Source organism: Eucalyptus grandis, chromosome 2 (assembly GCF_016545825.1).
Source record: "Eucalyptus grandis isolate ANBG69807.140 chromosome 2, ASM1654582v1, whole genome shotgun sequence".
Classification (NCBI taxonomy): domain Eukaryota; kingdom Viridiplantae; phylum Streptophyta; class Magnoliopsida; order Myrtales; family Myrtaceae; genus Eucalyptus; species Eucalyptus grandis.
Genome location: NC_052613.1, coordinates 53,900,684 through 54,040,266, shown reverse-complemented (window position 1 = coordinate 54,040,266; position 139,583 = coordinate 53,900,684). Strand labels below are relative to the sequence as shown.

Genomic DNA, 139,583 nt, shown 5'->3' with positions numbered 1-139,583 from the left:
AGGAAGAGGAGGCGATCAGGGGGGAAAACGACAGGTGAGAAAAAAAGGGGCGAAATTATTGGGTTACCCCAGGCCATGTGGTGGACGTCCAGGCGGGACAAATCAGAATTAATTGTGGGTGTAGGAAGTGGGACTCTTGCTTTTTATATAATTGGTACGACAAATCGTGTCCTTTGGAAAGGGATTTTCCATTTCTGAGGAACGTGGTTCGTGCGCATAATAGTGGAACATGTGAACATGCACTGAGCTTCGACAATAGCTATGTAGATGTGCCTGTCTGTCACGGGACCCCATTTCTGTTAATTTCATCAGTAAGGTCCCCGGCTTACGTAGGGGAGGACAGGGATGATGATGATGCGAAGAACCGGATGTTTCTGACGGCGTTGTAGGCACAGCCTAATCAGGACGACAAAAAGAAGGAAGCTTCCTTCATTCTAAGAGGAAAATGCTCTCATGGAGTTCTGCACTGCTTGCGATTCTGCAGAGTGAATGAGAGACGCACGGTGCGGGTCTCCTCTGTTTTGGGGGTGGCCTCATTGCATCCGAACAGACCCAGAAGGTCCCTTGCCGGGGCGCAGTATGTCGAACCTGTGAACTTAACGATCTCGGTCACGGGACCATTTGGTGTGTCAATGAGTGAACCAATGACGGGATGCTCTCCAGCAACTTGTGAATTGACCGATCCCTCTCTGATCCAACCCAAGCCCTACCCTAGAAAGTGAAGTGAAAAAAGGTGGAATAGGCAGCCCAATGTCCACTATCAAAACATAAAACTACTCCCACTAGTCCTAGTCCACCTTTGTCCCCTTTCCAATCTCCACCTAAATTTTTTAACAGATCCAGGCATGCTCACTCACGGTCTATTCGATTCATGAATCATGCCATACAACCACAGGACCCCAGAGGGAAAAAAAGAAAAGGAAAAGGTAAGGGACCTACACTAGTCTCCTAGTCCATCCTTACCACTTCATGAATAGACTCCAATGATACCAAAAAAAAGGCACCCTTAATTAATCAGATACATTTTCGAAAGATAAATGGTCAGAAAGGGTCACCTGCGCGCGCTCGTAGACATGTCGGCAAGCTGAGAAAGCCCCGGTTGAGTGACAGCGTCAGCTGTCCTTCAATCAGAACACATATACAACAGGGACATTGGAGAACCAACGCTAAGGCCGGCCCAGATTTTCAGTTTGTATTTCGACCTGAGTCAATCTGGAGTGGCCTCATCAGCCAGCAGAAAACGGAATTCTATCTTGTCTTCATCAGACACATTCATTTCTACCCACAATCAGAACCATTAAACTTCCTGAGGCTTAACTGTACTATGAAAGACTTCAGAAAGAGAAAATAGGCAGGAAGATGATATGACTCTTCCCTGTAAACATAACCTAGTCACTCTTCAAAAATTCCCAACCTAAGCTAATACTTCACAGAGAAACATAATCAAATACTCAAGAATACATAAGTGGAATGTTCTATAGTGTAAATGTCAAGGTTGTCCTTTTGAGACAGTTTGACATACTTGAGGGATACAGCATTTCGCAGCATCATTACTAACAAATACAGGCACCACCTGGAAGCTCCAACTTTTATGGCAATAATAAAGGAAGAAAGAAACTCAACACTTATGTTTAGAAGAAAAGGAGAAAATCATATTTTCTTATGATGAGGAAACCCCCCTTCAGAAGGTAAGACATGAGCCAAACCTGGGTGGATGACCTGCAAAGGGATTGTTTGCACTTGGTGGTGCAAGAGGTTGAATCTGTGCCATGTGCTTGATGCACACAACATGTCTGCTTCTTAAAAGCTAAACAACCCAACAAGGTTGAGAAAACAGAAAAAGATATCATTATTCATTTGTTCATTGTGTTATCTGCTCCCCCTCATCCTGTCGTGCTCTCATGTCGTGCCAATCAAAGTTAATTCAGAAACTCCCTTGTGTTCCTGTGCAAGGTTTCCAGTTACATGTTCCCTCTAGCCACAGAAAATGGCCACATCATCCAACTTGCACCAACATTCCTCAATTCATCCAACTTGCACCATCATTCCTCAATTATTCTACAAACCCTAAAGAGATGAAAGAATTTACTTCGGCATCAACAAAAATCTAATTCACCCTTGGTCCTCAGAAACACCAGATAAAGCTTAGGCAGCTCACTATAGCCTTTACCTCAAACTCAAAATATGGAGTCCTTGTTTGCAACACAGACTGGCGTACTGCAAAAACAACCAGAAGTTTCTGAAAAATAATGTCATCCTTGCATCTTCTTTCCTTAAATTTTGTCTTCCTGGTGGAACATTTAAGCTCACAAGCTGGAAATTTAGGCATGCGGCAGCCAGTCCTCTTCCATAGACAACAAACCTAGAAAACCTTAATTTGTACTGAGATCTCTGCTTTTGTGATGTTTTAAACAGAACCAGTTCATCCCCTTGACATGGATCTTGTCCACATACCACAGGGAACTCCAAATGCATCTAAATGAATAGGGAAAAGAAGCAAGTTGAATTGGTTTGCGCATACATTCCCGGTCCTTTGGCATCCTAGGCCATAATCAAACAAGAGACTCACTACATAAATGGAATCTAAAAAATTTCAAGGCTTTCCCAATTTCCTGGAAAGTTTCTTCAACTTTACTTTCAACAACTGAAAAAAATAAAAAGACTGAAGATTAAGAAGGTGGTCACATAACTACATGACAAGATTGGCAATAGAAGCCTCAAGCCAGGCATAAGCATACTTCTATCCAATAAGAAAATCTCACTCAAAAGCCTATGCAACTAAGAGAAGCAATCTCCTCAGTTCTCTGCTCCTGAACAAGCAAATGGGTAATGCAGCAATAAGCAACTGAAAGCATGACGCATTAATTGATAACATAACAGGAGAAGGATGGTTTCTGCATCGCAGAGTGCACGAAAAAGAACACTGCAGTTGCAAAACTTCATGCCTTACTGAGGAATGCGACATTTGAGTTTTTCAATACCTCCAAATACCCTAATATAACTGATGAGGAATCTTATCACACACGTCCAATTTGGGTCTACCTTGAATTCTCTTATATCATGGTCTTTGATCTAGATGGACATGGTGACATGCACATGAACACATTGCCCAATTTCAAGTTCCAATCTTGAGCTTCCAATTTAATTCAGGACACACACCAACAAAAGACTCTAGTTATCATGTTTGCATATGGCAATGGCAATCCCATCCCATATATATCACAGTTCATAGAGCCACAGAACAATGTGACCAGCCTAACCACTTCAATACAGGCAATTATCAGCAAGACCAATACTGAAAAACCAAACTCGATATATTCACCTCCTATCCCAAATTAACCGAACCCCATTCAATCTAGTCGCTGACCAAGATAAACGAAATCACAGAGAAACAAGAATGAAAACACGGATGCCATATATATTAATAAAACACAATAAACACTATAAATCTCCACCGGAGCCTCCCCAAGAAAAAAGAAAAAAACTTTATAAAAAGAACGAAATAGAGAAAACGCAGAAACTATCTGTATAACAGAAAAACACAAAACAAAGAGCAACCCAAAAACACGGGTTGGTGGTGAGGAAGTTACTGTACAGGAAACCCACCCGGATCAATCAATCGGAATGCGAGTCGTAGCTGTAGTCGTTGTAAAAGACGGCGGTTTCGCTGCTGCTGCCGTCGTCATCGGAGTCGGAGTCGCCGGAGACGTAGGAGTAATAGTTGGAGTCGGGCGGGGGCACGCAGATAAAGGTCCAGATGAAGAGGGCGACGCGACCCAGCTGGTGGAGAGGGAAGCAGCAGACGAGATCCAGCAGCTGGTCGCTGCTCACCCGCTCCGCGATCGGAATGCAGACCGCGCTCTGCCACGCGCGGGCGGATTCGTGCGCGACCCTCAGTATCATCACGCCGTTGAACACCATCCTTTTCTCGTCTTTTTTCCCTTCCTCCCTGCTGCTGCAGCCCGCGATTGATTCTGGTGTTGTCAGTGTCGTCGAATCTGTCTGGGAAAATGGTCGGACCGTGTCGGAAATTCCCGATGAATCTTCTGGGGTCGGATTTGGATCGAACTGGTTTGGATCGTGCCTCCCTGATGGGTTGCTCTCCAGAAAGTCAATGTTGGGCTGGTTTTGTCTGTATTGGGTTCTTGGAAAGTCTCGATTTTTTTGTTGTCGTTGGGAAGGTGTCTTTCTTCCCCCACATTTTCTTTTTGTTATTCCGTATGGTAGAATTATATAATCGAGCAAGAAAAATAATTTAGAATATCCATTATAATAAGTTTTATAGCCTACGTACAACAGAGTATCATAAGACAATTTACAAAACATGGTTCCGGAATTATAATTAACTAATTATGAGTCACAACAAATTACAAACTATGGATTATACATACTGTTACAAAATGAACAACAACAATTGTTTTAAAATATAGGGTTGATACCCTAAAAAACCCCAAACTGGTACACATGTGACAAATTTACCCCAAACTATTTTTTTGACCATGAAAAACCTCAAACCGGTACACTTGCGACAAATTTACCTCGACTGACCATAAAAAAAATCCTAAACTAGTATATTTACGACAAATTTACCCTAAACTAATTTATTCAACCGCAAAAAACCTCAAATTAATAAATTTATGACAAATATACCCTCCGCTAAATTAGATTAATACTACAAAAAAATCAAAAAAATTGTAAACTGTGACAAACGATGCGTAAAATCCTAAATCAATATACTAGTCAATTGTCACATGTAATTTAACTTAATAATTTGACAATAAAATTTAACGAAAACTAACATAAAGTAAATTTGTCATAACTATACTAGTTTAGGGTAAATTTGTCAAATGTATACTAGTTTGGAATTTTTGGTGGTTAAAAAAATAGTTTGGGATAAATTTGTCACAAGTGTACCAATTTGGGGTTTTTCAGGGTATTAACCCAATATAGGGTTATGTATTAAAAAATCATTTTTAGAATTCATCACCATAATTAGTCATGTGTCATGGGTCGGTTGATTACGAACAATCAAACACTTGTGCGGCCTTAGGATTTTACTCCCAAGTCAGCCGCACACACATACGCACGAACGCGAAAGTCATATGAACAAAGGGAGGAGTGTATTTATTTGTGAACGAGCTGAACACAATGAGGGGGAGGGACCCCTATTTATACAAGTTCGGGGCTCATCTATGATCTTCCCACCAATCCAACGGTTGTGTTTGAATGTGTATCATCATTACAAGTCTGTACATTAGGCCACTCAATGGCTCTAAGCCTTGGGAAAGCCGAGGGCATGTGTCAAAAGCAAGGGCAGGGCCAGCAGGGCTGCCTGACATGGAGTAAACGAATGTCGTGGGCTTTTGTTTGTTTTGCACATGGGCCAATCAAGCATTGATCAAGGGTTGTTCATGGATCAATCGTGGGCTGCTTGTGGGCTGCCTTCGTGCGTGACACGGCCCCATTCGGCCGGTCTTGGATCATGCTTCGTCTGTGGGCCATGTCAATCTCCCTCACTTAATCGGGCAATGCACTTCTCACGTCTGTGGCATGGAAGACATCGATGTGCTTCTTGAACTGCCATAGAGTCTTAGATGGTTCCCAACTCGCTTCACTCTCGCGAAGACCCTTCTATCAGACGAGGTACTCCTTCTTTGGCACACAATATCTTTTTTGTATGATGTGGCTTGCCATGATGCATTCAACGTCCTGATCATAGGAGGTTTTTGCTCCAAGGGGCGCCCGTTGTGATTCGCCTCGATCCAGATCTTCCTCGTCTACATGGAAATGTTTTAGCATACTCACATGGAACACGCAGTGTACCTTGAGTTTTGCCGGCAAGTCCAGCTTGTATGTCACATTCCTGATCCTCTGCAACACTCGAAAGGGACCTTCATAGCAACTAATTAGCCAGTGTTGCTCACATAGTGCCAAAGTTAGATTTCTAGCATTCACCCTCTCCGTCTACCTGTCAGTTTGGGGATGCAAGCTTGTGGAGAAATTGAGGTTCGTCTTCAGCAACTTGAAGAGCTCCGTCCAGAATTGCCTGGTGAATCGAGGATCGCGATCACTCATGATTGTGTGTGGTAAGTTATCGCCCTCGATCACAAACTAGAAATTTCATAAGAGAAAGTATAGAACGGCAAAGGCTACCTACCCTTAGTCAAGGGCCGTCGGTGCTGATGCCTGCAGGTAGTGCCTCCAAAGTCGCCCCAAATAGCATCATCATATTCCCAATATATGGCGCCGCTTCGGTAGTGAGTAAGGTCCTCACAACAAAAGCAATTCCTAAGGCAAGCCCCCCGAAGCAGCCCATATATATGAAAAAGAAAGATAAAGACTCTTCTCTCCACTTCCTTAGAATCGGAAATGGGGGAGAGCAAAAAAGGATGAAAGAGGAGTTGCCTCCGTCCTTCCTTCGATGGAGGTTGAATCTTCTAGACCCCTATGCGCAAGAAGAAAAGAACTATAGGCTGATCCCTCCAGAGTTGGTTATTCGGAAAGACCTGAGGTCAAGACCTCAATGAAGAAAAACCAGTTACGATTTTTTACTGCCCCAGTACTTGATGACATGCTGAGGAATAGCTTGGTTGCTTCTTTGACTGGGCAACCCTTCGTGGCTGGCACGAACGTTGCGTACTTGGAAATGTGGATGTTATGAACAACTCTTTTTACTTTCATATTATTTTATAATTGTATATGTTCCAATATATCTTTTTAAATTATCACTACATGTTTTCAAATGACTTTTTGTTTTCATTTCGTCATTTTCCGACCTTGTCGAAGCGTCTACATCAAAGAGCCTCGAAAGATGTCATGCTCAACATGAAGCTTCTATGGAAATAGCAATCCCTAAATGTTTGATTAATTAACTCAAAAAATTAATTACATCTTCCTCGTTAACTCATCTATATGTTGTTTGTATTAACCAAAATTTAAAGGAAACAAAATTTGATTTTGCTTTAGATTTTTAATTGCACTTGAGCATGGAAATCCTGAGGGTGGAAAAATGAATTTTTTAGAGTCTCCGTTCGTTTCGCGAAAAACAATTTCTAGGGAAACGTTTTTCGAATTTTCTGACCAAAGATGAAAGGAAAAATGTATTCTAAAATAGAGAAATGTTTTCTACTTTTGAAAAATGAAAAACATTTTCCTCGCTCGCTTTCTCCTATTTCATGCCTTTACAAGCTCCTACTTCTTTATTTTTTCTTTTTTTCAAAAATTTGAATTATTATTTTTTCTCTTTTCTTTATTTTCCTCTTTTTCTTTCTTGGCCAATTGCCAGTTACAATGACGGCCGATGAACAACCACAAGTGAGCTTGAGGCTCACCCAACTTTGGCAAGCTGAGGCTTGCTGATTTGGCCAAGCTAGAGGCCGATGAGCTCGAGCTTGTGGTGAGGCTCATGCTTGCTAGCCTTGGGCCTCGCCAAATTGACCAGCCAGAGGTGGGCAAGCCTTGTGCTCATTGGTGAGCTCAAAGCTGACCTATGGCTAATTACCAGTCATTTAAGTAGCACCGACACTAACACGCGACACGCAACACGATATAACATGACACTACGACACATGGTTTCTAAAAAAGAAAAGAATTTTGACATGTTGTATATTAAATAAATATATTTTTATATATACATAATAAGTTATCATTTTTATGATTATTTCAATCAAATTAATTTGAATCAAATTCATAAATAAATAATTAAAAAAGAATAGAATGAATACACACAAAAAACATTAATCCTCAATTTATTAATATCATTCATTATTTCAATTTGACAATATAACTTTATTTTAAATAATTCATAGAACTTGGAGAAAAAAACAAGCGATCCATCTTATAGACTCGCATGTTAGATATGTTGGAAGAGGAGAAAAAAATTTAATGGATGAATTGCGTATCATGGGGAGTGGGAATAAGAAAATAAGAGAAGACTAGGTTTTTTTTTCTTTCTCCATTTATTATTTTTATTATTGTGTTTTATTTTTTCACACACACATATATATATTTTGACATCTCATTTATTGAATTTTTTAAAATTGACATCGATATCAGAATCACATGTTGAAAATTGACATCGTATGTCATAATTCCGACTTCGAGTGTCAAGAAAGTTGACCAGGCGTCGGATTTTTTGAGATGTGTTGACCGAGTATTAGAGAGTGTCTGAAAGTGTCAGAGAGTATCGGACACGTGTTGAAGTGTCTGACATGACATTAAGACTCTTGGAGAGTGTCAGTGCTTCATAGCCAGTCATTGCCTTGGCCGACGACTAACTGAAGAAGAAAAGGAAAACAATGAAAAGAAAAAGAAAAAGGAAAAAGAAAAAGATAAGCAAACAAATAATTTAATAAGCAATTTTTAAAATAAAAAATAATGAAAATCGATTAAAAAATACTAAAATTATTGATAAAAAAGAGTGTACAAAGAAAAACATTTTATTTACCAAACAGTAGAAATATTTTTACTTTATTTTCATATTTCATCCGAACACCATAAAGTAATTATATTTTTATGGAAAATATTTTTCAAAAATGTTACATATTTCGCGAAGTGAATGGAGGTATATTTCGGATTTTTCCTTCTAACTTTTATTTTTCCAGAAGAGACGCTACTTGTCCCCGATGTGAATAATCCTTCAAGTAGTTTATTGATTGCATGCGAGTGCCTGTTAATAACTTCATGGAGACTGCAGTACTTGAGTTGCAAGAAATTCACTGTGCGTTTGTTTAAGTAAAAAATGAATGATTTGAAAAATATTTTTCTAAAAATAATCATTTGTATAACTTAGTAAAATGAAACAAAAAATATTTAAACATAAATTATTTTTAATAATGAAATATTTATTATTAGTTAATTATTTTCACCTTTTCCATTGAACAAGCTTGCTTAAGAACATCGTTAACAATAAATTTTTCCATATACTTGTTACTTCATTATATTTTACCTTTTTTCCATATCAATAATCAGATTTCATGTTTTCCTAGACTATGTACCCAAGACACTTTCCTATGTTAGTTTGGTGCTCGTACAAATCATCCGTATGGAACATATGGTTGGTTGTTATTTTAGACATGTAGCTTTTTAACTTTTGCGCTATTAGAAAATTAATCATCATGCAAATTTGAAAACTATATATTTCTATGATAACTTTATTGCAATTATGAACATTAAGATGGCCATTACTTTAGCTTCGCCTGCTTTTTTACGGATGTTACGTACATTAATCTCACTGGGGAATTCTTATCCATCTTTCTTTCTTTCTTTTTAAATAATATGTATTACCTTATAAAAACCTATCTGTATGATATCTATACCATAAGAGCAAAGCCCTTTTTGTCTCACTTCTACTCTTTCCACTAGCACCTCTTTATCTCACTTTTAAATTTTCTAAAGTTATATTTGTTTCTTGAAGAATGAATAATTTAAAAATAATTATTTGTATCACTCAAAACAATGAATGAACAAAAATATTTCCATCACTCACAAAATTTTTTAGGCATAAATAATTGTTAAAAATGAAAAAGATTTTAATTAACTAATTATTTCAAAGTGATGTAAACGATTATTTTTAAAAATAATTTCTAAATCATTTATTTCATGCAAAATAAATAAAGCTTAAATTACTATGACCGTCAACCCTGTTGGGCTTCTATTGCTTTTTTTTTTTCAATCTCCTCCTCTTTTCCCTTCTTCTTCCACCTTCGGCGGCGGTCAGCTTGAAGTTTGAACAGAATTGCTAACATCACCTGGCGCCACCACTGGCCATGATTGACCGGCCTCCATCCATCATGGCCACCACCGCCTTCGTCGGCACCATCATCCAGTCTCCTTAAAGTCACCAAACGTACTATTTTAAAAGCAAACGTCATCTTAAATCTTATAAAACCGCGTCATTTCCACTTTGACGCCACTTCACGTGTACAATGAATATCTTCCACCCAAATGCAAAAGTTAGGGCACACGTTTAAACCCTAGGCCACCCCATATATTCCCATTTCGACACAACAATCTTCTGGTTGATTACAAAAATGGCGAATAACTTTTATTCCTTTGCAGATGTGTATCCCTACTAATATACGAGAGAGGAATTGTATAAAGACATTCTCTTCATGACGCATTTGGAGGAATAAAGAGAGGAGAGAACAAGTCGTCATCATCAATCTTATGAAAAAAAGCTTTAGAATAATTGTAAGAACAATTTTCAGTAAAAGGATTTATTAAAAACTACGAATCTTTTGTAATTGTATTAAATCTATTAATACTATGCCTTGGTAACCCCCACTCATTACCTCCTAAATTTATGTCTCTTTGATCATGTTCTTATTTGTCGGAGCACCACCAACAATTTTAGTCTCGAAAAATCGAAGGGCGTCCCTTTATCCTTCAAAGTAGCCGTTTTTCTTTCCTAGTGATCATCGAAAGAAGAAAAGAAAAGAAAAGAAAAAACGTGGCTAATGGCCAGACCATAATATTTGCCTTGATTGTGATTCTTGCCGTAGATGCGGCGGCGGACGTTATTAGCGGATGGAGACCGGAGATTTGCATTCAAGACTACATGGGTTTTCGCATGGAAGTCCAAGGCGCGACGGAGTCGGCCTGCAAGTATGGTTGCGCACTTGGGTGTGAACAGTTGCTAGGCAGAGGCAATAATCTCCGCTTGGATGTCGATTGACGCCGGTGTGGATGTCTGGAGAGAGATCGATGGTGGGTGAGGATCTGCACAAAACTTATTTCTTTCGTTTCACGTCGAAGCATTTGCAATCGTCTCTTTCGTCTCTCCCTCTCCAGTTTCTTGTAAGTATACAGCATTTTCTCCTTAATTTCCTACTATTTTATTTTTGAGATATGCCGGTGCTTTCGGCAGATTCAATTTGCATGTTTGTTTTGGTATAGTGCTTAGGACATATTAGGGGGCGCTATTGGGATTTTCGATGAAGATGGCATGTGATTTTTCTGTGACAAATATTGTTAGTAGTATGCCCTAAATTAACTTATTAATAAATAATTTAAAAAAAAAAAAAAAGTAAAGATTCATGCATGTGCACGAATTCGTGCACATGCACGAAGCGTAATGGTCAGCGGTTGCTGACCATTATGCACGTAGCATTGATGGTCAGCAACCGCTGACCACCATGCCACAATCGTGCATGAGCGGTTGCTCATGCACGATGGTCGTGCATGAGCAACCGCTCATGCACGATCGTCCACTATGGACGATCAGCAACGGTTGCTGATCGTCCATTGATCAGCAACCGTTGCTGGTCATTTTTGATATAAAATGAGTGAGGGACGAGTGTAAAAGTGCTGCTGAAAAATTGAAAAAGACTTCGTGTGTATTGTCTTCTTGTTCCGGATCCGCTCTTCACCATGAACAAATATTTAGAGTTCTCTAGTTGCTGAATATTGAGAAAAAGTGTGCGTGTGTTCTTGTGTCTTTGAGACACGAGGAAGAGAAACAATTCTCTCGTTCGGGGCCGTGACTATTATACATCAAGAATACGACGGATTCTTTCCACGTGATTGCTAGCACGATCGAAGTTGTGGATATCCGAAAGTTCTCTCCTCCGTTCGACGTTCGTTGTTGGTGTGTCTGAACTAGAGGTCCGACGCTTGTGGGACTCAAATTGTAGAACAACCGAACCGACTCGTTTCAAAGTGCACTTCGAGAGGTATTTCGTTTAACTCCCTTTTATGTTTAGATTTTTGATTAAAACGCACGAACAACGCCTAAGGAGAATCATGTGTAATATTTATCTTTTGTTTCCGCTGTGTTTATTTCGTTAATTTTCTTATACATGATTCATGAAATCCCAACAGTGGTATCAGAGCCAACCTTAGGCGTTTTCGTGCGTTTAATTGATTTATAGTTCAAATATGTTTTTGCGTTCTAATGGGCAATTTATTTTGTTAAGAGAATTGGTTCTCTTACTCTTATGTGGCCTATAGAAGTTGATTAATTTATATGATAAATTTAATCAACTAAGCAAAAATTAGAACTAAATCAATTTTGAATCAAAAATCCGTAATTTGTTATACTTTGTGTTTATATTCTACAAGTGATATGCAGAATTTTATGCATGCCTTCCAGAGCTTTAAATTTTGAATTTATGGCTCATAAGGAAGGGTGGTGATCATGGAAAAATCCCTAAATGTTGTGATTATTGTATGGATGAATGTATGATGATTACAGGTATTCTTTTGGGGATGTAATTATTAAATGGAGGCTGCGTCCTTCCTTTTATATTTATTTTTATGAAATGTAATTTTAGTATAGTATTTCAATTATTGATGTAAATACTACAAGAGAGGAGGAGCCATTGGAGGAGCCATTAAACCGGTGAGCTCTTTGGGCCCGGTCTTTGAAGAGTTCAAAGATTGAAGAAAAAGTGAAGAGCAGGTCCATATAATTAAAACATTAAAATGGCTAAATGGGTCTCTTTGGCTCGAGACCCATTGAACCATAATTCCATGATCACCACATAGGATAGATATTATGTGATATCTATTTATTTATTGTGTTTATGGTATCGTGCATGTTAAACCGGTTAATGTGCAAAGTGAGACCGTTAATAATGACCCAAATCTCCTTACAAAGAATATTAAGTCGAAATGGGTTTCGGACTCGTGGCCTTCCATCGTCGTGGTTTGATCCAATATTATAGTGGTTATTTAACCGGTTATGGATACATAGGGGTTAATTACCATTTATAATATTGGACCACTCCATTATGCATATGATGCTGTGGGGTTGGAGCCAAATGATTTCCAATAACTGTTAGGTGAGGGAATTATTTGTGTTTTCAATACTTGCATGAGACGATGGGCTAGACTTAACTATGATCATGATGCCAATAACTGTTAGGTGAGGCTTTCATGGTCTAGAGGCCGAAGTTATGATTGGGACTCGCATATGGTGTGTTGAACAAGCTGGTTCACTCACTAAGTTCATAGGACACCAATAACTGTTAGGTGAGGTGGACTTTGGACTAGTGGGACTCCAATCCCCACTAGTAATCTTTACCCAACAAAGATTACCGCTTCCCATCTTAAGGAGTATGGGATTCGAATATAAATTTAGTGGGAGGATCTATTTCATTTAAAGGCCAAAATGAAATAGTTACTTTGAAAGATACAACGGCTAACAATTTATTTTCTGCAACAGATATATTATTACTCTGAAAATGGTGACCACAAACCCACTCGCTTCTATACTTGACAAGAATTGTTTGACTGGACCCAATTTCACCGGGCGGGTGAGGAATTTGAGAATTGTTCTCAATTCAGAAAAAATTGGGTATGTGCTTGATGAAAAGATGCCAACCTCCTTTCCGAGGTGGGACCCAAGAGGAGCGTGTCACTTATGATAAGTGGCGTGATGATGACTTAAAAGTTAGGTCACATATGCTTGCTTCTATGAATAATGAATTACAGAAGAAGTATGAATCCATGGAAGATGCTGGGTCGATCATTTTGCACTTAAAGGAATACTTTGATGAGAATGGTCGAACCTCTAGATATGAGATATCTAAGGCATTGTACCGTATGAGGATGGCTGAAGGATCATCTGTTAATGATCATGCTTTGAAAATGATCTGGCACATTGAATAATTGGCTAGGCTGAATCTTGTTATGGACAATGAGTTAGTTGTGGATTTGATCCTCCAATCTTTACCCGATTCCTTCTCTGGTTTTGTCCAAAACTTCCACATGCATAAGATGGAGAAAACTCTTGCTGAGTTACATAGCATGTTGGTAGTTTATGAGAAGGAAATGCATAACACGAGGCCAAATGTAGTGGCTATGGCTAAGGCTTCTTCTTCAAAGGGTAAGATCGTTTTAAAGAAGAATAAATGGAAGAGGCCTGCCAAACCTTTTTGTGCAACCAAAACCCATGATTGATAAAGGGAAATGTCATTCTTTGTGGTGTCAAAGGGCACTGGAGGAGGAACTGTAAGAGGTACCTCGCGAGCTTGAAGGTCAAGCCCAAGAACCGACCTTATGAAGGTATGGTGTCTATGCTTATTGAAACCAATCTTATGGTTAGTGCTGAATCCAGCTCATGGGTTCTAGATCTCGCTGCAACTTCACATATTTGTATGTCTTTGCAGAATCTGGAAATAAGCGGGATGCTAGGGCGAAATGAGATTGTCCGACGTTTGCCAATGGAGCAAGAGTTGCTGCATTAGCTATAGGGACTTTTCGTTTATGTTTGCCTTGGACATGTAATGGTATTAAAGAACTGTTTGCATTATAAGAATGCTGTTAGGAACATCATCTCGTACCTCGTTTGGGTAAAGAGAATTATGAATTTTCTTTTGTTGATGATGTATGTTCTATTTATCATAATAGAATATGTGTTGGTTCTAGCATATTAACCAACAATCTTTATACCATTACAATGTCCGGTAATGTGATTACCAATGTCAATAAGCAAAATAGAATTGATATAAATGCCATAACTAATAAACGCCCTAGAAACGGTCCAAATAAAAAGTATGTTTGGCATCTCCGATTAGGTCATATTGGAGAAGACGAGAATTAACAAGTTGAGTACCGATGGATACATTGATCCTTCAAATTTTGAGTCATACTCGACTTGTGAGGCATGTCTTCTAGGAAAAATGACCAAAGCGCCTTTGTGGGACAAAGTGCGAGCCTTGACATATTAGGATTAATACATACGGATGTATGTGGACCAATTAATGAATCGCTAGAGGCGGTTATAATTACTTCATTACCTTCACGATGATCGTCACGGTATGGTTATTTATACCTCATGAAGTATAAATCTGAATCCTTTGAAAAGTTCAAGGAATTCAAAGCTGAAGTTGAGAAACAAACAGGAAAATGTATTAAGGCTCTTCGATCGGATCGAGGAGGTGAATACCTTAGTACTGAATTCTGGACTTTCTTAAAGAGAATGGCATTTTATCACAATGGACACCTCTGGAACTCCGAACATAATGGTGTATCTCGAACGAAGAAATCGTACTTTATTAGATATCGTACGATCTATGATGAGTTACACCGATTTGCCAATATCCCTTTGGGGATATGCCATTGAGACAGCTGTATATACACTGAATAGAGTGCCGTCCAAATCTGTTCCAACTACGCCCTATGAGATATGGCATAGTAGGAAACCTAGTCTTAATCATATTAAGATTTGGGGTTGTCCAGCTTTTGTGAAAAAGCTGAAAATGGAAAAATTGGAGGCAAGATCTGAACAAGGTCGCTTCATTGGATATCCAAAGGAAACTCTTGGATATTATTTCTATTTTCATTCAGACCAAAGAATTTTGGTATGCAAGCACGCTTCCTTTTGGAGAATCAGTTCGTCCAAGAAAGTGGTCTTTGAGGCGGAAAATAGTCTTACAAGAAGAAAATAATGAAGTATCAAACAACCGAGTTCGAGATACCAATCTCTCGATTCAGTGGGAGCTTCGATACACAACCTCTTAGGAGAAGTGCGAGAACGTCTCGCCCACCTCGCTCGTTATAGACACTCGGTTGATCATATTGAACCATTATTCATTGTGAATGATAGTGATCAACCCGGTGATCCTAAAACCTATGAGGAGGTGATGTTGGACATCGATTACGGTAAATGGCTAGAAGCCATGAAATCCGAAATGGATTCAATGTATTCCAATGAGGTTTGGACCTTGACTGACCTCGCCCGATGGTATTGTACCAATTGGCTGTAAATGGATCTTCAAGAGGAAGATGAATGTTGAAGGTCAAATTGGAATTTATAAAGCACGGCTGGTGGCGAAAGGATATCGTCAAAAGAAGGAATTGATTATGACGAAACTTTCTCCTGTGGCCATGCTAAAATCCATTCGGATTATGTTGGCTATAGCTGCACACCTTGATTATGAGATATTCCAGATGGATGTCAAAACGGCTTTTCTAAATGGTTTTCTCGATGAGGACATCTATATGGAACAGCCACAGGGTTTTGAATCCAATAGTGAAAAACAGAAGGTGTGTAAGCTTAAGAGATCCATTTATGGACTCAAACAAGCCTCGTAAGTTGGAACATTCGTTTTGATGAGGTAGTCAAATCGTTTGGCTTCATCAAAAATCCGGATGAACCTTGTGTATACAAGAAGATCAGTGGGAGTGCAATTGCATTTCTAGTTTTGTATGTTGATGATATACTTTTGATTGGAAATGATGTACCAATGATATCATCAATAAAACTATTCTTGTCTGAGAAATTCTCCATGAAAGATTTAGGAGAGGCAACCTACATTTTAGGTATCAAGATCTATAGAGATAGATCAAGACGATTGATTGGCCTCTCACAATCTACGTACATAGACAAAGTGTTAACACGGTTTAACATGCAATGTTCCAAGAGAGGATTATTGCCTTTTAGGCAAGGGATCCGTCTTTCTAAGGAGATGTGTCCCAACACTCCTGAAGAAAGAGAGCGGATGGCAAAGATACCATATGCATCCGCTATTGGAAGCATAATGTATGCTATGCTATGTACTAGACCTGATATTGCGCATGCTATAAGTATTACCCGGTAGATATCGAGTCGATCCGGGAGAAGAGCACTGGATAGCAATCAAGAATATTCTTAAGTACTTGCGAAGGACTAAAGATTTATTCTTGATATATGGAGAAGGAGAATTTAAAGTTGTAGCTTATACTGATTCCGATTTTCAATCGGATCCTAATGATTATAAGTCTACATCTGGGTTTGTCTTTACATTCAATGGTGGTGCAGTTAGTTGGAAAAGTTCCAAACAAAGTATAGCGCTGATTCCACCACCGAGGCGAGTATGTAGGCGCTTCGAAGCAGCAAAGGAAGCCGCTTGGATGAAGAAGTTTATTTCTGAACTTGGAGTTGTTCCTTCAATTGAGCAACCGATCACATTATTTTGTGACAACAATGGGGCAATAGCTCAAGCTAAGGAACCAAGGTCTCACCAGAAGTCCAAGCATATTGAGAGACGCTTCCATCTCATCAAAGAAATTGTTGGGAGAGGTGATATCGCCTTGCAGAAAATTGCCTCAGCAGAAAACGTGGCAGATCCCTTCACTAAGGCCTTACCTCGGTACCGCTTTTTGAAAGACATATTGACAAAATGGGTTTGAGGTACCAGACAAGCTGGCTTTAGTGCAACGGGAAATTGTTGGATGTATGCCCTAAAGCTACTATGTAATAGTTACATATTAGGGATTTCAGTTGTACTTTCATTATTATTATTTAATTAATGGCAACGACGTATTCATTCATTTGTCCAATTATTTTATATTGATGAATGATTCCATAAGATCAGTTGCAACTAGACCTATTCTTGAGACGTCAAGAATATATATGTGACGGGTTCATAGTTAGACTGAATCTTTAAATTGTTCCCGGTCGATGGATTATTAAGTGGATATTAATAATCCTGTTGAGACCGGTGTGTTCTTAACTTCGCCATTAAGTATTGGATACTTAAGGGAATGATGAGTCACATGTCATTGGGTATTATGATGCCCGAGTTAGAACACAGGTGTTTGTATTAGACAAATTCACTGAACGTGACGCATATGGAACGATTAGCGACATGGAAACTTTTAGCGTGGTCAATGTCTAATTGTTCATGCTTTGGTCTTGTGCAAATAATCCTTAGACACGAGGCACAGTGTTAACTTGTGTATCGAACAACTATGGTTCACGGGTGCACATAATGCCGGGTCGTCGATCCGTCTTTATACTTGATGGTCATAGTTTGTTCATATACGAAGTTACACGTGTGCGCAATATGGAATCTGTCTCCTTGTTATATGCAAGGTATGATAATGATGTCATATGCGATCTAATTGTGACACTGCATTGAAATCCTCGGCCGGGGGGTTGTAATCGAGAATAAATTGTTTATGTCTCGAATAAAATGCATGTCAATTAGATTTGTGCATATGATCGAATTAATGACTTGACAAATATTCCATGGTCTTTGTTTGATCGGGACATAGTAAGACAGAGGATTCAATTACATTGTAGCCAAAGCGACAGGTTCATTATGTTCTTAAAGTATTCACACTATCTGGGTAGCCATGATATATTGCTAGATGTCAATCGTGGCTTGTAGGACCTAAAAGATTAATCGGGACAATTAATTCTTTTGGAAGTACTAATGTGTTAGTACAAGTCTTACTACCAGCTTAGTGATGAACCTAGGGATGTCACACACCATAAACAACTAGAGTGACGTGGAACAAAGAGAAATATTATTGCAAATATGTTTGCAATTATTGCAATCGAATTGAGTCGATTTGAAATTAAATTAAATGAAATTTAATTTAATTTGTATTATAGTCACGAGCCTATTTGCATATGATGCACACGCATGCCCAAAGTGGATATATGTTAACATACCAAATAAGTTGGCTTTAGTGCAAGTGGGAGATTGTTAGTAGTATGCCATAAATTAACTTATTAATAAATAATTTAAAAAAAAAAGAAAAAGAAAAAGTAAAGCTTCATGCATGTGCACGAATTCGTGCACATGCACGAAGCGTAATGGTCAACGGTTGCTGACCATTATGCACGTAGCATTGATGGTCAGCAACCGCTGACCACCATGCCACAATCGTGCATGAGCGGTTGCTCATGCACGATGGTCGTGCATGAGCAACCGCTCATGCACGATCGTCCACTATGGACGATCAGCAACGGTTGCTGATCGTCCATTGATCAGCAACCGTTGCTGGTCATTTTTGATATAAAATGAGTGAGGGACGAGTGTAAAAGTGCTGCTGAAAAATTGAAAAAGACTTCGTGTGTATTGTCTTCTTGTTCCGGATCCGCTCTTCACCATGAACAAATATTTAGAGTTCTCTAGTTGCTGAATATTGAGAAAAAGTGTGCGTGTGTTCTTGTGTCTTTGAGACACGAGGAAGAGAAACAATTCTCTCGTTCGGGCCGTGACTATTATACATCAAGAATACGACGGATTCTTTCCACGTGATTGCTAGCACGATCGAAGTTGTGGATATCCGAAAGTTCTCTCCTCCGTTCGACGTTCGTTGTTGGTGTGTCCGAACTAGAGGTCCGACGCTTGTGGACTCAAATTGTAGAACAACCGAACCGACTCGTTTCAAAGTGCACTTCGAGAGGTATTTCGTTTAACTCCCTTTATGTTTAGATTTTTGATTAAAACGCACGAACAACGCCTAAGGAGAATCATGTGTAATATTTATCTTTTGTTTCCGCTGCGTTTATTTCGTTAATTTTCTTATACATGATTCATGAAATCCCAACAAATATGACCTTCACGACTCAAAAATCAAGGAAAACCATACTTTTGGGTTTGACTGTATTTTCCGCTGGTAACAAGAACTTAAAATAAAGTGCGGAATCCGAAACAAAAAGAATCATAGAAATACTTGGAATTGAAGAATGAAGTCTTTGTTTTCTTCGAAATGGGGGACCAAAGAGGACTTCCTAAGTCCGATCCTCCTAGAAATCGATGAGATTCAACAAATACAATTGACTTTAGACTCCTCGATTGTCATCATGAGCGAAAACTTCTCTTCCTAGTTCTCGTAAACGTTGACCGATAGCATGTGTAAGTAATATGTTTATCAGAATGTCTCGTGGCAAGCGATTTATCTCCTCGTCAAATGTTGTCCAAGAATGTCGCTCGGAGAAAATTATTAACAAAGTTATAAACTCATTGTATGATGGTTAATTTAATCATAAACCTCTCAAATTGACCAATTTAATGATAAACCCTTTGACAATTTGCCAATGTAATTGTTCGGGCCAATTTTAGTTGGAAATCACTTGCTCAGTAGTTCAAAGTTGGGAAAAAAAAGAATGAAAAGAAAAGGAAAAAAAAGAGAAGAAAAGATAAAGACAAAAATTTTATAATTTTTTTTTTAAAAGAGGTAACATAAATTGTCTACTCAATGGTTGTCGTGTCATGTAGGATGACCAACGTTTACATTAATAATTTCCAGTTAAAATTAATTGGAATGAATAATTGACAAGTTATCAAAATACTTATAATTGAATTGGTCAAATTGAAAGATTATTGATTAAATTAGTCATCGTACAATAAGTTTATAACTTTTCTAGTAAATATCCCATGTTGCTCATGCCTTGTTGAGCTTATTTTGACTTGAGGGCCAACACTTGTCCAAAGAAATGTAGGGCAATACGCGTTACCAAATGTTTGATTTGAGTCATAACCGTTTAATCACCTAATTTAGATGGGTTGTTTACAACCTTATAAAACTCAAGTACTATTGTAATCACATGATTCTACTCAATATGTGATTCCACTGTAATCGCATGCTTGTGTATATCCTACCGAGAATAGAAATTACCACCATAACTGAAAATAATCACGTGTATTTCACTGTAATTCTTCTACAAATTGTTGAAATATATAAAAATCAGTGATTAATGAGTGAAGTCCACTCTTATTATTGTGTCTTTTGAAAATTGAATACTCGGGACACATATATAAATCTGACAGAAAAAGAGAGCCTTGCTGTTCCTACAGTTGAGTACAACGTAGCATGCGGATGTCCCCTCCCAGATCCATCGAAAAAGGGCAATTTAACAAAGCCTCCACTTTACTTTTTTGCCAATTTTCATTGCACAAGGTTGGTCCCTTTACTGGTTTCGACAATGATGTGGTCTCCAGCGTCTCGTACCTTGCTTCGTTTGATGTCCTACCTAACCCAGATGTTAAATTTCAAGGAAAGGGTTTACATTAATATGATATCTTTGGGAACTGGGAATAATTAAAGATCACATATTCTTTTTGGTATTCGATAGAGCGAAAAAGAAACAAGTTAAGTTATGCAATGCCAACTTTGCCTTTTTAGCTACTGCTGAATTCCACCCCAAACGCAAAGATCATGAACAAATTAAGTAGTGGGTGCAATCACCTTTCTCTAAGATTCCCCTCTAGGAGTATATGTAGAAGAAAAATAAAGTTATCAAATTATACCCTTCCACCTTTTTTTTCTTTGGGGGGGGAGGGAGGCTCCCCCGAGGAAGAATAAATTAAACTAGAAGAAAACGAAAACTTGCATTGGCAAGAAGGTCTTAGAAAATCACATCTCCTTTGTCTTCAAGTGAAGTCTTAGATCGCTTTCGCCCAAATCTTCGCAAGTAAAACTTAAATTCTCCCTTTGAGACTTGATATTCCGAGACCATTTACGTATTATGTATAAGGCACACCTGCGAGAGACAAGTTGGAAGCTTTGATGGCTAATCATTCGCATGAAGATGACTTCGGCCATATGCTTCTTTCTCTCTCTCTCTCTCTTGCATCATGCAGAGGCTTCACGTGGCCCACAAATGGGGCACCGAAAACCGATTTTCATCGAGATGAGCAGATCCCCCGAGCAGGCACTAAAGGGAAAGAACACAGCTTTTTTTGTCTTTAACTGATAATGAAAATGGCCACAGCAATATGTCACAAAATGTTCACCTGGCCGCTGATGCAATTTTAGTTCTTGAGGGCAGACAAAAAATGAAACGTCTTTAGAGAATTGCTATGGTTCGTGAAGCAGTTGCAGTATCCTTTGGCATTGGCAAAATGCTGCTACTGTGTTCAGGGACAGGAACGAAAGACTTGCCTAGTACAACGTCCGAAGGTTGCCCTTGTCTCTCCTCTCTCTTCTTGGTACGTGGATGTCATGAGGGAAAAAGGTTCTAGAAACCCACACCCGAAGAAATGATGCCCACTGCATGTTGGTTGGTAAAATTTTTCTTTTCAGAAAAGCGACTTTTTTAATCCAAAAGTTCTCGTCGGCAAAGTGACGAGAGGCAATTTACTGTTGGTATTTCTTCCGGGGAGGGACGGACAGCCCTGCGGAATCCAACTGCGGACAGTTGTCTTGTGCTTTGCCTCCCCGATCTTCCATCGTCCTCTCTCTCTCTCTTTCACCCTCTCTAGACTTCGCAACTACAGTTTCCTTCTTTTTGTTCTTTCTTGATCTCGCCATTTCCGGGTTGGGGATGTGTTTCTTCCACTCCCAGCTTTGATAATGGAGTGGACTACCCAAACAAAGAGGGTGGCACTGTAATCTTCCACGAGGTCAAACCAGTTGTCTCCAAAAAGTTTCCACCATTGTAGATCGGAGAAGGGCACTAAGAGTCCTACGAAATTAAGGTTTTTCAGCAGTAGAACAACCAAATGATGTTACTTTCTTGGAAAATGAAAGCTCTTTTCTCTTGCTTTGAATTTCGTTTTGCTTCTGGTGATGATTTCCCGATTTGGGTCTTTTGGGCAATTTGCATTCCATGTTCTGCTTCTTAGCTTTTCTTTCCCTCCCCTACTTGCTCAATTCTTGAAATTCTACAGGTATTCGGTTCCTCCTCCAATGTCTTTTTCCTCTTCTTTACTTATTCGGAAGTAGTATGGGTTGACACAAGTTTTTGATCAGCAGAGCAGTGATTTTTAGCTTTTTGATGAGGTTTTTGTTTTGCAAATTACATTGTCCTTTCATCTGCTTCTGCAAACCTGCTCCTCATATTTACACACCCGGACCCCTGAAATTAGAAAATGCCCCTCATGTCCCTCCTTCCACAGTTGTCTCTTCTCCTGATGCTTCTCATCAGTTGTGTGCTCAGACCAACGAGGTCAAAGACGATGGCATAGTTGAGCAGCAGCAGCACCAACAACACGATGTCGGTAATTGTGTCAAGAGTAGTCTCAAGAAGTCGACTTCAGAGACCAGAGAGTCGAGGAAAAAGCAAGTCCAGTGGATGGATTTCGTGGGGAAAGAACTTGCTGAGGTCAGAGAATTCGAGTCAAGGTTTGCACTCTTTCCTTTCTGATCTTTTATTGAACACGTTATGGATTTGAATGGTTAATTTTCACTCTGTTCTCAAGGATTAATTGATGAAATGTAAGATATATTGTGCCTAAACTGAGAAGGATCTCACTTTCTCTAGCGCACGCGTTTTCCAGTACTGATGGAAGGAGCATCAGTTCTCACGTTTGTTTACATGAATGTGAGGACATTACGGGAAACATTATAGTGGCCATTAACAACGAGCGATTAGAGGATCTGTGATGAGGTACAGTTCTTGTCTAAGGGAGGAAGAGTTGCGAGAGATGAACAGCAGTTCCGATTTGATTTCCTAATCTGGGACTTCTTGAGAGGATAGACGAGCAAAGATGATATTAATCATAGAGATAGGCCTTGAACTGTTTAAATTTGTCTCTCAAAATGGACCTTTTCCAACATTGGTGTGATGTGCCTGAGAAATGTGGAGCAGAGATAAATGGGCATCTTCATTGTGATGAAACACATTAGCTGAATCCTAGTTCTAGTACCTCTAGCTCAGAAAGTGTTACCCGGATCATGCAGACTTGAGGACAATTTTCTGTTGTGCTCCTGCGGAAGAAATTGAATGTAACTTGCTTGAATGCCAAGAGAAGGTTCTCTTATCTAGGCAAAGAGGGAAGCGAGAGCTGCAACACAAGAATCGGTCTTTTTTTCTTTTTTGGGTCGAACAAGAATCAGTCTTAATGCATATAGATAGGCAGAGGGTAGAATGTATAATACACGTCGGAATGAAGATATATGCTTAAAAGCTCCCTGATCATGCAATTGCTAAAATCATCGACATGCACGGCATTTCCAGGTCTGTATGTATTGGTTCTAAATTCTATAGGTGGAGGTCGTGATGGCTTTGCCAGTTTTTCTTTTCATTGTCGCACACTCTGCAATTCGCATATCTCTCTCTCTCCGTGTCATATCCTGGAATTGCATCAAGCCTTATTGTTCCTGCATTTTCCGTTTCCTCGTGCAGTGAAATATACGAGAATTATAAAGACGGCGAGACGAGTAGAGGCTGCGTCTGTATCATTCTTTGATCAGACTGGAGGGATGAAAGAACAGTTCGAGCTTCTTGTCTCCACATCGCGCCCCCTCCATCAGCGAAATAGTCAGTTCTCTGCGTCGGTACAGAATTCCTGACCAAGTACCTTGCAGAATCTCTAGCTCCGGATTCAACACTTCATGATGAGAAATCGGTCTCGCAGATCTAGGCACTTGGTCCACGAAAGTTCATCTGAAGTATGTTCGAAGCCGACTAGACAACATATACAAGAAAAAGGAATTCATACCGTAGAAGTTCAGTTTTACTTGATCTGAGAATCTGACTATGTTCCCCTCGTTTCGCCCCTGTCGGGAACATGTCACGTTTAGAAGATTATGATGCAGTGGTTCATCTCGATGCTCTATCTGTCTTTGCAACGAGCAAATGAGACCGTAAAAGTTACTTCCATTACATAATTTGCTACTTCTAAACTTAGTACATCAGTGTCTCAACTTGAGGCAGCGGACTCCATTACTTCATCTCAAGTGCACGGTTGCACGACCCTATAAAACTTGAATTGCAAATTGGGTAAGTTTAATCAAGTAATTTCCTTTTAGAGCCGGACAAGTCAAATCAATTTATTTTTACAAAATTTAGGCAGCATTTGGTAGCTATGATAAAATTCAAAATAGGATAAAATTTATTTTATTTTGCGTTTTATACCTGCTCAGGATAAAATTGGATATAAAGAGGATATAAACCGGCTAAAATTATCCCATGAAGGAGATGGGATAAAGACGGATATAATTTCTAACATTCAAAATAGGAAAGTTATTTTTTTTTAATAACAAACTTTTTAAATTAAAAAAGTTATAATTATATTTAAATATAAATAACATTTAAATTCTAATATAAGGAATTCAAAATAATACAAAATAATGATTTAGTTAATTTAATTTAATTTAATTTTTATTTATATATTTGAGATCAAGGGTGGGTGCTAAGGTAAAGATTCCTTTAGGGCCCGTCTTCAATCCGGCCCTGCCCATTGCTCATGTCTAGCTTGGGAGATGTCAGAGCAATTATGTCGATGGAGCGCAAAAACCTTCTCGATGCGTGGACATCATTCAAGGTTCATCTATGTCCGGGGAAATTCTCACTGTTCGCATCCTTAATTGTGGTTCTCTTGACCATTCCCTGAGAGCTTTCTGACCACACCATGCAGGTCCCAACCCTAGCCCCAGCCTTAGCTCTCCTCCTCCTCCTCCTCTTCCTTGCCCTCATCTTCATCGGAACCAAACTCAAGACCAAAACCTCCCGCCCTGACCTCCCCCCGGGCAGCCTCGGATGGCCGGTCCTCGGCGAGAGCCTCGAGTTCTTGCAGGCCAGCCGGGACGGAAACCTGGGCAAGTTCATCCGGGACCGGATGGGCGAGCATGGCGCCCCCATCTTCAAGACCTCACTGCTAGGGGAGCCGATGGTGGTCTTGTGCGGGCCGGCGGGTAATAAGTTCCTGTTCTCGAACGAGGGCAAGAAGGTGGCGCTGTGGTGGCCGAGCTCGGTGCGGAGGCTCATCGGGACGAGCCTCATAACCAAGGCCGGTGACGAGGGGAGGTCCGACAGGAAGATGCTGATGAGCTTCTTCAATCCGGAGGCCCTGATGAGGTTTGTGGGCACCATGGATGAGGTGACTCGGCACCATCTCAGGACTCAGTGGCAAGGTACGTTTGATGATGTCGGTAGGGTACGACAGTAGCATTGTACATTCCCGTCGGGTGTGCTGCGCATGTTGAGTCAATTATTGGTAGTTGATTTGGTAGTTTATCCTAATTAACGTGCTAATTATAATTACGAAGTTAATCTGTGAGTGCGTGAGCTCCAATTCTTTTACTTAGCTTTTGTGCCATATGGTTTCTAGGCCGTCGATTGGAGCTATTTCCTTTTCTTTTTCTGATCGAAGGAGCTATTTTCTTTGCGGCGACGATTGATTTGCTTTCAGATGAACCCTAATGACTATCACAGAATTGGAAGAATAATTAAGGATCAATTTGTTTTGAAAAAAAAAAAGAAGAAGACCATTTTTGGAAATTTTTTTGAATTTTCTAATGTTGGGACAATGGAAAATGCTCGATTCATGGAAAGCATTTTCTATGGGTTGAAAAGAACAAATTTAAATGGGAGAAAACGACTTTCATTTAAAGCATGAATGAAACCATTTCCCCTATTTTTTCCATTTGCTAGCTTCTTAGCTTTCTATCTCTCATCAATTATTATTTTGGTTGCCCTCATTTATATTTTTTTCTCCATAAATCTTGTTTGTCATCTCCAAAGTATATTTAGGGATGTATCTTTCATTGAAAATTTCATAATAAAAGAAAATATTTTTATGAAAATCATCTTCAAAGAAAGTAACTAGTTTTTATACGTTTTGTGGTTCAAGAAATGTCATTTCCTTCTTATCAAAAGGAGAACTCATTTTCCTCAAATCCAAACATATTGTGCTACTTTTATGATTTTTTTTTTTCATAAATCGATTAGATTTCCATAATGTAAACACCGCAAAAATGGAAAATAATTTTTTGAAAATAATTTGCGTCCAAAAAAACACACCCTTCATTAATGCTCTTTTTATTATTATTTAAATTCCCATATTATATATTACAAAACAAACAAAAAAAGATGTCGATTCCTTTTCGTTCGTCATTACATGTCATTTCTAATGACGCAAGCAACCTTTAGTAGATTCACACCACGAGACCAATTTTTTCAATTCGTTTTCAGTACAAACAAACTTCAGAAAGACGTTCTACTTTATCTGAAATTGAATTTCCTGAAAACGAGAAATACCTTTGCGTCTAATCTTGAACTTGGAAATTTCTGTGAAGTTGTCGAGTATCTGGCGGACATTTATGGAATTCAGACTCTTACCATCTTTCAATCTGTCGTGATTGGATGTATCTTCGATTGGATGTATCTTCCCATAGCATCGTGGATTGTGTCGGACGACAAGAATGTGGCCGCCATTCACTGTAAAGAAAAAGAAGATCTTCTGGTTGATATTTGAGAGCGCCCTCGTCCGTATACTTCTCAAATCACTTGATTGACATCGTCACTACCTCCAAAACTATAATTATTTTCTTAATCAGTAATTTGATAGGCGATTTATGAAACGTATTAGTTCATACCCTTTTTTTCCCATTGAATTATCAGTTTGGAGGATTTTTATAAAGTGGAGCCGTTTTAATAAGTCAAGACAATTCCCCACGAAGAAAAATATCGTAAGGACATCACGTGGAATATATAGAAATTGGCATATTGCTTTTAATTTGACGACTTATTTGAATGGTTATGGTACATCAAACCCCATATTGCTTGCAAAATCCGCTCATGTAGATCAAGTTCATCTCGGGTATTAATTACGTGAATCTTTTATGATAGAAACTACATGATTAATTGTTCATATGATACTCTTTCCATGATGTAAAAATCATGCATTGATTTCTCAATGTTGTTCAATTTGTAAGGACATCTTGTGGAATATACAGGAATTGAACTATTGCTTTTCATTTGACGACTTATTTGAATGGTTAGGGTACATCAAACTCCAAAATTACTTACAAAATCCGCTCATACAGATCAAATCCATCTCAATAATTGATTATGTGAATCTGTTATGATAGAAACCGCATGATTAATTGTTCATATGATATCGTTCCCATGATTTGTAAATCGTGTGTTGATTTCCCAATGTTGTTCAATTTCCAAACCTCAAGACCCCACAGTAATGGCGTATAGCCACAATTTCATTACGTATAATGAGGATTATTAGATGAAAAAGAATAGAATGTTCTGACCATTTGAAGCTCTCATCATAGAAGTTCTCTTTCCGCTACAATTTCTGAGGTAGAGTTCGAAATTCTCTCTTTCGCGTTACGAGCGAACTGCTCACATAGCTTGAACTTGGCTCGTTGGTGAAGGCAAAGATCAGGTGGAGGCGTACCCCACCCTGAAGCTGTACACTTTCGAGCTCGCGTGCCGATTGTTCATGAGCATCACGGACCCGCAGCTCGTCACGAGGCTCGCCCATCACTTCGAGGTGTTCCTCAAGGGACTGATCTCGCTCCCACTCGACTTCCCGGGCACGAGGTTTCACCGTGCGAGGAGGGCCACAGACTCCATCCGGAAGGAGCTCCGGGCGCTGGTGAGGCAGAGAAGGGTGGAGCTAGAGCAAAAGTTGGCTCGGCCGTCCCAAGACGTGATGTCCCACTTGCTGGCGAACGGGGACGAGAACGGGAAGCTCATGCCGGAGGCGGAGATCATAAATAACATGTTGAACCTCCTGTTCGCGGGGCACGACACTTCTAGTTCTACCCTTATGCTGCTCCTCAAGTACCTAAGCGAACTCCCTCACGTCCTTGACAAAATTCTTGCAGGTAATCACGCATTTTCCTCCATTTTTACTCATTCTTTCGTCGTGGACTGATGATTGACATGCTCATATGGTTCATTAACGTCGTGATTTGCAATGTTGCCGTCACTAGAGCAAAGGGAAATCGCAGCGTCGAAAGCTCCGGGAGAGTTGCTGCAATGGGACGATTTGCAGAGAATGAAATATTCGTGGAATGTCATATGCGAAGTCATGAGAATGACCCCGCCGGTAGGCGGCTCTTTTCGCGAGGCCGTGGTCGATTTCACGTTTGAAGGATACACCGTCCCTAAGGGCTGGAAGGTAGATTGCCGTTTCTAACTTCCAGTGACGGTCGAGGTTGTCGCGTTTTCTCTTGGTTTATGTCAGAGATAGGAAAAAACGGGTGATCGAATTGATTCAAGTTCGTGCCCGATGGGACCATGCGCGGTAGTTTCTGACGGCCTGTGTGATCTTTTTACTTATGTAGCTGTACTGGAGCGCTGCTGTGACGCACGAGGACCTAAACTTCCACCCAAGGGCGGCGAGCTTCGACGAGTCCAGATTTGAGGGATCGGGGCCTCTGCCGTATTCGTTCGTCCCGTTCGGAGGCGGGCCGAGAATGTGCTTGGGGAAGGAGTTCGCGAGGGTGGAGATGCTCGTGTTCTTGCACAATCTAGTGAACTTATTCGATTGGGACACGGCGATTCCCAACGAGAAAATCATCTACGATCCCATGCCCACGCCTGTCAAAGGACTGCCCGTCCGTCTTCGACCTCGCCAGGGACTCTCGTGTTCGTGATCGAGATTTAGTATATTTCAGTAGTGCTCTCATTGTAATAGATTACCATGGACGCTCCATGCAATCTTCACCCCCCAACCGCCATGAAAATAGAATAAAATGGAAAGAGGAGATTGCTGCTGCACTTTGCCCAATTTTCGCAATAAGATTGCATCTTAGATCTTGGGAATTCTCTCTCATCGTTGGCATAATTAAGCTGGTTCAATTTCGAAACACGGACCGGTCAAAACTCGTTTTGACTGGTAGTAGTTCCCTTCTTTTTTAAAGTGCGCCCTGGACGTAGTAGGGGAGATCAATTCTAGCTGTCAAAGCTAATTCTTAATTTTTGGAACGAGGAAGTGAATCGATCAACTTCAAAATTGGCCTACTTATTTTTTTTTTCCTATTTAATTGCTCTACCTTATGCATCATTTTTACAGAAGTTCTCAATTATGACACTTCAATGACCAGCTTATGTTGGGATGTTTGGCCTCATTATTTTTTGTGAAAGTTTTAATTAAGAGACTTGTAGGTTTTGATTTTGAACCGATTTAAAACCTAAGTCTAGGCTGAGAACCAAGAACTGAACCAACCAAGGTTGGTTTCCAAAGTTTTTACTTGGGCACTGAATCAGTTCCCGTGTGAATTGGCTTGGGATCGGTCAAGTAAGGGCGCATTTAGTAATGATTCTGTTTCTGGAAACAGATTCTGATCAGAAATTATTTTTTTTTATTCTGTTCCCGGGAATAAATTCTGAACATTTTAAGCCATTTAGTAACTGTCCAAAATTTCTAATTCCGGTATAGAATTGTGTTTGGTACCATGTTCATTGATTTTGTTCCAAATCAATTTCTTTTAATTTTTAAATAACTTTTTACATTTTTCCTTTTTTTTTTTCCCTTTTTCTCCTATTCTTCTTCTTCTTCTTCTTCTTCTTCTTCTTCTTCTTCTTGTGGCCGGCGACCTCACCAGAGCATCATTGGCCCTCGGTGAGGCCGGCCCTTGTCGGCCGAGCCTCGCTGGTGGCTGGGCTTGCCTCCGGCGAGCTCGTCGGATGGCGACCAGCGGCGACCGGTAGCGGGCCAGTGGTGGCGGGCAGTGGTGGACGGCGGTCGCGAGATGACGAAAGGGAAGAAGAAGAGGAGTTGGTTTTGATTCTCAAATTTGTTCCCGGAACAAGAATCAACTTTTTTTATTTTTTATTCTTGATTCTACTTCAAATCTGTTCCCGGGAACAAAAATTTTACCAAACGCGATTCGTTCCAAAACTACTCCGGGAACAAAAAATCAGAATCTGGTACTATTTAGCACGTTGCTAAATAGCCCCTAAGACTGGTTTGATTTGGACCTTGAGTTGAATTGACCCGATTGCTCATCCTAAATCGTAGTGCTGTTTGGCGAGGCATTCTTCATCCTTTAAGTTATTTGAACTCCCTCGATATGACAGATAGAACTAATTAAACTTGAATGGATAAAGTGACATGGTTATGTATTTTCTCTGCACATCTTTTCTCCTCCATTTCCATATGATGACCAATCCGACATGTCTGATCAATATCGTGACGATATTTAATAGGCCCGACCTTATCCTAGGAGTAAGAGGGACGAATGGGACGGTTGGCATCCGGGCATATTTTCAGGGATGTTAAATTATTGCTTTATACCTAAAAACATCATGATACGAGATGTCAATCCCGCCACAATTATCTGACCACTTAATAGACAACTAAGATCGATGAGGAGTCCGACGTTGCAGCCTCATCATCACGCCGACAAACCGTCGTTCTCTCTCTACGCATTAAACCGGTTCAATTTCAGAAAGGATCGAGCTAGAACTTGATTTGAACTGATAGTTCCTGCCTTGAGGCCGGTTCATTCTTTTTAAAGAGCGCGCCCTGGTTGTAGTGCCCTTAGGAGTATTACGTGTCCCCAAGGTGATTTGAACTCTATCGATATAAGGACAAAACAAATTGAACTTGGACAGATCTTATAACGTGGTTAATCATTTTCCATGCAGATCTGTTCTCCTTATTTTTGTCACGACCAGCATTTTGACATATTTATAATTTTGATGTCGTGACAAATGTTTGATAGGTTCGACATATTATTCTGGGAGGAAAAGGGACGAATGGGACGGTTGGCCAGACAATCGTGTCATAAAAATACCTAGGAACACTTATTCCCAGCCCAGCCAATGCTTATTTGTCCGCTTCTGTCTCGGAACATAAGGTATCCCCAGTGGGGCATATTTCTTGTCGTTCTACTACATTATTTTATCAAAATGACATGAGGATATGAAATGTCAATTTGATCCATGGTTATTCAATCACAAACTAAACTTTGGTAAACTGAAAATAGTTTGTAATTGATCGGTGAAAAGTTAGTAAGTCACTTAAATAAATATTAGATGAAAGTTGACAGGTTTAAATACAAATTTTTGGGAAAGATAAGATGAGTTATGTTTTATTTTATCAAAGATAAAGAGAAGTTCTTAATTCAAGAAAACTCAGCATTGTATATAACTAACTCAAATAAGAGTTGGTGATGCAAAACTAATTGTTAACATAATCGAAAAAAAGATGGTAACCACTATTATTAAAGTTGGTAATTTACAAAAATAATTGATAGATTGGTAAATAAGGTAGATAAAGTTAGTTACTAAACAGAAAATCAATAAATTAAAAAAAATCAAATAAATATCGGCGAATAACGTAAATGAGATTTGATAAATTAAAATTAATTGATAACCTAATCAGAGAAAAGTTCAAATTTCCAAAATAGTCTGAAATCTTATGGAGACGAGTCCAATTCAAAACGTGAAAATCCACTGGAGCAAAGGGCGATTACGGCATCCAAGGTTCCGGGAGAGTGCCTTCAAGTACTATCAAGGCTAAGACCATTTCACAAAGACCGGAAGGTGAAATGAAATATCTTCTGCACGACTGCTCCTTCAAGTACTTACCATTTGCTTTCGTATTGACCGTGGAGTCGCTAGATCAATTGAGGCCGGACCATTACATCGGAGTGCTTGCGTGACACATCGAGACCCGGACCTCTACTTGAGAATGACGAGCTTTGAGGAGTCGAGGAGGTTCGAGGGATCCCGGCCTCCTCCATATTTGTGCGTCCTGTTCGGAGGGGGACCAAGGGATGTGTCCTCGCGCAATCTGGTCGGGAGGTTTCACCTGGATATCGACACCGAACAGGAGAAACGTGCTTGGGGGCAAAAATCGAACACAAACACCAAACTCCCCTCGACTCATTGCTTGAGTAATTATCAGTCCGATACTTACAGCATGACTCGACATGGACCTACATTTCCTTCTTCTAGCAATGCCCTGGTAATAAAGTCACATGAAGGGAAAGAAAGAAAGACGAGGGGAAAAGGGAACCAGAAAAGTTAACACAATCGCGGCCCATCGAAAATAATTTAGGGGTTGATCTGGCCTCTGTCAAAGGCATGAGCTGGATATGTCAATTCAAATCTTAAAATAAATTTTACAAAATCAAATAACGAAATGATTAATTCGCCAATTATTTATCTCCACAGGATTCGCATGGTGCATTATATAAACTTCAAATATAAATTTCATATTTTTAAAATACTAGAAATAGATATATTTTGATGATCATGATATCAAAAAGTTTGAAACAAATTTTATACACATAAAAAGGGTTCCAAATAAAGTTAACTTCGATAATTGCGGCATTATGTGTCATTTGGAATAATGAACATAATTTTCTTTCCACGAAAACAAAAAATGAGTGCCGTCACTTGATTATCATTTCCCCTTTTAAATATTGCTCACTCCCCTTATAGAACGATCATTCACAAAGCAGACAAGCAAAACCGTGAAAAGCCATGGATGTCTTGACCCTAGCCCCGGCTTCATCTCTCCTCCTTGTCCTCGCCCTCGTCAAGCTACTCAAGCCCAAAACCGCGGGCCCAAACCTCCCGCCTTCGGATGGCCGATCATTGGCGAGAACTTTAGGTTCTTCCGCTCCCAGTGCGACAGGAGCCCGGAGAAGTTCGTCCAGGACCGGATGAACGAGTACAACACCCCCGTGTTCAACACCTCGCTGTTGGGCGAGCGGATGGCAGTCCTGTGCGGGCCAGCGGGGAACAAGTTCCCGTTCTCGAAGGAGGGCAAGAAGGTGGTGCTGTGGTCACCACAGCAGAATCTAGTGAAACATCACCGTTCATTATTCTGGAAGAGTTGGGCATTTGTAATGGGGCTTACTCGTTTGCTTATTCATTTGTCGTGCCTAGTTAGATTGGAGTACATGCGCAACACACAAGTGTAAGACGCCATGATCTCCATAACTAGAATAAGAGCACAGATCAAGTAGAAAGATTAACACACCTATTTTGGAATCAAAAGCGGAAAAATAATAATTTATGCACAAGTTATTTTCTTCTATTGCTCTCTGTATCACTATAAGACGGCCCCTCACCCTTTTGCGCTAGGTAAATGCTAGGATACTTGTGAGAATTATGGTTAGAGGAGAAACTTGAGCACTATTTATAAAGTTTCCGACCAGGCCCTCTCATTACGGGCCAAGCTCAACTCGGCCCACACTAGCCAGTCCCATATTAGACTAATTAAGAAACTTTTTATCTCACTTTAGATCAACTAACCCCATAAAATGGTAAATTATAATATTAATTAATGTAGTCCACATTAAGAAAACTCTTACAATAATGACCCAAACTAATAGCCGAGAATGCTGACCTTCGATGAGTCGAGGTTTGAGGGATCCGGACCTGCTCCATATTCATACGTCCCGTTCGGAGGTGGGCCGAGGATGTGTTTGGGCTCGAGTTCAGAAGGGTGGATCTGCTCGTGTTCCTGCACAATCTGGTGAATGGATTTCGCTGGAGGCCGGTCGTTCCCGACTAGAAAATAATGTACAACCCCATGCCTATACCGGTGGAAGGACTTTCCATCCGTCTTCGACCTCGCGTCTAGCTCCCCTTCTTTCTTCTATGGAGATTAGCCACTAGATGCCATGATTATCTTTCGATAAGCGACGAGCTTGTTTCTGCCTCCGTTACTGTGGAGCCTAAACGCTTTGCATCCGAATAATTGGAAGACTCCATATGTTCCGTATCTTACAGTTCGTATAGCTTTCGTCCAATTAATGTCGTCAAATAAGCTCGCAAAGCTTAGGATAAACTTTAAATAATTCTGGAAAAAAGAAAGAGAAAAAGAAGAACCTCGGTGGCATAACAATTTATATCGAAATGTTGTACAATCGGACGCTAATTATAAAATGAACACTATACTCGTTGCACTCTCTCTGACCCCCATCTCTTCACCAAGACCGACACACTACCAAACGCTTTATACACAAGGCGGGGCACTCTTGCCTTTATATAGACTCTCTTTAACTGACATAGGACAAAGAAGAGTGCTCCACAAGAGCTCAACACGTCCTATTCTTCTTCAGTCACAATCTCTAGCTACTTTCCTAACATTAAGTGGACTTCAACACTACAATTTCTAACTACGTATTGTAGATAAATCTAGACACATGGGGACGGGGGCACAAGTGTCGTAATATTTATACGAATGCTCACTTAATTGGTGTAACTTTTATTTTTTATAGATTATTTGAGTACCATATAAATTTTCAACCGATGGCTTGAAGGTCATAATTTTTTCTACAACATTCACAACAAGTGTGATGCCACATCAGATTTTTTTTTTGGTAACCGAGGATCGGCTTGAGCCTCCTTTCGCTTATGCTAGTCAAGTTACACGGCCCTCTGGTGCCCGGTGGCACCGACGGATCTCGCCAAAGCTATTTGGACGATTATACCTCGAGGGAAGCTAGCCCAATAACCCACCGCTAGCGCCCTCTACTTAAATCGCAATAGCAATGCGGGAATTTGAACTCTCGACTGCATCGAAGCAGGAGAGAACAAATACTAACGCAGCTTCTCACGAGTGGGTCCACATCGGATTTTTGGCACTTGGGTAAACATTTTTAAAAAATTATGACACTCAAGTGGTCAAAAAAAATTATGGCACTCTAATGACTACCATATGAAAAGTGTTGACATCTGTGGTGTCATTTTCCCTCTTTGTTCAATATGAGCAAATTATGAGACCGGTAATTTTCTTCCACTTACATATGTCACAAGCTGAAACTTTTCTAACCAAGATGCTGAGTGAAGTAGCATTAAGAAAGGTGAGGGCGATTGTCACGCCCCGATCCTTAGGCACGCACACATCCTTCTCACTTGGCCGATTTTATAATGCGATATAACATGACTAAGTATCGCCGACCCTTTTGTTTATTTAGCACATGCGGAAGCAGTTATAAATCCCCAGACAACAACACAATGGGATAAAAAAGTAAGGCCATATTTTTCATATTGAAATCCACAACCAAACCTTTATACATGGCATAACTCGAAGTCTATTCACAAGACTATTAATAACATTCTAGTCTCACACTATTCATATTTAGACAGGATTCACAAATAAGATGGGATCATAGTCCTCATCCGGGTCGTACTCGGATCATCATTAGGGTTCTCCTCCAGGTACTCCTCTTCGGTTTCTTTCTCCTCAGGCTCCTTATCAGGATCCTGAAATGTTGTCCCACAATCGAGATGAGACTATGTCTTAGCAAGTTCTATCCCACTAAGACTCGATTAGGAAACCAATACGCTAACTGGGCTGCCTATACACGCACGGGTCAGAGGACTTACCTTGGCCTCAGTCTCAACCTGCAATTCAAGTTTATATACGAACGCTTCACAAATTATAACAAGCAATCAATCAAATCACGAGAATCGAATCAAATCATTGATCAATCAAACTAGTCGATTACATGTCAAATGGACTATTCTAGGTCATTGATTCCACACCATATAACCTTCCATCGAGCACTCGGTCACAGAGCCACCTCAATGCTCTCGGGTGTCAAGTTCACCAAGGTGACGTATCAACTAGACAATTGCGTGCGTTCTTTAAGGCGCCGTTTTCGCCAGTCATATCCCAAATCACCGAACCACACGTGCCTACAACGATTTGTTCAATAGACAATTGCGTGCGTTCTTTAAGGCGTCGTTTTCGCCAGTGATGTCCTTAATCACCGAACCACGCATGCCTATAACGATGTACTCAATAGACAATTGTGTGCGTTCTTTAAGACGCCGTTTTTGCCAGTGATATCCTTAATCACCGAACCACACATGCCTATGACAGTGTGTTTAATAGACAAGTGCATGCGTTCTTTAAGGCGTCATTTTCACCAGTGATATCACAATCACCGAACCATACATGCCTATAACAATATGAGTACTAGACCGATACGTGCATTCTTCAAGATGCTGTTTTCGCCAGTGATATCCCAATCACCGAACCACATAGGCCATACACCGTGTCTGATCGGTTCAAGCCCAGAGTATTTTCAATCCACCCTCATGATTTCATCCACTTTACAACCCATCAAAGCATTATAAATGCTAAATAAACATACTCGGCCATCTACCAATCAATCATTTAATTTCACTCAATTTCAAACAATTTAGGATAAATCCCTAAAATACCACCATTTATTTAATTCCATGCAACATAGAGCTCAATTAAATAAACGGATTGCACCACGACAATCAGTACGAGATTTCGGTCATCTGCTATCTCAATCTTAATTTTCAAAAAATAAATAATTAGTTAATTTCGAAAATTAATAAATAAATACTAAAAAATCTAATTTAGGCCCATAATGCCTAATTGAAGCCCGATAAGGGTCGGGAAAAATCCCGAGATGCATTCAATAAATAATAGTACGTCTTTACTTGCTATGACTAAGTCTAACCACCTAGCAAACATCATTAAGTCACTAATTTAATTGTTCTAAACTAATCTAACCACCTAATTGTACTTAATTAAATCTATTCAACCCTTAAGCATCATTAGTCTACTAAGCAAGGATTAGTGAGATTACTCACTTGATTGAAAGCGGAGACCAGATCACCGCGATGGCGACACGACGATGGCCGAAACCCGAACTTTCGGCGGCGTCGGCGGACACTCGGGCCGGGCCCAAAAGCCTTGCAAGCCCATAGCAAGTTACTGGGCTTGGGCCCACTTCTTGGGCTTGGGAGTTACTGAATTGGGCTTGGCTTCGCGGGCTTGGGCTGAACTCCAATCAACGGGCTGGATTGCTGAACTTGCGGACTGAATTGGAAGATTTCGTGGGCTGCTGAACCGGGCCTAAATTGCTAGATGGGCTAATGGATGTGCTGAAGACGGCTGCTCGAAGACACGGACAGGGACTGCCTCGGACGATGGAGAAAGAAGACGCGGCTGATTCGGTCTCTTGACGCTGGACAAGCGGAGATCCACAATTAACAAACTAGCGGAAAGGATTGCAGGGCTGATCCACGAGTGAAGATGGGAGCTGCTCCGTGGAAGTCTCACGCGAATGGTTGGCCGAGGAGACTCGGGGTCAACAAATCGGCAATGGTGACTTCAAAAGTAGAAGCTGTGGACGCGTGGGCATGAGGTGGGCAAGCGCAAACAACGGCAGCAGATGAGAGGTGTTCGGTGGAGGCAGAGATGAGGGACCGAAGGTGCTGGGCTCCTCAGAGAACGGAGACAAACGAAGGTGGGCTTCGCTGGCAGAGGAGGGTGGCTCGCTGGCGTGAGCTGAGCGAGGAGAACACTGAGTGTTGGAATTTTGTTTGTTAAAACAAAATGAGTACTTTTTACTTTGTCCCACATAGAAAAGGTGGGAGCAGAAGAGTCAGTTTAAAAATATAGGATTTCCCTTTTGTAGTTAGAGGAGTGATTAGGTGGGGCTAGACCCCACTATACCCGCGTGCGGGTGCGCGATTATTTGGCGCACTTAGCATTAGCATTAATCCATTGCTTTTTATTTATTTATTTTTATTTTATATTATATTTTAGTTCAAATGTTGCCTTTTAATTTGAGAATTTCGGAAATGAAATATAAATGAAAATTCGAAATTCTATTTTTTTTTAAATTATTCCGAATTTTATTTGTGTCTTTTCAAGACAACCTTTGGAAAATTACTTATTCGGTTTTAATTTTTCGAAGGATTGCAATTGTTCGTTTTTCGACTTCTTCCGAAGAGTCGCATTTGTTTATCCGAACAATTTTCTAAAAACGTGTTTGTTCGCAATTTTCACGAAGAGTTGCAAGACTGTTTCATATATACTTGTCAATTTTCGGAAAGATAATGGTGGTCATTTTTCGAGTCTTCTTTCTGAAAAACTGCAACCAATTTTTCGATTGCTTTTTTAGAGAGACCCTGGAGAAATACTAGAATTGCTATTTAGTATTCTCATCCGAGACTTTGTTGTATCCTGGAGGATTTTTGCCGGTGACCATTAGCAACGTTGTGGGGTAAATAAATCCTTAAAGAAAGTGATATCACGCCTCAAAGTCCGAGTTGTTTTACTCGATCCGATTTCATTGTACTACCCAATTTCGAAGCATATTTTCCCAACACTGAGTGGAGCAACTTCTGCCATGAGCTGCTTCAACCGGTGGTGCTGGTCTACCGTGTGGATAGAGAGAGACAAGCTGCTGGACGAAGCACGGCGAAGAAGAGAGAGAGAGGAGCAGTTTCGTGAATTGTTGAAGGTCGGGCGGTCTAGCGGATGCGCTGGCGTCGAGGAATGGGGCAGAAAATGGAGAGCTGTCAGTCCAAAGAACAATGAAAGGAAGGAAAGAGTGACTGTTTCGTGGAGATGACGTCCGATCGAAGAGAATGGGAAGCAGCTGGCATGTGAGATGAATGGGATGTCGACCGTGGAAGGATAAGGGAAGAATTTTGACAAAGAAAGTCAAAGGAAAATGGGACACAGCAAGAGAAGGAAAAGACGTCGGTGGGGGGTTTCGCACGAGGAGAGAGAGATAAATGTGAGCGTGCGAGTGAGTGAGGGCATTCGGCCAAGGAAATAGAAAAGGAGAATTTAAAAGAAATTATCCTTAAACCAATAATTCTTGTCCCAATTGATTTTGTTTAGTCCAATTTGATCTCTGAAAATTCCCAGGCTAAGGTATTTGATCCTCACTTACTTTCTTGCATCAAATTTCCCTCAAACAATAAATTTTGGGCAACAAAAATGTCTATTTTCTTTAATTCCGAATTCTAATTCATTTTCTTTTCGGAATTCGATTTTCTGAACAAACAAATCCGGTTGAAGTCCAATTTGAATTCAAAAAAAGTCCAAACAACTTCCATTCACTAATTCACTAACAGCAGATGTCAAAAATCCCTTCAAATCGGCCAATCTGAATCTCCGTTCATTTTCCGCATCGTCCGATTCGGTTTTCCGTAAAAATCCCGAACTTACCGGAATTTCCTCAAAAGGTGAGTTGACGTTCCTAGAATGACTCATGACACGACAAGACTTCCAATTTCTGAAATCAAATTCAAATTCTCGGTTATTTTCAATCAAACGTACTTTTAGGGTGATCTTACCTATCGGGTAGCTTTTAGAAATTTTTAGTGCAATTGACCTGTGGTCGATTTTTTCGAACCACAATGAACCCATCCAACCCATTGTCAACTCTCGGTGGTCGTGAAAATCTCAAGGTATCAAATACGGAGGAATTGTGGTACCCAAAACGATAGAAAATCGGTTTAGTGCCGTTCGACCAGAATTTTGCAATCAGGTGGAATCACCCACACTTTGATCACCATCTCAGTCGAATTAACCTATCTCCGATCTCTGATCGATTTTTAATTGTGCTGCAACGACCCTTGTAGACTAGCACGGTCAAACAGTTGATTCGGTCGAATTTTCAAGTTTATTGCATTAGAATTTCTTAACGGCTTCACCTAATAGGTCGGTTATCTCATGAGTGGCCATCTCAGAAAAAAAAAAAAAAAAAAAACTATAGTCACATTGATGAAAGGCCCGTCTTATTTGATTGAAATCAGAACCTAAAAATCAGGATGTCACAGCCACTTGAGTAGGGTTGACCCTCATCGAGGTGAGGGTAAGCACTAACAAGACCACCCACGATAGATCTGGTGAGGTTGCCCCAGTCTAGGCAAGGGTTGGTCTCACTAGATTTAGCGAGGCAGATAGGCAATGTTGCGTCAACCACCAGAAAGAAGGTAAAAAATAAAAAGAGAGAATAAAAAGAAAAAATATAAAATTATTAAAATATTATTAAAAATTTCCACGTCAGTGTCACATGTGCTATGTAAGCTGGTCACTATCTATGTCGGTAATATCCAACAAAAATGAATTGAAAATGACTGAGTTGGCTTTAGATCAAAAGACTTAAAGATTAAATTGGAACTAATATAATAGGTTTGATACTTTTTCCTGTAAAAGAGTTCAATATTTGTAGCATCCAAAGGCATGAAACATGTGAAGTCCCCTTTCATACATTATAATATGTTTAGTACTTTTTCCGACACCTTTTCCGGTAAAAGGAGATCGATAATTGCTGCATCCAAAGGCATGAGACATGTGAAATCCCTTTCATACATTATAAATATGCATTTGCAAGGGCTTCATCAGTGCCATCCCTCGACTGGCATTTCTTCTCTAAAAATATTGCTCTCACCTGTTCCTCATTGAACGATCGGTTCACAACCTCAAGCAAAATATTGAGGAGGAATGATTAAATTGGCTCTAGGTCAAATAATTTAAGATTAAATTGGCACTAATACTTTTTCCGACACTTTTTCCGGTGAAAAGAGTTGCAATAACTACAGCGTCCAAAGGCATGAAACATGTGAAGTCCCCTTTCATACATTATAAATATGCATATGCAAGGGCCCAACTTCATCAGCGCCGTCCCTCGATTGACATTTCTTCTCTAAAAACATTGCTCTCACTCGTTCCTCCTTGAACGAGTGGTTCACAACCTCAAGCAAAATATTGAAAAGCCATGCAAGTCCCGACCCTAGTCGTCCCAGCCTTAGCTCTCCTCCTCGTCCTCGCCTTCATCAAACTACTCAAACTCAAAACCGCCCGCCGGAACCTCCCGCCGGGGAGCTTTGGATGGCCGATCATCGGTGAGAGCCTCGAGTTCCTCCGTTGCCAACGTGGCGGGCACCCAGAGAAGTTCATCCAGGACCGGATGAGCAAGTACGACTCCCCCGTGTTCAAGACATCTGTGCTCGGGGAGCCGATAGCCATCCTATGCGGGCCGGCAGGGAATAAGTTCCTGTTCTCGAACGAGGGCAAGAAGGTGGCGCTGTGGTGGCCGAGCTCCGTCGAGAAGGTGTTGGGGAGGTGCCTCGTCTCCAAGGCCGGCCACGAGGCGAGGTCAGACAAGAAGATGCTCATGAGCTTCTTCAATCCAGAGGCGCTCATGAGGAGCGTTGGGGTCATCGATGAGATGACCAAGGCCCATCTCAGGACTCACTGGGAAGGTATCAAGCGTCATTAATCATTAATTAGATTTGAGATCTGCACCTTTTCTGATTCCATGATGGATCTCACTGTCCTCTCCAAACTTGGCTTGAGTGGATCTATCCAAATGAGCTTTTTCATATGAAAAAATTAGGAATAAGTGTCGGGAAAGTCCTACAATTTGTCATAAATATACAATTGAGTCATAAAACTTAAAAAAAAAAAATGTAATTGAGTCCTACAACTTATCAAATAGACATTATTTTGGTAATTTTGGCCCGCGACCCTTGTCCAAATTTAGCCGGCCACTGGGCGGGACCTGACAACCCTCGCCAATAGCTAAGCCAACCTTCTTCCACCATCAATCGCCCTTTCTGGTGATAGTAGGGCGATGAAGACGAGGCCTCACCACTAGGCCTTCAACTTTTTTGTGTGTTTTTAAAAATTTAATTAAAAAATCACGATTAAACTAAAATGGTGTCGTTTTAACATAATCATGTTTTAGTCATGTTAGCGCAACATAGAAAAGAGAAGATAATATTAAAAAAACAAGCCATATTGGGCCTTATCAAAAGGCCTATAGTACCAGAGCAAACAAAAAAAAAGGCCTATAGTACCCTAATTTGACAAGTTTTACTTTGGTGACATTTTTCGTGAGTTTTAATACTTCATGTACTTATCCTAAAATAGTAATAGCTGAAGTAAACCTGTATATATATATATATTAATTATATTGCTTACAGATTTTTGAGTTGGAACGTGGCATTTCTACATGGGATATTCTTGACTTTAACCGCATTATTATTCGTTTCTCAAAATATATATAATCCTCGAAAAATGGGTTGTCACTGGTTTTAAATCATTACTTGCTTGTCACTAGAGAAGCCGCTTTAGTCGATAATTGATGGGGATCCGATGATAGGATTGGCATCTCTGAGCAAATGCTTAAGAAATTTCTAAGTGTTAATTTTTCAACAATCTAAAATTGATTGCTTATATATGTGAAGGCAAAGATCAGCTGGAGGCCTACTCCATCCTGAAGCAGCACACCTTCGACCTCGCGTGCCGGCAGTTCATGGCCATCACAGACCCGCAGCTCGTCTCGAGGCTTGCCGACCACTTCCACGTGTTCCTCAGGGGAGTTGTCGACCTCCCCCTCAACGTCCCAGGCACGAACTTTTACCGGTCGAAGAAAGCAGCCGATTCCATCAGGAAGGAGCTCCGGGTGCTGGTGAAGCAGCGCCGGGCGGAGCTGGAGAAGAAGACGGCGTCCCCTTCGCAAGACATCATCACGCACCTACTCGCGAACGGGGATGAGAACGGGAAGCTCATGCCAGAGGCGGAGATCATAAACAATGTGCTGAGCCTCCTATTCGCGGGCCACGATACGTCCACTTCGACCCTAGTGTTCATCATCAAGTACCTGAGTGAGCTGCCTCATGTACTTGAGAAGGTCGTTGCCGGTTAGTCCCTCTCTGCCCCTGATTTTCCTAAGTCACCAGTGCAATTTCATTGGCCTACATGAACGCACCTGAACATTCGCATTCGCCAGAGCAAAGGGAAATCGCGGCATCGAAGGCAAGAGGAGAGCTTCTTCACTGGGGCGATTTGCAGAAGATGAGATACTCGTGGAATGTCATCTCAGAAGTCATGAGGATGACGGCGCCGGTGTACGGTGCTTTCCGCGAGGCCCTGGTTGATTTCACGTATGAAGGATACACTATTCCCAAAGGCTGGAAGGTAAATACATGTTTTCGTTCTCCGAAAATGCATCACCGTTCTTTCATTGTCCTCGAAGAGTTGGGCAGTAATGGCGGGCTTACTCGTTTATTTATTCAATGTGTCGTGCACAGTTGCACTGGAGCGCATGCTCAACGCACAGAGACCCGGACTACTACCCGAGATCGCTCACCTTCGACGAGTCGAGATTCGAGGGATCCGGGCCTGCTCCATATACATACGTCCCATTCGGAGGCGGGCCGAGGATGTGTCTTGGGCTCGAGTTCGCGCGGGCAGAGCTACTCGTGTTCCTGCACAATCTCGTCGATGGATTTCAGTGGAGTCTGGTCCATCCCGACGAAAAAATAATCTACCACCTCATGCCTATACCGGCGAAAGGGCTTCCCATCCGTCTTCGGCCTCGTGACTAGCTTCTTCGTTCCTTCTTCTATGGGAGATTAGCCACCTGATGCCGATGTAGTACTTAATAATCAATAAGCTACTTGCTTGTTTCTGCCATACTATGAAGCCCGAACGCTTGGCGTCCGAGAATAATCGGGAAGTCCCTTAATGTTTGTGTATCTTACATTTCTGAGAGCTTTCATTCCGATTGATTCCCATCGATTAAGCTCTCTATGCTTGGAATAAAGGGTTTTGCTAGTATAACAGTTTTTAAGCTACCATGAGAATAACTGTTTAGAGACACAAATTCATAAAGAAATGAACTTCACAATAATTTATAATTATTTGTTATTTAGTTTTTTATTCTCACAGTAAATTAAAGATTGTCATCTAATTATTTCTCTAAAATAAAAAAAAAAAAAAACTCAAAGACCTGTTAAAATTTTCAGATCGAATTTTTATTTAGTTAGACACTAGAAATTAATAAAAGAGAAGCAATTAAACTACAATATTGGTTAACAATTTGGAAACATTATTATCGATGTCAAGCTCTCTCATTTGAGAAATGCTTAGCCTATAGAATGGGTCCGTCAACGAGGAAGTGATAGTCAGTTAAGGACCGCAGATTTAAAATGGAAACCAATTGACATTTTCAACCGATTTCCATCTTTTACCCAATTTTCTTTCTTTTTTAAATTTTAATTTTTTTTGTTATCTTTTCTTATGCCTCCAGAACGCGGGCATAAGTTGCCTCAAGAGCAACGCGAGGCTATTCTCCTGAGTCGACATGAGACACCTATTAAGTTCGAACACAGTCAAAGCGGAAATGGAATTGAGGGAGAAGATCGTGTACGACGTGAAGCAAAACATCTCGCCAAAGTCATTGTGCCAATGCAGGGAGCCGGGATGGTTCCGAGCGTGCTTCGCGAACATGCTTAAAGAAACCCTCGAGATGGTCATCCGGTGCATTAAGGCATTCTTCGAATCTGGCTCCACAGGCTGTGATGAGGCCATTAGTGGTCAATGGCCAAAGGTGCGACAAGGCCACTGACGCAAGGAAGAAACATTGTTATTATTGGTTGTATTAAATTATATACTTTAAATCTTTATAACTTTTTTATTCATAATTTTAGTTAATTCAACGTAATTTTTTCATATATTTGTTATCAGCTTGATTGTTACCTAATTTGAACACGTAATTTGGATCGGAATCGGACCGGATCACAGCTTGCAAATGGGGCTCAGCAAATGACTGGCGATTGGCTAGCAAGGACTGGTCGCGGTGGTGATCGTCGACCAAGGCCGGCAACACGGAGAGAGTGCTTGGTCATGTCTCGGTAATATGATACTCGACCGATGGAACTTTGACCAATAACAAACTTTGCCAACACCACCGGTTGTGGTGGCTCTGCTAGGTAGGCTCCTGCCTTTGAAGTGAAATGTTAGGTGTTCGAAGCCTCTACGTAAGTTGCAGGGAGGCTAGCAGACCATTAGGTGTATTACGCGTGGCGCCCTGGTGGTGGGTCCTGGGCTAGCGTCACCTAGGGGTTTACATGACGGCTGTCGGCCAAAGCGGTTCCTCTGGCACAGAAAGAAAGAAAAAAAAAAAAAAAAAACACTTTGCTAACGCCTCAGCTTTCGACTGAATATGGGTGATCCCATGACGATCTTCTTCAATTATCAGACTTTGACTTTTCAAAGTCCACAGTCAAATTTTCCACTTGTCTATCCTCGATGCCCCCGGGTCTATCGAGGAGAAAACTGGTCGGACAGGAACATCGGGCTGATTGCTGGATGCTATCGGACCGGGCTGATCAGTGGGGATCGGATTGGACCGAAGCAGAAACCACAGAGGTCACCGGAGTTGCAAGAAAAACACCGACGTCATTAGGGGTGCAAGAAGCTCTTCGGCGGATGATTGTCGCTAGAAGGAATGCTCCGTGGTGATTGAACTGCGGATCCGTCTACAAGCGTGGCCGAAGCTTCGTTGTCAACGCGGCTAGACTAGAGAGTAGCAGCGTCATCAAGGTTGAGGACGGCGAGCTCGGCGCAACAGGGCTTGCAGTAACAGCGACGGCATGGGTCTCTCGTATATCTCTACATGTGGCCGTGTGAATCAATGCGCGGCCCCCTTCCCTGTGTCCATCGAGGGTTCTCCTTTTTTATGCAAAGGAATAGCGCCAACCAAGAAAAGAAGCAAATTTTGTTTCCTCTTTCTCGCATATTGCACACAATCTCCTTTCCAATTCCATGCAAGTATTTTAATTGATTGTGTGCGATGATCTCTGTCTTTGCCCACTTTTCTTTTCATCAGCAAAAGAAATCTTTCTCAAGCGGCGGATGAATTGTTCCAGGAAAGAAATCTCATCTGTGAGTAATGTCAAAATCTTCTTTCGCCCTTTTCCATTTGCCTTGTCCGCACGATTGTATTTACCGGCTCAGCTGAATCCTTTTTTCCTTATTTTATTTGCCCATACTTGCTCATAAATAGAATATAATGTCATGGTTACGTATGAAGAGAATATATGCTCAATTTTTCAAGATTTTAATTCTTCTCTCCCATCAGCAAAGATATTGGTCCAACGCTTGGTTATTGCTTAAGCCCATCATATATTCAGCTCATATTTGCTTCACCTTTCCTTTCCTGGCTTAGAATTATAAAGAATATGCTCTCTTGATTTCAGAATTCTTTCCAATTCAGATCACCGATTTTCAGCAATGCGGACTTGTTGGGCTTGAGTGAATTTCATGCTTTTGTGGGCTCCATTAAGTTTGAGACCATTCACTTGAGTCTATCCATCGTCAGTCCTATGTAATAAATACTCTTAAAACTATATGTTATGTAATTTAATTCTAATAATTTTTATTTAGGGATTAAAAATTAATCCCTAAATTTTCTATACAATTAATAACTAATTGGGTAGTCAAAATTTAGGTATCAACACAAATGCATTTGCATTTGTCCAAGAGACTAGAGTCTCAAAGCCTATTACAAATGCTGAACTAAATGGGGTCATGATGACATTAACAATTCTTTTTAGTATATGATAATATTTTTTACTTGCAATTATTTATATTTCAATATCTAATTTATATTTTCTTTCATCATATTTATGAAAATTGATTGTTGGTCCTCCTTATGGTTTTATCTATCAATTTAAGTCTGTAACAAGAAAAAAAAGAAAAATTGGGCAGAAGATGGGAACCGGTTGAAAAGTTTCCATCCAAGATGTGCAGTCAAACGGTCAGCTAAGCCGCCCTCAGTAGAGGGAATATGCATTGAAAATAAGAACGATCATCCACTGAAAAGCTTGTATTCTTATTGCACAAACAGAATGGGGGAGGAAGGTCGGGCATTAGCTTTGTTGCTTAAGAGCACGCTTTAAGATCTGCAATTTTCTTTCGATGATCCGCCGCACCGGGCCAGCCTACTCTCTACAGATCATTCTCAATGGAAGTATTGCGGATTGCACCATCATCATCATGGACCGTACCATGCCGATACCGCAGGCATCATGTCACTCGATTGAGACATGCAAATCACTCTAGCATAATAGACTTTTAATTTGCCTTGACATCATCGAAAAGCGACGTCAACTCCCAAACAGTTTGCGCGAAATGATAAACATCCCAATCCCATATTCAAATTCTTGGCACGACCCCGACACCGAATACTTCTCCGCCATGAAGCATGGCTCGCTTGCTAATCCAGATCACTCGCTGCATATTGAGCGATTCCATGTAAAGGGACTGGATATGACCTTTCGATGATAGCCCCTTTTTTTTCAATGATATTTAGGTAGATCTCATAATAGGGTTTCCACATTGTAAGAAGAGACGCTCGTGCGCAATCCCTCTGCACATGCTTACTCGTCATGAACTCGCTATTGCCTACTTCGAACTTGCTCGCCGTCCTCATCGCCCTCCCTGCATTAGCCCTTCTCTCCGTCGCTAATAAGAGAATTCCCAGGAAACCCTCTCCCTGCGGCGCTCCTCCTCCAGGCCGATTTAGATGGCCCGTCCTCAGAGAAACCCTGGAGCTACTCCACAGGGGCCGAGAAGGGAGGCCAGGGAGCTTCCTGGACGAGCGGGTCGACAGGCACGGATCTTGCATCTTTGCTACGTCCCTCTTTGGCGAGAAGACCGCCGTGTTCTGTGACGCTGTGAGGAACAAGTTCCCCTTCAGCACGAGGATAGGATGGTGGTAGTGTGGTGGCCGAGCTCGGCGGTCAAGCTGCTCGGCCCATGTCCACTCACTGTGGCCGGCGACGAAGGAAAGGTGATGAGGAGGATGATAGTGAGTGTTTTCAACCACAAAGCGCTTGCGAGGTTCGCCGAGATCATAAAATGAAGTCACTTGCAATCGCATCAAAGCAAATTGGGAAGGTGTAGCTATATACTTTATGACCTACATGTCAATCGATTCCATTGGAACTTCTGGTCTTTTTAGTTCGTTTATTCACCTAACAAATTAAAATCCTAACAAATTAAAATAATTTGAAGGTGAAACGCTTGTAACTCACACAAAGAGGAGAACAAGATAAATATGTGTGTAAATTTTTTTTTGTAAGGAATAGGCTTGTAAATTTATTTCACCTTAAAAAAAAAAAATTCCAAGACTCCCCCTATTTATAAACTTGTTACATAATCTTTGCTCTTTCCAATAGATAAAAGGATTGGATATGACTTTTCGACGATAGCCCCCTTTTTTTTTCAACAATATTTAGGTACATCTCATTAATAGGGTTTCAATGTTGTAACAAGAGACGCTCGTGCACAATCCCTTTGCGCATGCTTACTTGTCATGGACTTGCTACTGCCTAGTTTGTACTTGCTCGCTGTCCTCGGAGAAACCCTGGAGCTACTCCATAGGGGTCAAGAAGGGAGGCCAGGTGATGTGGACATCGAGCCATATCGAGGAGGAGGTGCTAGGGACCTATTGTCTATTCCGACTAGTTCGATCACTCGAGCGCGGGCCAAGCAATTTAGGCAAGCTATTGGCATCATGATTCGTGATCTTTGGCATGGAGATGGCCTTGGATCAAATCTTGAAGAATCTTGGAAATCTTGGCGTAATTTGATTATATGGTCACCAAATATTTGACCAAATTAAAAAAAAAAATTATCTACTTGTTGAGGTATATTCTAGAATATGATGTATTAGATTTCTAGAGCTGGTTTTAAGATTTGTGTGGCAGTTAGAAAGCCTATATTAATGATTGGTTGAATTTCTTTGGGAGACATATTTTATTTTTGAGGAACAAAATTGAGAGGTTCTTTTTTACTGTTTTTTTGAGGACTTGACCTTATCAAGATTTACTTGGGGCAGTCGATTCGACTTATCAAGCGAAATAGCGAATTCTTTCGCTCGTGGCGTTTATAACATTGGTTGGTTGACATGCGATCGTCAACAGGTCACGTTCATACCGAGATTGCCAATCACGGGTTCAATTGGAGATCAAGGTTCACGGTTCGCACCATCCAGGCCTTTGTAGTACGATCTTTCCACAACGATTCACATCACCAGAGAGCTTCTTGGACAAGTAAGTCGACCAACACGGATCATGCATCTTCACCACGTCCCTCTTTGGTGAGAAGACCGACGTGTTTTGCGACGCCGGGAACAAGTTCCCCTTCAACACGAGGGTAGGAAGGTTGCATTGTGGTGGCCGAGCTCGGCAGTCAAGCTGCTTGGCCCATGTCTACTCACTATGGCCGGCGACGAAGGAAAGGTGATGAGGAGGATGATAGCGGGCGTTTTCAACCACGAAGCGCTCGCGAGGTTCGCCAAGATCATGGATGAAGTCACTTGCAATCACATCAAAGCAAATTGGGATGGTGTAGCTATATACTTTATGACCTACATGTCAATCAATTCCATTGGAACTTCTTGTCTTTTTACTTTGTTTATTAACCTAACAAATTAAAGTAATTTGAAGGTGAAACACTCATAATTCACACAAAAAAAAGAACAAGATAAATAGACTTGTAAATCTTTACTCTTCCCAATAGATAAAGGGACTGGATGTGACCTTTTGATGATAGCCCATTTTTTTCTACGATAGTTAGGTAGATCTCATTAATAGGGTTTCCCCGTTATAAGAAGAGATGCTTGTGTGCAATCCCTCTACGGATGCTTACCCGTCATGGACTCGCTACTGTCTGCTACGTACTTGCTCGCCGTCCTCATCGCCCTCCCCGCGATAGCCCTTCTCCTCTCCATTGCTAACAAGAGAGCTCCTACAAAACCATCTCGCCGCGGCGCTCCTCCCCCTCCGGGCCAATTTGGATGGCCCCTCCTTGGGGAAACCCTGGAGTTGCTCCGCGGGGGCCGAGAAGGGAGACCTGGGAGCTTCCTGGACGAGCGAGTCAACAAGCACGGGCCGCACGTCTTCGCCACATCCCTTTTCGGCGAGCCGACCGCCGTTCTCTGCGGCACCGCGGGGAACAAGTTCCTCTTCGGCAGTGAAGGCAGGAAGGTAAAAGTGTCATGGCCGAGCTCGGTGGCCAAGCTGCTCGGCTCATGTCTAATCACTCTGGCCGGCGAGGAAGGAAAGGTGATGAGGAGGATGCTGACGAGCGCTTTCAACCAAGAAGCACTCGCAAGGTTCGCCAAGATCATGGATGAAGTCACTCGCAATCACATCAAAGCTAACTGGGAAGGTATAGCTATATACTGTATGATCTACTGTCGATCAATTCCATTGAAACGTCTAGTCTTTTTAGTTCGTTAAGGGCGCGTTTGGTAATACTTTTGTTCCCGAGAACAATTTCTAATAAAAAAATGGTTTTTTTTTATTCTGTTCCTAGGAACAATTTCTAATAATTTTAAGCTGTTTGGTAACTGTCCAAAATTTCAATTCCTGGAATAGAATTGCGTTTGGCATCATCTTAAAAATTTCTATTTCAAATCATTTTTTTTAAAAATAATTTTATTACTTTTTTTTTTACTTTTTTTCTCTTCTTCTTTTTCTTCTTCTTTAAGGTTGCCAGTTGCCGGCCTTGGGATGACCGGTGACTAGTGACCAGCCAAACGAGGATCAACGACCTCACCAGAGCGTCACCAGCCCTCGGATAAGCCGTGCCTCGTCAGCCAAGCCTCATCGACGGCTAGGCGAGGCTCAACCAAGCCATGGCTAGGCAAGTGGCCTTGCCCGGATCGACAAGGCCGAGCTCACCCGGCCGCCGGTGGGGCTCAACCTTGGTGGGCCACTGTGAGGTCGGCCTTGCCTTGGCCGGGCAACACCAACCTCACGGTGGCCCAACAAGGTCGAGCCCCACCGATAGTTGGGTGAGCTCAGCCTCACCCAATTGGCCCGGCGAGCCTCCAACAAGCTCACCGGACCTCACCCAACTAGTCATTGGCAACCGCCAATGGCGAGCAGCAAACGGCGACAACGGCGGACGGCAACAGCGGCGGCGGCGGCAATTGAAAAAGAAGAACAAGAAAAGAGAGAAAATAGATTGGTTGATTCTAGAATTGTTCCCAATAACAAAATATCAACTTTTTTTAATTTCTCAATTATGTTTCAAATCTATTTTCAGGAACAAAAAAATAGAAATTATTAGTATTTGGCAAGTTGCCAAACAGATCCTAATTCACCTAACTAGCCAAGCTAACTAAAACTCACCTGCTGGGACAATTACGGGACCACAGTATTGCCTAGTAGCTTTCGATCTCTGGGCCATTCATTTTTCTCGTATTCTTTACGTCGTCAATGAAAACTTTGAGGAATCCATGGAAAAGTTTGATGGTTCAGAACTACAGAAACATGCAAATTTTGTGCGACTATCTCTCTGCTGTCTTGATGCTTTCCGGTATCGTTAAGGCAAAGAAGAGGTGCTTGTGTACCCGACCATCAAGCGCTACACCTTCGAGCTCACGTGCCAGCTCTTCCTGAGCATCGGCGACCCACAAGAGATCGCAGACCTCGCCCGCCCATTCACTGCCTTCCTCGAAGGCAGCATAAGCGTCCCCCTCGACCTGCCAGGGACAAGATTCCACGGCGCAAAGAGGGCGGCGAGATCCATCAGGAGGATGCTCCGGGAGATCATCCAGGAGAGGCGAGCAGCCATGGAGAAGGAGGCGGCATCCCCGGCGCAGGACCTGCTGTCGCACCTGATGGTCGCCACGGACGAGAGTGGCCGGTTCTTGACCGAGACAGAGATCATCAACAACCTGCTGCTATTTCTGGTCGCAGGCCATGAGACTTCGACCTGCGCTGTGACGATGGCGATCAAGTTTCTAGGAGAGTTGCCTCACATCTACGAGAAAGTCTTGGCTGGTGAGTTTCCTTGAAAACCCGTTTCTTAACGGCTTAAACTGGGACGGAAACTTCATATGATGTCCATTACTTCTGTGGTTATCTGTGTGTTCGTGCATGCATGCAATGCTTTTCTGGGAATATTGCTACGAGCAGAGCAGAGAGAGATCGCCATGCAGAAGAAATCAGCGGGAGAGGGATTGACGAGAGAAGATGTACAGAAGATGAGAGATACATGGAGTGTGGTTTTAGAAGTCATGAGGCTGGCGCCACCTGCTCTTGGAGGTTTCAGAGTTGCCATGGAGGATCTCACCTTCTGTGGTTATACCATTCCCAAGGGATGGAAGGTAACATATACATAAATAAATAAATAAATAAAATCATTTCTTTTATAATGTTTTCCATTATTCTTCAAAAAATAATTATATTGGAGGGAATAAAAGGAAAGTAATTCTTAATTTAAAATGGGTTTATCTTCTATAGACACGACGGTATATGAATTGATGAACACGCATACCTTAAATCGAGTATAGAATGTCAAAATTGAAATACTTTATTACAATTTCTTCATATGTGTTTTGTGCTGTAATGGTGATGATATAATCATAATCCTTTAATCGAATTCTTCTATCACAAAAAATCGGTATCTTTAAATTTTGATTTGGAAAAAAAAAATTCGACCATTTCGGCATCTTCTTGTACATTAGATCGATTCTAAATCACAAAATACTTCTGAAATTTAGAATTTTCTAAGATCCTCACAAAAATCCATAGAAAAATAACGGGATTTAATGATAAAAATTAGATTAGATGTCCAATAACAAAACATTAGTTATTTGGTAATCAAACACGAATGAATTGTTCACGTAAAGCACTACCTTTGTCTGGCACTTTGCCAATAACAGAACAAAAATTAGCATAATCCCCGATGTAAAAAGTGTAGGCAGAAAAAATTGAAAAATCTGGTCGATTTCTTGAGAAATAAATTATTTGTTTCAAGGAAATTTTTTTTTTTTTAAATAATATGCTTTCATATTGATATCAAGACTAGTCTAATTATCATTATCACTACATGTTACTGAAAAAGAAGAGATCCAAATGATTTTCGTGCAGCGAAATTTTCGAAATCCCTGCTGGTCAGCCTTTTCTAACAAAAAAATTAGTTTTCCAAGCAAATTTATAACTAATGCTGGAAATAACCGTGATTAATAAAACGAACTTAAAAAATTGTAGCTAAAATAGTTGAAAATAACAGGGTAATTCATCGATGTGTGGAAGATTTCCCGGTTCATGATTTGATTTCCTCATTCGAATATTAAATTAGGATTCAGAGAATGTTGTAATTATTTCTAACGGCCCATAGAATATGATTGATGTCGGATGTGGTCCTTCTCGACAAAAGGTTCATGAATCTGAGATGACAAGATTAGTTTGCCCCCCTTGTTTGAAGAATAATCAATCAACAAGACAATATGACTTTGAAAGGGCTTTCCCTCTTCTTCATGAACGTAAATTGGTTATTATAAATGAGTGATGTCAAGAAAATTGTCTAATTTATTGTAAGGATATTAATTCAGTCATATACTTTCAATGCCCCCATGTTAGCGATTTATGACGAGAATTGATCCAAAAGGATTATATTTGCGTAAGGGTTTAGGACTAAATTGACAAATTTGAAAATTTTAAGATTGAATTGGCATCTATATAATTGATTTATGAGTAATTTTCTCGAGCGACCTTAAAGGTTCTAAAAGAGTTTACAAATGGTTTCAATTTTTGTTCACCTGAGGACCCATGAAATTGGCATTAATTATATCTCAACTTGCGCCATGACAGGGCGGTGCTTAAGCTAATTAAGCTAAGTTACCATGATTCATTGACAGAACAGTAGTCTAATCATCAAATTACATTACACAGTTGATGTGGAGTGTCCTCACGACGAACAACGATCCCGCCATATTCCCGAGCCCGAAGCTATTCGACATGGCCAGATTCACGGGGAGAACATCGCCTGCCCCGTGCGCGTTTGTCCCGTTTGGCGGCGGCCCTCGGATGTGTCTCGGCAAGGACTACGCTCAGATCCAGATCCTCATCTTCCTTCACCACCTAGTGAACAACTTCAGATGGACCAACGCGATTCCCGAGGAGAAGGTCAAGTTTGACCCGTTGCCGATCCCATCACGGGGACTTCCAATTCACATCCGACCTCATTAGATCGACTGTGATGTCGATTCGCACCAGTGTGTTACATAAAGCTAGGGTACTCTTGTAGCCGGCATGTTAACATAAATAAGCTTAACCAGCCGTAAGTAGTAGGTGGACGTTTCAGTCACTGCCTTGATGAGTTCATCTTGTGATTGCATCTTTGTCTACGTGGTTTCATTGAAACTGCAAGGTTATGGAGTAATGGTTAACTGGTTTGTGCAGATTGAAATGGCCATTTTGAAATGTAGACAGATAACGAATGGAGAATGACTCGTCATTGTATACTATCGTCAGTATTTACGAGAGAGTTGTAATCACGCAGTGTCGCTTTCATCCGGTCGCTCTTTTCCAGAGTTTTTCCTCGGCACGAAAGCAGCTCCAAACAAAGTCTAGCCCATGCTTCTTGTAACTTGCCTCGAGCCATCTGCTTCAGAAAGAATCTAAGAGCTGAAGAACCTCGACGTTCCTGATTAGTAAAGATCATAGGATTACTGATATAACTTTCGCCACATGTTACACATGAAAGACCCCCCTGACATCAATGCCGACAGCTATAAGTGAAGGATCGACTTCCGGGTATTACTCAGATGCAGACCAAACATCGTTGCTGAACGGTTCGATTATGTCAGATCCACAATACTCGAGGGTTTATGTCACATCCACAAATGCAATTGCCATTGAATGAACAACGATCTATAACAGAAATATACGAACAAAGCATGTACAGAGATCAACATAGGTCTAGGGCGCAAAAGCCGCTAGATCAAAAGAACAGAGCTCCGCCCTGCATAAGCTTGAAGGTACTCTACACCTTTACAATTCCTTATTTTTCTGTGCAAAACTGCTGATCTATGCTGGAACCGTGCTAGAAGCTCAGCTTCACAATAGTCCGACAAAACTTAAAAGTTAAAAAAGGATGTGTATGGACTAAGGAACAACAAAAACTTCCAGCTGCTGCTTTACAATTCTTGGAACATATCTTTCTCAAAGTCCTACTCGAAGGTTACAAAATCTTGAAATGAGACGTGCCAACTTCATTGCAAGCTCTCCTTCTGTGCTCTTTCCAGAGCTTGAGAATTTCTGTCAATCATACCTGAATGTCTTGAAAGCTTAGCCGTTTCACTTGAAAAAATAAAACCGAGAGAATATTGCAAATACATGCCCAAAAAAGGTTAGGCAATTGGAACCTTACCATCGATAATTCTTCAAGGAGGGACATGAGAGAACTTTCTTGCCATATGGGTTTGTCCGAAGCACAGGAACGTGGGGCCTTACAGCATCCACAAATGCAGCTTTAAGAGCTCCCTGCTCAAGAGAATGAAGACACAATCAAGAGATTATAACAGCGCTTCTTCCTATTAAGTAAACCCAACATATATTGAGCTAAAAGAAAAGTAACGCTCGACATGAGGTTTTTCTTTAAACGGTACTCTATCCAAAAAAAAAAAATCTCGAATACACTGAAAAAAGCGACAGCACCGACATTGAAAAACGGGTGATCCCCTGAACGCAAAGAGCAATTTGTGATCCCATGAACCGAAAGAGCAATTTTGAATACCTCCAAAATATTGGCTGAGAGCAATTTCCATGTATCTCAAGGATTGTGGTTAGTACAATGGTAAACCTTTTATTCCATTTACCAAGCACCACAAGTAAACTCCTACCAAAACCAAGAGGCTTTTTAAATATTTTGTCTTTCATACATATCAATATAGCTTCTACTTTATGAAGCCTCTATTTCTGTACCAAGAGGCTTTTTAAAAATTTCATGCATCATGCATATTCATATACTTTATGAAGCATCTGTTTCTGTCCTCCTTCCATTTGCCACAGTTTCACCATTCTCCAGCACTTTTTGCAAGTTCGTGTTCCCCTCCACTTAAAGCATGAGGGCAATAGTTTAGAAACAGACAAAACAGAGACTTATACATATTTTGTAACCAAAAAGTTAACAGAGCTGATGCCGCAGCTCAAAAAAATGCCTAAAACCATTTAAACCAAGCCACACAGCCCAGACAAGCAAACAGAAGAGCTATCAATTAAGGCCCAAGACAAAACTCTTCAAAATATAACAAAACAGTTTATATATCTCAGACCAAAACCTGATGCAACGAACGAAGAAAGTCTCTTGATTCATGTAGATGGAAAGAACTCACTTATTGCAAGGATCGTGAAACTAAATATAAATCTTAAGAAGGTATTTTGCCGACCTTTGATTTTTCCAGTGCAGCTTGGATGACAAAGTTGCCAAAAGGGTCTTGCATGATCTGAGCTAACCGAGGATCATCTATCAACTCTTGGATAATGCAAGTGCGATGTTCTTCACCAGCAAATTTCAAACATTTCTCCACAACATTGCTGCTATATTTCTGCATGGACAAGTCTCCATAATTGCCATCCAATTGGTCAAGTATATCTCTTGTTGCATGGGGCACGTGAAGCTCAAAAATAAATTGCACTACATAGTTCCTGCAAAGTAAAAGGGAAAAGGAAAGAGATGAAAAAGAGCACCTCCCCTGAGGTAAAACAATTATAATATTTTGCAGTAAGACATAAAAGGGAAAGGAAAGAGAGATGTAAAAGAGTACCCAAATTGATCCTGTGAAAGAATTAGAGCGTTGGATGTGATCCCACTGATCAGATGGCATTTCTGCTCACCACCAGAGTGACTGAGGCACTTCTGAAGCACACAACAGCCATGGCGGTCTGTAGCCAGCTCGAGACAATTAGCGGCAGCAGCTTCAAAGAGGAACTGCAGAAGAAACCACAAGTGCTCCATTAAATATTGCAAAATCCCTTTGATGTGTATGATGTTGCATTCAGAAGAATAACAACATCAAAAAGATGCGGTTGAATAAGAGTGAGTAACGGAGGACTACATTTTCATGTAAAGCCAATCCTTTATTGAAAATCCAAAGATGGAAAAGGCAAACTCTATCAGAGTAAGTAATATGCAAGAAAAAAAGGGCAAAACATGAGAAGAAGCTGAGAAGAATTGACAGCAGAAAGCATAAAAAACAGGCAAAATCTTTCCATCATGCATTATCCATGACATCAACATACACTCTTACCCCAAGGCACAAATTTTAGAAAGCAACTCTGCAAATGCAGGAGAGAAAGCAAATAGAAAAGCTATCAACCATACATTACAGGAAGCGATCTTCAAGACATAATGAAGTACATGGGGCAATCACTCATGGTGATCCACCTAAATCCATGACAAAGATATAAAGTTCACTTTTGAAATGATGCTTTCAATTAATGGACTTCATGATTAGAAAATGGCATTTGAAATGTGACCAAGCATGATCCGAGATGAGGTTTAAGGAAATATTGCACTCAGAAGATTTGCACCACCAACTATTGATAAGCACCGGTTTTCTAGAGTCAATTGTAACCTAGACTGCAATCTAAGTGTTGACAGTTGAGGATTCTGCTTTGACGAAAGCTATTAAAAACAGAGCTGAACATACTGAAGTTTAACACTAAGAAAAAGAAATATGCCACAAGAATCATCAAGTTAACTGACTATACACAACTCAATCCAATCTGGACAAGTAACAAGTGCTTCAATCATCTGGCTCCACATTCTCGTGGATTTGGCAAGCTATGAGTTTTAAAAACATGCTAACTATATGATCAAGAAGTTCTTGAAAAAACAAAAGTACTCACTGACCTCTTTGTATTCCAGCGGTAAGTAGCGTAGGCAGTGCTGAGCAACATGATTACCATTCGTGTTTTTCATTAAAATAACTATACCGGGATTTAGGGCAGAAACCACAACAGAGAACTCCTCTGCAGTTTTAAGGGTCTCAAGAACCTTTTGAACAACTCGGGTCCTGTAGTTGACAAATGACAATCAGAACACTGGGCGGAAGTAAAATCAGTAATCAAAAGCACAAACTAGCAAATGTGGGCATACATATGCACGCGCGAGTGTACATACATACATACATACATACATACATATATATATATATATATATAGAGAGAGAGAGAGAGAGAGAGAGAGAGAGAGAGAGACCCATGCATATCACATGAAATGTGAATCAGATCACCCGGTCTCCTAGTGATAACATGAAGTATTTGCATTCTCTGATCATCATCACACACTTCAAGCAGCTTCTGGACCAGGTAATTGCCAAAAGGATCTGTCATCAGCTCGACTATATGGTCAATGACCTCAGAAAATATCTGCTCGACATCCTTTCTTGTTCCCTCAGAGAACTTCTTTTGAAGAAAACGGCAACCATTTTGGTCCTTGGCCATGAGATATATTCTTCCGCTGACTTCATCCAGACTGTTACACCTCTGCAACCTCAGATCAGCACTTCTAAGACTGGCTGTATCAGGGAACAAACCCCATTGGTTCAAACTCTCTGATCTGAAACATCCAGTACTAGGATTGCACAGGTTGTGCAAGTGTTGACCATTCAAATTAACTCTTCCACTCCGGCTGATGTGGCTTAGTAATTCATTTCCTCGGACAGAGCCAAATTTCAAAGCTCTTAATGCATTTAGGCCACATGATCTTGTCAGAATCTTTTCTGGCACAACCTGCTCGGAGATTCTTCCAAAGTTTTGCACAGAATGGACATCTCCAGAAGAAAACTCGACATGTGGTTGCTTACATTGCGAATTTCCACACGAGCGTAAAAATGGTCCCTGCTTAGATTGTTCAAGTAAGTGAGCCACTGGCATCTCATAATGTGATTGACTGGCATTTTGATTCACTACCCTAGTGGCGAGATAGGCACCATCTTGCACAGCATGCTGAGAATCAAACTGATGTCTGTACAAGTGCTGCAGATACAGGTGTTGCTGATGCATACTGTGGAAGTGTTCCTCCTCTACATTTCTGCAAGGAAATTGTGACTCATGCATTTGTCGTGGTGAATAGAAGGAAGAGAATTGAGATTGCTGATTCGTGAAATAGTGTGGCTTATTAGGGATCATGGGAAACTCTTGGGTCGGGATAGGTACATTCGGTATGAGAGGAACCCCTCCGCTGATTGGCACTGCAGTAGCATAATTTTCAATTGACTGGCAAGTACCGATTTGTCGCCCACGGTGAACTTCACCATTAACTTCTACTAAATTTGCATTCTGTTTGCCAAACTCTGTGCTACAATACTTGTTAGAACCATAAAAGCCACCATCTTCCGATTGCCATACATTGTTACATAGGGACTCTCCGGCCAGATCATGAAACCTTAAGCTGACAGGGTACTGGCTTCCTGAGCAAATGGCATCATTTGGCATGGACATACAATTAGTCAAAGGATGATTAACAGCTTCCGATGTCAGTCCATTGGAAAAGCTCAATTCTGCAAAAGCAGATATGAAGGAATGGTCATCTGGCAGCTTCCTTCCCTCCATTTGAGCAGTTTCAACAAGTGATCGCTGAACTTCATTCATCGATACATGCAGACCCCCATTGGTTGAATATTTCTCACTTGAAGGCCCTCTGCAAGAATCGACAAGTATGGGCAACGAGCTATCATCCAAACACGCCCTTTTCAGTCCAGATTCCCCAGTGTGCGAATCCCCAGAGGTAGGGTTAGGAATCTCACCGAGAAGCTTCTCGAACTCATCGAACTCTATTTCACGTTTGCCTTCCTCCATTTGCAACTTCACAAAGTCTGGAAATTCCTTTGCAGCAAACAGAGAGATTTACAAACAAGCGATTGCGTCCATGAAGAGAGCTACAATGAATCAAATTTCGATCGTTAAAAGGAAATCATACTAAAATACAAAATCAATAATGAACCGAATGACACTAGAGCGGCCACAAAGTTGCCAGCTAGAGCAGCTGCCAGAAGTCCTTTGCAGTTGCTGCCAAAGTTCTACTGGGATCAAAGATTTGAAAATGGAGGGCTACAACAATTCAGTAGCCCATCAATGAAACAAATTAATTTTGATAAACAAAAGACACAAGAGTTCGATGCAGGGAAAAAAACTAGGAGACATTTTACAATTCGCGTTCACGAAACTCAGAACACCACCGTCTCTTCAAATGAGAAGACAAGAAAGATGATGGCAAAGCTCTTGTGCAAAAACTGACTACTCCTGTATTCTGCCAAACAGAAAAGAAGAATCACCATTTTCAAATAATCACACTGTTCTGTCGTTTCTCCAATGCAGTGAGGAGTCTTGACAAGAAGAAAATATTATAAATTAAAATAAAAAATTACTAGTCGTCCTATTAGCTGACACTGGAACAAAGAATCAACGGAAAGATCAACATAGACCAAAGCAGGACTACTCAGGTAAACCATCCGTCAAAACCAAGAAAGACAAAAAAAATCGAAGTACCATAAAAGCCAAAACCCTCCGAGTCCACAATCGAGCCAATGAAACACGCCAACCCAGAATTACATTACGATCACCAGGCTGATCAACCCAAATCGCAGAACATTTTTCTCCTCGAATTTTACGTCCACTGCGCCGGAAAAGAATATAAATTAAACGGACAACTCAGACCCCGCATGATACCAACTGACGAAAATGTGCTAAAACCCCCCCTCAACAAAACATCGATGATCAGGCCACGATCGCCCAAGAAACCGCGATCCTCGCATTGCAGGGGCGGAGACACGACCCGAAACCAAAAGGGTGTCGCCGAAACGCGAGAACAGAACCGAAGGCGCCGAGAACAGCAATGCAGATACAATCAGAGCGGCTCGGCCGATGCGCGTGGGAATCAGTGAAGGCGTACCGGTTTTTAAAGAGAAGGTGGTTCCAACATTACGAAAAGACGCATTCTCTTTTCTTTTCTTTTTTGTCTCCTCCGTGCTCTGTTGTTTCTTTTTTCCTCCTCCCCCCGAGAGACACAGACAGAGAATCCCTGAAGGAGGCCAAGGGTTTTCTCGCGATGTATGGAGAGAGAGAGGGGGAGGAGAAAACGCAAAGAGAGTGGCCAAAGCGATGCTGGTAAGGCGGCGTGAAGAGTTTCCTTAAAAGAGCGAACTTTAAAGGAGAGAAGGAAAAAAACGAAACAAAAACCAAAAAAAAAAAGAGATTTTTTTGCGAGATTTTGAGAGGAGAGAGAGGGTGTGTGTGCGGGCGAGTGTTGTGTCACTGGCGTGTCGCCAAGAAACGCGAGATCGAAAATCAAACGACAGTGCCCAGCAACGAAAAAGCAACAACCTTTTCGAGCAAAAACGACCGTCATCGATCGCATGCATGGGGATGGTGTTGGGTGGGCATGTTTGTTTCTGTGCCTTCTCTTTTGCCTGCTGGGTCCTCCCTCTCTCTCTCTCTCTCTCTCTCTCTCTTGTTTGGTGGGCTCTTTTCCATTATTTTAATGTTTTCCTTCCCGGGATGGCCTTGTCATCTGTACATGCATATATAATATATATGTGTGTGTGTGTGTGTCTTGTTTATATTCCTTCTTCATGTTCATACTTTATTGTAAAAAGGGTATTCTTTAATGCGTTGGACCGACGTAAAGCAATTTCTTAATGCCGCACATACAATTTTGGCGAAGGTGCGTTTATTCTTCTGCGCTACCCCCGTGTAAAGGGACGTCCCGATTTTGCATTCGCCCTAGGATCATTTCTCGGGTCAAAAGTGCATACAGACGACGTGTCGTTCATAAAGAAGAAAAGAAAAAAACAAATTTGAAATAAGAAAAAAAAAAGTATGGTATCATCTCAAGTCGGTAGGGAGTAGGTGAATGAATATTGTCTTTGTCCCATATAAGATCCGCCCTTATGGTTTTGTTTTCCTCACGAGTTATGATTTATTCGAATTGTTTATTCCTTCTCGAGTCTTTGGCTTTAATGGAGAATACGAATTCTTTGCCAAAATGGCTGAAAATATTCATGAAGTGTAAAAAGTATGGAACTTTCACATTCCAATGCTTCTTGATTAAGATTATCACGGAGACCCTTCTTCTTTTTCTCGATTTCCTAGACTCCGGAGAGTGTAAAGTGTTGGTCTAAACCCACGACAGGTCTTCGTAGGTTTTGGCCGAAACGAATAATTTAATGGACCTAACCTTTTGTACCTCTTCTTTTTTATTTGTGGTTTTTGGCATGGCCTAGCTAGGCGCCAAGCTCGACCTCCTTTTAGGCTCCACGAAACTAAGTTTTTGGTACTTTACAAAAGCTCCTTTTCCATACAATGACCAATTGATGCACATTGCAATTGCTCTTCGGCCAAAAGGGCGAAAGAAAGAACGATTTGACAAGACAAGTTTAAAAGCGTAGAGATTATCTATTTCAATTTATCACCGATCGATTTATGAAGAGATACTCATTTTGACACCAAAATTATCCGTTTCTCGTTCTACTATACAAATAAACACCTCCTCGGTCAAATTCAAGCTAGCAAGGTCTTTGGATATATTCTTTTTTGTTCTAAATAAATTTGAATTCAAGTACATAATCTCACCGTATTCCTCCCAAATCTAATGTGATTATCAAATCAAAATTTGTCATTCTGGACGACAAAGTCTCTTGGATTTCGGGTAACGCCGATGCACCGTGCAACTTCATGGAACTTGATATGTAACTTCCTTCAAATTTTCTAGGAGAGTAATAAATGATTCCCCATCAATCAATACAAATAAATAGAAGTGGAGTTTTAGGTTGCCCTTAATTGTTTCTCGACTTTCAAGCGAGTCAAAAGGCAATAATTATCGTGTTTCAGAAAAAGAAGAAAAAAAAATTCCACGACACTAATCCTCCTACTAACTAATCGCAATTTTAAAAAGGGAAATTACGATTACAAAACTTCGAAAAGGTCAAGAATCCCCATATCTCAACTAACAACAAATCGAATCGAACCGCACCAGCGGACTCCACGACCAATCCGCCAAATCCAAATCGAAACCGACGGGGACAGAAGGATTTAGTCGTTGCAACCCTTGGTTTTTAGCACTTGCCATGCGAATCAAATTAATGAATTTTTTTTAAAAACAATTAAGGGCCCAGTTTAATGAAGAGAATTCTAATCACCCTTGGTTTAAATCCCATTTACTTATATTTGGCGAAATTAGAAAAAAAAAAATCCCATCTATTCGTCCACCTTTTTTCTTGGGGGGTCGGTATAAAAGGAAACTTCATTCACGAAACAGCAAAATTACAAAAATTTATTCGTCCACCCTTTTAGTTTCACAAGAATGTTGAAATTCGCAGCTATCTTTTTTGTTTTTTGACTGGAGAGTTCCGACCCCGTATTCTTCATAGACTAAACAGCATGCAATTCCAAGCTGAGGAAGAATCGACCTTTGAACCTGACCTCACCATAAAAATCTTTGACCAGAAGAAACGATCTAACTTTTTACCTTCTTGACTGACTCCACCATTGACTTGCTTTTGCGGTTCCTTTCTTCGCCGTTGCAAAGTACTTGTATAAATGGATCGACCCTCTGAAATCAAACCCGCGTCTCCGAATGGACCGTGTTTGCCTATATATAGCGAAAAGGTGACTGCTTTGGATTGACCGACTTGTTAAGGAACCGACTTGTGCCTGCCGACTGAACCACTTGCTGCAAATAGCTAAACGCGTGGACCGCCCAGTAGGACTTAAATCTGTGTCTAACCTAATCCATGGTGCTAATGGCGATATTCCGGAGGAGCTTTCTAGGATGAGCTTCTCTGGCTGAGAAAAAAAGACACGAAAGGGCGAAGGAGCAGTCCATGCCAATGCAGGGTGGAGTCGGCCTGATATCGAGTGCACCACAACTCGCATGGCTCTCTCCATTGTCTAGGGATTGGCGCTTCGAGGTGGCAATTTTTGAAAAGCTATAGGAAAATTATCAAAGAAAGTCATAAATCTATTATACTTTGTCAATTCCATTCGAAAAATTTTGGTTATTTCAATTGAGACTATTCAGTCAATTTTAATTGGAAATCACTGACGTTGACACCAATAAGTCGGCACTAATATGAACAATTTTGTTATTCTTTCTTTCTTTCTTTCTTTCTTTCTTTTCCTTTTTTTTTTCTTTCCAAGCTCATCAAGGGTTTCAGGCTGACCCTCATCAACCATAGGTGAGGGCTGGCCAACCCTCACCAACTTGGATGAAATAAATAAATAAATAATTTCAATTTAAAAATATATATTTACATTAGCGCTAGTTTACGTAAAATAGCTAATATCCATGTCAATGATTTCTTACTAATGACTATCTATTGTATCCACAAAAGGAATATGATTGGCCCAATGAACTCAATTAACAAAATATGAAAATGTTTATAATTTAATTGACATAATAAAAAAGTTTATGACTGAATTGACATAAATGCAATAGATTTAGATTCTTTTGATAATTTTCTCTGGTGTGGACTTGACCCAATCCCAAGTGCACTACAACTCGCATAGGTCTCTCCGCTGTCTTAGGGATTTTCGCTCCAAGGGAGCAGTTTTCGAAAGGTCGTGAGCATGTTCCACTTATTTAAGAGGCAATGTTTTGCTTGATGACAAAAAATAATCGGTGCAATTTAGGATCCATTTGTTTGAAAGGATACTATCCAAGAGAAACTATATTTCGACCTTCGGCGTTTGAATAATGGACTATTAATTGATTTATATAAAGCATTTTTCATGGACTAAAACAAACAAGTTTAGATTGAAAGAAAAACCATCTTCCCTTTTAGTAACAAGGAAAGTCACTTTCCATAAATTACCAGACAAATGAAAATGAAATATTTTTCTTAAAAATGATTTCGATGCAAAAAATTATCCTTTATCATGAAGTGATCAGTGAATTGCATTTATAAGAGAGAATTTTATGACAAGGGAAAACACTTTTAAACAAATATTATCCCATTTTCAGATTTGGAAATCCATTTTCTTAATTTTAAACACGTATATTATCTTTCACTATAAACGGCTCTTTGTGGACTGATCATTTTTCAGCAAATTAAATGCTTCAAAGTTTAAAAAATCAAGTCGGGGAAAACTGCTTCTCCCCAACTGACCCCACCCCAAGTGTCGTTTAATCATTTTTTCGTATCGATGCGGCTAAAAAGTTTGCTCCAATTGGCAGTGCCCCCATGGCCACGTGGACGGCTCTCCGCTGATTGACTCCACAGTCCCGATGCCAAGTCAAGGCCCAAGTCGTGCAACGACTCAAACCCATTCGTCCTTTCTTTTCTGTGGGCCAATGGGATTCCATCCTTTTTACTTTCGACAACCCTCTCGCGTAAGGTTTCGGAGAGAGAAATCCGTTTCCGGTCCCTTTCGTCCTGACAATTACGCGGAAGTTGTGTCCATTGAGACATTTACTGCAAGACAGTGACGTTATGATTTTCCTTCTCAGGGGCCCCTTTCATTCCATTTTTTTCGCCTTCTGACGTTGCAGGACACCGCCACGAACTTGCCAACGAATTGACATCGTCCAGTGCACGTCTACAGTTACTACGCACTGTCCCGTCCGCGCAATGGAAATGGACGGACCCGGTACAAAACACAAACGGACGAATCCGTAATCTCTTGCCACCTTTCACCAGCCTGACAGAAATTCCTGAATTCCCTCAGGCACGGACGAGGAAACATTCCATTAGGTGTGATGAGAGTGTCGTTGAACGAGAGAGCAACTCAAAAGAAAAAGATTTCCCTAGTCCAAAAATTGTTGCAAGCATACATCATTTTGCAAAGTCGCGCGCTACCTGCAACACTTGCTTTTAAGCCTAGTCACATCATCAATCAGCTTAATTTACAAAAATAAGGAGAACAAGAGAAGCCGAGACGCCATTGCCATCATTCTACTTCTTCCGAGAGAAGGTCTAGATTTATTTGCTCTCTGTCCTCAAATCCCTCAATATCCGTAACCTGGGACAACAGTGAAAGGAAAACAATCGCCATCAGCTTAGCATGCATATCAAGTAATGAAAGCATGAGCTATTGTCTCATGACCACACGGCCAATCCCATTTGAAGGTTCAGAAGGGAAAGTCACCTGAGTTGTCCATGGGATTGCCAGCCGGAACTGCTTCAGGCTCCTTGATCTCAACCACTACACAATCTGACATCAAGAACGTTTTTGCTACAGAAGCCGCATGCTCCAAGCAACACCGAACCACCTGATCAAAAAAAAAAAAAAAAACAGAGAAAAATCTCTCAGGCTAGGCCAACCCTTTTAGAGCAGAGAGAACTAGATTCCCTTCCAGCAGTAGAATAAGCACGTTGAAAGATGGGAAGACGAAAACAACAGCTTATATGTTCTCGTATACAGCCATCAAAAGCAGATCATATCAGGTTCCACGTTCTTCAAAAAGTCATTCCCAGTCCAATTACCTCACAAGTCCAGAGTTTCGACGTTACTGGCGTCAAAGCTACACATATTACATTAGTTATTACAAAATTACACACGCACAACCAATTCTTATGACCGACCGTTCCATTCTGGAACTAGCTTTATGTACACCACCAGATTTATGACCACCTGCCACTTTTCCTCAAGAAGGAATAATCAAGGAAGTAGCACTGATGAAAAAAGGACATCACAACAGCACCTCATTGTTCCCACCTTTTCAATTCAAGTAATTGTACACTAGAGCTCACCTTAGTGGGATCAATGATTCCAGCAGCCATTAAATCTTCATATTTGCCAGTTGCAGCATTATATCCATACTTAGGATTGTCATTTGAGAGAATCTGGGGTAAGATTACAAATGAGTCATCAAAATCAACCAAAATTGAGGTTAAACGACTGTAGCTATGAACTAATGGCAGAACTTACCTTCTCACTGACCACACTTCCATTAACACCGGCATTCTTGGCAATCAACTTCAGAGGGTAACTCAGAGCCCGCTTAACAATGTCTGCCCCAACCTATGATCAACCAAAATTATTCGGATCAAAACCTATACTGCTGTAAGCTTATCTACAAGATGACAAAGTTGAAAATATACTCAAAGGAGGCTAGGGGCTTTAAATTTACATTTTGTTTTTATTCTGTGCCAGAGGTATTATTGAGAAAGTTTTCATTCTGAAATGGAAATGATAACGGAATTTGAAAACTTTTTAGAAACCAAACAGGCTCTAGATGGCTTCCATCTTTTTCCTCCAAGGAACAAAAACTGCATATGGACCGAGTAGAGACTTTAACCATAACTACACACTCCAGATGTATACATAAAAGTTTACCTTTTCTTCATCATTTTCAAGCGTGTCCTTGATGGCATCAACCTTTGATGCAAGTCTCAGCAAAGTGCAGCCACCACCAACAACAATTCCCTCCTCAACAGCAGCCTGATAACAAAAAGTGGTTCATTCAGCATTTTTTTTTTCAAGTCCCTTGATAACTCAAAACATACAAATAGGCTTGGCCAGTAACATAAATTCATGAGAGAACTTCTGCAGAGCATGCAAATTACCTTAGTGGCATTGAGAGCATCTTCAACTCTCAACTTCTTTTCTTTTAGCTCCGTCTCAGTTTGTGCTCCGACCTTCAAAAGTTGACACCAAATCAATACGTAGAGTAAAAGACCACATATAAAGCTCAATGCTAAAGCAAACTAATGTTTACCTGTATGACAGCAACACCACCAGAGAGTTTTGCAATCCTTTCATTAAGCTTTTCTTTCTCATACTCTTGCTCTGCAGCCTACAAAAAGTAAGATGCATGTATGCATCAGTGCCTGCCTGCCTCATGCGGCTGTATGCATCTGCCAGAGAGAGAGAGAGAGAGAGAGAGAGAGAGAGACCTCAATAAGATTCCTAATCTGAGCTACCCTTTTATTCACTACTTCCTGGGTGCTTCCATCGCCAACAATTGTACTTGTGTCCTTTGTAAGCACCACCTTTGAAGCATTGCCTAGCACCTCCTTGCCAGCTTTATCCAGGGTAAGGCCCACCTCCTCTCTAATAACAGTCCCTGCGGGTAGATCCAAGTGCATCAACCATAATAAAGGAAAAGGATCAGCAGAGAAGCTCCTATGCCACACACAGAAGGCCAACTAAATTGGAGTAAGGGCCAAGAGAGATGCGTACCTCCAGTCAATATAGCAATGTCATCAAGGTACTGACTTTTGCGCTCTCCAAATCCAGGAGCTTTAATGGCAGCGATCTTCAAAGCTCCTCTCAGTTTGTTCACAACAAGAGTTGCCAAGGCTTCCTGTTCAATGTCTTCTGCGACGATCAAGACGGGGTAACCACCTCTAATGGCATCTTCCAAGACATTAATCAGATCCCTTGCATTTGTTATCTTCTTATCAACAAGAAGCAACTGCACAGACAAAAACAATATGAGTCGAAAACAGAGGTGGTATGACTTATAAGATAAAATTCAGTGTTCAATTGTCTGAATGGTGAAATTGGATGAGAATTCACACCAAATCAACACACCTTGCAGTTCTCATACTCAACAGCCATTTTCTCACTATCAGTCACAAAATAAGGCGAGATGTAACCGCGGTCAAATTGCATTCCTTCCACAACATAAAGGCTGTTCTCAGCGCTTTTACCCTCTTCAAGAGTCACAACACCCTTCCGCCCCACTTTACTCAAGGCTTCGGCTATCATATTTCCAACTTCGTAATTGTTTCCTGCACTAACAGCTGCAACATCTGCCAATTCACTATCCTCAACCTCCTTTGAGATCGATTTCAATTCACCCACAAGGGCCTTGGTTGTTTTCTCAATGCCTCGAGTAATGAGGACAGGGTTTGCACCTGCAGCAACCACCTTGACACCTTCGGCAATAAGACCCTGTGCAAGAACAACTGATGTTGTTGTACCATCACCAGCCAAGTCATTGGTCTTTGCAGCTGCCTGCCTCACTAGTTTGGCACCGATGTTCTCAACAGGATCTTCTAGCTCAACCTGAATGTAGAACCAGGAAAGTTAGGAAGTTTCAGTGTTGCGACGTGTAAGTGCTTAAATATATTCTGAGAGGTTAACATGCAGAAAATCAATGAAATTAGTTGCAATCCAGTTCGGATGCTTATGATAGATAAACAATAACCCAGACATTTGTAAAAGCTTTTCAGATAACATCACTCCAGCTACCTCTTTCGCCACTGTGACGCCGTCGTTAACGATTTTTGGGGAGCCATACTTGCTCTCCAGGACAACATTTCTTCCCTTTGGACCAAGAGTAACCCCAACTAAATCCGCAAGCTTGTTTACTCCAGTCTGAGAAGCAAGACAAATAAGAGGGTTAGCATATCTGAAGCATGCCTATCACAATTCCAAGAACTTATAAATACTCAAAGACTCACTTGCAACTTCTTGATAGCTGATCCATCCTTATTAAAGTACAAATCCTTTGCCATGGCACAGATTTTGGGCTCCCGTGATTTTCTTAGACTCACGGTCTGCCTTCTACCGAATGAAGAGGAAGAAATGGAAGAAACAGAAGACAGCTTGTCCAGCGAAGTTGCTAGTTTCTTATCCATCACACAGCTGCCGGGAGCAGCCAAGGAGCCAGCCGAAGACATGGCAGTGAAAGTTGACGCCATTTACTCCTTAAAGCTGAAAAAATTATAGGACACCAAGTTTAATCTCGACCGCAACAAGCAAAAATGAATAGCCCAAGAAGCCCAAAAAAGCAATCAAAACACTCGAGTGTCACAATTCATGAAAACTAATCATGGGCAGATGATTCCAGAGTCTACGGGCAAAGCAACTTCAAGCTGAATTCACTTTATATGGGCTCAAAGCAACAAAAATTGCATGCCTGGAGTTCAAGACCACTGCTCAGTCTAAGTTCACGACAACTTTAGCGTCTTATTTACTTCCTCACATCAAGACGACACTAACGAGGCCAAGCCAAAGCAGCAAAGCTACAATCCCAGCAGCTCGTACCATCCCAACCAATGTAATGCAGCTAAGAACAGCTCCGCAAAGTCAACATCCCCAAAATAACTCAAAACGAATCCAGGTTCAACTCAAAACCCACGAGTTCCTAATGCCTCGATGCTCGAACCAAGACTCTCCGCTTCCTGCGCCAAGACGACAAGCTCTTCCTACGCTTTCAGGCATTTACCTCAACAAAGGAGACACGACCTAATTTTCCCCGAATTCAAATGCACAGCGCACCAGAAGCTAACGATAGATGGGGACGCAATAGCTACAAAGAAGAAGCAACGAAATGCCTGAGACCTACAACCGAACGCTGCGCTCCATTCGAGGTCCGAATCCTGGAAATGGCGGAATTTCGAATGGAGCGAACGATGGAGAGAGGATCAGGGCTTATCCGAAATTACCTCCGACGGCGAAGAGAGGGAGGGAGAGCTCTAGGGTTTAGCGAGGTTTTGGATAAGAGGCGCTTCCAGGGACTCTTCGGCAAACGTCGAGGGGGAAGAGGGAGCAGTTGATGAGGTTTATATTGGGGGAGGAAGGGGATGGGGAAAATAAACGTCCATTTTCGATCGCTCCTGAAGGTTCGGCTCCATCCGGGCCGTTGGATTCTGGGAGCGTCGTCGGCTTCTGTCCTAACCTTAGAACAGTCTAGAACTTTGGATATGCTTGTTCGCTCGTGCCTCGCCGCGCGTGTGGACGGTCGCTCTCCTTTTTCTTTTTTTTTTCTGTTCTTTTATTTTTTTTTCCCTTGGCAAATTTGGTTTTGAATTTCTTCTTGGAAGTGTGTACTCCTTCTTCGTTTGATATTCTTTTTAGCCAAATTTGGATCTCTTAAGTTTGTTTTCCCGCAAAAAATCATGAAAACTGCTAATAAAATCCGATTATTTAATATATCATAATCCAGTAGTGGCGAGTTAATGGAAAATTGACGGTCAATAAACAAGACTGGTCAAATTAGAGAAGGATGAGATTAACTTATTTGGTTGAAGTTCAAAATTACTGCTTAAATAAAGGATTTGCTTACATAAGATATGCACTAAAAACCTAGTGAAAAGACAAAGAAATTTTTTTTGTGATAATGTTATGACCGGAGATGAAGCACCTGATTGCATTCCACACAAATCGAGAAAGTCAAAAGACTTGAATAATTTCCAAGGCCAAATCGCACAAATCGAGAATAATAGAGGACTTAATTGCATAAAATTAAAGTTAGAAGACCAAATCGCATATTCACTAGAAACTTAGAGGACAAAAATTGTATTTAAAGTTCATTTGTTTGAAGGAAAACTATTTTTCGCAGATTTTTTTCCAACTTTTTGATATTTGATATGGAAAATTAGTCAATTTATAAAAAACATTTGCCATGGACTAAATCAATAAACTTAGATTGAAAAAGAAAAAAAGAAAGACTTTCCACATTGCCAAAATCACTTTCCATAAACCACTAAGTAAATGAAAATTAACAATTTTCCTTTTAATTTGTTTCGCATAAATTTTTATGTTTGGATCGCTTATGAAAATCAGTCAACAAAAAATATTTTCATGACCAACAAAAAACACTGGCTTAAATTCAATAAAATAACTTCATATTTTAAAAACCGAAAATTATATTTCATAATATAACTAGAAAATTGCGCTTGAACCCAAGACCTTGACACCTATACCTAGATCCTCAATGGTCGAGTTCTCCATACAAGCCAAGCCCAATTCACATAAGTTAGGCCTCGAGATTGATCATTATGGGAACTACCGGTTCCAAACCGGTCCGATCCAATTTTGGATGGTTTGGGAGATTCTCGGTTCTTTTGCATATCCCTAGTACCCGTAGTCAAGTCCCCATTAGTCATGCCCAAGTACTAGATTCCTCAATAGTCGGGGTTGAGTCCACAAAAGCTAGGCTCAAGTCCTTCGAGTTTGGGCCAAGACTCTAATTCTTGTGCCTAGATACTTAACTTCTACATTCACGTCACCAACACATTAATCTGGGTCCATCAAGGCTAGTCCTGATTCCATAGAAATTGCCCGATCAAGTCCCTCATGTTGTTTGCTTGAGCCCCTTATGGACCCAAGTCCAACAAAAGCCAAGCCTAACACCTCAATTCAATACCTAAGCCTAGGTCGTAAAAGCTAGGCTCAAGACCTAGTGCTTGTGCTTAGGTCTTTGATGGCCATGCTTGAATATTTGGCTCTTGTGCTCATGTCACTGTGGCCCAAGCACACATCCATCAAGGCCAAGCCCAAGACCACGGAGGTCAGTTCAAGACTTTTTGCTTATGACTAGGTCTCTAGCAATCATGTTTGAGTACCCTCCTCTTACACCCAAGTCATTGCCACTTGTGGTTGGGTTCACGGTGGCAAGACTTAGGACCCTATTTAATGCTTAGGCCCAACCCCATTGAGCCTAAGCTCGATTCCTTAACAACTGAGCCCAAGTCTCTTAAGGCCTGGCCTAAACTCCTGTTACCTATGCTAGGATTCTTGATGGCTATACCTATGTACTCAATTCCCATGCCTGAGTCATCATTAGCAAGGCTCAATCCATAGAAATTAAAGGTTAGAACTGAGACCCTAGTGCCCATGCCATACTCTCGACAACCATGCTTGAGATCATGATTGCCCTTGCTCAGGTCTTAGGCAGCCATGCCCTTATACTCGGCTCCCCTACCGAAGTCACTGACTCTCAAGTCCAATTCTTTGGCAATTGAATTTGGGTCCACAAAGGCTAGCCAAGCCCAATAGCTTAGAGCCTCTACAATCCCCGACTCTCGTGCCCAAGTCATAGGCATCTAGACTCAAGTCCATCATGGCTGAGTCCCAGTCCTTGATGCCCGTGCTTAGGTTTCTATTGGCTAGGCCCCAAAGGTCTAGCTCGTGTGACTAGGACCTAGCGGCCATGTACCCCTAATATCATATGAATACTACATATCTCTCGAAGGAAATAAAATAAAATTTTCATTTTCCAACGATTGAAAATAATTATAAGTTTATTTTCAGATTTCAACTGAACATAAAAAATATTGTCATTTTCTAGGGAAATGACACTTTGAAAAACATTTTTCAATTATCTAAATTTTGCGAAATAAAAAAGAGCTTTAATCCATGAACCAAACGTGCTATTTTGGTTGCATTTTGCTATAGGATGAAAATTGAAAGCCAAATTTGAACACTTGATTTGAGTTGGACACTCTCGTTTACTGGCCGAGGCCCAAGAAATTATGAGGTTCATCGGGCTTAGCCTCTCCTCGTCCGCTTTGCCTATTAGGCTATCCTCGTGCCTTCCGTCTCGAGGTAATGCTAATGCAAGAACAGCTGTGGATCACAGGTCTCCATCAACCATGCACTTTAGCAATCGATTCATTGGGCTTTGCAAGATGCTTCACGGATCTTCAAATAACCAAATCTCCACTTCGTTCCCATAAGATATCAGGCAATAATGCACTCGTGTTCTTTTAATCATCTATGAGAAAATATTAGGGCTTAAATAATGGACACGTCAACTTAGTACAAGTCCATATTTTTGGGGCCCACCTGTTAAAAACCTTGCATCCTCTCTCTTCAATTCATGTTTTTACTCTCTTTTTTTCCTTTTATTTTTCATTTTTTTCTTCTTCTTCCTCCTTTCACTCTGCCAGGGACGATGACCTCAACTTAGACTCCTGCGAATCGCCTTCCACCACCACATCATCATTGTCTTAGTCCTCTTTCATTGTGCTCAAGCTCGGCCGGCAAACTTGAGCCTTAAATTTTGGATCTAAGCCCAAGTAAGCCCTAGATTTGTGATCTAGAGCTCAACTTGACTTTGAATATGTTGATTTGAGGTCAACCAGGGTTAGCATAGGCAATGGATGAGGTTGAAGTGGAGGTGGAGGCGATGACATGATTTGCTGATGTAGTGGAGGGCCTTGAGCTCTTGGCTGACGCAGGCACTTACACAAAGGGCGCAGGAGGAGTTGGATATAAGGCAGTGACATTGGAGGTCGGAGAAGAAGAGGGTGAAGATGGAGGTGACAAGGCGACATGCCAGAGGTAGTAGGGATGGAAGAAGAGAGAGGAGAAAAAGTATTGATAAATTGGAAAGGGAGGGAGGAAGGGAGGAGAGAGAGAGAGAGAGAGAGATGCAAGGGTTTCTGATATGTGGATCCAAAAATTGACACGTGTCAGTCGTTGAATAGACTTGTATGAAGTTGACATGTCTATCACTTGGATACCTAATATTTTCTTATATAGACATCGTTCGACAATGTTTTTCTACTTCAAATATCTGCTTGTGGGACAACTAGAGTAGCTTTTTTATTGGGTAACCGGAGATTAATTAATCAATTAGCAATAACCCTAATCAACGGCGCAAATTATTCCAGACGAGCATCGATTCGACCAAGGTCAATAGAAAGGAGTTGCACTTGATGGGTTTGGCTAAGTTAGTCTGCTAATCGGTTCCTCAAAAACACTTTACTAGAGAGCCCTATAGCCTTCAAAAAAACTCTCCCCATAACATGCAAAACTTCTTTCTTTTTCACGCGACTTATTTAATAGAAAAGAGAGAGCCTTTCCAAGGAAAGAGCCCCCTCTCCCTCCTCTAAGCCAAAAAGACATACGTAAGGGAGAAGAAAAAAAGGGTTGTGGTGCCCTACATGGCACCACGTGCCCTAGACATCAATCGATGTCGGCACATGGAGCAATGCATGCCGTGTCGAGAGCAAAGATGATACTGTTTTGCCTATAGTCTTTCTTTCGCCTTGATAGCTCGGTCAAAAAGGGGTGATATTAAAGCCTACATATTGAACTTCCTAAGACATATATCGTGTGCATTATTAGCATAGAATTAGGATAATTGGCACTCGTGGTGAGTGATATGGTAGATGCTAACCACATAGTAACAATGTCATAATTATCTAAAACATTCGCTTACGGCACGCCACATTCGCTTGGTATACTGATTTCCTACTTCAATGTTAAAAGATTTACCATTACTTTATTGTCTTTTCAGAAACACGTTTTTTCCTAGAAGAATGATCAATGGACGTATGAAAATGGATACACAAAATCAACTTAGAATGTCTATTGGTTATTTCATTATCTTTCGTTCAATAAAACACTCGCCTATAATTCACCATACATATGTATAATGAGAAAAGGACAATACGGGATTGCATTTATTTGCTAGTTTAATTTCTCAAAATAAAGCATCTCAAAACGACTAGAAGATGCACGAGTTTTGACTTTGTTTCCTTTTAGGCGCAATACTCTGAGAAACTACAAATTTCCTATTTTTGGCATGGATGACCTACCTTCGATTGGATTGAGGAAATGGGCTTAATATAGCACGCGAAAACTGCCCCCCCGATATCATATGATCGCTATAATAAAAATGCTTGAATGTAGTGAGGAAAGATTACCCTCTTTTTAATCAACGGATTTCAACTCCCTGCCAACAAAATTTTACACCCAGCAAGAGAAGGTACCGTAACTTCTTTTGTTCTTGGAGCAGGAATATTTACTCCATGGATGGAAATGATGCAGATAGCTGACCTAGAGCACTGGACTAGATACACTTTCAATGTTCTCCAAGGGATTTGATGTCTCTGCGCCCCTTTCTTTTCTGTTTCCTTAAACATGGACAAGTGACGAATCAAAGCTGCAAGAATCGGGTACTTAAGGACATTAAGATTGGAGAAAGCAAGAGGAACATTATCTTGGCTAAATAACTCTCATTTACATGCTCGCTCTTGAGTATCCTCCTGCTCACTCTGATCTCGAGATGAAATTTTTCCTCCACTTCACTGCAATAGATTCCTCATTATGACTTCTGGGTAGATACTAGATCTCTATAAACCAGATAGCAAAAGCAGTGGTTATAATGACCATCGACCATTTATATCCATAATTAAATCTCGATCTTTAGCGAGCTATTGCAAATTGACTTTTGACGATCTTATTTTCCACCTGAGTCCTTACAATTGAATTATGGGAAAGGACAAGAATCATGAACTACTTTTTTCAGCTCAGCCTCTAAAGAGGAGGCAGTTTGGTGGGTTTGGTACTGTTGATATTGGCCAAACAACCACTCGTTTTTTCTCTGGCTGAAGCAGTGGATCCCACCTTCATCAAGAGAAGGCCACTTGTCAACTAATTTCAGCCAATCAAGTACCTGGTTAGGGGTCAAACGGGTTTCTTTCGGTTCTCAGATTGGTTCTGATGCTGCTAATTAATTTGATTAATCACCTACATTGAGATTGGTCTGTTAATTCCTCATGCTGACACTTTAACCGAGTATTTAACCTAGTGAGTAATATTCAAACCCAGCAAGAGTCTTCCACGGTGGCAACTTTGTAAGTCGGTATTTGTATGCCTAGACAGCATTGAAAATTAATCTCTCTTTAGCTGAGAAGCATTTTTTTTTTTCCTGGAGCTTGGCTTTCTGGCTATGTTCTTCAATGAACGTAGCCTGTACGTAGGGTACCTTAAAAACCAATGAACTGTAACTACATATCGGATCACCTGATCAGTGCTATATATTGTAGAAGAGGACAACTTATTCGAAGTCTTTCATCCATTTACATGCATTGTACTTCCAATGAATATGCATATGTTATCGTTGGTGCCTCCATTGCTAGATACCGATGCATGACATCTGCATTTTTATTTTTTTTGGGTCGAAAATGACATCTGCATTTCACACGGCAGATTTTTACAAGTTTCTGGTAAAAGAGTATATACAGATAAGTTGACCAGGCATATTTAGAGATTCACCGATTCATTAGGAAACTTTAGTTTGTTTTCATACAAGGGAACTCATCATCTTTATCAGCAAGAAGTTGCAAGCTTATCTATATGCATATCCACATGACTTTGAGCAGACCTGCTTTTGCTTTGAGGTCTACTTGAAACTTGGCCACTAGCTGGCCTTGTGTCTCCAACATCATGACTACTCAAAACAGATGTTGTATATGTATGATTTTACTGACTTAGGAAGGCAAAATTTTCTCTTCCCATCCTTGGAATGATTTCATCAGTCTTTTCACAATCCAGAGAACTCAAAATTGCTCTAGAAGGTAAGAGTCTAAGCATATAAATAATCTTTCCATAGGTCTGTTGCACTTGAAATTACTGCTTATCAAAGCAAGCTAGGTGCTCTACATCAATCAAATTTAGTAAAATCATGGGTGCAATTATAGGGAAGTTCTGTGGATGGAATCAGATGCCATTTGCCAAAGCAAAGTTCTCAAGTTTAACCTGCCTAATGGTTCTGCATGATGTGAAATTTACCTTGCCAGGTGTAGAGTGTTTGATAAGCATTAGGTCTTGATTGCAAACGCGTTTACGCAATGTTTGTTTGAATTGATACGGTTCGGTGGTGAGAATCTTGCATGTTTGAGTAATGATTTCATATAATGTGCTGTAATAAGTTGGCTGTCTGTCAAGTTTTGTGAGTGCCTATATGTCTGTATATGTTTTATGTATACACCTAGCAGCTACAATTTGAAATGATCATTCCTACTAACCACATGTCTGGACATAGCGGTCGACTGTTCTCTTCCATATCGATGTTGTGTCTTTCTTGAGAGATTTTAGGTCTTTAAGGACAATATCACGTTAAACAAGAACTAATTGAATTAGCTAATGATACAAAGTGACCCTCCACCTAATTAACCCCTAAATCAGACTATAGAAGATGTTATTGCTTTTGGGAGAGCACTAAGAAGTCATATATAGTTCAGTTTTTCTGAAGTAAAACATTTGATAAGTAAACACTAGCTAAACCTAGTGACACTATTCTAATGCATTAAGAAGAAGAAGAATTGCAGCAAGAAATTTTATGCTGGACTGTGAATATGGGAGCAAATGTCAATATACTTATCAAAATATACTCATTTTCCTTCTCAGGATCATGTTCATCCACTTGTGCTATTTTACACATAAACTTAGTGTTCAGCTGCAATGGCAACTGCAAGATATATATATATATATATATATAGTGAGAGAGAGAGAGAGGGAGAGAGAGAGACGGTATAGACTTCATAAGATCACACACTAGGTACAGTACAGAGAGAGAGAGAGAGAGAGATTGCTTCATTATCTACCACCCGTATATCTTTGAAGGGAAAAAAACATAATGAGACTAAATCAGGAGTTGGTATTGTCAGGGCTCATCTCTCTCTAGCAGCCTTTTGCAACCTTAGACTGCACGCACTTTCCCCAGCAATCTCTCCATCCCATCGCTATTTAAACCCTAGAAGTACACCGTTCTTTTACATGGAGAACATAAACATGGAAGAACATTTTGCCCATAATCTCCATTCTTTTTGGAGCATACTGCTCTCACTTTTCTTCTTTTTCATTTACTCAACTTGCTCATCCGAACCAGATGTAAACACCATTGCCGAGAAAAAGATTTCCTAGAAATAATTTTAGCTTCATATGTCTAGCTAGCTATATTTTCCGTTAGTAATGTATCCAGCTCTTCTCTGTTCAAATGACAGGTTCATATAGTCTACTTAGGGCACAGCGCGCAGCACGACCATCAACTCACCTCAGACTTGCATCAGCAACTCCTCCTTAACGTTTTCAAAAGGTGCATAAACCTTTCTTCTTCCTTTTTCACCTTGCCCCACTCAAATAAAGCCAACCCTAGTTAGTAGTCCTCTTCTTGCCATAGCGTGCTATCATGAAACGAGACTAATCATCAAAAACACTACTGATTTTTAACCTTTAATTTTACAAATATTTTTTTTGGTCCTGGGTCGTGTTGTTCTAGCGAGGAAGAGGCCGCACAGTCCATGATCTATTCCTACACGTACGGGTTCTCCGGTTTCGCGGCAAAGCTCACATCGGACCAAGCCACCACCATAGCCAGTAAGCATATCGGTGAACTAGGTTCTCTTCAAGAGACAACATAACCCAGAGAAATGAAATAAACGTGCGTGGGTGTATAATGCAGGAAAGGAAGGAGTAGTGTCGGTGTTCAGGAGCAAGATCCTGGAGCTGCACACGACAAGGAGCTGGGACTTCATGGGCCTTCCATTGCGCGAGACCCCTGATTATGACGAAGCCCCTCAGAGTCCATCCTCATCAACCTTTGGCGATGACGTCATTGTGGGGATCTTTGACTCAGGTCTCTCTCTCTCTCTCTCTATAGAGTAAAATTTCATACCAGCCCTAGCATTCTTTTTTTCCGAGCTATGGCCTGTTTTCCTTTGAAAAGATCACCAACTGAAGTGTCTGACCAACTTTCAAAAGCAAAAGTTAGGGTTAAAAAACCAATATGTTTCGCGTGCTGTTGGAGGGGTTCTACTGAATTTTATCTGAGTTATGATTGCTCGAATGCTTTGAGCAAAGTTGATTGGTAAACTATTAAACTAGCATTTTAAACAAATGACCGTAGTTAATAGTCAATATGAATCCGACGCATCATTTAATAAATCAATCTAATATGAATCAATCTCAGTATGCGAAATCCACGGGATCCTTTGTGCCATGAAAGAGTTCTCTTTGATCTCTTAAAGTTTGAATACGAAAACATATATAAAAAAAAGACTTATTTATTTTTACTTTTAAGAAAAAAATTGATTTTTCTCTAAAATCTTAAAGAACATTGATATGATCCATCTTTGAGGGAAGTTTGAACCCGAATGACCTATTTTAGTCATGCTAAAACATATCGTGAGCGCCATATAAAGCGCCAAAACTAGAAGATGGATTGTTGCAGTCGCTCCATTTTTGGGCCAATGTTAGCTAATAAACTCATGGATGATGTGATTCACGCGAAGGGATATGGCCCGAATCCGCGAGCTTCCAGGAAGAGCCCGGAATGGGCCCGATCCCGGGGACCTGGAAGGGAGAGTGCATCTCGGGCCAGAACTTCACCCCGTCCACCGCATGCAACCGCAAGCTCATCGGAGCTCGGTACTACTTAACCGGTCTGGAGCAGCAGCTCGGCCCGCTCGACATTACCCCCGACACCGAGTACCGCTCGCCCCGGGACCGGCTTGGCCACGGCACTCACACGGCCTCCACTGCCGTCGGCTCCATAGTCCACAACGCCAGCTTCTTCGGGCTCGGTTTGGGCACGGCGCGGGGCGGGGCCCCGAGGGCCCGGCTCGCAGTGTACAAGGTCTGCTGGAATAAGACCGGTGATGGCACCGGCAAGTGCAGCGAGGCCGACGTACTGGCGGCCTTCGATGGTGCCCTAAGGGACGGCGTCCACGTAATATCTGCGTCGTTCGGCACGTCGATCGCGCAGTTGCTCCCGTTCTTCATTTGGAGCGCGGACATCGGGAGCTTCCATGCCATGCAGAAGGGCGTGACGGTGGTGTTCTCGGCAGGGAACTACGACTACTCACCGGACCCATCGACGGTCAAGAACGTGGCCCCGTGGTCGATATCTGTTGCGGCATCGACAATCGACCGCTCGTTCCCAACGCAGATGGTCTTCGACAACACGGTCACCATCTTGACTGTGATGGTAGTATGGCATTTGCTAATCTTTATTTTAAGCAACCTTTATCGAAATGGTTACATGAGATCTTGGTAATTACAGGGACAAAGCTTGATCACCACCCAAATAGACGCAAACCTGGCAGATGCCAGCTCGCATTTTTACAACGGGTGAAGCATTGCGTTCATGTTTCATAAATGAATTTGTTCACCGAAAGCCTTCGAATCAAACTAGCTCAAATTCACAACCAGTGCTGTTCTTTTCTTCTCTCTTTCTCTTTTTGAAATTTCCAGGACTTGTTCCCGGGGAAGATGGAACAACAGAAAGGCTGCCGGGAGAGTCATCCTATGCTTTTCGACAATGGGATTGATAACCAGCGCCGAGGCAGCAGATGCGGTCAAGAAGGCTGGGGGATCGGGTTTGATCTTCGTTGAGCCTCTAGCTAGGCAAGTCCCTTATGTCGACGTGGTCCCGACAGTTTACGTCGACATTTACCAAGGCACCAAGATCCTACACTACCTCGGTTCGTCCGAATGGTATGATCACGCACCTTATTATTACACCTCCTCTTCCATTCAATTAGTCAATATTAAGATTAAACTGACGAGCTCTTGAGTGATCACTTCAAATTATTAGTTATATTTGCATTAGTTTCTGTCCTGAAGTACCAACTTTTTCGGAGGAAAAGCCGAGATGAACGATAATCTTATATTGCAGCATTGTCGGTCATTGAGAGATTAGCCTGGTTTTTGCATATTCTTAAGTTAAAGACTAATTCTAATGAATGCTTGTACCGTTGTTGTTAATTTGCCGAACACTGTGGATGTTCAAGGCGCCCAACGGTGCAAATAACGCCGACCAGATCAATAGTCAGGAAGGCACCGGCACCGGTAGTGGCCTACTTTTCCTGCAAAGGACCTAGTGCTCTATCGCCCGATATTCTCAAGGTATGTCAATATGGCAAATCAAATCAATAGAGAGAGCTCAGGATTCGTATATCTAGCACATAGATACATTGGAATTGTGTTGATCATCTTATGTATGATTATGGCAAAACAGCCAGATTTAAGCGCTCCAGGAGTCAACATTCTAGCAGCATGGCCTCCAAACACACCGCCTTCTCAGTCTTCTTCGGACACACGATCAGTGAATTGGAATTTCCAGTCGGGAACGTCCATGTCGTGCCCTCATGTGACCGGCACGGCTGCACTTGTCAAATCAGTTCACCCAGATTGGTCTCCAGCGGCCATCAGATCAGCGTTGATGACAACCGGTAATTAATGCAGCAGTCAATTTCCGACGAAGATGTCATCGGCTCAAGTGCAGGATTAGTCTAGCATCTCTCTCGTGGAACTTTTCTTACCTTAGGACTTCATAATGCCAGGACAGAGTTCATGTATTTCTCTGCTCATTTGTTGTTTTTTGTCCCCTCTTACAGCTTCCACCAGGGACACCAATTCTGAACATTTCCTGTCGGGCGGATCCACGAAACCCTCCGACCCATTCGACGTTGGCGCTGGCCATTTAAACCCGACAAAAGCCATCGACCCGGGGCTAGTTTACGACATGAAAGCCAGCGACTATGTTGTCTTCCTCTGCAACCTCGGTTACACCCAGGAACAGATAAAAATGGTGGTCCTGCCGGGGACCAACATCACCTGCCCACGTGTGCAGACCAGCAACTCGAACCTCAACTACCCCTCGATCACAGTCTCGGATCTCCGGACCACAGTGACAATCATGAGGACTGTGCGAAACGTGGGCCGGAACAGGAACGCGGTCTATTTTCCTCGCGTCGTCAGTCCTAGCGGAGTGGAGGTGGTGATTTGGCCCCGATCGCTGGTTTTCTCGCATTACAGGGACGAGAACACGTATTACGTGACGCTGAACCCGCGGAAGAGATCTGAGGGGAGGTACGACTTCGGTGAGATCGTGTGGTCCGACGGGTTCCACACGGTTAGGAGTCCACTGACCGTCTGTGTGAACAACACTGGTGATGGTGCTGAGTCCATGTCCTACACTAACATCTAGGCTCAAGCGGGTCATTTCTTGTTCATCTCTTAGTCCACTTTTCAAGATTAATAAACATTAGGCTGCTGTTATAGCCTAATCTCGAAGGGAACGTCACTCTACTTGTAATAAAGACGTCGCCATGCCTCGATCAAGAATGTAACTTGTTGATCAGGAGTGATTCCTGGCCAAAGTCGAATAATGACGGAGATACTTTCGATGTTTCCTTTCGCCTTTTCACCCCCCCCCCCCTTCTCTTTTCCTAGTTCAGAATGTCTGTAGCATTTAGGGTGAAGAAGACATTGGTTCTTGTTCTTGTTCCTGAAAGAGATCAAGACCAGTGACCTGCAACTCGACCTGAGAGCAGAAGTCTTTTGCTGACAGCGTTATTGGTTCGATCATTGCCGAGGCTCTTGATTTTTGCCCCCTTGTTCATTGCAGCGATCTGTTCCTGGCTCCCGTTAAAGATTCTAGAAAGAAATAAGTATGATAAAAAGAAAGTGAGTCTAGAAATAGAAACAACTTTCGAAATGAAGGGGACTTGCTTTGCTGAGAAATCATTCCAAGGTGCATCCTTGTTGAGATCTGCAAGAATCAAGGGCGCTGATAGATTTCAGCTAAAGCCATATCCACACCTTTTGTGTTTGGATAAACTCCATCTCTCTCGTTCAATTAAAGACAGGACATTCAAGCGAAATTAACTGTATTACCTCACGAGGAATTACATATTACCTCGAGAGGAATTACATTTATGCTCTTCTAACCAAGGCGATTGAACTGGTGGGGAAATCGGGGATCGAACCTGAGGTCTCGTCCTGCTCGAGAACGCATGAACATGAGCATTTCACTACTCAGCCAACCCGCTTTTAACTTTCTCTAACCCATTTGACCAAGAGTTGATTGGATAATTTGTACATCTGACATAAGCAATCATCCTACATCTATACAAAATCACATGTGAGCTAAATAGCACTTCAAGCCAGGTGAGAAAAGGTCCTAAGAACTACTGCAAGTTGCAGTAACTTTGAAAGTGTCGCAGTTGTCAAAGTGTTTGTGAAACATCTTTAAAAACCAGGGAAGCCATTTTCACTACTAAAGCTGCTATGAGAAGACTATAGCAAATAACCTCTAAGTGGGGGAAATTATTCACAAAATCATAAACCTATTGTACTTTTGCCAATTTAATCTTAAACTTTTTAATTTTATCAATTGAGTCATAAATATTTTCATTTTTGCCAAATTGAGTCCATCAAGCCAATTTTGATTGGAATTCATTGACATTAACGCTAATTGTCTTGCGTGGTACAACCGGCACTAATGTTGACAAAATTTATAATTTTTTTTTGAATTTTTAAAATTTTTAATTTGTTATTTTCTTCTTCTTTTTTCCCTATCTTTCTCTTCTTACTCTTTGTCAGTTGCGTAGCCTTTAGCAGCTAGCCAAAGGCTACAACTAGCGAGGGTTAACCTCACTAGCCTCAAGCGAGGTCACCCTCGCCGAGAACTAGCAAGGGGCGAGGGTCAGCCTTGCTCGCCTAGAGGGAGGCTCACCTAAGGCTCGCGAGGTCGTTCCTCATTAGATCTCGGCGAGGCTCGCTAGCCTCTAGTGAGGGCAACCTTGCCCGAGGCCCAGAGGCTGGCAAGGCTACCCCTTGCTAATCGTAGCTTTTGGACAATCGTCGGAGACTAGGCAACCTATAGAGAGGAAGAAGAGAGAGAGGGGGAAAAAAGACAAGAAATTTTTTAAAAATATTCAAACAAAAATTTGAAAAACAATAAATTGTGTCGACATTAGCGCCAACCATGCCATATTAAACAACTGGCATCCACGTCAATGGATTCCTGCCAAAATCTCTCAAATGTCCACACAAAATTCAAATATTTTTTTGAGGTTTATACTATAAAAAATTTCAAATTGTTACATGCTGCCACATTTATCCAAACTAGTTTATGAGTCATAGAAAATTTCAAATTGCTATGCTCGTGTCACATTTGCTCAAACTAATTTTTATGTCACAAAAAAAGAAATATCTCGAATTAGTACATATTGACACATTTATCTAAACTAATTTTGTGTCATAATAAATTTTCATTCTAATATTTGTATTCCATTTCTTTGACCAAAAAATATTTATTGTATTCCAAAATTCGAGCTCATTAACATAAGCCATTTTTTCTACAGGAAATGGAATCTTTTTGACTGATTTGATTTCAAGAAACTCTTGTATAGTTTGCAAATACCGCATCTTCTTGTTTGTTTCCCTCATTTCTCATATATGGAGCTCAAATCTTTTTTTAAAGGGTTAATATCTTGAAAAACCCCAAATTTATACACCTATGATTAATATCCTAAACTAATTTTTTGACCGTTAAAAACTCAAAACTGATATACCTTTGATAAATTTACTCCAAATTAGTATAGTTGTGACAAATTTACCCACTATCAATTTTCGTTAAATTTTACTGTCAAATTATTGAATTGAATGACACGTAACGATTGATTGTTGTACTAGTTTGGGATTTTATTCTCCATTTGTTACAATTATATAATTTTTCTGATTTTTCGTGATATTATTCTAATTTAACGAAAGGTATATTTGTTATAAATGTACCTGTTTGGGGTTTTTTGCAATCAAATAAATTAATTTATGGTAAATTTGTCACAAGTGTATCATATTAGGGTTTTTTATGATTAGTTGAAGTAAATTACCATGGGTGTCTCAAGCTTAGATTTTTTATGATTAAAAAATTAGTTTTGAGTAAATTTATCGCATGTGTATCGGTTTTGGATTTTTTAGGATATTAAACCTTCTTTTAACATTGTAAAATATTGTTAATTTGGAATTTTTTGTGACTATAAAGTTTGGGGTAAATATGCTATAAATGTATTAGTTTAGGATTTTTTTATGACACGACTAATTGTAGATAAATTTGGCATAAGTGTGTTGGTTTAAAATATTTTGTGGCATTAACCCTTTTTTTCTTGGAAAAAAAAAACCCTTGTTTTTGTTAAGCAAATATTTTTCAAATTATAAGTTCCCAAATAAATACCAACAAAATAATAAAATAAGTTTCCAAGCAAATCATAGGCCTAATTTTGCAAAAAAAACTTCAATTTTAGGTTCAATCCCGATCCTATCCCCGGCTCTTTTTTTTTTCTTATCGCTAAAGAAACCCCTAACCTTAGGTTAGTTCAAAATTTATACCGAACTTTTATTTGTTTAAAAAAATTCCCAATCTTTGAATTCAGTCCCAAATCTAGCCATATTTTTTTTTCATCTAAAAATATTACCGATTTTCAATCTAGTCTCAAATTTGCCCATATTAACCCTCAGTCAAAAAAATCACAATTAGTCATGTGATGTGATATTTCCATATCAATAACAAATCCACATCAATGAGGTGATGTGGAAAATTATCTTAAAACAAACTGTATTTAGATATAAAAATAAGGGAATTTAGGGACGATGAGGAGAGGTTTTGGATGGAGGCTACTACACGCAAATTTGGTATTTATTTTTACAAAAAAAAATTCGGAGTAGATTTAGGATCGAATCTAAAGTTTGGTATCTTTTATTGACAAAACAAAATTTGCGGGCCAGATTTGAATAGGACATAAAGTTGAAATTCTTTTAAAACAAATAGAATTGGGGTTGTACTGTTTTTAAAGTGATAAGTCCGTAAATCAAATCTTTGCTTATTTACTTTTCCTTTCTACTCAATGCAATTATGTTTTCCCTTTTTCACATTCACCACGCGTGCTCCTTGCTAGCTTTTAATTTTAGCACGATAAAAAATCTTTGCTTGTTTCAATCTTCAATAATTTTTTTTTTTTTTTTTGTGTCTAAAGCCTCTTGAAAAAACCCACGGCAATTTATTTACTTAAAGATGAAATTTTTACGTCCCAAAATCTATGGACAACTGTGAAAATAGACGGGATATAAATTAAGTCAATCCCTAGATCTCTCGAATTCTACAAAAATAAAGCCGATCTCACCCACCAACATTCTAGAACCCAAATTTGAAATAATAATAATAATTTTATTAATATAATCATTTCTTCACACTCTCATTTTGGGTTTTTTTTTTACTTTCCTCATTATAATCGAATCACCGATGTCAACGGATAAAAGCTCAATTCACACTGGGGGCTCCAAAACACAGCCATTCAGCTGTCGCCACGTAGAACAGGATCCCACGTGTTACGTGGGGCCCGCCGCCCCGAGATCGGATCGCAAACGCCGTCGCCGTGGAGGCGAGGGCTATATGAATCGAGACCCGAGGTTGACTGCCTTCTCTTTTCCTTCGGCCTCCTCCCGAAAGACCGAAACCCTAGAGAGCCCGCCGCGAGCGCGAGACCCCCTTCTCCCCGCCGCCGCCGCCGCAAAGCCCCTCCTTTCCCCTCCGTCCGGAATTCCCAGGGGTTCCCGCTCCTATCCATCGGCGGATCATGGCCACCGTCGCTCCCGCTTCCGCGAATCGTATCCTTTTTCCCTGTTCTTCTTCTTCCCTTTCCGTGTTTCTTCGAATCGCGATCTGTTTCGTTTCTGGGTTCCGATTTCTGCTTGCTCGGTTGTCTTGTCGTGGTGAGGTGCTTGTGTTTCGGCTGCAAATGGTGTTGGATTTGAGCGGTGTGGGGTGGGCCGTTTCTGGTTTGCGGGGAATTGTTCCGCGTAGCGCTTGCGGGGTGATTTGAGGTGTAGGCGTGTGGAAGGACCCGAAAAGGATGGGGCTTTTTGGGGGTATTGGATGGGAAGGAGAGAGAGAGAGAGAGAGAGAGAGAGAGAGAGAGATAGCGAGGGGGGGGGGAGAGTTCGCGCCTCCGTCTGCTCCGTCCCTCTTCATGATGCTGCGATATGTAATTTGAGTGTTTTCGCTATTCTGACTGAGCTGGTGTTGCAATTCCTTTGCACAGAATTGATGTGGGTTCTTTTTTTTTTATACGAATTGAAGTGAGTTTCTCTCGCGTGTCTGATTTGCTTTTGGTGATATGTGTTTCTGACTCTTTCTGCTCGTTCGTTTCGGTCAAATGGAAATTGGGATTTCTTAACTTCGAATCAGAAACTGCAGATTTGCTTCAGAAGCTGTCGTTGGATGCTCAGCCCAAGACTCTGGAGATCCCAGAACCGACGAAAAAGGTAATTATAATTTTTTGCTTATGGTTGGTTTTCTGAGACTTTCATGTATGAGGAGACCTTCTGGCTGTTGTGTGGAAGTGATGCTCTGCATGTCTTGCACTTGTCATAGATTAATTTTTCTCGATTGAGCATTCATCTCTGTGAAATGGGAGTAACTTAAACTTCTTATTTTATACCGTTGCAGACTTCTGCTAATCGTTTGGGATCTGTCATTAATGGCAAGGCTGCAAATGGTCAGATCCAGCCATACGAGCCATCTGTAACGCCATCGTTGCCTGAGTTCGAGCCCCCAATGTGCTTTGTCCCTACTGGTGAGCCCACAATGTGCTTTGTCCCTACTGGTTACCCACCCCATGCCTATTATCATGGAGGTAAGCTAAAAACATCGAAAGTATGTTAAGTACCATTGCAGCTGTGGATGTTATGAGTTTTGAAGTGGGATGAGAAGAATTTGACACGTGCATTTTTGTGCATTTAGGCTATGAAGGGACCGGTGCTGAGTGGGACGATTTCTCAAGATATACAAATACTGAGGGAGTTGACGTGGCTTCTGTAAGTGTCTATTTTTTTTTGAGTCAGATGAAATCTTTTGTAGTGCTGGAAGTTCTACTGTTCTAGCCTGATTGTATCTTCCTTTGCTCCATAAGTTTTGGTGTAACAGTTATTTTCATTTTCTGCTGGGAATTTTTTCAGGGATTTTATGGGGAGAATGGGTCTCTTATGTACCACCATGGCTATGGGTTTGCACCTTTTGCCCCCTATTCGCCTGCTACTTCCCCTGTTCCTGGAAACGATCAGACTTATGGGAGTCAACACTACCACTATCCATCTCCTTATTATCAGTCTGTGACTCCAACCGCTACTCCATTTACTACAGGCCTTGCTGCGCCTCCATCAGTGGAGCTTGCGACTTCTGCAGCTGGTGACCAAAAGCCTTTGCCTGCCGAAACAGTCAATGGAAACTCTAATGGTGCCACGAAAGGGGCAGTGAAAGGAAGCAACAAGTCAATTCCATCAAAAATGTCAAAGCAGAAACCACCATACAATATAAATGGTTCATTTGGAAGGAATTCCCTGCCTGGTGGCGTGGCTCCTGGGTGCCAGGATCCTCGCTTTGGATTTGAAGGCTTGTGCACCCCTTTTCCCTTTTTTGATGGCTCAGTATTCTCAGATGGGCAACTGGGGCCAGTGGCTAACCCTGCAATGATGAATTCATTCATTAATCCCAACAATGGTTCTGCCAGAAATCAGCATGCTCATCCTAATTCTAATATCACGGTTGGTAGCATATCTTATATGCGTTCTGTTGAACCTCTAACCGTCTGGTTCCCCTTGTTCATTATGAACTTAATATCCTACAATTTTTTTTTTCAATTTCTATATATTATTTTCAAATTAAGTCTTTGCCACTTGTTGTGAGTATCAAGAGATTTTAGTCATCTGAAAGGATTTGTCATGTGGGAACGTTAATAGATCTTGCATATTGTTTTGTTTACAGGGTTTGCACCATGCAAGACCAATATCTGGCATGGGGGTAGCCAATGGATTCATGAATGGGATGTACCCTCGTAAGTTTTATGGTCAGTATGATAGCACGATGAGATCGAACATTGGGTTTGGGCGTGGTTGGTCGGTTGATAACAAGTACAAAAACAGGGGTCATGGCAATGTCTACTGGGGTCAAAGTCATGATAATACTGATGGTCTAAATGAGCTGAACAGAGGGCCAAGAGCTAAGGATATCAAGAATCAAAAGGATTTTACATCTGTTCTGGCTGTTGATGGGAAGAATTTGCCCTCAAATGGAGAAAACATTGAGAAGGAGAATAGGTCAAGCGTGGTTCCTGACTGCACGCAATACAACAAAGTTGATTTTCCGGAAGACTACAATGATGCTAAGTTCTTCATCATTAAGTCTTACAGTGAGGATGATGTCCACAAAAGTATAAAATACAATGTCTGGGCCAGCACACCAAATGGCAACAAGAAGCTGGATGCAGCATATCGGGAGGCTCAGGAGAAAGCTGCCGGATGCCCTATTTTCCTCTTCTTCTCTGTAAGATAACTATAACTGATAATGTGTCTTTGATTTAACATTCCTCACTTTGATCAGTGTGTGGTCTAGGATTTTCATGCGACTACTTACATGCAGGTCAACACCAGTGGACAATTCGTTGGCCTTGCAGAAATGGTTGGCCCTGTTGATTTCCACAAGAATGTTGAGTACTGGCAACAAGACAAGTGGATGGGCTGCTTCCCTGTGAAGTGGCACATTGTAAAAGATGTGCCTAACAACTTGCTGAAGCACATTACTCTTGAGAACAATGAGAACAAACCTGTGACAAACAGTAGGGATACCCAGGAGGTATTTGCTCTTGCCTTTTCTAACTTTTTACCTGTTTGTTTTAGTGACTTCAATAATTCAATGCTGTTTCTTTTAGGTCAAGTTACCACAGGGTCTTAAAATGATAAAGATATTCCAGACTCACCTGGTCAAAACTTGCCTTCTGGATGATTTCGATTTCTACGAAAATCGTCAGAGGGCGATTCAAGAGAAAAAGGCAAGGCAGTTGCAGTTTCAGAAGCAGGCAAGTCATTTATTCTATTTGCCTTCATATTTTTTCTCTTCCCGTGGATGCTATAAATGTCTCCTAACCGATTTATTTGCATTTCCACTTCTTTAATCATGTAGGAACCTCTTATTCTGAATTTAATTCACTTTACCCTGTCATTACAGGCGTGGGGAGGAAAGACTACTGGTGAGAAGATAGAAATGGCTAATGGAGAGCTAAAACCACAAGATGAGGTTGCCTCAGATTTGACTAATGAAAGCACCCAAAATTGTGTGAATGGGGATCTGAAGCATACTACCAATGATGGAGTGACTGAAAAGACAGTTGATGACCCCAATAGCACAAAAGTTGTAGCTTTGGAAAAGAAGGCTATACCAAATGGAGTTGCAAATGCTTGCTGATCAGAGCTCCATGTGAGGGTGTTTCTCGCTGGAATTATATTGGCAGAGGATCTCCCTGGAAACATCCAACAGAAGCAGGATAGTCAAATTCTTCGTCAAACTCTTGCAAGCTGGATTGCACTTAATTTTGGAGTGTCTATGCAGCACTGAGGCATGAGGGGTATTTTATATCAAGCAGTGGAATCTGGCCATAGTTCGGGCTCAAAATACCTTTCTCTTGTAGGTGTTAAGCGCTCCTAATCACTTTTTGTTCTCTAGGAGACTAGGAGTTGGGGGTCGAGGTTTAATATGTCTTTTATATGCTTCTATAGGGTTTCCTTTTCTTTTGCCTTTTCTTTTTCCCCTTCTTGTCCTTCTTTTACTTGTTTGGTTCCTATCTTGTGAATCTAGGAGTGATGACTTAGCCTGTGCCGTCCGAAGCTGCTTGTATTTTTCGGTTTGTGGAGATCGAGAGGCAAGGGAGGGAATGTAATGTTCATAATCCGATTTCATCCCGAAGAAAGCTTTTCATACTCCACTTGTTGCAATTTGTCTTCTCTAATTCTCCAGCATTTTCTTTTTTTCCCCGTAATTGTGCGTGTTTTGTTTATTTCGTGATGAAGTTGGCCGGGCATGCTCTGTCTTTTTGTTCACAGGAGCCGTAGGTTCGGCTGTACTTATGGAAAACTTGGATGGTTGCCGTGTGCTGTACTTGTCTGGGGTCTTGTGTTTCGACGAAAATCCCTAAGCTGCAAGAAGTTGGCTGGGGATGCTCTGTCGTTGGCCACGGAAACTGTAGATTTGGCTGGAACTTACGTAAAATGAAAATGGTGGCGGTGCTCCACTTGTCCAGGATCATGTGTTTAAGCCCCCTTGCCGCAAGCCTGTATGTGCGTGGAAGGACTAGTAACAAAAATAGATTTTCCAGGACCTATGTTTAAGCCCCTTCATTGGCATTTTCTAGTTATGAGTTTGTCTGATGGGCATTATGCAGATGATAAGCCGATGATTTTATGCTGATCACAGAAGGCTTATTCTGTGACACGGCTTCCAGCAAAGGCAAATTAAATGTATAACCAGTATGGGATGGTTACATCGGAAGTCGCGGGCAATCCTCGGTTATCTCGCCCGAGGCGTGTGATCCTGCTTGGATGTTCCATTCCAACTCCTTTTAAAACACGTTCAAGGGGATTTCTTTCTGGGAATATTCGGACGTGAGACCATCGGTGACGGCCATTTCATACCGAGGGTCCACTCGTTCGATTAAAAGAATTTCTCGCAAATTAATTTTCTGGACTCTCATGTGTTTGGTTTGTTAAAAATGATCAGCAAAGGGAAAACCATTTATGATCCAAGGAAATATGCATTCCCTAACTTGAAAAAGGGGAACATTTGTTTTTTTCTGGAAAAATGAATTCTGTGGAAACATTTCCCTTTTTCGTAAGGTTTTTTTATCTGGACAAACACATCCTGACTGAATTTACTTCAAAGGAATGTCGGAAGCGGCGAATCAAGAAGCTTAAATATGGCAAAACCCAAGAAAAGGACGTCGAGGGAGCATCACGCATTTTAGATCTTTAGGGGAAAGGATGCTCAAAAGGGGTTTGAGACCGTGGCATCCTTATCCTATATGGAGCACGACCAGGGGGCATTGAATCTTTAGGAGGCATACCCTCCGAGAAAGGCAATCCGCGCATGGGGGAGAACAGTAGTAGGCATGTCAAGATTTGTTCTTTCTTCTCTTGGGTCCAAATTGCGGGAAATTGTCTCTGCAGGTGCGCCGTGCCTTAAAAGTTTCCAGAAAAGAGTACCATGCCGACGAGGCCCGTGATTGAACAGCCCCGTCTACCCAAAATCCAATACAATTTGCCATTTTTAACGTGCCTGTGAAATTTAAAAAAATTACGAAATGGTCGAAATTGGCATGAATTAGAATCGGTAAAAATGACATGACTTGGTATGAATCGCGATTTGAATTTGACAAATAGACATGAATTTTATTGGCCGCGTAAACAACCAAATCCACGTGGGCAATGCCCAAACATGTTATCGAAAAGAAAATAAAATAAAAAATGGGAGGGGGAATGACTTGAAGAATAGAGAGAAACAATAAGAGAGCGTAAGTGAACGTAAAAAGAGATGGATATGGATAGAGGTACGATCGAATTGAATCGAGTCGAATACTATTTGATCTCAATTTGATCAAATCGACGTTCAGTCCCTACAGTAAGGATTGACCCATGGGAGTGTGTGCCTTGATTTTTCAAACTCAAGTCAACTTCATCGTGCAGTCAAGAAGTTCAAGCTCTAATTTTAAAATTCAAAGTTCGAAAGCGAATTAACTAACTTTTTTGACGGTTCTGATCGTTCAATTACATCTAAGAATTTAGTGGTCATATCAAATAAGCACGTACACCTAACACTTCCACCTACTCTTCTCGTATACTTTCAAATTCAAGGGGGTGCATGTGACAGGACCGAGACGATTGAAAACGATTGTCCATGATGATTGATCGCTCGAAAAAGGAATCGAGAACGAGCGTGGAGAAATCAGGAGTGGAAAAAAGAGAGGAGAACACGAGGAGAAAAAGAGTTTTGTTATATTTGGAGGGGAGGGGGGAGGATGGATTGGACGGCGCGTTTACACGTGGCGATATCTTCTCCATTAAGTTCAAGGGGGCCGGGGGCCCACCCGTTTCCTTCTAGACAAATTAATCCACGCAACCCCAATGCGCGTCCACCGATAAACCGAGAAAATCAGATTTTTGTTTCCAAAAGATATTTTCCCCTTTTTCCCCCCACTCTTCGAGGGCAGAAAATGGAGAGACGGGTCCAAACGAGCGTCACCCGCGGGTCACCGAGGCGCGCCCCCCGCCCCCCGGTGACGCTCCCTCCGCCATAGGGAATCCGCCACGTGGCGCGCGGGTCGGGACCCGCGGGTGACCGACGGGGGTCGGGGGGGTGGGGGTGGCACCCGAAAATGCGAGGCCCCGTGGTGGCTATTTGAATCGCGAGCCGAGGGGGCCGAAGCTTTCCACTTCCTCTCTCTCTCCCCACAACCCCCCGTAACCCTAGGCGGCTGAGAAACCCGTTTGTCCCTTTTTTCCCTCATCCTCCTCACCTTCTCTCTCTTTCTCTCTCCTCTTCCTTAGGGTTTTCTCGTTCTTCGCTGTTCGCTCCTCTCTCTCTCTCTCTCTATCCCCTCCCTCTAAAACCCCTGTCCGTACTCTCCGGATTCGGACTGTGCGCGCGTAGGGTTTTTGTCGCCGCCGCCGCCGTCGCCTCCCCCCTATTATCCGCACCGCCGCCGCTGCTCGAGCCATGGCCGCCGTCGCTCCCTCCTCTGATCGTATCCTTTTTTTCTTTCGGTTCGGTTGCCCGGGATCCGTCGTGTTCTTGTTCGATTTCTGGTTCTGGTCGCTCGGTTTCGATAGATCCGAGCCGCGGCGTGCCGTTTCGGGTTGTTGTCGAATCGTTGTGCTTTTTTCGGCGCGTGATTTTAGGCGCTGCTCCTGCGTGGTAGGAGGGCCGATGCGCGCTTCTTCTTTTTCTTTTTCTTTTTTTGGATTAGGAGTTTTGGGCTTTTTCCTGTGCTCTGTGGCCTCCGCCTTCGGGTTTCTGTGCTGGTTCTTATGCGATTGAGATGGTTTTGTTTGGGAATGATGGAAGAGTTTTTGGATGGGGTTTCGCGGTTTTTATTGTTTCTTGCACGTTCGGTCCACTTGTTTTTATTTATTTATTTTATTTATTTTTATTTTTTTGAAATTATCTTTGCTCTCGTAACCTGTAGAACTTGGAGTTTGATCCGTGTTTGCTTGCAGTTCCTACGCGAATTGATTGTTTATAATTCGTCCTGGCGGAAAATATCTCTTTTTCTTAACTTTGCTTGCGAACAGAACCTACAGACTTGATGCAGAAACTCTCCTTGGATGCTCAGTCCAAGACTCTCGAGATGCCTGAGGTGGCCAAAAAGGTAAATTTGCGCCTTCGCCAGTTTCTGGGTTTACGCGTGCGTCTCGTTCTTGATTATTACCAAGAAATGGAGTCAGCGTCGAGTTTGGGAGTGTTTTAGACGCGAGTAGGTTGTTTATCGGCCATATTGACTAGGTGGGCTCTGTCGATTCTTTATGCAGTCTTCGAATCAAAATGGATCTGTTGATGGTGTCAATGCTGCGAATGGCCAGATCCAGTCATACGATGGGGCTGTGACAGAGCCAACCATGTGCTTTGTCCCCAACAGCTATCCCTATTATTATGGAGGTAAGATTTGTGCTATCAGTTTCTGATTGTAGTAAAGTTAGATCTCGTTGCAGTTGTATAGGGGTCTTCGAGTGCCATGAGAAGAGTGTTGATGATGGATTTTTCTCCTGTTAGGTTATGACGGGACTGGTGGCGACTGGGACAATTTTCCAAGGTACGCAAACGCGGAGGGAGGAGTGGACATGTCCTCTGTAAGTATCTAATGTTCAATTGGGATTGTTTTTTCCAAGAAGTATTGTTTTATTGCTCTAGAGGATTGCCTCTGGCTGTCCTATGTTTCTTATCAGTTCTTTTTTCGTTGTTGCTCAATATTTTCAGGGATTTTATGGGGATAATGGGTCTCTCGTGTATCATGGTTATGGGTTTGCGCCATATGGTCCGTATTCACCTGCTGCTTCATCCGTTCCTGGAAATGATCAGCTTTATGGAACTCAGCAGTACCACTATCCATCCCCCTATTTCCAGTCTAATATGACTCCAACTAGTGCACCTTTCACTCCAAGTGCAGCCGCTCCACAGGCAGAGCTTTCGACTTCTGCTGCTTCTGACCAAAAGCCTTTACCTGTTGAAACAGTGAATGGAAACTCCAATACTGCCACCAATGCAGTTGGGAAGGGAAACAACAGGTCAGCTTCTTCGAAAACGTCAAATCAAAACTCATCTTATAATTCAAATGGTTCACTTGGAAGGGGTTCTTTACCTGGTGGTATGGCTTCCGGGAACCAGGATCCTAGACTTGGATTTGATGGGTTTCATTCCCCTATCCCATGGGCCGAAGGTGCTTTGTTCCCTGATGGACAGATTGCACCTTTGTCTACCAGTGGAGCGACAAATTCATTCCCAAGTGCCAACAACAGCCATTCGAGGAATCAGCACTTCCGTCCTAATTCTAATTTCATGGTACGTGACTATCTCTTTGTTCCTGTTCCACCACCTGAACAGCTCGCTAGGAAATGAGTATCTTAATTGGATAGACACAATAAAACTTTGATTTAATGTGCAAATTTGGATTCATTATACTTTCTCTAGTATTTGATAATCTGAAATGGTGTGATATTTATTGTTCAAGTGTTCTTCTGATCCACAGGGTCTGCACCAGACGAGACCTTTATCTGGCATGGGGGTATCTAGTGGATACATGAACAGGATGTACCCTAACAAATTATATGGTCAGTATGGAGGCACAATTAGATCCGGCATGGGATTTGGGTCCAGTAACTATGATTCAAGAACAAATGGGCGTGGGTGGCTGGCTGTTGACAGCAAGTACAAAAATAGGGGTCATGGCAATGGCTACTATGCGTATGCTAATGAGAATGTGGATGGTTTGAACGAGCTGAACAGGGGCCCCAGGGCAAAGGGATCTAAGAACCAAAAGGGCTTTACACCTATTTTGGCGGTTAAGGGGCAGACTTTTCCCTCGAGTGGAACAAATGAGGAGGAGAAGAACAAGGTTAGCGTGATTCCTGACCGCGAGCAGTATAACAAAGCCGATTTTCCTGAAGATTATGAAGATGCTAAGTTCTTCATCATCAAGTCCTACAGTGAAGATGATGTCCATAAAAGTATAAAATATAGTGTATGGGCCAGCACGCCAAATGGTAACAAGAAACTTGATGCTGCGTATCGGGAGGCTCAGGAGAAACCCGGCAGCTCCCCTGTTTTCCTTTTCTTCTCGGTAAGACTTTAGGATGATTGCACTGTTTTTTACTTTTGGTCAGAATTTAGAAATTATTTAAGTTGTGCCATCTGTCTTGTAGGTCAATACCAGTGGACAATTTGTTGGCCTTGCGGAAATGGTTGGCCCAGTTGATTTCCACAAGAGTGTTGAGTACTGGCAACAAGACAAGTGGAACGGCTGTTTCCCTGTCAAGTGGCACATTGTTAAGGACGTGCCTAACAGCATGTTGAAGCATATTACACTCGAAAACAACGAGAACAAACCTGTGACGAACAGTAGGGATACACAGGAGGTATTTTCTTGCTCCTTGCCTTGATTTCTTTTCTTTTTAAACTCTTTCCCTTTGGTAACCATAAGGCTGTACTTCTGCAGGTGAAGTTGGTGCAGGGTCTTAAGATGATAAAGATATTCAAAGAGCATCCTGTCAAAACTTGCCTCTTTGATGATTTTGAGTTTTATGAAAATCGTCAGAAAGCAATTCAGGAGAAAAAGGCAAGGCAGCAATATCAAAAGCAGGCAAGACTTACTTTCAGTTGCCTTCTGTCTCTGTCTCTTCCCTTTTACATGCTTTCTTTGCCTGTCCACTTCTGCTTTAGGAGATAGCTATTTGAGGTGATTTTCTTCTGTGATTTGTTGAATTTTTTTATTTATTCTGTCATTGCAGGTATGGGAAGGAAAGGGGACAAGTGAGAAGAAAGAGATGGCTAATGGGGAACTAAAGCCACAGAAGTCAGTGGAAGTTGTGGCAGAATTTGTTAAGGAAACTCCAGCAGCTCAGGCTAATGGGGATATGAAGCTTTCTGATGATGTAGCGACTGAGAAGAAGGCTGATGAAGCAAAAATTGTGAAAGCAGTTGCTCCTGAGAAGAAGGCCCTATCAAACGGGGTGGCAAATTAGTGCTAATTGAAGCTGCGTGTGCATAAGAGCGTGGGTGCTAGCGTTTTACCTTCTCTTACTGGCAGAATTATCTAGTGAACTGAAACAGGCTGGCCAGTTCTCTTTTAAGCTCAAACAGCTGCTGGGTTGGTCTTTGGTTTAGAAAATCATAATAATGCCTGTTGGGGTGGAAAAATCATCCTGACATTGACGAAGAAGCTGTTGATGCTGGCTAGTTTTCTGGAACCGAGTACCTATTAGTCGACATTAGAGGGCTTTTCTTTTAGCACTTTAGCACCTAACTTTTTGGTTTTTGTTTTTTTAGGAGTTTGGGTTGGGTGGGGTTTTTCGACTGGCTTTTAGTTTACATGCCTTTTCTTTTATAGCATTCTCTTATATTTTTCCCTTTTACTTCTTTTTGCCCTCTTAGTTGTTTGGTTCGTCTTTGCTATCTGTTGCCTTCCTACTTAGGTCATTTGTGGAGTACTTGGGACCACCTGTTTGAATGAGAACTGCTTCAAGCTTTATTGCCGTGGATGATCGCTTTAATACATGATTTGTTTTGCATCTCCTGAATAAAATGCATAAGTCGACCCTTGATGAAACGGGTCTTTTTGTTGATGTTGCGCATTACTTTTGTTTGGCACGGATGTGATCTGTCTCATTATTGATGATTGGAAGCCCAAAAGCTTACCCTGCACGATGGGCATCCTTGCTGTTCCACTGCTTCTGATGACGTGTGATGCGCAAATGTCATTTAACTTTCCCTTGTCTAAAGCTTTCCGATGCCGAGGATGACATTCGTACCTCGTGTTCCCATGGTTCTGGGTCGTTGGTGAGAACTTCCATAAAAGGGTTGCTTGTTTACCGCGAAAATCTGAACTTTTCTGTATTCATTTTCATTTGAAATTAGAAATAGACATGAAAATTTGTGTGGTGATCATCTAGAAAGCAAGTCCAGATGAAAACAGGCGACGAAAACCCTCATTGTTTCCACATTTTTAGGTGAGTGAGAACACCGGTGTTCAGCATTTCTTCTCCATGTTTTCCCTTTAATGTGTGGGTTGAATCATTTGAGATGCCGATCTCGTTTGATCGAGGACTCCTCCTATGAACTATTGAGCTTCGGATCAAGCTTCGTGGATGGGGGCGAGCTTCCCGACTATCTCGTAATTAACGGAGCAGTGTCATTTGGTCGTATTTGCGTCGACAGGAACAGTGTGCGACTTAGGTGAGGATTGCGGACTTAACTGCGAAGGACGGGAACAGGTATTTTCGGGGGTTTCGATGGCGATTTACCCAAAGAGAGTCCGACCATTGAGATTTCATTTGAGGTCTTTAGGTCAAAAGCTTCTTGCTACCCCCATAATTAAAACAAGAACATGATGTTATAACTTGATAGTTTTGACGTGAGGTGTAACAACTACCAAGTTTGAATCGTACCCACTAAGGAGCAACTCGCAATTCACGTGACACTACAACCATGTTTTCAAAAATGGAAACACGAGCAACCGCATTGTCACAATTTTCATTTTCGATGAACATTTATTTTATAGTTAACCAATCGCGTTTTCAATGTAAAACCCCCTCAGTAAGTAGACAAGCATTATTCTTACAGCCTCTCAGCTTGCGTTCAAAGGAGAAATAGACATATGAATGGTAGTCGAACAAGAAAAATGATGTCGCAATTTCCGAAACATCCGGAACAAGTATCACAAGCCACAACAGCCGAATTTCTAAGGAACCACTTACATGGCAGAATCATGGCACCCGGTGAAATCTCGGCGGCTCACTATTAGTTTTCTCTTGGCAGCATCCATCATTCTTTCTCAAAGGAAATGACTCCAACGAGAAAACCAACATGATTAATGATTTACTCTCCACAAGTTCTGAGTTCGTACATGAAATTTAACCCGCTGTCCAGTTATCATCGATATCTGCTGGTTTCATTTCACTGCCACTTTGAAGTAACCTTCCTTGCTAATGCCTGGAGCCTGGATTCCAGCACAAGAATGGTATGCTTCAGTAATACAAGTTACTTTACATTGCCTCTTGGCGATGGCTGACTTTTGATGGCGGGACGAAAAAGAAGACATCGACCTCATGCACTGACAGCGATTTGTTCCTTGACTTCTGATGCTGGAGGTGAATGAGTTGCTTCGAGATCCTTGATGAAGCTCCTAAGGCATCCATTTATAATGCGAGGTGCGGCCCCATCACAGAACCGTTTTGCTAGATCCACAGCCTTCAGAAATTACAATGGAACCGCTGATTAGTCGTCTGTGACGTAGCCAGAGAGTAGAACCTGATGTACACAGAGCAACCTTACCTCATTGATGACAATCTGATGACGAGTTCCAAGAACTGTTATCTCAGACATCGCAAGACGGAGAATACAAAGTTCTAAGATTCTGCCTGCAGGGGCCATCTGTATCATATAAACAGGCAAAACTACAGTCATTGGCAGTTGGCAGAAGGCAGAAACTCGTTTGTAGCTTGGAGGAAATTCAATTTTAGATATAAACAAAAGAAGTGGCCCCAACATTACCAGAGCCTTACAGAGACACTATCCAAATGTTTCACATCGTAAGAAATAACATGACAAACTAAACATGGCATCCAGAGAAGAAAATATCATCAAATGGTAGAGCCAGAGTTATCAGTATAGTGCCCCAATCTCAGACTCTGGTGAAAGATGTTGAGCCATAAGCAAATTTATTATTATACAGATCCATTAGAAGAGTTCGCAATTACGCTATTATGGATGTGCCACTGACATAAGATGAACAGAGAATGAGCTGTATTGTAAAGATGACACAAAACATGCAGATGAGATTTAGTCTAGAACATTCTAAGCGTGCTCTCTAGAAGAGTTCACAGACTTATTCCATTGCTTTGTTGCAGAAGATGAAAATAAGAGGTAAAGACATAGGAGATTCCATTATATTTCAACAAACTAATGATTGCTAAGTTTGCTAATAAGTTATTTTAGAAAGATGCCGGGAGTGTGCCGTGGGTAGGCATGTGCATTGGGAACCGCCCGGACCGGACCAGCTGGTTTTGGGCGGTTCCCAAAGAGGGCGGTCTGGTTCCCGGTTCCCGCTTTTGGAACTGGTGGCTCCCAGTTCCAAGGTGGAACGGACCAACCGGTTAATTTTATGTATATATAATATATATCTTTAAATTTCCTAAAAAACAAACCCTAATTCCTCCCAATTTCTCCCATTTTTCATTTTATTTTTGGCCCAAAAAAGCAAATTCACCAGTTCCACCGTCAGTTGGTCCAGTTCCCAGTCTTGGAATCTGGGAACTAGTCCTCCTAGTCCTGTTCACCATTCCACCTCGGAACCAGACCAGACCGGGAACTGATCAGTCCTAGCCATGGATGTTTTTTTTTTGGGGGGGGTGGGGATCTTAAAGGAATCCACCAGAAGTACATGAACTCAAATGGGATTCTATGCAAGCAAATGGAAATAAATCTGCCTACCAAAAGAAAGGAAAAGTTCAGTAAAACACAGTTCATATGGAAGCTAACAAATTGGAAATACTTTAATCATCTCACAAGTGCACATCAAGAACATGAGAATTGGACTGCCATTTGACATAATAATTTTGACATCTTCATGGCATCAATCATCTGCCTCACCTATGTTCCTTTGAAAATGTTCAGCCCATTGTTAAATAAGAAATGTTTCTATGTCATGTCCAAATAGAGGGTCATGAACTTAGATTTGGAAGAAGAGAGTTATTAGGACTCAAGCTCAAATATCACGGAAATCTGCTTCTTCATAGAAAAGCCTTTTCAAACCCCTAGTCAAAAACATGTGTTGTGAATGCAAAGCTAACTCACAGACCCAAGACTAATGGCAATGTATAGCTTGCCAGGGTGATTTGCTGCACACTAAATCTGAAGTGATTATTTTATCATAAGTGCAGGACTGCAACAAATCACACTGTGCCTGAGAAAACTAATCAGCAACAATCTTAAGAAAGATATACCTATAGCAAACATTGAGAATGACAAATTTCACACAAGGAGCTATAAAAAAGGACAACCTTCCAATTTTCAGGCGCAACTTTGTCAATGACAAGCACATGACTATCCCATTGATCCATTACTGCAACCAAAAGCTTCCTTGTAAAACTGCAGCAAAAGCAAACTTAATAACATGTGTAATTACAAATGTGACACATTCACAATGATAACATGCATCAAATATGTGAGTTGTTGATGACTTTACCGCAGTATCAATTTGCTGTATACCATCTTTGGGGGGCAGACAAGACTTCAGCTTCTGCAGGAAATGAGAAAAAAGCATGAATATACACCTCTTGAATGAAGGGCAAGGCGAATAGGAGAAGCAAACAGCAGTTATAAATATCTTCATACCAATTGCGCTCTCCTTTTCATCAATCTGCATAAGCTCATCAGCTTCTTCTGTTGTATCTGTTATGACAGGTGGCCCTCCAAAACTCATGTGGTTGTACTCCAGCAATGATGCCTTGTCAAATTCATAACCAGGCTCTGCATGTGTGTTTGCACACAAAAGTAGTCAGATAATCATCTTCTTACATGGAAAAAGAAAACAACAATGGAAAGCCATGTGTATTGTGCTCAGAGTTTATACAAACTGCAAGATCAGTCATGCTGAAAAGATTGGCTGTCTTGAGAAGAGAGGGCATTACCTCTTCTCATATTCATTCGCTTCTCAAAAAGCCGAACGGGGTCAAACCCTTCTAAACAAGCGGCATAGGCAATTGATCTGTTCAGCATACCAGCAAAGTTAGGCTCAATGAATATACAACAATATCCTCATTAGGCTCAATGAATATACAACAATATCCTCATCCAACACAAACTGCTAGTCTCGAACAAAAAGCATCTTAAAAAAGGGATAGTGGATGAGAACTAGTGCTAAGTGTTCAAGAACATACTATCATTAAGTGCGTGTCACCAACCTTACTTTCCAGAAAAGAAAGAGAGTAGAAGAGGGATCATAAGACCTTGAGTTTACTTAAATTCTAGTGATGGATGTAAAACTGGCTACAGCAAGTCTCACACATTTGGTTCAAGTCTTGCAAGAAACGAGCCAAAGTTAAAAGTATCCAGTCTCATGAATCCAATTCTGGCATCTTGATATCTCTGATTCCAACTCCATCGTTCATTTAGACTTGTAGTACAAGAATGAGCTCTACAATGGCCGCGCATCCAATTCCATACTAGACTTGAATAACTGAGACTCAAAATTTTGTCAAATCACGAGTCCCAAGGAATTGTACTTGCCAAATGCCAACACCCGTGTTCCTATCACAATGAAAACCAAAATCACCACAACCAAGACCAACTCCCTCATTGCTGCTATCTCCACCACCACCACCGCCACTGCCATTCCCTTACAAAACTCATCAAGTTCCAAGCAGTTCTGTGCATACAATTCCAAACGAAAATCTCTGAAGCTCCAACAAAGTTAAACACCTTGAACAATCATTCCCCACGCGGTTCTTCAATTCCATCCACAACACAGGATACCATAAAACAAGAACCAGAGAAATTTCACCCAAAAAGAAAAAAAAAACCGAGAGAGATAGAGCATACAAAGCGAGCTCACGGGCAGCTCTGGGGCTGCAGAACCGGCCGCTCTTATCGATCTTCGGCAACATTTCTTTCGCCGGCGCGACTGAGCCCCTCGACCTCTCCACCGCCTCCTCCACCGCCAAAACGGACGTCCGGAGCGAGGCCCGCGAACAGAGCACCGCCGAAGGCCGTTCCTTTCGAACGCCCCATTTGACGGATGAGTTCAAAGACCGAGACTTTACGCGAAACGCAGACGGAGAAGGAGGCGAGGCGAGGCCAGGGCCCGACTCGAGCAAATGGGTCCTCGAGTAGAGCGCCGTCGATGAAGCGGAGCAGCTGAGGACGGAGGAGGTTCCCTCCATTTTCCGGCAAACGGCTAAGTTCGCAGACCTCGGTCGCAGCACTGGAAGGAGGCTCTATCCGGAGCTCCTCTTATAATAATATCTTCTTCTTCTTCTATCTTTTTCGAACCAAAAACGATATCAGCAAAACGACGTCGCTCGTGCCGTCCGGTCTTCAGGAAACGACGTCGTCTGGTGGAGCAAGCACTGCTTCCAAAATCTCTGTCTCCCCCTCCCCTTCTCTCTTTCTCGCCCTGTCTCTCTCCACCGTCCCTCCGGAGGCGTTCCGCCGCTTACCATCTCCGGCTCTTCATCGATTCGGCCGGACGACACAACCGCCCCCGCCGCCGACGCCGACCCCGCCGACGCCACCGTCGTTTGCCTAGAATTGCGTTCGGGAGAATATGAAAGCCGCGAAAGCTCGCGCCGTCCTGGCATTGTTGTCGCTCTGCGTCCTCTCCATCGCCGGATCGGCTTCCTCGTCTATCCCTACAGATCCCTTCGTCGGGATTGCTCCTGAAGGTCCGTGGATCCTTTCGATCGTCGACCGCTTTCGGTCTTTCCGGGAGGCGCGACGGGCCGGCCCTTTTTTTTTTTATAATTTTTTTAGCGCGTGCTTTTTTGGATGATTCGGGTTGTGCTCTTTCTGGGGTTTTTTTTTTTTTTTTTTCCAGATTTGAAGTATTACAAGTCGTCGGATGTGATCAAGTGCAAGGACGGATCGAAGAAGTTCGCCAGAGCTCAGCTCAACGACGACTTCTGCGATTGCCCCGACGGAACCGACGAACCTGGTTTGTTTCCGCCGATGTCTTGTGATTTTGTTTGCTTCTTGGCAATTGGCTTGTGATTGCCTGTTTTTAAATTTGTGAACTTGAACCAGGAATTGCTCTTCTTTATATGTGTGTTAACGGTAAGACCTTACCTACAACTAATCAGTAATGTGTTGGAGAACATGTGATGTCCTAGAACTATACATGGTTTCCATGATCTATTGATCATCACTGAAGCTATGCTATAGTCCATTTACTCCTTTTCGCTCAAGTTATTGAACCGGCATGCTTTCTAATGTGCTAACTTTAGTTTTTTGTGGAAGCTTTTAATAGTAGTTACTTCTTCTTCTGCTTTTAAAATAAATAAATAAATAAATAACCGAAGACATATTGCCTTGTGGATTTCAGGAACATCAGCATGCCCAGGTGCAAAATTTTACTGCAGAAATGCAGGACATAGTCCTGTGTTACTTTATTCTTCTAGAGTGAATGATGGTATTTGCGGTAAGTAGTCAGGTGAAATTCTACTCCGTTCCATAGTTTGTCTCTGCCATTTCATCTTCGACTAAATATGCGTGCCTTCTTCAAGTCAGACTTTTATGTTGTAAAATAATCGTTCCAGTTTGCCTCAAAGTGCAAGAAAAATGATCCTCATCTGATTTTGCCGTCTACTGGCATATAAAAGTCATAGCTGGTTGATTCTGTTATTTTTATTTATTTTCTTGAATTGGTTAAAAAAAACACTCCTTTGAAAGTTGAACCTGCCATGATATGCAGATTGTTGCGATGGGAGCGACGAGTATGATGGCAAAGTAAATTGCTCAAATACATGTTGGGAAGCAGGGAAAGTTGCTAGAGATAAGTTGAGGAACAAGATTGCAACATACAAAGAGGGTGTCACCCTACGTAAACAGGAAGTTGAACAAGCAAAGTTGGCTCTTGTGAAGGATGAAGAAGAGCTGACAAAGCTTAAAAATGAGGAGAAAGTACTGAAAGGGCTTGTACAACAGCTTAAAGGTGTGGATTAAACTTGTGATCATCCTTTATTCTTCTCCTCTATGGCGTATGCATTCGGTTCTTTGATACCTTCTGTTGGTATATTCATTCGAGACCAAGAGTTAATAAAATTTTCCTCGGACCACTTATTCATAGATCTAGCCTGCATTTGTAAATTTCCATTAGATGATTCTGTTCTGATGCCTAAATTACCATCCATAAGAACTTTGATTGCATCCTAAATAGTACTAGTGCGTATTAGGCTTCCACTATTTCATCTATGTGAGTTCACTTATCTCTGCTCTCCAATGAAATTCAACTATGTCATATAGGAGTAATTTTGTGAACTCACTGAAATATATAAAATTTGTTTTGGTTTTGCTCACTACGAATGCAGAGCGTAAAGAACAAATAGAGAAGGCAGAGGAACAAGAACGCTTGCAGAAAGAAAAAGAAGAGAAGGAGAAGAAAGAAGCTGAGGAGAAAGCTGAGAAGGAGAAAATAAAAACCGAGGAGGAAGCTAAACAGGAGAAAAAGGAAGGGGAGATAAAAGCTGAAATTGAGGACATAGGCGTAGCTAACACGGACCACGAGAAAATTGGGCTAGTAGAGGATACACCCTCTGATCAGGTCAAATGACGTTCATCCTAATCATTTTCGCAATTTAGAATGTTTGGTAGATTGTACTTGATTGTGACATCCCCATGGGAAAAGATTTAGATTTTTGTTGTTCTGATATCTATGTTTCAGTTACTAAAATTTCTTGTATCTGACATGTAAATGTTGTAGAGCTGGTTTGGCTTTTTCACTGAAATAGCTTCTTTCACAGTTAAATTTGTTTTATTTATTTATTTATTTATTTTTGCATTGGCTGAATATGTGATTGAGCATCATTTAAGCACGTCAAAGTTTGAAAGATAAGTGAGGATACTATTGATAAAGCCGGGCGACCGTGCAAGGTTTACACAGTTGTATGAAGACTGTCTTTATCAATGGAGAAGGGCAAAGATATGGACTTGCTTTAAATAATATCTCCTGTGATCATGCAGTTTCCCTGTGAATCGTCCCACTAAGAAATTGCAATTACGACTTTCTTGCTACTTTCATTGTGAAGTGCATTTCTTAGCCAACATACTTCAGACTTAGTCTTAGTCTTGTATCTGCAAGATATCAATGGAGTAGTTTGATATTCGAAGAAACAATATTTACCGACACTCTGAGTGCATTGTACAGTCTAGACAGTCACCTAATATTCTAGCAATGCATGTAGATTTGATTCTAGATTGTTGCTATTATCGTGCATGTACCACTTATGAAGCCACAAGTTCTGTGCATTGCATTTTTTCAAATTTGTTGGGTGCTTGTTTTGCTGACTGTGATTGACTTCCCTTACATTAAGATTTGTTATTTTTGACATCTGTTCATTCTATAGAATGTGGAGGATGACTTTGAACCTTTGAAAGAGATTGAAAATGGCGATAATGCAGTAAGCCGGGGACAACAGGCTAATGGGGTGGACCAGGTAAATGAATACGTCCAGCAAGAAAATATCCAATGAATTTAGAGTTTTGTCACTTTGGTCCTTTGTCTGTTTTATCACTTTGGTCCTTTGTTTGTTTTATACAGCATGTTGTGGAAGACAAAGATGAATCTGTTTCCCAAGTAAGCCAAAAAGAATCTGAAATTGCAGTTGAAGATGTGTCGCGCGCTGATCAAATGACAGCAAGTGTATGTTTCTTTAGTCTTTGGTTGCGCTGACTGGAAGTTAGAGGAACATCTTTTGTCATTAATACTGGATGAGGCTTTTTATGCATGTATCTTGAATATATATGTATTTAGATTGTTCTGTTGAACAGAATATATGTACTCTATGGTATTTGCTGTGCCTTAATGATTTCTCATGACACATAAATGCTCATAATCATGACAGAAACGAAGTTCCAGAGTAAGAACCCCTTCCCTATTGTGTTCACATTTGCTATTTTCCTGACTGTTTGAACATGGTGTGTATGAATGAGTGAAGTGTGTTTTAAGTAAAAAGTTTTTATGCCATGTTTGTCATATGTATACATCTCTCTATTCATTTGCAATCTACTCTCTCTTATCTATAAAGTGAGCAAAATACTTTTGTTTGCCTTGCTGAAGCCAAGCCTTTCTTTGTTGCTGTTAATAAGAAAAAGCATGCATCAGAATATTCTGTAATACATCCCTAGTTTTGTGTTATCCATTAGGGATAATGACACAAATGGTCCATGAACTTTGACCCAATGTGCAATATGGTCTCTGAACTTTAAATTTGTTCAATGGAGCCCCTGAACTTTAGCCCAACGTCTACTGTCATCCCTGAACTTTATATTTGTGTACCAAAAGTCCAGGGACTACATTGAACAAATTGAAAGTTTAGGGATGACATTACACATTGGGCCAAAGTTTAGGGATCTCATCGAACAAATTTAAAATTCAGGGACCACATTGTGCATTGGGCCAAAGTTCAGGGACCCTTTGTGTCATTTACCCTATCCATTATTCAATCATTGTTGATTGATTGAAGGCTCTGGCAACCATCATTTTGCAGCATTGTGCTGCACAGACAATTAGACATACTGTGGTATAAAGAAATAATATGTCTTTATGACCCAACTCAAGTTCTAATCTGGATTCTGTGGATGTATAAGTCAACGTGTCTGCTGGAAAGTAAGATTTTGTTCATCGAAACTTTTTCTGCTATCTTTTTAAACAAATACTTTCCCATGTGCAAAGTCTTCACGGGCTGCTAAACCAATAGTGTTCTTAATATTCTCAAGCACTGTATTTTAATGAATAAAGTTCTCATTTTCCTCTGACTTGGCATTGCCAGTATATCTGTGGCAGCAATCTTCTGCTTTCTTCTTTCCTTTGGCATCTTTTATTCGTCTTATATCTTATGGAGAACATCATTTTCTCCACATGGCTTCTGCAGGGTAAGGATTTATCTGAGGATACAGAAGCACTTTCAAAGGAAGAGTTGGGCCGGCTTGTTGCTTCTCGTTGGACGGGAGAGAAGACTGAGAAGGAAGATAAAGATGGCATTATAGAAGATAGTGAAGGAGAAGACCATGAAGAGACGTCAAAAGATGCACATGTTGAAGATGAGGACGAATATGCTTCTGATGCTGATGATGATGACCAGAGATATGAAGAGGATGATATAGAAGATGATGTAGATGAGGATGTGCCTGTGGAAGATCATTATGATACTAGTTCATCTCACGAGTCTCAATCAGATGATGAATTAGACTTGTCAGGTCTGCCTCGTGCAAGCCAATGGTGACTCTTATTTTGCTCTCCAAGTTATACTGGTTAATAAATCCTTGAAAATTTCAGATACAACCACTCAAACTAGTCCATCTTGGTTGGAGAAGATACAGCAAACGGTTCGAAGCATACTTCAGGCTGTCAATCTTTTCCAGACTCCAGTGGACAAATCTGGTAACTTTCAAGTTTAATGTCCCATGACAGGCTTAACAGTTGATAAGCTGTATTAAATTGCCATCCTCTCTATTTCAGAGGCTGCTCGTGTACGCAAGGAGTATGATGAGTCCAGTGCCAAGTTGTCTAAAATAGAATCGAGAATATCGAAGTTATCAGATAAGTTGAAATATGATTTTGGTGAGTATGGCACAGTTGTTTTTCCCTCAGCACGAGAAACTTCCCCATTGACCGGGCTTTCATTGATGAACTTGGTAATATTGTTGCAGGGAAAGATAAGGAGTTCTATTCATTCTATGGACGTTGTTTTGAGAGCAAACAAAATAAGTAAGGAATATTTTCCTTTTCTTTTTGCCATTTGCCTTGATTTGGTGTTACCCCTCGAAGTTGTTGTGATTTAGTTCAAATATATGCTCATGTCATTGGCTTTACCTTTCAGGTATGTTTACAAAGTCTGCCCCTATAAACAAGCTACACAGGAGGAGGGCCACTCCACCACTCGACTGGGGTATGAATTTAATGACCATGGAATTGTGAAGCATGGATTATACTTTGTAGTTGTGATCCCTGGTGACAGCTTTCTTTTGTTAATAACCGTGGGATGCATTTTTTAAAGCTTCTGAAATCTAAAAATTTCTGGCCATGTTGATTATTCCCGTGTTTATGTGACTTCCATTTTTCAGTCATTACAATTATTGATCCTTGTTTGCATGTAGGCAGTGGGACAAATTTGATGACGCATATCGGGTCATGATTTTCTCAAATGGCGACAGATGCTGGAATGGTCCTGATAGAAGTTTAAAGGTTCTGATTTGCACGCTTTTGAAGCGTCCATGATTCTATAGCTACAGTTTGTTCTCTGTGGTCTTTCTGATCTTTTATTGAATTAGCATCTGGAGCATTTGCCTCATTATACTTTTGCAAATGCTTTCGGGACATCAGGACAATGAGTTTTTAAATCATTGACGTCATGGCTTGAACAGCTCCATTAGATGCCCGTAGATTATATGGTAAAGTTGAAATTGCAATCTGAGCAGCTGGTGCTTGTTACCGAATAAAATGTTTCTCAGACAAATCGAAATTAGTTTAAGCTATGCCTGTTTTATAGGTCGGACTAGTGTCAAGTGCCTTTCTTACAGAGTTTCTGTGCATTTGGATTCTAATATTTGGAGCTTTTGCTTGCAGGTACGACTACGATGTGGGTTGAAAAATGAGGTTGCTGAGGTAGACGAACCAAGTCGCTGCGAGTAAGAATCTCTCTCTCTTTCTCTCACTCATCCCTCCCCCCCTTTTTTCCTTTCTCTTTCTTCTTTCTCTGACACTTTTGTGCGTTCAGATATGTAGCATTACTATCTACTCCTGCTCTTTGTTTGGAAGATAAACTAAAGGTATGTGTTAGGTTGCTCCTCATAAATTCTCATGTTATGGCTTCTGCTGGTTTCATGGCAATGACCTCTTATTGTGAAATATGACAGGAGCTAGAACACAAGTTGGAACTTATGGAGAATGAACAACCACGACCTCATGATGAACTTTAAACTGGATTGATCTTTATGATCATCAGCTCACCAACTCGACTGGTCAATCACGTTGTTTTGAAGAGGCTTAGTTGTTCAACTGCTAAGCATGAAGAGGCTAAACCACAGCCCTTATGGTTAGACAGGAGGTTCGATGAAATTCGAAATTACTGCATTTTTCTCCCCGGGGCCCAACGTTTTTGCGCTTAGGTCTCTAACCACAGGTAGAACCTCCTTGATGCCATTCATTGTAGAATGACAGTATCAACATTAGTCTCTGCTGTTAACTATTGCAAGGAATAGGTCTTCGCTACTAAATGGAATTTGTGCTCACGTTCTTATTTTTCCCATTTAAGAAGAGCTAAGACACTTTTGGAGGCCATGACCATGTTGCCAGGCTGTTCAATTATTACCACGCGGGTCATCTCTTGTTGGTCGTAGCTTACCCAGGTTCATCCTATTGCTGATGCGAACGTAGGTTTTTCTGCTGCGCTGTGATGTAGTTCTGATTTAGATTTTAAACCGTTATGCTTTGGAAAAGTATCCTCTTTTTGTTGGAACCGGACGGTTGAACATACGACCATACGGACCTGTTTTCGAGCGAAATGGCTTCCTGCTGGATCCTTTACATGGGTATTGCAGCTACACCGAAGGCCATTTCTTGGGTCTTGGAAAAGGATGACAAGATGTATTCGTTTAATGAGGGATGTGGAACTCGCAAGCCGTTCTTGTGCTTTGAGCCTTGAAATGGTGTGCTTCGCTTGAATTCCTCCCTTCCCGCCTCCCATAGTTTTTCTCGCTCGGCAGGACCGCTGGATCCCCCCTGGCTATATAGCCCAATGAGACAAAAAGAAGAAGAAGCATTCCAAGCCCACAGATAAGCAAATCGGTCCTCTTTGTTCGAGTGGGATAATTTGTCATCGTTAAGCATGTGCTGAGGATATTCCTTTCACGCTAATTGAAACGGCAGGGTCAGGTCGCTGATTTGATAAAACGTGGCCCCAGATGCCCCCCAAGGACAACCCGAAAATGATTCCATGCGTACGATGCACTCGTTCCAACCATGCCAAACAAGTGTTGCTCCCCTCAACAAGAGAACCAAGAAGAAACCCCAAAAACACCGCTCGGAAGCTTCTTGGGTGAACAGGGCGTCGACGGGATTATTCCAGCATATTCGCACGGTCAGAAACCATGCGATAGAGTGCTTTTCGAAGTTCTCGCGACACCAATAAGTGGGTCGCCGTAGTTTTAGTCGCCATCCTCTTTACTCTCGTCTTTATTAAAGAGCATCTCAAATCACTCATTTCAAATTTAATTAGCGACTAGTCCAAAAAAAAATAATAATAATAATAAGCGACATATAGACTTTTAAAGCAGCGGCTTATCAAACACTCGTTATCGTAATTTAAAAGAAAAATATATATAAAAAAGAGAGAGAGAGAGAGAGGGAAATATCAAAGGCCGACAACGGTATTGCCCAACAAGAGACTAAAGGTTTTTCTGAAACAACTGAAAATAGGCAAAAAAATAAGAAAAAGAAACCCACCAAACCGACCAAGCCAGGGTGCGCGCGCGCGCGCCAGAGGAAAGCATCTAATTCGAAGTTGCATGCTTCCCCACGCTGTCTTCTTTGCCTTTCTGCGACGTTCGTTAGTCGTTAAAACCTTATTTATACGCGAACTCCTCCTCCTCCAGTTTCCTTAAACCGACAGATCGACCCCAAAAAAAGGCTGCACCTTTCCGCTCTCTCTCTCTACTTGCAACTTCCTCCTGATCGGCCGGGAGTACCGACCGGAGCTGTCCCCGACTTGAGAATGGAAGGCGTTGCGTCGGCGTCGGCGTCGGCGGCGGCGATGGGGATCGAGAGGAGGCCGAAGACGAAGATCGTCTGCACCCTCGGGCCGGCGTCGAGGTCCGTGCCCGTGATCGAGAAGCTGCTGAGGGCCGGCATGAACGTCGCGCGCTTCAACTTCTCCCACGGGTCCCACGCCTACCACCAGGAGACGCTCGACAACCTCCGCCAGGGCATGGAGAACACCGGCATCCTCTGCGCCGTCATGCTCGACACCAAGGTGCGCTCCCTCCCTCGCCGTAGATATTATTACAAGAGAAAAATCTCCGGCGACTAGCTTTGTTTTGGCAAGGAATGACGTCGATGGCTGACTACACGGCGCGACATCGTCATCTCCGATTCTGATCATTGGTCGGATAATCTGCCATGCGTGTTGATCGACAAGCGTCGTCTTGTTTTGGGGAATTCCGGCTTTCGGATATCGTGGCGCTTTCTGTTTGGACGTGGGTTTATTTAGTTGTGTCCAACCCGATGCCGATTCCTGGGAGGACGCCGTGATTTTTGTCTTTTGGCCTGGCCTGCTCCCTGTCGAGTGTCTCTGCTGACTTGGGTTTTTAACTTTTTATATGAAGTCACGTTCTTGTCTGTGTTTGGAAGGGAGTGTTGGTTTTTCCTGCAAACCTCAGATTTCGATGGGTTTTGTCTTGTCCGGAGTGGTCCCCTCACCCCAATATTTGTTTGTTTGTTTGTTTGTTTTTGGCTCAAGCATCCGTATGTTTGTTCTGTTTCTATTGCGTCCTGGTGTGAAAAAATTGACAGACTACTAGAAAGAAAAGAAGGAAAAAAAAATAAAAAATCGGAGGAAACGACGTGCTTACATGAACTTCTTGGGCTATGCATGGAAAATTATAGCGGCGACAGCGTATATGCTACCTACTGGATGGTGTCTAGAAACTAAGTCTTGATGCCTCTGCTGGTGTGGAAGAACTGTGGAAAGTAGCACGGTGGGTCGGCTGTTTCATGTCTAAAGGAAGTGATCTTCTGAAAAACAATGTCGAGAGCGAATTCCTGCATCAGCTTGTCACGAAGTTGTAGATTTATACAGTCATATGACAATCTTGAGATCAATCTCTTCTTCTTAAATTCAGAAATTTAATAGGATTCCTCATCATTAAATTTACATGCAACAGGGTCCCGAAATTCGAACTGGCTTTTTGAAGGATGGTAAACCCATCCAGATAAAACAGGGCCAGGAGATTACCATATCTACAGACTACAGCATAAAGGGCGATGAGACCATGATATGCATGAGCTACAAGAAATTGGCTGAGGATGTGAAGGCAGGAAGTGTGATCCTCTGTGCCGATGGAACAATCACCTTCACAGTATTATCTTGTGACACAGAAGCTGGATTGGTTCACTGTCACTGCGAGAATAGTGCAGTTCTTGGCGAGAGGAAGAATGTCAATCTTCCTGGTGTCATAGTGGACCTTCCAACCTTGACAGATAAAGACAAGGAAGATATATTAGAGTGGGGAGTGCCCAATAAAATCGACATGATTGCTCTTTCATTTGTCCGAAAAGGTTCAGATCTTGTGGAGGTTCGCAATCTGCTTGGGAAGCATGCCAAGAACATCCTTCTTATGTCAAAGGTATGTCAGGAGACATTTATGCTTAAGTGTATTTCGCTTGGGTTCCAAGCTGCTTACCACGAGTTGGAGGAATAGGTCAAAATGCCTGAAAATCTATTTAATCTTAAATCAGGTGTCAATGAATATTAGGGTGGATTTTTCAGATCGCATTTGATTGCAGTCTGGTCATTTCTCATTAGTATTGTATTATTGAACAAGTTGCAAGATGTTTGCTTTTTAAGTTAATTCGTTCCCGTTCTTCCTGGAATATTTTGATGAAATAATTTTCCCATTTTTATTATTGTCAGGTTGAAAATCAAGAAGGGGTGGCAAATTTTGATGACATACTTGCCAACACGGATGCATTTATGGTGGCACGAGGTGACCTCGGAATGGAAATTCCCATTGAAAAGATCTTTCTTGCGCAGAAGGCAATGATCTACAAGTGTAACATCCAAGGCAAACCAGTGGTTACTGCAACACAAATGTTGGAATCAATGATCAAGTCCCCTCGTCCAACAAGGGCCGAAGCTACCGATGTTGCTAATGCTGTTCTCGACGGTACTGACTGCGTGATGCTAAGTGGTGAAACTGCTGCTGGAGCTTATCCAGAGGTCACAGTTAAAACAATGGCCAAAATATGCATGGAAGCAGAAAGCACACTTGATTATGGAGATGTCTTTAAGAGGATAATGAAACACTCACCTGTGCCCATGAGCCCATTAGAGAGTCTTGCTTCTTCTGCTGTTAGAACTGCAAACTCTGCAAAGGCAGCTCTGATACTAGTCCTGACAAGAGGTGGAAGCACTGCCAAGATGGTGGCCAAGTACAGGCCAGGCATGCCAATTCTGTCCGTGGTTGTCCCGGAGATTAAGACAGACAACTTTGAGTGGTCATGCGGTGATGAAGGTCCAGCTAGGCATAGTCTTATTTTCCGTGGATTAGTTCCACTTTTATGTGCAGCATCTGCTCGGGCTTCCAATGAAGAGACAACAGAAGAAGCTCTAGAGTTTGCACTCGAGTATGGCAAATCCAGTGGACTCTGCAAAAATGGAGACTCTGTTGTGGCTCTGCATCGTATCGGAACTGCTTCAGTAATTAAAATCTTGACTGTGAAGTAATTGCCCCTCATCTAACTTCCTAGTTACCCTCTTTTTGTAGGAGATTGGTTTTGCAATCTCGGATCAATTTTTGAATGAAAGGATGTTTTAATGACAGCAGAAGATACTGCTAATGTTATATCTCCAGCTGGGGAGAACATTTGGACACTCTCTAATTTTCAGTGTGGCGGCTTTTTTGATGGTATTTTTGCATATCGAACTTATTGGGAAGCAATTTTCTTACCAAGGCATAACTGGAAACTAGTGAATCACTGGTTGTAGTTTTACTGCTTAAGATTGGATAGGAATTATTCCTTAAAAGGCTGTAAGGAGTATAGCGGGAGTCTTTCTTACAAAGTTATGCGGAAGGGAAATTGGTGGGTAGGGAGGATCTGCTTTGAGGTAATTCTAGTCATTCATGATCTGAAATAGCAGAAGCAATGAGACTACTACATCATCGACTTGGGCGCTGATCTGTCTACATTCAAAGAGAGATCTTAATTATGTGACCACTTTGGAGCAATTGAAGTTTTGTACAGGGAGGACTTAGAGAAAATCAGTTGGGGTTCGAGGGCGATTGCAGCAGAATCATCATGCCTGCTGCTGGTCGAGAATCATCAGGAATGACTCGGAAAATAGAAAGCTATTGAAAGGTGCAAATGGGACTCATCTCTGGGGTAAAAGTACTCGCATGATCATTTGGACTTTTCCATCAATTTTAATTAGATTAGCGTTAGAAAAATGTCAGATTCTTATTCCGACGTTCACCTAGTTAAATTTCTATGGAAAAGTGGGTAAAATTGACACGGCATGAGTTAAATTTCTATGGAAAAGCAGGTAAAATTGACACGGCATGATACGTGGCACGTATATAGTGCCATATTTTGCGGAAGATTGATAGTGATTGCAAGGGTGTGATAATCTCAAACGTGTAGTGACCCCTTTGAAGGTTTCAAAAGTATAATGACATGTTCTGTAGATCCATCTTAACATTGGACGACAAAATATTGTAATTCCCTGTGAAAAGTCTATAATTTGGCGCAAAATTCCTCGGGGTTGAATTTTATCTAGTACATGAGCTTGCCGTTCCGTCGTCTCTTTGGAGGATTATATTCATTTGTGCCTCAAACTTCCTTAGTCTCCGTAAAGTAGTTGCTCAGATCCTAAATAAAACACTTTCGAATGAATTGCACAAATCATTATTAAATGACTAAAAAAAAGAAAAAAGTAACTCCTATGCATAGAAAAATTAACAAAATCCATAGCTCAAAGCAACTTGCAACTTCAACTCAGATGGATTCGTCAATAAGATAGTCTCCACGTGGTACACGGCGTGAGACTGAAGCAGCAGACTAGAAAAAGGACCAACCCGTCTCAATCAAACCCTTCTTTACCGCAAAAATGTCATCACAATGAGTCAGGCTTGATCCGATGCGTTGGTGGTATCACCTCCGAAATAATATTGTAGTGCCCCAGATTTATAAAAGCAGGCCTGCTTTAAAAACGTCAACTACAAGACACTGACATCTTTGTTCCCTTTGCAATTTCGTGGAAAGAGTCCCAGGAAACCTTGAGCAATGAATGATGGAGTCACGTCCACTCCACTCCCACGAGCTCCATGGTTCACGTGGCTTCCAACCCACAAACGTTCACCCACCTATTTACACTATCAATAAAGATGTCCTAAAAGCCAGAAAATTCAGCAGTAACAGCAGTTGTAGCAGTACAAAGTTAAAAGGGAAAAGAAAAAGGCATGATGCCAAGGCAATTTAACAAGGCTCATAGATGTACATTCTTGCAAAGGTAGAAGAGGGAAAAGAAGTAACCACAATCTGCTCGTTACAAATCTGAATTCGTAATGCGAGAAACTATATACACTAGCAAGTAGCGACTGCAAGAACTTCGGGCAATATACAGCATAGACTAACCACAAAAGCCAAAAACTCGAAAAAGTACGCTCAGGTCTCATCCGTTTGTTTAAGAACTTCGTGCTCAATTTTCATCCGTTTGTGATGAGCTTTCATGGCCATTTGCCTGCGATGCTGATGAGGACGTTGGAGAATTCCCTCCACCAGATTGAGATCCTGACGACGAAAACAAGCCACTGAATGGCCATGGAAAGGCGAACCTCCTGTTATTTCCGTTTCTTTCATCGCCATTTCCATCTTCACCACTTTCATGACTATTCTCACTCTCCCTCTCCCTCTGCCTTATGTTGTTGCCATTTCTAGACCCATCAGAATCGAGCTTCGACTCATCAGCAGGCAACTGAAATCGGCAAACGGGACAAGAGCTATGAAGTTCTAACCAAGGCAATATGCACTCACTATGGAACTTATGCTTACAAGGCATTTCCTTTGCTTCCGCTCCAATCTCAAAGTCATCCAAACAAACAGAGCATTGTAAGTTCTCCTTAATTGTTACAGTGGGCATCGATTCCACTGCCTCTTTCTGTGCCGGTGGAGTCCCGTACCTGTTGGGATCATTTTCTGCCAGATGCTGCAATAACATATCTAAACCAGGGCCTATGAAATAATCACCAAGTGAACCAATGGTGTTCTCGTTCCGCGTTGAATCATAGGATGAACCCTGAACGATGATAGTTTGATTGAAAGGATTAATAAAGATTACCCGCTCTTGTTCCCTATCCCTATCCCTATCTCTATCTCTGTCCCTCTCTCCATCTTCTCTGTCTACATCTCTATTTCGGTTTGCATCATCAGATTCCGCAGCGATTCCAGCTCTAATGCCTTGCAACAATTGCAAAATAGTAGCAGAGCTTCGCCTCCTCCTCCGAATTATGGATTCAATTTCTCGGTCCAATTCAGTTTCCCCTTCAAGACGCGATTCGCCATCTTCGTTATCATCATCCTCGTCATCAAACTCCAAACGTCTTGATATTCGGCGGCGATGGGAATGGCCCATCATGCCAAGCAAGATCGGGGCCCAAAGAGAGAATGTTCGATCTGATCCCAAATCAGAATCATGTCCCTGACTGTCCCCTATACCAGCCTCCATTTCCTCAACGAAACCACTCTCGCAAATCGGGCATTTAATCTCAAACTCCATGATGGGGTTTACCGTCCGAGAGCACATATGGCACCAATATCTTGTTGCCGTTGGTTCTTCCATTTTCTTTTTCACAACTTTCCTCCTTCAGAGACTTTCTTTCTGCGACATTTTACAACCGGGGAAATGAACACAGACCGTCTGGAAATTGAAGAAAATGGGGGGAAAACGAAAAAAAAACAAAGAAACCACCTCATCCAAACGAAGGGCTATGGTTCACAGTCACAGTAACAAAATAGATCCAGCACGTTAAGGTGCCAAATCAAAATCCCTTACTTTCCCAAAAGATGCTTTCTCACCAAATTCAACCACCCAGAAGAAAAAAAAGTCAATATTCAGTTAAAACAATCACAGATCAAAATCAGCAGGAGCATATGATTTTTTTTTTTTTTTTTTTGGTGAATAGCAGGAGCATATGATGATCATCTAAGAAATAAAAACAAGGAACATTTTACATCTACCTTCAGGAAAAAAGGAAAAAAAGAAAAGAAAAGGAGCAACAAACATAGATGGAGGATCTTCCCAAAAAGATTACAAAATCATAAAGCTCTTGGCTTACCAACAGGGAGATGAAACAAAGAGCACAAAGAAACTTCAATCCCCAGCTCCAGAAATTCCCACCAGCACAAACTCAAGACCAACGCATAAATCGCGAGACTTGGCTGTTCTATAAGTAATCCTGGGTCATACCGCTAGCCTTGAGGGCAAAATGGGTAGGTGAGAGCCCCTGCAATAGAATCAGAAGAATCTGGAAGCCTAAAAAACACAGAGCCACAAATACCAACCACAGAATGGTATTAATGGCATGAAAAATCAGGAGGAGAAGGAAAGAGGCGATTTGACCCGCAACCTTAAATATTCAAAAACTGCCTGCTATTATCATTATTATCTTTATATTAAGGGGCATATAACATCATGCGGAAAACAGAACGTTACTCTTTATGCCGAGAGAAAAAGTCTATTTCGAGTCGAGAACGAAAGAGAAGGAAAATGAACAGCACCCAAAATTTCTGCCGGAGAATCTGCGGATTTTTCAGTTGCGACCAAAGCTCCAACGGTGAAGAAGCCAACGATAGCGAAACGCTTCAGAAAACGCCCATGGCCCCAAATTCTCTCTCCCCTCTCACCATACAGGAGGACCCATTTCTCTCTCCTCCCTCTCTCTCTCTCCCTCCCTCCCTCCGTCTCTATCTCTCTCCGGCTTTTATGCATCCTTCACTCCATTTCCTCCCCCTCTTTTACCTCCGCCCAATGAAAATCGCAATCGTACAAATTCATTACCGTGTCAAAGGCCGAGTCTTTCTTACGGGATTATAAGTCTCTGCTGCCGGGTCAGAACCAATTACGATTCTTTGCCCCAAAAGAACCAACCCCACTGCTTGGCGCATCGAAAGAACTGACCTTTAGCCTATAAATTAACACGGCGATCACGATTAGTGCTCAATCTTAAAGATTCGCTTAAGTCCCGACAAAATCTCGACTTTCGAGTAACAGCAGAATTCGAATTTAACTAAGCACGCGATAAAAGAAAGTTTTTAATATGATTTTCGAATGTGATCCGATTACTCCGAAAACCGTCTGATCATGTATCTGGAAACCCATAATTGATGGCGAATCATCAGCACAGTTTTTCCGACACAACAACTCCCTCCCACCACCCCGTCAATCCGATTTTAAGGTCATTACATTACATTAGTTTTCGCTGCGAGGAGTATGACGTGGCAGGATCCGATCCGGTCCCTCTGCTAATGGCGATTAAATTTTGTCGGTTTTGGGACCGGGAATTTGCGGGGTCGTGCGACAAAAAAGCGACGGCCCTTCCGTCGACGTGGCGATTTGGAAGGCCCAGGGCGCGACACGTCAGCGCCGATGACGGCCCAGAATGACGAACTTTCTGAGGGACTCTTTTTTATTTTTTTATTTTTTGGGTGTCCGGTGGGTGGATAAGCAAGCGTGGGGCCCGTCCCATTTTTGGGCCGATTGAAACGCTCCCACGTCGAGTGTCGTTTTGGCCACCAGAGTGGACAAAAATTGTGTGGCTGTCCTTTTAGGAAAAAAAAAAATGAAGAAAGAAAACGAAAAAGTCCGTCCACCATAAAGGAAAAACACCAATCGGAGTGAAGAATATGCCGTGGCCGAACTCGGTGAGTACTATCTTCTTTTTCCTTTTTTTGGTTTTTATGTCTCTAACTCATTGAGTACTATAAAATTGAATAATTTGGTCCCTTTTTGTTTTGTATTAAAGCAAATAATTAATATGATGAAAATCCTCCAATTGATATATACGTGATAAGTTTACCTAAATTAAAATTTTAATTACTTAAAACTCTAAATTAGAATGCATGTGACAAATTTACCCCTATCTATTTCTGTTAAATTTTATTATTAAATTATCGAGTTAAATAATACGTTACGTTGATGAAAACCGATAGAGGGTAAATATGTTATAAATATATCGATTTAGTTTTTGTTAGTCAAAAATTAATTTTGCATAAATTTATCACATGTATATCAATTTAAATTTTTCTTGACATTAAACTTACCATAAAAGTGAAAGATGTATTTTTTTTTTTGTTAAAATTTATAATATTATTTAAATTAAATTTGAAATAATTATATAAAAAAAAAAAAAAACATATGGGAATCTTTTTAATAGCGTTTGTGTTGCAAAGAGTTTCAAGCATTTTGAATTCTTAAAAAAAGAAGCTAAAATGCATAACGTGCGGAATTTTGATTAAGCAAAAAATTGAGAGTGGATATAGGGAGATTAATTTGAAAAGTATCCTTTTTTTTTATGATGTCAATGATGTTTTCTTTTGTAATATGATTTCGAGATACTTATCCATGACACTTGAAAGTATTCTTTCGACGCCTTGTACATTAGGAAAAGAAAAAGAAGATATTTCTTTGAAGCAATTTATTGGTCATTTCCCATAAAAGATGAGCTTTTGTTCATAATTTCTAAAGTTTGACTAATTACCCGATCTAATTACACATTAAAAAAGATAAAGGGCTTTTCCATGAGTGGATGATTGTTAATTTCTTTTTTAAAGAGTCATAACTATTAGTTATTTCCTATTTTAGGTTTTACATAAATGTGCATATTGGTAATTTTTTTTTTTCAAAATCCAAAGAGTGATTGGATTGAAATGAAAAATAAAGGATTTGAAATCCATCTTCTTATCCTATAAGGAATATAAACTAATTAAATTGAAAAAGAGGTGGGGCCTAAAATAGAAGTAAATTTAAACCAAGAAACGTTAACTATGAGCAACAAATAAATTTGAAGCGTATAATTATATAAAGAAATCTGTAGAGGATGTTGAAATACAAGTGTGGGTTGTGTTAAGTAAATAAAAAATAAAAAGTCTCACATCGGAGAAATAATATTACATGGTAAAATTAATGCATCATAATTTGCTTATAACTCATTAATTTAAGATCTGATTTTGAGTTCCTTCTCGATAATTTCCTGGTTGAAGGCATTCGATTACTGCCATGCTCTCCTAATCATCAAGATCTTTTTTGGATTTCTTCACATCCGTATGATTTAGCAATGGTTTCATTACGATGGATAGAAGTAAATCATTAGCACTGTTGACAACTACTTTTGGAATTTCGACATAAACGACAGACAAGATAAGAGCAAGGTCGGCAGGTGCCATATGCGGTACCAATGATTCTCTCTTTTGTTTTTTTTTTTTTTTTGGTGACCGATTCTCTCTTTTGTTGCTGGCTTCAATAAGAGAGAATCATTTTTCCGACCAATAAGGAATGTTTGGCGACCTTTTTCGAGCCTCCTGATTGCAGATGATCGTGGAGGGGATTCGTGATTTCAGGCACAATCATCATGTCAGGACACAATTTTCACCCCGCTGCTAGGTTACAGCGAGACCAGGCAACTTTTCGACAGCAATTACGCGGGGAAGCTTGATTTTGCATCCTAAGCTGCTCTCGAATAAAGGATGTGCAACTCTGGACAAAGATGTACGGGAATAAAGTCGTTTATTCCGATGTCGTTTTTTTTTTTTGGTCAAAACTTTATACCCATGTCGTTTGCCTGGACAGTGGTCCATAAACCTGGTCCTTCAGTTTTGAGAGACACAAGACAAATGGAAAATATCCTCGGCGACTCGACGAGGTTCGGAGGAACATGCGATTCTGGACACAGGTTATTCAAGCAACCATACCTAGAACTATGTGTTGGTACTAGGCTTTGAGAATCGTGCAACTTCCACCAGCATTAGCTTCTTAGATAACATCAAGACAATCCATCAAGCTTGTTCAAGGGCAAATTTGTTTCCGACCATGGACGACACAGCCATTCATAATTGAGCTTAGTACATCCACATACAAGGAAACTATGTCAGACTTGTGAAGGGGGGAAGAAATCTTCTCACGTCCAACTTTTAACACGCAACCTCGGCTGTAGTCGCATTTCATAGCCGTGACACATTACTGGACCCCGACTCAAGAACTAAGTAGCATCTTGCTGACCTGCATGAAAGAAAATATTAAACTGAAGAAACTAATTCACTGTGATTTTTTTAAGGTACATCTCAAGCCTGTAAGTTCTTCCTCGCAGTTCTAGATATAGAAAGAATTTTATGAACAAGAAGCAATAACTGATCTCTTTGAGGAAAATCAATGGTCGTATTGAAGAGGAGAAGTTGCTGGATATGTAACAGCGAAAGGCACCTCCACTTCCAAGAAGTGCAGCCTATGAGAATAAAAAGCACAGTGCGCAATCAATCCGAGTGTAACAAGTAAGCTTGTGAGGCATCCTGTTGCTGTACTTGGTCTTTCCAACTCAACATAAACTCCAGAACTGCTCTTGCTCCAAAAGCAAATTCGTTGTGACCCCCAGAATTTCAGGATAGAAATGCACGTCGAGTCATCTTAAGTTGGAGTTCTATCCTCCATTTGGGAAGGAATTTGGCTACAAATCGGTAATTAGACCACTCTTTTGCACAGTGTGACTGCACCAAACGAGCCCAGAGAATGTCAAGATATGGGGGGAGTGACAGCTGATAAACGAACTCTGAGCATGTTACGACTTGGTTAATGAGCTATCATTCTGGGGCATGTCGGTTAAACTTTCAACCTGTAAAAAAATCTTCATTTACAAAATATTTGAACATATATGTACCTTTCAAAGTACCGAACTAAAAATAAAATAATCATGGCTGAGTTACAATAATTTCCATCCTTCAAATGTGTAAACTGTGGTAAGAGATTACAACAAGAGGAATACTAGGTTCACAAACACACAGGCATGCACATGCGCACCCGCACATACACAGTTACAAGACGACGTCAGGCTGACAACGCAGGCGGTTGACAATATGGTAAAAAAGCAGTCATTAAGACAATTCCACAAAAAAATCCACATCTCAAACTACATTGAGCATACTGATCACTCCAGAACCAGAACTATGAAAAACCCATAGAGAGAGTTCAGTGACTAGAGATGTGTAGAGACATGATTTACAGGGGCATCTTACAGTTTCTGCTCCATTAGCAACAGTGCCAGTCACAAAATCTAATGAACATCCACAATATCATAGGTAGAAAACAACCCTTTATAATAATTGTTAAAAAAAAAAAAAAAAAAAAAAAAGGTGCACGAACAAACATTGACAATCCAGTACAACATGTCATCAAGAATAACAGATTAAGAGCATTCCCGTAGATGGAAGATACATCATAGAGATTTCTAAGCATAAGCATAAAATTTTTTCCAAGCCGGCAAAATATTTCTTTAGGAAAGCAAGAAGTCATCAAAAACTTCAACTTCATGCACAAACAGGCTTTGTCGATCCAGATGAAATGCAACAGACATCTCAGATAAAAGCATCCATGCAGAGAGAGTGCGCATGTGATAAGAGAGATAAACAAACAACAAAGTTTGTTGAAAAACACTTCACCCCATGTGAGCATCCATTGTCTCGCCTATCTTCAAAAAGAGATGAAAAATAAGCAGGATTGTAAATGGAGCCTCCTAAGACATCGTCAGAATCTGAGGATCGCCCAACTGCTGTAGGAGCCGCAGGACTTAGAAAGCTATTTCTCAAATCAAAATCTGGTTCTTGAGAAGCCACGCATAGTGAAGATGAAACCCCTAGCCTGTAAATCTGGATCCATATGAATGAGGATGATAGCCTCACAGAAAACCCAACAATTTGCATTGCCAGGGTAAGCCTCACTGAAAAGATTACAAACACGCCATAACTTTCAGATGAGATGTTCCTGCAAAAAAAGGGGGGAAATTTTAGTCTGGGAGTGAATTGAATAAAAAGAAAATTTCACAAAGACATGAATAATATCCAGTTCCGCTAGATACAAAGTTGTGCATAAACACACTGTCCTGACACTTGCTACTCAAACAATGTCAAGTATAAAGGTGTCTAACATCAACATAAATGAGATAAAATAATCCAGTCCATATCTTTGGCAACCTATCAGCATAAGCTATAAAACTGACTTTGTCTACTGACTTTCCCTGCTCGTCACCAATCAGAGTCTTTGACTTCCAATTTTGCTAAGAGAAAGAGAGAAGAGCTTAAGATGAATGATAACTTTAAGCATACTGAGCATTGAAAAGGACATTATTAACATGTCAGTCAAACCAGATGCAAGCGCAAAGGATGTGTACAGCATTGCTCTAAAGCAATGTGGTTGAGAAGCATGACAAGTAACTTCCACTTGTAAATAACGGACAAGCTAGAAAATTTATTGTTAAACTAACTCCTGTTTTAGTTAAGATGTATGTCAGTTTTTTCACAAGTTAGTCCATCTCATGGCACTAGTAAGAAGGTTCTGGTCATGTCAAGAAAACTTTGAGACCCTATTCACAAAGCATAAGTAAGTTTCTTGGGCAGGAGTTTACTACTGGTAAGATCTACTATTGTGATATGGGATAATTCATAAACCATAAGTTCACAGACAACTCAATCCCGGTGCTGGGAAATATAAGAGCCTTGCAAAATTGTATGCTGCAATGGCTATGCATTAAGTCTTAACAGTTTACAGACTGTTACCAAGAGATACATATTAAGCAACAGGTACAAGCACAAATTAGTCCCTGACAGTTTATAGAGGACTCCTACCTCCGTGACATACTATGTTGCTGTAATAACCAAGTCAACCCATTAGTAAACAAATCAGCAATATCTTGGCAATCAATCTGCTCATTTGCTGATGGAATTCATTAAACCCTCAAAGAGAAGATTCGACTGAGAAGCAGAACGAGTGCACCAAAATTCTGACACTTTAGAAAGGCCATAACATCCGTTAAGGCTAGGAATTCGATCATTCTGACCACTGCAACCGGTTATTATTCTAAACGGACAATATCATGTGAACAACCAATCTAAATCATCGTACGCACTCACCATATATCGTGAGTGAAAAGGATGAACCAGAAGACATCAAGGAGGATGGCGCAGAAGAGGAGCACGGCGTAGGTCCGACCCAGGCTCTGGCTGCTACTCTCAATCGCCACAAGCGCGAAGAGCGCAATCGCCAAATTGATGAGCAACACTCCATTATACAATGCCCCCAGAGATCCGATAAGCGCGCAAGCAATCTACGACGAAACACGCAGAGCAAGAATTTTAAAAAATCCCAACGAACGGAACGCGACAAGCGACGGCGAGGAATACCGTCAAGGGAAAAAAAGGAAAAAGGAAGCGATCGAAGATGCACAAACCCTAGGACCTAGGGGTTTTACCTGGACGTAGATGAGGATGACGACGAAGCTCTGGAGCCTGTCGTAATCGCGAAGCCACTCCTGCACTCGAGCTCCCAGGGAGCAACAACGCGTCATATGCCCCGGCGGAATCCGCTCTCGGGCTTCACGCGCCGCGCCGCGATCGGTCCTCCGCCGCGAGCGCGCGAGCCGCGGGCGGCGTTGCTCCGCCCCGGCGGGGAACGGGAATCTCCGGACGGAGGGGGAGAGGAGGGGCAGACGGAGAGCGGCGGCGCGACGGCGGGGCTGCGGCGCATGGAGGGGGACTAGCGCGGGGGAGGGAGTGGGAGGGACGGCGGTTTCGAGCAATGCGGACGGAGCGATGTTGAGAGAATCGGCGGCATGTCAGTGTTGCGAACTGACCGCGAATCTCGCAGGGGGGGGGAACTCCGAACGGGGAAGACGATTGGTCTGGTTTTCTCTCCTTTTTTAGCTTTTTGCGGTTTCTTAAACGACCACCGTTTTTTATTTTTTATTTTTTATTTGTTTTTCGAATTTTCTTTTAAAATATAAATACGGTTGATCTTGAAAACATTAGCTACTGCATGGGAGGGGGCTAACCGTATTTAGTATCTGTTTTTGGGGAAAAAAATAAGATACAAAAAAAAAAAAAGGAATGGATCCTTCCGGTGATAATGTTGAAAAATCTAACCAAATTTGTTTGGGATTTTGAATTTGAAATTGCACAATCACCTTAATTGCATCGAGTTAAAGTTTCTATACCGCGTTTTTTTAGAAGCCGATGATTCTTTAGTCACTTTCATGATAATTTCGTGCATGGTAAATAACACCCGTTCATTTTTGCTGCAATATTATTATAATAATTTTGAAAGAAAAGATATGTCGTGAATACTAAAATTCTTTGCAATGTGAATTGAAAGTGTTGATCTTTTTAGAGTTTAGGTTATTGCGGATTCTATGGTAAGTTATCATAATTGAAAATGCGGAAACTGTTCATGAAGAAGAAGATAGAGTAAACTCTTCATGAAGAAGATAGAGAACTTTTTATTACACAGTTAACCTCGAGAAGACTTAATCATGTGGTAAAGGATCAATTGAAAATGTCGGTCTTACTTCAATAACAAGTAAACGTTTTTACAGGAGCATAGCAAGTGAATGAATTACCAAATTGTCTTGATGCAACTCATCTTCTTGACTAGAAGACGAATGCACATGCTGCCTATGAAAAGAGGTCAAGATTTCGATATGTTTTTTAATAGGAATTAATTTTTCACAAAAGACAAAAATGAGAGATATACGGAGTACTTGATAATTGTTACGAATTCAAAATTTTAAAATGTAAAAAATATCTAACTGCTTGCTTGATAATTATTTTTATATTATCATAAATTAAGATCCTTGTCAACTGACGAGAGTACAAGGCAAGCGAACATAAAAAACAACATTATCATTGCAGTAATTACGGGGTAAGCGGTGGCTCGCGCTTCCGAACAGCCAACGGGGCCTTCACAACCTTGAAAAACATTTGGGAACTTTAATGAATAACCAAAGTAAAACAAAGCTTCTCTCTTTTTTCTTTTTTCTTTTTTTTTGGTAAAAGGATTATTATAATTTATTTATTTTTTCATTTTTTAAAGGGAAATTAATGGGGATGAGCTGGACATGCGGAAGCACAAAAGGAAAGGGGGAGGGGAGGGGGAGTCTCCACGTGACGTTCATGAAGAGGAGGCCAGGCCGGTTGGCTTTTGACCGCCGGGTTGACCATTAGGTCCCATCATCGCGCCAACTTAGGTGGGCCCGCGTGGCGACCGAGCCCTTTCGCGCCCGCCAACGAGAAATGGCCACGTGGACACGACTCGCCCTTTTTTGTCCGGATACGAAACGTTTCGTAAAGATTTAAACTCACGGAAAACGTCGAGCTGTCTAATCGAGTATAATATTCTTGTATTTTTCTGGAATTTGAAAAAGGCCGATCTGTTAGCTTGAAAGTGTCCTGAGCAGTTCCGAATACGAGGCCCTTCGGTTTCAATTTTGTAAGCCCAGTTCAGAAAGCCCAACTATAAAGACTATATAGTTGATGGATTCTTGGACCGACGTAAAGACCAATTTATATTGGATCCAGATTGATCTCGACATATGCATACATCGGTTGAATTTCGACTCGTGTCCACGTAGGGAGAACATGTTACTTTCAATATCAGTTGCACAGTTGGCTTGGTTTGAAATCTCCGTGCCCGCGTCATGCGAATCTTTTAACTACCTTCGTATTTCGGTTTGTTCGAGCCAAGGGCAAAGACATGAAGACGGGGCTACCTAGAGGACTGTGATATAAACTGCGAGTCCATGAACCAGTTAGGTTTAAAACTTTGATTTGCAAAAGCGAGAGCAATTTGCTTGTAGTTTGTGAAATTTAAACGAACAATCTCCAATTTCCAATTTCTGAATTGGAAATCCTCGACTTTGAATAATTTCGATGCTTTCGGTTGCTTACCTCTTCACATGTCACCGACTCACCATCAAGCAATGCGAACTAATGTTCACAGAGTCGTTTCTATTGGTCTAGGCAGGCTAGGAGGATAATGTGCAAGGTCTTTGATGAAGAATTATGTACTGAAGAGGTAGAATTGTTATAAGGGAAAATTTCAAATGAGAACTTGAAATGCTCTCATTTTTTTTTTAGATATGTGTATGACAAGTTATAAAACTTGTTATAAAAATGTAATTAAGTCATAAAACTTGAAAAATACAACCAAGTCTTAAAACTTGTCAAATTGATTAAATGGAGTCTTTCCGTTAACATTGTTAACTTGTCTTATGAAAAATACTGACATGGTATTTTTAAATTAATTTCTCTCTCCTACATGGCTTTTTTGTTTTCATATAAAAAAGCTAAAATTTTATTTAAAAAAGAAAAACTGAAAAAAAGAGAAAAATGGATTGGACAGAGTAAAGTCTGTCGATGGGTGCTGCCACCACAACAGCGACCGCCACCCATCACTAGAGAGGCCGGCAACCTTTGCTAACCCTAGGTTGGCCTTAAGTGAGGGTTGACGACCCTTGTTGGGCCTAGGCGAGGGCACCCAGATTTGGGTGACGTTGGCGCTCGCTTAAGCCTAGTGAGTGATAGTTGACATTGTGTAGATCTAGGTAGGCACCCACGATTTGGCCTCGTTAGCCCTCATCAACAGTTGTTGCTATGCTTGAGTCTAAATCCAATGGTCGTCGCCAACCCTCACCAACATTCGTTGCCAACCCACATCCGACGACCTCTGGCCCTCGCCTGGGCTGACGAGGCTTTACTCAGTTCTAGCGTGGGCTAGCCACCCTTGCCTAGGACCAACAATGTGACCCTCGAATTTGCGTCAGTTAAATTGCGCATTTTAGAAACTAAGTCATTACAATATTTAGGAAAATAACCTTATCACAATACCGTGGATAGAATTATGTCCTAATTCTGCTAAATTATGGATTCCAAGAGTCCCTAAAAACATACGATGTTTGAAACTTTAATGGTTGCACGTGTCTTGATGAAAGTTTGTTGAGGGTCCCCGGAGTAAATCCACTATCCCGCATTGTGAAGTTGCTTGTGCGCGGGAGGCGGGTAACTTCGAGAGAAAGTAGGGAACTATGGGGTGGCATCGATTTCTTGTGGCCAGCGAAGAGAAGATGTTCATGTCAAAAATTATATGGGCTAAGGAAATATGATGGGAAAAAGGGTAAAAGAAATAATGTTAAGAAGGCCCACTTGTGTAAGCCAGCCATTTTCCTTTCTTTGGTTTGGTTAGAAAGGTCGAGGGATGGCTGCCAAAGGAATTTTCCCCCACGTGGATGCCGGGTGGAGATGCAAGGAGCTACCATTTTTTATTTTCTTTCCCTTAAATGTCCTGCAACCCAACTCTTGTATGGCCCTTCTCCTAACTCCCTTGTAGAAACATTACCCCACACCGTTCCTCCTCTCTAACCAGTCGCAATAGAGGCAACCCTCTAGAGAAAACTGGCGCTGGAGACTCGTTGACGGCACCAGCTGGTCTCTTTGAACATCCCAAGCACAAGAGGAGGCCATCGAAGCTAGTTGCACCGTCTGAAAGTCCATTCGCTAATTGCTTGCTTGTTCGCAATACCCGACCAGGCAAGTGAACCAACTTCTCTATTCTTCACAGGTAATGCCACTCTAGGGTAATTTAGGGGTAGGCGAGGTCAAGATCAGGTTTGCATGTGGCAGATTCTTCCTATCTTGGTACGAGAGAGAGAGAGTGAGGGAGAGATTACAAGTGAGATAGGGATAGAGATCATGGGCATGAGCAAGTAGAGTGTTCACTGACTTTGTACAAGTTTGGAGCTACTACTAGGGTCTTGAGTACACCGTTTAGCCCCGCCCAAGCTTTGCATATGGAAATCGGGATGTGGTTTCGCCATTTAGGTGCAGGGGATGAGTGTCACAGCTTTGTTTAGAACTGGGTCGAGGACGATTCAACTCTTTCTTTTGTTCATATGCTACTAGAAGTTATCTTTTGAGGATATGGTGCACATATAAGCCTCGGGTGGCTTTGCATGTGCAATCCATGGACTGTCATTGATGCTGAGTCGGAAATCGAGTGCTCGTTTGCCCATTCTTGGACTAGGTAGGCCTTCGATGCAACCACTTAGCTTTGGTGAGTCGTGGGTGTCGAGAATTGCTTAGTCGACCGTTCATAGGCTCTAGTTTGGTTAGTCGGTTTTGTTAGATTCAATCTAGGCTTGTAGATGGGGGTCGGGGACGATTTGAGAGGCTCGGGAAGCATTGGGACGTTGTCCAGACTTCTCCACGCTGAATTCTTGGTCATGAGAGTTTGTTTGTGACTAAAGATCTTTTAGGATAAGATGGTGTCTCTAGATGAGTTCCAGCAGCAACGAAACTCCCGACTTCCACACAGATGGAGGCGGAGGGAACACGGAAGCCATATTTGGGTTATCCTGAGCCTTCCAATCATTGGGACAGCCACTTTGCTCATACTAAACTATCATAAGTTAGGTTGAGAACTTCTCGACTTCCATTTAGTTTGTTCACAGCATATTAAGTTAGATCCGGTTTAGGAGACAACGACAAAGTTTAGTACACATCTCTCGATCATACGTGAAGTTAGATTAGCTAGTCTAGTAGGTGGAATGACATGATTAGGAAGATGAAGGTGTAGAAAACCATAGGTCACATCATCTCATTTCTAAGATGTCTTGTGCATTGGAACTATTTAGTGCTACAACAAGATGAGAATACATATGTTGTGCAATCAGCCGATAAGCCGATGGGAGGCCTTAAGTGTCAGGATGCTTAGAGAGGGGTGAAAGGGAGTGGTTGCGTACTCTCTAGAGGGCTAAAGATGGTTGAATAACTCCTTAGGGGACCTCGCGATGCCAAATTGGGTGCAAGGGGTACTGGGCAGGGTGTCGTCTCCTCCTTGGTGATTGTTACAGCCAAACTCACATAGACACGTCGATTAAATAGTTTCTATTTTATTTTATTTGTTAGTGGGAACCACACTTATTAGTCCCTCGTTATAGCAGTGGACTTACCTTCAAGCGAATGCTATAGACTCTTAACCGAACCCTATAGTTGATGCATGACAAACTATTTTATTTATTAACGGCCAACCCATGAGCTCAAACCACCGATTTATTTGCTGAGTTTCGTTTTAAACTCATACTTGTTTACGTTGTTGTTTTTTTTCTTTCTTCAGATTAGAAGATGTCCTCCACTCCACTTGTTGCCGCCATGACTATCTTCTATGGCACCCCATCTGACTTCATATGGCGACATGAGGAGATCCACAACTGACAATTCCTAGGTGTGACCTTCGTCAAGTTTATCTCCCGCTTGACAATGGACATAAAAGCACAAACATGGCCAACTTACCTGACCTTTATAGCCCTATATGTAGGGGACAGCGGTTCCTGGTTCCGGTTCGGTTCCATCTGGAACCTGAAACCTACTATCGGGTAGGTTCCTCAATTTTTGGAACCTGAAACCTACCTGTCAAAACCGAGAACTTGGAACATACCCTGTCATAGGTTCCATGGTTGGTTCCAGGTTCCAACAGGTTCTTTTTGTTTTTTTTGTTTTTGATTTCATTTTCGTAATGGACGCGAATATCCGAAAGCTGAAATAATTCAATAGTTGGCCCTCCATTTTCAGTACCTGCCAATAATACACAACAATGTAAATCTTTTACATCTGAATAAACAACTAAATTCATAATTTTCTAGAGAAAACATTGTCTAATGTATAATTTGGTGATTATAATAACCACGAAACCAAGGATGACGGATTGAGATGAGTAAAGCGAAAGGGCTCGAGCAAAGCTCCCTCAACGCTGAGCTAGATGTAAATAGCAGAGTCAGTTCGTTACGCACTTTCTTCCCCGTGGGCGGACGCCCGTGGCTTGTAACTGATTCCCCATTACCAAGTCCGATCTCCACCGACCACACTTCCGGAAGTCGTTGGTTGCTCGTCTTCGAGCGTTAACCGAGAATTGCCATGACAAAATGTAACTATTGAATCGTGGAAAGTTCCTAGAGAGTATCCTGCCTGATTCCTCACTTTTGCAGTTGCTCATCTTAGTTAGGCAAATGAGCAATCTATCACTTGAGCAAAAATGCGGAGAAAAACCTACCGTCTCGTCGTCGACAGTTGTAGCCCCCCCGAGTCTCAAGGGCGTCTCGTGTCGCCCTAATTGGATAGGCGTAAGGAGAGAGAGTGTGGGGGTGCGACTGAGCTGGAGGTGGAGGCGGAGCCGAAAGGGTGTGGAGTTAAGGCTGATTGATCGGCTGGGCAAGCGGCGAGTTGCATCGAGGCGGTTGGGCGAGCTAGCAACCTTCATCAGGGGGACAAGTGGTGTCCAACGGCAGCGTTGACGGCAAGTGGTTGAGCAGCGAGGCGAGCGAGGGGTGACGGCGTCCAATGGCGGTGTCGAGGAGGTCCGGCAACGGCGAGCGCGTGGCGATGGTGGCGCGACGGCGACGAAGACACGAGTCTTACGGCACCAACGGCGGCACGGACGGCAAGGCGAAGACGGCGGCCGTCGCGGCTCAACCCACGACTAAGGGGGGAAGAGCTCGGTTCTGGTGGAGGCGGTGGCGGTTCGAAGCAACGACGGCCGAGCGAGTGGTGGCAAGAGGTGGTGAAGGTGGCTTAGGGACAACAACGGTGGATCATCGTGGCAAGGGGTGGCGCAGACAGCGCGACAGCTCGTCGGGCTCAACGGCGAGACGGCTTATCGGACGAGCGATGGGTGGTGGTGGTTTGGTGGCCAAGAGGTGGTGGTGAGTAGGGCGTGGGGCGGCGGTGTGGTGGTGGGTGAAGCAACAAACATCAAGAGGAAGGAAGAAGAAGAAGAAGAGAAGAAAGGGGTGGGGTTTTGGCCGAGAGAGGGGGAAAGAGAAGAGAGAGAGAGAAGAGAAAAGAAAAGAAAAAGTTAGGGGGCAGGAAGTGATGTGAGAGGAAAAAGGGGAGAAAAGAAAGAGAGAGAAAAAGAAGGGGGAAGGGGAAGAATCGACAGAGGAAATCATGTGGGGGAAAGTGTGCTAGGGTTTTTGTTTTTTTGAATTCTGACCGGTTTGGGTTGTGAATCGGAACTGAAATCAGGAACACTGGTTCCTAGGAAAAGGGAATCGAGAACCGGAACTGGTCTCTTTAGAATTGGAAATTGAACCGGACCCTTCGGTGCGGTTCTTCGGTTCCCAATTCTACCCGGGAACCGTGCTCACCCCTACCTATATGCACTCGTGGAAGGACAGCTAATGGGACCTCTACCACTGTATGACAAGGGTCCAAGCCATGACGGTAGCCCAACGATGTAGGTGGTGATCCGATAAGCGCCTGACTTTTGGGAGAGATTTTGTTTTTTGTGCTGACCGGCTAACTGATGAAGGACCATGTGTATATGGCCGACAGGGGGGTGAGATACCTTGTGTTTGTATCCCTAGTGTTTTTGTACAAATCCCTCTCCATAGTTCCATCTCCCGACGTGTATAAAGACAAGGTTGATGGTAAATAAAGTCGAAGGTGGCTCAGTTTCTTATATTCTAGTTGCAATTTATTATCAGGAATTTATTGAGTATAGTTCTCCTAGTTAGCAACCAAGTAAGACAGGTAATCGGGAATTGACGTGCCACAAACAACCTTCATGGATGAGTGGTGCTGGCGATAGCATCCCACCTGTGAGGTCCAGTCTTTCTTTTTCTTGTTCATTTTTTTCTTTTTAATTTTGCTTTTTTAAATAAAATTTTAGCTTTATTAGTTTTTAATGTAATTTAAATAAGATTTGAAGAAGAAAATAAAGAAAAATATCATGTAGGAGAGAGAAATTAATTTTAAAATGCTACATCGACATTTTCCATTAGGCAAGTTAACAGTATTAACGGGAGGACTTGATTTGATTAATTTTTGATAAGTTTTAGGATCCGATTGTATTTTTTATAAGTTTTAAAACTCAATTGCGCTTTAGTGATAATTTTTATGACTTATAGTGTACATATTCCTTTTCTTGTATAAAGACTCAAAGTGCTCTTATTTTCTTAAATAAAGACCCAAAATAGATCTTTTTTCAAATAATAGTGTAAAGTCGTCATGTTAGCCTTCAAAAAGAGCTTGATCTCACTTGTTGGTTAATGACATTTTCGTCTTTTAATTTTTTATTTATTTTCTTTCCTTTTTTCCTTTTTCAGTTTTTTCTTTCAACTAAACCTCAAAAAAAAAAAAAAAGAAGACAAAAACTTCAATAAATAAAAATAAGAAATAGATATAAACGGGAAGCCTTGTCGCATGGGGTTATTTATTTATTTGTTTTTTTTTTAGTTTTAGTTTTAGCCTTTCTTTTTTTTTTTTTGAGTTTGTGTTTTTTATAGGAAAAACAGAAAAATGAAAGAAAAAAAATTAAATGACGAAAATGCCCTTGACTAACTAGTGAGGTCATGCCTTTTTTTAAGACTAACATGACCAATTTAGGCTCTTATTTAAAATAAGGTTTATTTTGAACCCTTATTTTAGAAAATGAGAACATTTCAAACCTTTATTTTGAATTTTTCCTTTATATAATTATCGTGCTACATCTATGAACTTCATTAGGTATCTTGATTGAATTGTTGGTTTATCTACCCCCATCATCCACCAAACATATCATAAATTGGCCTTTTCTGGATCGATCTATAAATCAGTAGGCAATGATTGGGATTCTTGCGATTGAGGGGTCTATTTCATTCTTCTCTCTATTTGTCTTTATGCATCACTAGGGTGTGGCAATTCCCTGCTTGTTAACGTGGGTTGGGGCTCTTGGAGCGACGAAGAGGGATCCAACTTGGGACCTTGAATTGGAAGGTCCAAGTGTCCCGTACTAGTCAATAACTCAGCATTATGGACTTCTATCTTCTCAACTCCTTATTGATTGTGTCCTTGCTATTAGCTGGCACTCAATATCGTGTTGTAATAAAATAAGTGATTTTGATAACCAAGACAGCCAATTCTAGTTTCATTAATAATTGATGATGTTTGCATAAAAAATATCGACTATATCCTTGCTATTAGTTGGCGCTCAATATCGTGTTGTAATAAAATAAGTAATTTTGATTACCAGGATGACCAATTCTAGTTTCATTGATAATTGATGATGTTTGCACCAAAAAGTAATCAAGTGGTCGATATGGATAAACACGTGAGTAAATCATCGAATGTTATCAAGCATGAAACCCACTGTTGATGACTATAAGGATCGGTATCAATATTAGTGCACATTAGTGATAACTACCAATTAGTGTTGATATATGACGATTTATGGTTAATGATAGCCAAAAGGGTATCGATTAATAAGATTGATAGACTTTTGGGGCATCAGGAGAAAGTTGAGCAGATAAACAACATCAAGATGTGGCCACAAGTTTGAAGTCACTAGAGAACAAAATGATTGAGGCCGTTGAGTGACTAGCGTGCATTTTTAATGGGACAACCGTTTGGAGATAAGATCATGGTATCGTATGAATATGGGCACAAAACTTTGAGAGTTGAAAGAATAGGGCTACAACCATAGGAAAATTGCTCGGAGACAGTTCTGACACCACCACTAAAAGTATCATTTTTTGTTTATTGAATATTGTTGAGTGGTCTTGGGCTTCTCTTATCCCAAAAGATAATTCAAATGGTGAGACTTTCCCTCACACTTATAAAGTGACCACATGCCATTTCCACAACCATTATAGGATATATCTTAATAATCTTCCCCTCACACATCATGCTTGGAGGCTTAGGTTGGAGTCACAACAACCATCTTCAAGTGACTGTTAGTCCACATTTGTTGGTAACCTAGGCTCTATTACAAGTACTGAGTGGTCTTAGATTTTTTTCACTCCAAAAGTTAGCTTAAGTGGTGAAATTTTCCCTTACATTTATAAACTGACTACATGCTCCTTCCACGACTAATGTGGAATAAACCCCAACAATCTCTTCTTTACACCTCATGTGAGAAGATCCATCATGCTTGTTTTGCTTTTACAATAGTCAATTTGGTTATCATACTGATCCATTGTCGTTAATGTGGACTTTCTCAAGTAAGAAAAACATTTCTTCTAATTTCTATCGAATGTAATGATACTTCCCATCAATATGCTTTGATTTTGAATACAACACCGGATTTTTGCTAAGATAGGTATCACTTATGCTATCACAATACATAACAAAATTCATTTGCTTCAAGCCAAAGTCTCATAGCTTTTGCATCCACATGAGTTCCTTACCTCATTTGATAATAATAATATACTCAGCTTCAGTCATAGACAAAGCAAAATATATTTGCAAGTTTGATTGTTATAAAACAACTTCCCCTACAAAAGTCATCATAGAACATGATATGGACTTTTGAGAATCAATGTCACCAACATAAGTCTACATTCAAATAGCCACACAACTCAAGGCTTCCGATTCTATAACACAAACAGAATTGGAAGTGCCTTTGATATATCTCAAAATTCATTTATCGATGATCCAATGCTCTTTACCTAGATTTGAGAGAAATTTGCTCATACTACCAATTGCATGAATAATACATGGTTTTATACAAGCCATGAAATTTATTGAACTACCCACAACTGATGTATAACGGATTTTCATCATCTCTTCATTATCTTTCTCACTTGTAGGACATTTATTACTAATCAACTTGAAATGGCCAACAAGTGAAGTACGCGGTAGCTTACATTACCCATATTGAATTTTTCAAGCACCTTTTCAATTTACTTTTCTTGAGATAACCAAAGTTTTTTGTTCTTCCTGTCACAAGTAATTCTCATGCCTATAATTTGCTTGGCCAATCCAAGATTCTTCATTGCAAAATCTTTACTCGCATCTTCTTTTAAGCTCTTGATTTTCTAAGCATCATGTTCAATAATTAACATGTCATCCACACAGAGTAGAAGTATAACAAAATCATTATCTAAGATTTTTTTCATAAAGACACAAGAATCAAAGTTGGTCTTACCATACCCATGATCTTCTGTGAATAATTCAAACTTCATATACTACTGTCTTGATGCTTGCTTGAGAGCATACAAAATGCTTGTTAACTTTAGTTTTAAAACCCTATGATTACTCCATATATATTTATTGGTCTAAGTCTCCACGAAGAAAAGCTATATATACATCAATCTGCTCAATTTCTAAATTTAAGCTGATGGCCAACTCCATAACAACTCGAATAGAAGGCATTTTTACAATTGATGAAAAATCTCTTCAAAATCAATTCTTTCTTCTTCTTCTTTTTCTTTTTTTCGAAAGTCCTTCACAACAATCCTAGCCTTGTATCATGATTGCAAACTACTTTCTTCCATCTTCAACTTGTATACCCATTTACTTGTGAGTATTCTCTTACTCTCAAGCAATTTCACCTATTTGAATGTACGGTTCTCATGCAAGGAATTGAGTTCCTCTTGCATGGCTTCATGCCACTCTTTTTTTTTTTAGCACATGCACAGCATCTTCATAAGTTTTTGGTTCTCTCTGTGAAGGTGTATGTTCTCTTTCAAGTCTTCTAACTTGAGGTCCCCTATGCACAAACAAACAAATTTATTATTTTTAAGTTATCTTTACTTTCTTGTGTTGTGCTTTCAATTTCCAAATTTACATTGTCTATAAAATTCTTGCATGTTTTTTAATTGTAGTTTTCACATTCGCATCATTGATTAAATTCTGATAAAGCATCCTTGTGCTCTCAAGCTTTGTTGGGGATCAAATTTCTGCGTAATTTGTTTACATTCAGTTGTGTTGAAATGACTGAATATTTCAAGTTTTGTTGTCGATTAAATTACGACACAGTTTATGTTTGTACAGTTCTATCTGAAGTGAAGTTATCGTTGTTTCTTGTCTATTCGGGATCATCACGGAACCTGTTTTATCTAATAAAAATCGAAGAAAGAGTTTTGATTAAAGATATTTCATCTCAAGAGAAATTTCAACGAAATAGACATGCTTGGAAAAAAAAAACCCGAAGTCATTTTCTACTCGAACAGAAGCAAGAAGATGCTACATTCTTGGGATTCTAGGAGTGAACACAATATAAAAATGTAGCATGTTGTTATTGTATTTAAAAAAGCAGACAGTCTTATGTGACATATTGAAGCTTATGTCGCCTGTGATAAACCCGATATTTGATGTTGCCTTTTCAATATCTTCTGCGTTTATATTCATCTGCCATCACTGACGCCTTGTGACAGAGAGTAAATATTTTTTCAAAGGAAAAGATGGATAAATGAGGCAAAAGGGCAAATCTTCTCTGCGAATATCAATACCACTTGCTTACATGCACATGGCCCTCAGAGGCAAATTTAATTGTCTGCCGCAAGAAAATTACCGTCTTTCTACACGTTCGAGCGTGCATCCCTGCACAACTGCACTCTTGCAAACACACATCTATAGAAACAATGTTATCTTCTCTTAGCAGACGCCCTAAAAAAAGTCTGATCAACTTTCAAAGCTGCAAAAACAAGTCAGAATTATATTTGGGCTTTGGATTCGCTTTGCTGACTAAACCAGGTTTGCAATGATGGACTGAGGATAGAATAGGCTGGTTGTCTTGTCGGCTAGTCGCTGCCCCCTCCCGATTGCAAGGGGTGCCCCGTAATTTTAATCAGCAATTCTGTAGACTTTGATTAGTGTACGGATTCCGAGTAAATTATACCTGTTTTATTTAGCCTGCTGATCTAGTTAAGATTTTGCCCCCCCGTAGTCACTGGTCACGGGCAAAGACGTCGCCATCTACATGTATGAAAACAACGTAGAAAACAATATTAGCTGCGAACGAAAATCCTCCCAATCGAAACCCTTACTAGGCGCTTCTTGTATGTTCGTTCATTCCCCTGGGTAGCCTTAATAATCGGTCTCTAGAGTCTTTGCTTTCCACGTAACGTCATTTTCACTCTCAACATGTCTTTTTTATTACCTTATATTATAGGCGCTCACTTTCTCACTCACTGATATGATACACATCCATATGTTTATCCGGAAACAGTGCGTGCGAGACCGTCCGTCGGAGCGAGAACCTTTTTCTATCCCTACTGTTCAGTGAAAACAAGATTCTCTCCTGCGCCATTATCTGTATTTGCGCCTCTCTCTCTCTCTCTCTCTCTCTGTGTTTTGCCAGATTAGCTTTTAATAATCACCCACTATTTTGGTAAACCGTTCATGTCACTTAGAACTTGCCCTTTGGGGGACCTGTGGAGATACTGGAGAGCCTGCACGTGAAATGCATTATTTCTGCACTTCCAAAAGGAGACCCACAACCAGCACGGCATATCGCCATCGAATCCCTCAACTCTTTCCACGTAATGTCCTTACCTTTTTAGACTGTCCCCAGTAATTGCTAGACAGTGAGCCCGAATTGACCCAAAACCTTATTAATTGTTCCTTGTACGAAGTGTTAACACAGAAATGAGAAGTCATTGTAGCTTTTCTTGGATTTGTGTGAGCTAAAATGAATGGTTGAGCATACAGTCAGGCAAATGGACTTTCCTTTCTGAGATATATAGCAGGATCTCTCTCTGCATGCATGTGGGTTTCCTTTTCAATGAATGACTACCAGTCATATCTCTTACAGCGTGAGATGTGTCGAGAACTTTAAGAGAGGACACTGGACATACAGATAGAGAGAGAGAGAGTTGAGGATAGAAGAGAGAACCTTATCCCTTAATGTACCAGCTGTATATTTTATTGGGCCATACTTGGATATCGATCTTTCAAGCAGCTGTCTTCTTCGGACCTCAATTCGAGATAAATGCCTCCATTTTTCATTTTTGGAAGCTAATTTATTTAGCGTGGCAAACCAATGTCATTTTAATGCTGCCCCTTTGATTCTTATAGCACAAGCTCCGGCACTCCTCTTCATTTTTTATGCTATGGGACGTGGTTGATTAGGGCTTTTATGTTTTGGAGCTTCGGGTTATTCTTGGGTGGCTTTATGTTTCCCTCTAATGCGTATCGCATAAATCTAGGTTAGTCTCTCTTTTATAAAAATGATTACTTTTAGGAGTAAAAGTTATCGTCTTTTG

General features: G+C 41.2%; 14 protein-coding genes and 1 long non-coding RNA gene across 21 annotated transcripts; 8 read left to right on the top strand and 7 right to left on the bottom strand.

Moving 5' to 3' along the window:
- Positions 1-3,615: 3,615 nt before the first annotated feature.
- On the bottom strand, positions 3,616-3,921 carry LOC120290797. The gene has a single exon (XM_039307223.1). It carries the CDS (start codon positions 3,919-3,921, stop codon positions 3,616-3,618), a length of 306 nt encoding a protein of 101 aa, XP_039163157.1.
- A 17,630-nt stretch (positions 3,922-21,551) lies between these two features.
- LOC104433766 lies at positions 21,552-24,295 on the top strand. The gene is made up of 2 exons (XM_010046630.3): positions 21,552-22,788; positions 23,792-24,295. The coding sequence occupies exons 1-2, from the start codon at positions 22,442-22,444 to the stop codon at positions 23,853-23,855; spliced, it is 411 nt and encodes a 136-aa protein (XP_010044932.1). The 5' UTR covers positions 21,552-22,441; the 3' UTR covers positions 23,856-24,295.
- A 500-nt stretch (positions 24,296-24,795) lies between these two features.
- Positions 24,796-29,153, top strand: LOC104433765 (beta-amyrin 28-monooxygenase). The gene is made up of 5 exons (XM_010046629.3): positions 24,796-24,932; positions 25,026-25,521; positions 27,778-28,233; positions 28,342-28,529; positions 28,696-29,153. The coding sequence occupies exons 1-5, from the start codon at positions 24,855-24,857 to the stop codon at positions 29,005-29,007; spliced, it is 1,530 nt and encodes a 509-aa protein (XP_010044931.1). The 5' UTR covers positions 24,796-24,854; the 3' UTR covers positions 29,008-29,153.
- A 6,186-nt stretch (positions 29,154-35,339) lies between these two features.
- Positions 35,340-37,669, bottom strand: LOC108957814. Its single transcript, XR_001984866.2, has 2 exons — positions 36,953-37,669; positions 35,340-35,584 (listed from the first exon to the last, which is right to left on the bottom strand). It is a non-coding gene; the product is annotated as an uncharacterized LOC108957814 (long non-coding RNA).
- Positions 37,670-40,767: 3,098 nt separating this feature from the next.
- On the top strand, positions 40,768-43,813 carry LOC104433764 (beta-amyrin 28-monooxygenase). Its single transcript, XM_010046628.3, has 4 exons — positions 40,768-41,371; positions 42,359-42,814; positions 42,904-43,091; positions 43,205-43,813. Exons 1-4 carry the CDS (start codon positions 40,885-40,887, stop codon positions 43,499-43,501), a joined length of 1,428 nt encoding a protein of 475 aa, XP_010044930.2. The 5' UTR covers positions 40,768-40,884; the 3' UTR covers positions 43,502-43,813.
- Positions 43,814-49,598: 5,785 nt separating this feature from the next.
- On the top strand, positions 49,599-54,255 carry LOC104435671 (beta-amyrin 28-monooxygenase). The gene is made up of 4 exons (XM_010048380.3): positions 49,599-50,135; positions 51,302-51,757; positions 51,893-52,083; positions 53,654-54,255. Exons 1-4 carry the CDS (start codon positions 49,619-49,621, stop codon positions 53,948-53,950), a joined length of 1,461 nt encoding a protein of 486 aa, XP_010046682.2. The 5' UTR covers positions 49,599-49,618; the 3' UTR covers positions 53,951-54,255.
- Positions 54,256-54,612: 357 nt separating this feature from the next.
- LOC104433763 (pumilio homolog 12) lies at positions 54,613-60,981 on the bottom strand. 3 transcript variants are annotated; one of them, XM_010046625.3, is made up of 7 exons: positions 60,660-60,981; positions 57,966-59,646; positions 57,618-57,780; positions 56,530-56,693; positions 56,152-56,410; positions 55,134-55,246; positions 54,613-55,034 (listed from the first exon to the last, which is right to left on the bottom strand). In XM_010046625.3, exons 2-7 carry the CDS (start codon positions 59,564-59,566, stop codon positions 55,025-55,027), a joined length of 2,310 nt encoding a protein of 769 aa, XP_010044927.2. In that variant the 5' UTR covers positions 59,567-59,646; positions 60,660-60,981; the 3' UTR covers positions 54,613-55,024. The 3 variants fall into 3 exon arrangements, with proteins under 3 accessions (XP_010044927.2, XP_039163773.1, XP_039163774.1); XM_039307839.1 differs by lacking the exon at positions 60,660-60,981 and adding an exon at positions 59,712-60,647 and having other exon boundaries at positions 57,966-59,583; XM_039307840.1 differs by lacking the exon at positions 60,660-60,981 and having other exon boundaries at positions 57,966-59,408; positions 59,515-59,643.
- A 4,455-nt stretch (positions 60,982-65,436) lies between these two features.
- LOC104433762 (chaperonin 60 subunit beta 2, chloroplastic) lies at positions 65,437-70,258 on the bottom strand. The gene is made up of 13 exons (XM_010046624.3): positions 70,105-70,258; positions 69,118-69,370; positions 68,906-69,031; positions 68,243-68,719; positions 67,889-68,123; positions 67,603-67,772; positions 67,425-67,502; positions 67,273-67,344; positions 67,043-67,147; positions 66,635-66,727; positions 66,457-66,549; positions 65,852-65,975; positions 65,437-65,725 (listed from the first exon to the last, which is right to left on the bottom strand). Exons 2-13 carry the CDS (start codon positions 69,355-69,357, stop codon positions 65,712-65,714), a joined length of 1,827 nt encoding a protein of 608 aa, XP_010044926.2. The 5' UTR covers positions 69,358-69,370; positions 70,105-70,258; the 3' UTR covers positions 65,437-65,711.
- A 7,709-nt stretch (positions 70,259-77,967) lies between these two features.
- Positions 77,968-82,371, top strand: LOC104435670 (subtilisin-like protease SBT3.18). The gene is made up of 10 exons (XM_039306319.1): positions 77,968-78,067; positions 78,181-78,272; positions 78,456-78,553; positions 78,639-78,812; positions 79,468-80,162; positions 80,238-80,305; positions 80,429-80,671; positions 80,968-81,082; positions 81,195-81,408; positions 81,574-82,371. The coding sequence occupies exons 1-10, from the start codon at positions 77,969-77,971 to the stop codon at positions 82,164-82,166; spliced, it is 2,391 nt and encodes a 796-aa protein (XP_039162253.1). The 5' UTR covers position 77,968; the 3' UTR covers positions 82,167-82,371.
- A 4,067-nt stretch (positions 82,372-86,438) lies between these two features.
- Positions 86,439-90,784, top strand: LOC104433761 (YTH domain-containing protein ECT4). Its single transcript, XM_010046622.3, has 9 exons — positions 86,439-86,626; positions 87,207-87,283; positions 87,468-87,654; positions 87,762-87,835; positions 87,977-88,561; positions 88,782-89,339; positions 89,436-89,648; positions 89,725-89,871; positions 90,021-90,784. The coding sequence occupies exons 1-9, from the start codon at positions 86,596-86,598 to the stop codon at positions 90,255-90,257; spliced, it is 2,109 nt and encodes a 702-aa protein (XP_010044924.1). The 5' UTR covers positions 86,439-86,595; the 3' UTR covers positions 90,258-90,784.
- Positions 90,785-93,272: 2,488 nt separating this feature from the next.
- On the top strand, positions 93,273-97,621 carry LOC104433760 (YTH domain-containing protein ECT4). The gene is made up of 9 exons (XM_010046621.3): positions 93,273-93,585; positions 94,133-94,209; positions 94,370-94,496; positions 94,611-94,687; positions 94,815-95,396; positions 95,584-96,174; positions 96,257-96,469; positions 96,550-96,693; positions 96,842-97,621. Exons 1-9 carry the CDS (start codon positions 93,558-93,560, stop codon positions 97,073-97,075), a joined length of 2,073 nt encoding a protein of 690 aa, XP_010044923.2. The 5' UTR covers positions 93,273-93,557; the 3' UTR covers positions 97,076-97,621.
- Positions 97,622-98,650: 1,029 nt separating this feature from the next.
- LOC104433759 lies at positions 98,651-103,070 on the bottom strand. Its single transcript, XM_039307827.1, is given in 9 exon segments — positions 98,651-99,048; positions 99,155-99,299; positions 99,384-99,482; positions 101,111-101,198; positions 101,296-101,332; positions 101,335-101,349; positions 101,445-101,579; positions 101,741-101,817; positions 102,651-103,070. Coding segments are annotated over 8 exon segments (936 nt in total). The 5' UTR covers positions 102,992-103,070; the 3' UTR covers positions 98,651-99,048; position 99,155.
- A 117-nt stretch (positions 103,071-103,187) lies between these two features.
- Positions 103,188-110,103, top strand: LOC104433757 (glucosidase 2 subunit beta). Its single transcript, XM_010046619.3, has 16 exons — positions 103,188-103,492; positions 103,645-103,761; positions 104,149-104,244; positions 104,518-104,757; positions 105,134-105,366; positions 106,169-106,258; positions 106,363-106,464; positions 107,696-108,020; positions 108,100-108,204; positions 108,283-108,384; positions 108,474-108,531; positions 108,644-108,712; positions 108,921-109,008; positions 109,390-109,451; positions 109,541-109,592; positions 109,680-110,103. The coding sequence occupies exons 1-16, from the start codon at positions 103,375-103,377 to the stop codon at positions 109,740-109,742; spliced, it is 1,920 nt and encodes a 639-aa protein (XP_010044921.2). The 5' UTR covers positions 103,188-103,374; the 3' UTR covers positions 109,743-110,103.
- Positions 110,104-115,978: 5,875 nt separating this feature from the next.
- LOC104433756 (E3 ubiquitin-protein ligase SIRP1) lies at positions 115,979-118,889 on the bottom strand. 3 transcript variants are annotated; one of them, XM_039307826.1, is made up of 3 exons: positions 118,315-118,889; positions 117,873-118,069; positions 115,979-117,415 (listed from the first exon to the last, which is right to left on the bottom strand). In XM_039307826.1, the coding sequence occupies exon 3, from the start codon at positions 117,374-117,376 to the stop codon at positions 116,237-116,239; it is 1,140 nt and encodes a 379-aa protein (XP_039163760.1). In that variant the 5' UTR covers positions 117,377-117,415; positions 117,873-118,069; positions 118,315-118,889; the 3' UTR covers positions 115,979-116,236. The 3 variants fall into 3 exon arrangements, with proteins under 3 accessions (XP_039163760.1, XP_018724712.2, XP_010044920.2); XM_018869167.2 differs by having other exon boundaries at positions 117,873-118,061; XM_010046618.3 differs by having other exon boundaries at positions 117,873-118,040.
- A 2,641-nt stretch (positions 118,890-121,530) lies between these two features.
- Positions 121,531-125,469, bottom strand: LOC104433755. 3 transcript variants are annotated; one of them, XR_001984865.2, is made up of 4 exons: positions 125,046-125,469; positions 124,708-124,901; positions 121,940-123,562; positions 121,531-121,810 (listed from the first exon to the last, which is right to left on the bottom strand). XR_001984865.2 is itself a non-coding variant. In XM_010046617.3 (4 exons), exons 1-4 carry the CDS (start codon positions 125,139-125,141, stop codon positions 122,364-122,366), a joined length of 666 nt encoding a protein of 221 aa, XP_010044919.1. In that variant the 5' UTR covers positions 125,142-125,469; the 3' UTR covers positions 121,546-122,363. The 3 variants fall into 3 exon arrangements, 2 of the variants coding, with proteins under 2 accessions (XP_010044919.1, XP_010044917.1); XM_010046617.3 differs by having other exon boundaries at positions 121,546-122,417; positions 123,241-123,562; XM_010046615.3 differs by having other exon boundaries at positions 121,546-123,562.
- Positions 125,470-139,583: the final 14,114 nt, after the last annotated feature.

Excerpts from the sequence above, each read along its gene's own strand:
- LOC120290797 (XM_039307223.1), bottom strand. The coding sequence starts at position 3,921 with ATGGTGTTCAACGGCGTGATGATACTGAGGGTCGCGCACGAATCCGCC.
- LOC104433766 (XM_010046630.3), top strand. The coding sequence starts at position 22,442 with ATGAGGTTTTTGTTTTGCAAATTACATTGTCCTTTCATCTGCTTCTGC. Across the intron at positions 22,789-23,791 it reads GTCAGAGAATTCGAGTCAAG|TGAAATATACGAGAATTATA; the intron begins GTTTGCACTCTT and ends TTCCTCGTGCAG.
- LOC104433765 (XM_010046629.3), top strand. The coding sequence starts at position 24,855 with ATGTCTAGCTTGGGAGATGTCAGAGCAATTATGTCGATGGAGCGCAAA. Across the intron at positions 24,933-25,025 it reads ATGCGTGGACATCATTCAAG|GTCCCAACCCTAGCCCCAGC; the intron begins GTTCATCTATGT and ends CACACCATGCAG. Across the intron at positions 25,522-27,777 it reads TCTCAGGACTCAGTGGCAAG|GCAAAGATCAGGTGGAGGCG; the intron begins GTACGTTTGATG and ends TCGTTGGTGAAG.
- LOC104433764 (XM_010046628.3), top strand. The coding sequence starts at position 40,885 with ATGCAAGTCCCGACCCTAGTCGTCCCAGCCTTAGCTCTCCTCCTCGTC. Across the intron at positions 41,372-42,358 it reads TCTCAGGACTCACTGGGAAG|GCAAAGATCAGCTGGAGGCC; the intron begins GTATCAAGCGTC and ends ATATATGTGAAG. Across the intron at positions 43,092-43,204 it reads CTATTCCCAAAGGCTGGAAG|TTGCACTGGAGCGCATGCTC; the intron begins GTAAATACATGT and ends TGTCGTGCACAG.
- LOC104435671 (XM_010048380.3), top strand. The coding sequence starts at position 49,619 with ATGGACTCGCTACTGTCTGCTACGTACTTGCTCGCCGTCCTCATCGCC. Across the intron at positions 50,136-51,301 it reads CATCAAAGCTAACTGGGAAG|GCAAAGAAGAGGTGCTTGTG; the intron begins GTATAGCTATAT and ends GGTATCGTTAAG. Across the intron at positions 52,084-53,653 it reads CCATTCCCAAGGGATGGAAG|TTGATGTGGAGTGTCCTCAC; the intron begins GTAACATATACA and ends TACATTACACAG.
- LOC104433763 (XM_010046625.3), bottom strand. The coding sequence starts at position 59,566 with ATGGAGGAAGGCAAACGTGAAATAGAGTTCGATGAGTTCGAGAAGCTT. Across the intron at positions 56,694-57,617 it reads TACCGCTGGAATACAAAGAG|TTCCTCTTTGAAGCTGCTGC; the intron begins GTCAGTGAGTAC and ends TTTCTTCTGCAG. Across the intron at positions 56,411-56,529 it reads CTTTCACAGGATCAATTTGG|GAACTATGTAGTGCAATTTA; the intron begins GTACTCTTTTAC and ends TTTACTTTGCAG.
- LOC104433762 (XM_010046624.3), bottom strand. The coding sequence starts at position 69,357 with ATGGCGTCAACTTTCACTGCCATGTCTTCGGCTGGCTCCTTGGCTGCT. Across the intron at positions 67,503-67,602 it reads AGATTAGGAATCTTATTGAG|GCTGCAGAGCAAGAGTATGA; the intron begins GTCTCTCTCTCT and ends TACTTTTTGTAG. Across the intron at positions 66,550-66,634 it reads GAAGTGTGGTCAGTGAGAAG|ATTCTCTCAAATGACAATCC; the intron begins GTAAGTTCTGCC and ends ATCTTACCCCAG.
- LOC104435670 (XM_039306319.1), top strand. The coding sequence starts at position 77,969 with ATGGAAGAACATTTTGCCCATAATCTCCATTCTTTTTGGAGCATACTG. Across the intron at positions 81,083-81,194 it reads TATCGCCCGATATTCTCAAG|CCAGATTTAAGCGCTCCAGG; the intron begins GTATGTCAATAT and ends ATGGCAAAACAG. Across the intron at positions 81,409-81,573 it reads ATCAGCGTTGATGACAACCG|CTTCCACCAGGGACACCAAT; the intron begins GTAATTAATGCA and ends CCCCTCTTACAG.
- LOC104433761 (XM_010046622.3), top strand. The coding sequence starts at position 86,596 with ATGGCCACCGTCGCTCCCGCTTCCGCGAATC. Across the intron at positions 88,562-88,781 it reads ATCCTAATTCTAATATCACG|GGTTTGCACCATGCAAGACC; the intron begins GTTGGTAGCATA and ends TTTTGTTTACAG. Across the intron at positions 89,872-90,020 it reads AGTTGCAGTTTCAGAAGCAG|GCGTGGGGAGGAAAGACTAC; the intron begins GCAAGTCATTTA and ends CTGTCATTACAG.
- LOC104433760 (XM_010046621.3), top strand. The coding sequence starts at position 93,558 with ATGGCCGCCGTCGCTCCCTCCTCTGATC. Across the intron at positions 93,586-94,132 it reads CGTCGCTCCCTCCTCTGATC|AACCTACAGACTTGATGCAG; the intron begins GTATCCTTTTTT and ends GCTTGCGAACAG. Across the intron at positions 96,694-96,841 it reads GGCAGCAATATCAAAAGCAG|GTATGGGAAGGAAAGGGGAC; the intron begins GCAAGACTTACT and ends CTGTCATTGCAG.
- LOC104433757 (XM_010046619.3), top strand. The coding sequence starts at position 103,375 with ATGAAAGCCGCGAAAGCTCGCGCCGTCCTGGCATTGTTGTCGCTCTGC. Across the intron at positions 106,259-106,362 it reads AGGCTAATGGGGTGGACCAG|CATGTTGTGGAAGACAAAGA; the intron begins GTAAATGAATAC and ends TGTTTTATACAG. Across the intron at positions 108,713-108,920 it reads CACTCCACCACTCGACTGGG|GCAGTGGGACAAATTTGATG; the intron begins GTATGAATTTAA and ends GTTTGCATGTAG.
- LOC104433756 (XM_039307826.1), bottom strand. The coding sequence starts at position 117,376 with ATGGAAGAACCAACGGCAACAAGATATTGGTGCCATATGTGCTCTCGG.
- LOC104433755 (XM_010046615.3), bottom strand. The coding sequence starts at position 125,141 with ATGACGCGTTGTTGCTCCCTGGGAGCTCGAGTGCAGGAGTGGCTTCGC. Across the intron at positions 124,902-125,045 it reads TCATCCTCATCTACGTCCAG|ATTGCTTGCGCGCTTATCGG; the intron begins GTAAAACCCCTA and ends GTTTCGTCGTAG. Across the intron at positions 123,563-124,707 it reads CTTTTCACTCACGATATATG|GAACATCTCATCTGAAAGTT; the intron begins GTGAGTGCGTAC and ends CTTTTTTTGCAG.